Below are 144,179 nucleotides of genomic sequence, written 5' to 3' on the forward strand. Positions count from 1 at the left end.
CAACACATTAATCCAAAGACCTTCATGTCCTTCCCAGCCCACCCCTGCCCCCTCTGCAGGTAGGCGAAGCTCCCACAAAACGTGGGATGGTTCAGAGAAGTAGATAAGATAGTATGGTTGTAAACAGCACGAGCGCCCCTCCAAGTAGCTTAGAGATATGGGTACATATGTGATATGTAAATATATATGTATAGCTCACAAAATGTAGGTAAAGGTTAAACACTAGTAGGAAGAAAGGCAGGGATGTGGTTGGGCCCTGGATATGGCAGAACTGTCCAGCGGCAGGCCCCAAACTTAACAACTTAAAGTCTCACTGACATTTTCTCCAAAAACCTAGAACAAGGGAATCCTTAGCAAACCACACAGAACATTTGAGAGAGCTCTGCGGGAGGCCCAGGATGCTTCGCCTGGCCCTGGGTCCAGGGTGGGCCTCCTCTGAACCTCAGCCTGTGTGGGGCATGTGGCTTGCTCTCTGGTAATGGCTTCAAGGTACAAAGACCCCTGCTCCGCAGGACTGATGAAGCCCACACAATTCTCAGGCTGGGGCGCACCAGCCGGTTGTGGCACAGAGGCTCTGGGGGACTCTGTCCTATGCGCTCTCCCAGCTCCTGTGGTCGCCGGCCATCCCTGAGTTCCTTGGCTTGCAGACACATCGCTCCAGTCTCCACCTCCCTCTCCACATCACTTTGTCCTGTGTGCGTCTCCTCTTCCTTCCTCTTCTCACTTTTTTTAAAAGTTGAATTAAATTTTTATAATAGTAAAATATGCATAGCATAAAATTTACCACTTTGGCTATTTTTAAATGTCCAGTTCAATGGCATTAAGGACATTCACATCCCTGTCTCCTTCACAAAAACAGTTAACATCGGAGGCAAAGGCCACCCGAATCCAGGATGGTCCCACTTTGAGATCCTTATCTTAATTATGTTTGCAAACACTTTTTTCCAAATAAGGTCGTATTTACAGGTTTGGGGGAGGCTTATTTTTTGAGGGGCTCACAATCAACCTAGTATAGCTTCTGAGCCTGTTTTCTCATCTGTGAAGTGGGAACCATCGTCCACCTCTGTCTTCTTTATGGATAGCTGTGGGCACCGAGGTGCCATCTGCGCTGAGGGGCTGGTGGCAGAGGCCTTACCTGTCTTGTAATTGTGTGGCCCCTAATGAGCTGGGTCTCCCCATGGCCTGAGTTCTGGAACCATGGGGACTCCCTCTCCCCACAAGAGGTGGGGCTTCTCCTGCAGAGCTGGAAACGCACCTGGTGGGTGAAAGTGGGACACAGTCTGGAGGGGGAGTTTGGCGGGGGTCCAACTGGGCAGGCTGCCTTGTAATCTCTTTCTCCCCATAGAAGGCATTCCTCGTAGGACCCCAGTGACTTAGATGCAGACAGGGGGGATGAAAGTGAGTGTCAGCCTTGAGACAGGGCGCCATTCCCCCCCCTGCAAGCCACCTTTCCCACTGGGCTGGGGCCTCTGGAAGGAGGCCATACGATGGGGCAGAGACTCGGACCGGGCTTGCTTGCTTTCCAGGAGCTGTCTCTCAGGTATACACTTCTTGGTGGCCTTCCAGATGTTCAGTGTCCCCTGCTGGACTCCTCCCCTGGTCAGCCCTGGACAGAGTGACCTTTGCCCCTCTGCATTCCTTCACCTCTTCTCTGGCTCTCAGCCCTCACAGCAGCAGGTATATAATACACAGGTGACCTTGAGCAAGGGACCCGATCTCAGTGTTATCACCTGCAGAGTGGAGGGGGGTGTGCGGCTGTGGAGCTCAAATGAGATAACGAGCTGGAGGGGCCGAATATACCTGGAGCCACGCCCTCCGGGTTTAAATCCAGTCTGCTGGGGTCTTTTGGGCAACTTTCTTAACCTCGCCAAGCCTCAGTGTTATCATCTGTAAGGTGAGGGGAGGATAGTGGTACCTATTTCATAGGATTCTGGGAAGATCAAATGAGCTAATACATAGAAAGCACTTTGAAGAGTGCTAGGTAAGAGCCAGTTACTATTATTGTTGTTGTTATTGTCACCATGGAGTTTAAGACTGCACTGTGCATATAACGACTCCTGAAGAAATAACTTATGAAAAACAAATCAAAACCCAAACACCCCAACCTGCCCTCTCCCATAGGGCCTATTTTCCCAATTAACCTGAGCTTCTGGGTGGGATAAGGGCATAGCAGGAGCTTGACATATCTTTGTTTATTCACATATCTAAAGAGCTCCCAGGTGCTCTCTCTGTGTTTTCCTTACCTCATTTTTATTTTTGGGTGGTGGTGATGGGGGGCGGGGGAAGGCGGAGCCCCAAACTTCACTGGGAAACTGATGCGAGCTGGGCCTTCTCCCCAGACAGGTACTCACGAGCAAACGTTCACAACACGCTGTACAGAGTTTCAGGGGACTCCCTGGACTCCCTGAGGGCCAGATGAGAAGCCCCTTTTTAGATGACACACTCTCCAGTTCGCGGATTTACTCCATCCAAACGAAAGCTAGCCCTGCTCCTTCACTCATTAGTGGGCGGCACCGGCTTCCACCCCGGCCCCAGGCCCCCAGGCCCCCACTACCTCTCCCAGGCCCTCTGGCTCAGCGCCCACTGTAATCCACAGCCCTTGGCTAGGAGTTGAATACAGCACCTGTTCAGCATTTGAAGGCTTAAAAAAAAACAAAAAACAAAAAAAACAAAAACAGATCAACGTTAAAAAAATCAGACAGAGGGATGATCCTCCCAGCCGAACATCATAACTCACAGGGCTCTTATTTGCTGAGTGGGACTAAATGGTATTTATGACCAAGAGGCCCTGGACTCACTCCGAGCTGAGTGATCCAGGAATTGGCCAAACTCCGGTGGCGGGGGTGACTGAGGGCTGGGGGAGACTTCACTGCTGTTGTTCACGGATGATGTGATTGCCCCCACCTTGTTAATGTTAAGTGTAATTTCAGAGTTTTAGTATACGTTTCTGGGAAGATGATAATCCAGGCAACATGTTTACCGGAGGTCAGGTATGTGCTTAGAATTGGCCTATTGTCTCTGTGGCCCATTCATTCATTCATTCATTCATTCATTCTTCCTTGTTTATTAAGCACTTCCTTTACGTGGGAAGCTATTGTAGGCATACAGCAATGAACAAGGCAATGGGGGTGTATGTCCTAATGAAGTCTTGGCAGGAGAGACAGATAACACAAAATAAATATGAAATATGTGTCAGGTGAATGTGTGCTGAGAAGAAAAGCATGGCCAGCAGGGGGCCAGAGAGGGCTGGGGACACTGTGTTAGCTAGTGTACAGGAAAGCTTCCTGAGCAGGGCCTGAGGGCGGGCGGGGAGGGGAGCCAGGCAGAGCTCTGCGGAAGGTCCCAGGAGGCAGGAGGGCCGTCCAGCCGGTGGTCAATGCTGGCTGGGTTGGGACGGCCAAGCAGGGCTGATAACCCGCAGGACTAGTTCCCGCGGCCGGGGGTTCTGGATGGCAGGGATGCACTGGGACCCTTTTTAGGCACCTAGGTCCTTCCTGGTTGTGTTCTGGGGTCTCCCTGCTGTCCTGAGAGCACCTGAGGACTGTTTCTTCCTCATCCTTCCCCCTCCCTATTGTATCTATACTTTGCAGAGCCCAATAGCTTCTGCTGAAGCCTGGTTGAAGCTGGTGCTATTTCAAGACATTGACCTTTAGGAAGGTTAGAGTATTTGCCAGAGAGAATGTTTGTGTTCCCCAAATGCATATGTTGAAGTCCTGGGGGGGTGGTATTAGGAGATGGGGCCTTTGGGAAGTGATTGGGTCAGGGTGGTGGACCCTCTTGTGTGGGATTAGTGCCCTTGTAAACAAGCCTGGAGAGCTCGCTCACCACTTCTGCCACGTGAGGACACAGTGAGAAGACAGCTGTCTATGAACCAGAAGCAGGCTCTCACCAGAACTAGCCAAGCTGGTGCCTTGATCCGGAACTTCCCAGCTTCCACAACTGTGAGAAATAAATTTCTGTTGTTTATAAGCCATCCAGTCTTTGGTATTTTTGTTAAAGCAGCCTGAAGGGATTAAGACCCTATTAGAAGAAATATAGTGGATAGAGGGACAATCTAAATCATACCAGGAGGAAACAATCAGATAAATACAGAATGTGGGACATTCTACAAGACAACTGGTCTGGTCTCTCTCTCTCTCTCTCTCTCTCTCTTTCTCTCTCTCTCACACACACACACACACACATGCATGCACACATGAAAGAAAGGAAGGAAGGAAGGAAAAAAGTAATGAAAAAAAAAGATGGGAGAACTGTTCTAGATTAAAAGGAACATACAACCAAATGGGTGTTCCTTGAGCAGGCCCTGACTTGGACAAGCTGTAAAAGACATTTTAGGGACATTTGGGGGACTTTAATAGACTGGGTTTCAAACGCTATTCATAAATTATTGTTATTTTTTTTAGGCGTGATAACAGGATTAGCAGAAGAATATCCCTTAATTTTGGATCTAATGTTGATAATGCATGTGCGGGCAGGGGCGTCATCATAACCTGAAATTGTTCAGCAAAGTAAATAAGTAAATACATAAAAGCGAAGATAGCTGAGGTTGAGCAGGGTTCAGGGAGGAGAATGAATGTCCTATGCGACGTTCATTCTCCTTCCTGGGCTCTGCCACGCCCCAAGTGCTTGACAAACCCCAGAGGGCGCACTCTCTGGGCGATCAGGAATGGAGTGCGCACCAGCACCTGGCACATAGTAGGCGCTTAATTGAAGTGGAAGGAATGAATGGATAGTCATTGTGGGGTTTGTCTCCCAGGATGGGCTCTGGCGGAGTATCCCCTCCCAACACATTTATATCCCACGGGACAGTTAAAAACATGGGCACATCACAAGCCCTGGGCAGAGTGACAACAAGGGTAACCTTTTAAGGAAGTGCCTAGGAGGGCCCTCTGACGTCTCCCTGGGTGATCACAGGCACCGCCGCCTTCCCGCCTCCCTGAGCCCCCTCAGCATCTCCCGGAGGCCCAGTGGTGGAACTCGTTACTTCTGTAGCCTCTTGGTTCAGGTCAAGAGTAGGCTGTTCATAATCACTTGATCATGAGCAGCTGGCCTGCCGGTCCCTAATTATCTCACTGACTTGGATGCTGCATTTTAAACAGCCTGTACCTTAAAAGGCTTCCACGTCAGGCAGACACACACTGTAGAGCACCCAATAAGAACTTGGTGATAATAATACTACTAATAATAACAAAACAGCTGACATTTATTGAGCAGCTAGTATTTCCAAGAGCCATGCTTAGTGTTTAACACAAGTCATCTCTTGAATTCTCCTAAGAAGCCTCTTCTGCTATTTTTTAAACTTTAATTCCTCTCCCTATTTTACAGACTGGCTCGTCGTCTCACAATCAGGGACTGGCAGTACCCGTGCCCCAACTCTGTTGCCTTGTTCCTGCTTTTCTTCCCAGAGTGATGGTCAGGCCAGACCTGTGGCCCCGGAAGTCTCAGGGGTCCTTTGAGCGAGGGCCGGTGTGTGCTCGACGACAGCTCCCTGGGAAAGCCATGGGCCACCAGGGCGCGAGAGCTGCAGCCCCGGGCAAGTGCTTTGTTTCCTACCAAGCTCTGCAATGAAATGATGATCTGGAACAAGAGCGCATGCCCCTTTCTCTCACCATCCTTCAGAAGCACGCCACAAGACAGTGGCGACTCAGGCAGATTGACAAGGGTCGTCTTGTACGGAAGTGCCTGAGAGGACCCTGTCCCCAGAGGTCAGCCCCAGGGAGGTACAGACCACGGTGCAGACACGCGCCTTCGGCTGGGAAAATGGCTTTCTTGTCAGTCATTAGGGAAAGGGCTTCCTGGAGAGTCCCCGCCAACATCTGAGCGGGTACGGACTGACCTTTCTTGTCTTTGCTCCTCTCTCTACCAATCTCCAGGCTGGTGGAGGCTGATCTTAGATAAATACCAGTTGTCACCGATGGGCTCTGCCCAGCTTTTCCACCCCTGAATGCATCCTTTCAACAGGTATCTGGTGACCGGGGCCCGTGGGCTCCAGCCTGCCTCACAGATGTTAGGTTCCAGCCACAAAACCAAAAAAAACCCAGGGTTGGAAAGAAGAGTCCAGATTTCACTGAAAATGAAGCTCTCCAGGCTGCTGAGTAAGGGTTTTTCTTTCCAAACATCTGAAACAGCAAACAGATTGTAAATTAAGCAGGAGTTACAAGATAGTAGCTGAAGGGAAACAGGCCTCCCTGTGTTCTGGGTTCGAGCTGTCGCCTCACTGACAGGACCTAGGGAGTGGGGAAAGGCGATTAAACAGGTTTGGGGGTGGGGGTGCCGCTGGAATGGAATGGGGTGCTGCTGGGGCAAGTACTGGGTCACTGGGGAAAGAGTTCAGGCCTCTCCTTTGAGCCGAGGGAGCAGTATCTTCTGCCGAGAGGTGGAACGCTGGTCTGTGTCATTCTCTTGTGCCAATGAATTAATGATTCCCATTCAGATCAAAGTGCAGGCTCCCAAGGCAACTCAGCAAAAGTGAAGAGAAACAAAGTGTCACCCCACGCAGGTGGATGCGCCCCCTGACTGGAGCATTAAGCGAGGAGGCGCGTGGTCCTTGGGCCATGTCTCTCCTTCCACTGAGTCAAAACACTGATTTCAGTAAAATGTCTCCAGCCAGCTGAGGCTTGAATGTATAATGATAGGAGGGACCCTGCTGTGGCAATAATCCTGCTTCATACCCGAGGCCATGAAGGGGAACCTGGGCCCAGAACCTCAAGGTTAGCAGCATCCCCCCTGCCGCGCCCCCAGCCCCTCCAGCCCCAAAGCGCGCGGAGTCCTGCTCTGGCTACGGAAAGGGGGAAGGGGTGGCGCAAACAGGGTGACCAAAGCTGACGGATGGCCCGCCGGGCAGGTTCCAACACAGAGCGTGGCTTCAGGTACCTTTCCCCTGTCACTCGAGTTTAATGACTATCAGTGTGACGTCTTGTTTCAGGAATATGTCAAGCTTTGTCTGAGGGCCTGAGAGTGTGGTTATCTGAGTCCCTCTGGGCGACACTCAGGCCTTGCTCGGGGGCCAGGAGGCGCGTCTGCTGATTTCCCGTAGCACCCACGCAGGGCACCGGGGGAAGGGCAGGAGGAGACCAGGTTTGGGAGGCTCCTGTGGAGCGGGGTGCTTTCACAGGGGCTTCCGGGTAGTGTGGGCTGCTGAGCTGCGCCCGGGAGTGGCCAAGATCCCTCCATACTTAGCCCCTACTTTTACAAAGCAGGGATTTAGACAAAAGCAAACAAACTGAAACAAATAATTTTTGGCAAAATAAAAGACCCTTGGGGTTGGTATTGGCATTTGGGTTTGCTTCAGAGCTTGGAGAATTGAATTGGTGATCAACAGAATAAGATATTTTGGGGGAAAAATTCAGATGGGGTTTGAGATGGGGTTCACACTATTTTCGTGCAAAGGCATAGCACAGATTCTGGAAGGATCGCTGTCCATTTCACAGAGGGTGAAATGAGTGAGGAAGCAAATGCAGTGAAAGTTGGCCCTCGGTCGGGCACTGTGCCAGGGGCCGAGGAGACAAATCCAACCCGACACGGTCCCTGCCCTGGAGCTGGAGGGAGAAAAACCAGCCAACTGGTCCCATAGAGCAAGGTGACAGGTGCTGTATCAGCCCTCATCGCACAAAGAGGCTGATTCTCTGACTAAGCGTTCAGTCTCTGAGATCAGGCAGACCCGGGGTTCAGGCTCTCCTGCTTCCTGGCTGAGAGACCCTGGCCAAGTTACATAATGGTGCGAGTCTTGGTTTCCTTACCAGTAAGCTGGAGGTGAGTTCAGTTCAGGTACCTCAGGGTTAGTGGGAGGATTCTTAATAAAGGTAAACCAGGCTTATTCAGAGAGGGCTGCCGAGCACTCTGTGAGGCTGGAGAGCTGGCTGTGTCCGATGGGGCTGGGGGAAGGGCAGAAAGTGACATTGGCTTGCTGGTGAGATAAGAGAAAGCTTTTCTGGGAGAGGAGGTAGGCTGGGCCACCCCCTGGGGCCATTTGGTAATGTCCAGGAGCTGGCCATGCAGGCAGGAGCTCATGGCTCAGAGAGGACCAAGATCCCAGGCACATTGTGACATGCTAAGGTGTTAAGACCTTGCCCAGAAGGCAAAGGGGTTACACAGAAGGACATTTAACAGAAAAAGAGCACGCCGTTGTCATAGTGGGAGATGCGCAGGGAGGCAAGGTGGGGGAAGGTGAGTGTGGAGACTGTTACAGTAATTAATTAAGAGACTATGGGGCCTGAAGAGGGAGGAAATAGGTATTTACGAGGATAACTGATAGGATCCCAGAACCAATAGGATTAGGGGAGAGGAAGGGAGCAGGCCAAGGGCAAGTTTGGAATTTGGGTGGTTCATGGAGATGGGGTCCATCAAGGCCAGGGAGCACGGCAGGGATGCGGGCAGAGGGTGGGAGGCGGTGGGAGCAGGGCTTGCGGGCTCAGGCTTCATTCCGGAGCCTAGGGGATGTCTGTCTGGGTGGGGGTGGCCAGGGCACTGGCGGAATCGTGGTGCAGTGCTCAGGGCAGGGGTGAGGACGGGGTGCTCGACCAAGAACATGCATTACCTGTTTCGATCGAGGGTGCCATTCGGGGAATACTATGTGGAAGACCAAAACAGCCCCTTTCTGAGGCAGACACAGCACGGACGGCGCAGGACCTCACTCTCACTCCTTGATCCTTGTGGTCTTTCGTAACCCTAGTCGCTGGCCCTCAGGACAGAGACAATGACGCAGGAGAGGAGCATGAGCTTAGGTCAACAGGGTGAGAGCCAAAGGCGCGAAAGTCGTGGCTCACAGTCATTTCAGCGTACAGATAAGGTAGCTATTGTTTTAGCCCCTCGATCCTGGTTTTGGCAAACTAAAGAAAGGGAGCAGCTTTTGAAAGGGGTCAATTAAAAGTAAAATAAAATATGTGAAGTGATATGAAATGCTATCTTCAGAGTTAGTCCAGGCTGAAGAAAATATGCTAAAATGAAAGACAACTTAAGCAATAAGAGCTATAGTAAGGGCAACTTGAGTATTCTGGAGATCAGCACGTCTTTTTGACGATTGTCAGGAAGACAACCATATTCTTCTACCATCAGCCTTTTATCTGCATCAGCAATGATGGAATACTGACTTGGATGAATGATGATCCACAATTATTTTCTGAGTGCTTACCGTATGTCTGTGGTTACATGGATTATCCTCATTTGGTCTCCCACCTTGAGTAGACGTTATTTTATCTTCTATTTATTTTATGACCTTTATGTTTCTTTTGGAGCACGGGGTCACAGATGTTTTCTAGCTGAATGAGGTGTTGGAGATCATCTATAGAAATGCTCAGGAGGGCCAATGAAATGTCACAAGCGCAGCGTGATGGAATTTGGCAGGGCTGTGCCTGTTTTGAGGAGTGGTGCGCAAGATGGAGAAATGTAGTTGTCACTTTGTTGAGAAGCTGTACTCCAAGTCTTCCTCAGGAGGGGAGTTGTAGAGTTTGTACTGGTCAACATTTGCATGATTTGGATCGCGGAGGTCATTTATAAATCTGTAGATGACAAAGTTGAGGAAGGAGGAAGACTAAATGCCAGATGATACAATTAATATTTGATGAGCCCGGACTGGTGTAGCTCAGTTTGTTGGGTGTTGTCCCACAAAGTGAAGGGTCTCCAGACATGGCACATGCCTGGGTTGTGGGTTCCGTCCCTGGTCGGAGTGAGTACAAGAGGCAACGGATAGATGTTCCTCTCCCTTTCTTTCTCCCTTCCCCTCTCTCTAAAAATAAATAAAATCTTAAAAAAAAAAAAGATTTGGTAAGATAGGCTGAGACAGTCGTCTAAAGCTAACCAAAGAAAGTTGTAAAAGGATAAATGTAGAACTCTTTTACATTTTTTCTTTCTTTTTTTTAATTATAGTTTGTATTCAATTATATTGTATTAGTTTCAGGCGTACAGCATAGGGCTTAGACAATCATGTAAAAAGTGTTCTCCCCGATATTCCCGGTGCCCAGCTGGCACCGTGCATAGTTACTACGATATGACGGACTGTGTTCCCTGTGCTGTACTTTACATCCCCACAGCTATTTTGTAACTGCCAATCTGTACTTTTCAATCCCTTCACTTTTTTCACCCAGTCCCCCAACCCCCTCCCATATGGCAACCATCAGTCTTAGAATTGTTTTTAGATCTAAAAATTCAATGACAAAAGTAAGTGACAATGAAAACCTGGCTTGATGGCAGTTATGCAGAAAATGCTAATAGACAATGAGTTAGGGAGCCAACATTGTTACCGTATATAGTAATGCGTCTTTAGGCTACATTTAAACGAAGAGTCTTAAATAAAATAAATATGAGCCCCATGCCAGTGAGGAGGCAACATGTGGTCCAGTCTGGGGAGCACAGTAAGAGGAACTTTGGCAAATTGGAGCAGTGTCCAGAGAAGGATGATGTATGTGGGAAAAACCTAAAAATCCTGTCATCATGGGAGACCTGGTGGAAGAAGGGGGCGGGGAACATGATAATGGCTTCAGATACTTATGGAGAAGGGATTGTATTTATCCCATGAAACTTGAGAGGGGATAACTTGAACCAATAGCAGGTTATAAAGAAGCAGGTTTCCATTCAACGGAAGCCCTAACAATCAGTGCTGGGTGGGGGGCAGTCTTGAGAGATCCTGAGCCCATATGAGGTCCCTGAAAATGTTCAGGCAAAGTCTGAGCTGGCCCCTCATTCCGAGGGGAGATGCAAGAGGGTGTAAATGAAAAGGCCAAGAGTCTGAAAAACTGGATTCAGGTCCTGTCTCCGGTTAAAAATGTGTAATGTTGTGCAAGTCAATTTCCTTGTCTACTCCTCACTCTCTCCACCTGAGAATTTTATCATTAGCTTTGAGTCTTTGGTAGCAATGGTACCAAACTTTTTATCAAATGAAATCTTCTGCAATCTCCCCTCCTTGAAATATATAAGCCCAATGTGTTACTGCTGGACATCTCGTTCACCACACAGCCGAGCCTTTCTGGGTGTGGAAGCAGGGTTCCTGGGAGTGGTTTGCAAAGCATCGGACCAACCAACCTTCCAGCCCTGCCTTAGTTTTCAGTTCTGTGCACTCAAACCCCTCAATTACACATGAGATACAGCAGACTTAAAAAAGGGATTTATCCAAGATGTTATAGCTGATTAGTGGCAGCTACATTTAGAACACACAACTCCTAGTCTACCCCAGTGCCCCTTCCCCTGCAGAGGCTGCTCCCTACTTCCCACTCCTGATTTGTCTTCGCATTTGTTTCCCCCTACGGTCCCAGTTCTGCCATCTGTAAGTCTCCCCACCCCACTTGAAAAAGCACCAGGAATACGACAGGTCGGGCCTGCAGCACCGTCGCAGTTTGAGACAGTGATCCAGAATTCATTTCTCCATGCATTCCTTCAGCTCAGTGAGACGCTACTGTTTGTGTGGGCTGAGAAGTGAAAAACAGGTGTGGCCCGGCTTGGCTTGTCCTGCAACCTCTGTTCTCTTTTCCCCTTTTACTATTACACTCCTTTTTGAACCGCCACCCAGAATAAATGTGTGTCCCAGTCTCTTCTGCAGCTGCAACTGAATTCTGGCCAATAGAATGTAACTGGACACAATGTATACTTTATGAAAGTGTCCCTAATGGGAAGGAGAACACTCTTCTTCCACGACAAGAATGTAGGCATCGTGGCTGTACCCTTAACAGCCACCTGGGACCATAAGGTACCAACCATGTGTTGAGAATAGTGAAGCAACACAGTAAGAGCTTCAGGCTCTGAAGGTCTTGTGAAGACTTCACCAGCCCCAGGCAGTTTCCTCCTATTTTATAGGCAAGAGAAAGAAGGTTCTATGGTTTAAGCCACCAGTACCACTTTTTATCAACTGTCATTGATTGTAAGGCAGCATTATTTTATACATCACTAAAAAAACCCCCCCAAAACAAACCCAAACAAAACAGAAACCACTGCCAAATAAATGGGTACCCTATCCCATCGTAGGATACATTCCGATTTCAGAGTTCAACTGTGACAGAAGTATGAATCTCCTTACATGAAATGCAGTATTTTGGGGTTTTGTTACAGCTAAGTCTAATCTTGATTCAAGAAACATGAGGAAATGAAAAGATGACAAGTTCTAAATAAAGAACACGATAATCATGTAGAGGGAAGAACAAGTTTCTATATAAAAGAATGACTCATAAAAATAGTAGTGACACATGACTCAACCTAGGAAAGTTTCTCCTATACTTCCAGGCTGGCTGGGATTAACTGTGGAATCACGTATGGCTATTTCGATCTGGCCATCCAGGGAGATGAGACTCTAGGGGATGAGTGAGCTGGATTTCAGATGTCAAGGACACGAAGCTGATTGCTAAACCAGTCTCCACTATGTGTAATTTGGCAGTTAGGGTTGCTGACTCTTTGGTTTCTGCTCCCCAATTCTGCATGGTTCTCCTGGTTAACTTTGAGAAAAACAAATGGGCGGCTGATGACCAAGACCACCTTGCATCTGACAGTTTCTCCCTTGGCTGAAATCACAGGATGCTAAAGGGTCTTCCTGCAGCAGCCATTACTACCGCTTTCCGGGGAGATGTGAGCCCTTGTCTGGTGAAAAACAAAACAAAAAACAAACCACACACAAAACACAAAAAAACCCCAAAAACCGAAACATGAAAAACAAAACCTGAGCACTTTTGGCCCTCAAGCCTAGAGCCCTGACTTTAAGCTATGACAATCCAATATAATGCATCTGTTGTGATTAAAACATTCAAGGCCAATATGATAAACAAAAGGGAAATCTGGCTTATCTAAACATGCTTGTAAAATGAAACATCCATTCTGTGAATCATAAAGCAGGATTACTTTCATGGGGAAGGCCCGCTTGACTGTTTTAACATAATACATTAACTTGTTATTTTCAGTGCTCCTTTCTATGAATGTTTCTTTAATCTACCAGGATTCCCGAGGTCTTCATAGATTTTGCTGACTATCATTTATTGACTATCTATATATGCGACAAGTGTTTTACCCCTGTTATTTAATACGTCAACCCCACAGGTTGGTAGTATCATTCCCATTTTAAAAGAATATAATTAAGGCTCAGAGAAGTCGATTACCTTCCTCATGGTAAACACAGCTAATAAATGCGCCCTAAACTTAGGTTGGTGAAGGTTGCCATTACAATTTTGTTGTAATATACTGCAGAAGCAACCATTGAAGCTTCCAACACGTCAAGTACTGCTGAGAATAATTTTATCCTTCCATTCAGAAGGTCACTGGGCTCTAAAGCCTTGGGGACTATTGGAAAGCCTTCTCAGAAAGACAAAACAAGAAAAATAAAGTTGGGGAAATGACAGAGACGGACTGGAAGATAAGTGTGGTTGCTCCAGGCCACAGGTTAATGATGCTGAGGCAACTGTTCCAACGGCCTGTGCAATAACCTGGCAACACAGGAATCTCTGTCAATGAAGGAGGTGCAAGGGCTTCCACTGGGACATTCCCACAGCAGATACGAGGTGCTGGATTTTTGGGCTGACTGCCTATTTCCAATGAAATATAGTATGTGACTTTTGGGGGAAGCAATACTTAATGTTTTGAAATTACCTTTTAGAAAATTTCTGCTCACCTTAATTTCATGCACATATTTTCTTGGAAATAAATTCCCTACATATTCCTATTTAACCTTGTCAATTCTGATGAAGATATATTATAATGAATCATAGGAATTTCTTTTATGATCTCATGTTTTACCTAAAAACAGCTCAGTTACTAAAAGGATTGATCCAATTCTTAGGAACCAGATTCGAACTCTTCCTGGTTTCAAAAAAGTGGAAGCCCTACCAATTGATTTCCTCTGGACTGAAATACAATAAAACAATAAAACTTAACACCCAAACTTACTACATTTCCCCCAGATACCAAAGTACAAAGACACCGGACTGAATTTCTTTTAAATTATTTTATTTTTGTGTAAGCTAAAAGGAAATTTACACACTGAAATCTCAAAAGACCTTGGGCATGCACATTACCCTTGCTCTTCTACATCTCTCTCTTTTTTCCATAGGAATTTCCCCGAACATTTAAAACCCATAGTTTTTACTGTATATACAGCCTAAACCATAGCAATCTATGATTATGTCATTTTACACTGTGCAAAATCCTCAAAAAATAGTGGTATGACAGAACAAAAAAAATCAGTAACAAGTAAATATCATGGTAAGACATTCATATAATTTGGTCCTTCTCCAAACCAAACTGATTTAAAACAGACAAAAATCTCTTTAAACCCCTCCAATCAAGTTCTGACAATGATCCATACTCTCTAACAAAGGAGCAATCGATGAAGTACCTTGCAAAAGGTCGAACAGCAATAAGCCAGATTGAAAAGATTAAAAAAAGAGCATAAAAATGCTAACAAAAGCCAGGTCTGAAACAAATCTACCACACACAAAATTAAAAAAAAAAATTAACGATGACTTTGGAGCTTATTTATGATAGTAAAGGTAATTTGACATATAATATGAAAAATTAAAAGGACATTCAATGCAATCTGAAAAGACTGAAGGGGATTTCACAGACAGTGGAGAATAGAGTTTTTAATTTTCTTTTTTTTTTATTTCAAAAGTTTTGTAAGAAGGACACCACCAGTGTATTTCACAAAGACATAAATGTATACACCCCAGCAACACAAAAAGAATAAATCTTCAAAAATGTTCACCCCCGATTATTTACATTTTTTCTAATATAAATTTAGGACTTCAATATGTAAATAAATATACATTACTATGTATACCTTTCTAGTGTGGCTTACCAACAAATCAGCTGAACTTGAAATTTTTTTTTTTTAATTACAGCAGGTATATTTTTGACGGTAGGGAAGGGATGGAGGGAAGGAAAAGCAATCAAAATTGTCCAACTCCTATCAGTTATCAGTCTGCTTTCTCTTGGGAGCTTGTGGAAGGTGTTAACGTGGCTGGGAACATCAACACCTTGGCGTGCATGAACGTTAAGTCAGGAAGGCTAGCGATCACCTTGATGGCCTCCTCACTGAGGTGCTCTTCTCTTTTCGGTTTCCTGTTGACAAATGAAAAATGAAAAGTGTGTTAATGTGACTTTGCTGTACATCGAATGGGAGCAAATCCACGCTCAGGGTAGTCAGTCAGCCATCTACGGGGACTTGAGTATCTTTTTCTTTGCCCATTCCTGAACCTCAAATACCTTTGTGCTGTGGCTTCCTCTTCCAGACGCCACATCTCTCAGGAAGACACATGCTTTATTTACGTATGCCCATCACAGCTAACATGTACCGACAGATATTTGCATATACCCGTGTACAGCTCACAGCTTTACTTCTAAGGCTAGGAGCATCTATCCAGGCATACTTTTGAAATGTTACTAAGCAGAAATATAATTCAGAAGCCCTAATAACACTCCACCCAACTGGACTTCCCCCTGCTGCCAGTGAAACTACCAAAATTACCTCAACATAAAACAAAGTATGTCTGGCACAAGACCTTGTAAGTCATTTTAACCTCAGGCGCTTTTCATCCCCAATGGGGAATTCCAGGAGAGAAAGCCCTCAGTTCAAAAACACCCATCTCAGCGCCTCCTGGGATGCAGACATCTGGGTGAAACGCAGCATCCCTAGGGCCAGCTGCTGATGCTGAGGATGTACACAGGCAGGAGGGACTCAGGATGAGGGGAATTTCTGAAATCCTGTGGGTTCTCTAGATGAAGTCCATTTTACTACAATGGCCCCAGACACTGGAAGTGGGCAGTTGGGTGCCTCGCACAGATAAGAAGAACCCCTGGTGACCCATGTCTTCCAGGCAGGTGAGTGACAGAAAATGCCAACAGAGCCTCAAATGTGGCTCAAACTGAGCATGGGACTGTAATCCAAAAATTTTTTCCCCAGGAGGTTAAATATGTTGAATTATTTGTAGTGATAAAAATACTAACTTTAGACCAAAGTTCATTTAAAATCGTTGACTCTAGAAAGCCTGATCTCTTTTATGATAAAGGACAGTTGGTACTCTGTTAGGTGTCACACACATTATTTCTTCCATCTAAATATTTTCTTTGTTCTGGGGCTGTGTAGCAGAGAATCAGGAGATAATGCAAGAAAGATAGATATAGGCTTTTATTTTATATCTAGGCTTTTCTGTTACTACTTTTCAGTTCAGGAAAAAATCAAAAGATTTTTATAGAATAACTGTAAAAATCGAACATCATACTTTTAGGACCAAAGTTCTTCAGTGGGGCACAGGTCAGCTTTAGGCAGAGTGCAACCTTCAGCACATCAACCAATAATGAACTCACTTCTAGGGTTTTTCTGCAAAATGGAATAGCACTCAGTTTTTTTCTGATTAAATCTACATTTAATTGTACTAACATGGTGGCAAAACTATTAGGTGGATGTTTGATGGGAAAATGGTTATCTGCATCATTCTAAAGTAAAACAAGATAGTTGACTTTTTTAGTCTCAAAGTGAAAAACACACAAATGTAAAATGTTAGCCTCTCACCAATGGCTAATCTTAGCGTCACTAATGATGGAGTCGACCAGATGCGATGTGTCTTCTGATGTGGTGCAACACCTATGATGCAGTCTGCTGAAAATGGTTTACCTGACTTCATCAAACCTTTAGATACAATATACAGTTTAAAGAAAATTAGGGGGGATAGAGAAGTATATTAAATACCACTTGAAGGAAGCAAACAGAAAATCCAGAGGTTGGGACATTCTCCAGCACAACTGGAGTGATCTTTTTTAATAAGCTCGTGTTATAAAACTGAAAAACAAGAGGGATCAAGGGTAGACATGCTAGGTTAAAAAGGACTTAAGAGCCATAACAGCCAGGTACAACAGTGTTAGACTAAATATGGGTTTGGACAAAACAGAGAGAAAGGACGTTGTCAGGGAAATCTGAACATAGCCTGCGGATTCGATGAAATGACAATCTGCTGAAACTGATGGAGGGAGATCACTGGTTGCAAGGATAGAGCCAATTCAGTGTGGACTGTAAAATCCCATTTTTGGTTAAAATAACACACAGACATGTATATCTGCATAGAAGAAAAGCTGAAAGACTAAGCACTAAGAAGTTATTTTTGTTGGCTTATATTTTCTAACTTTCTACAATATGTATTATAACTGCTTTTGTAATGGTAAGAGGTTCTTAAAAACAGTAACAACATTGCACTTAAAAGGACCCCCTCATTTGTGGAGTGCAGCTGCGATATGGGAAAGGAAGAAACTTCTACCCAAGGAATGGTTGGTAAAGATCATTCTAGGGTCTCTACCAACTGCCTCATTTCAGGGGCACTACTTGGAGGCAGTATGAAGCTGTATTTAATAATAATAAGTTTTCTTTCTGTGTTTATCTATAGTCACTGTGCACTGATGTGATCTAGTTTTCTTAAAATATAAGAAAATGCTTGTGGAGAATCTGAAAATAAAAAGTTATGACCTTTTGTCAAAGCCAAGGGCAGTGACCTGGTTTTGATGTATATTCCCTTAAGATTTATCCTTTTTGTCAAAGGAATACAATTAGAGTCCATAAATAAACTCATACATTTATGGTAAAATGATTTTCAACAAGGGTTCCAAGACCATTCCATGGGGGAAAGAAGAGTCTTTTTAAACAAACAGTGCTGGTACAACTGGACCACATGCAAAAGAACAAAGTTGGATCCCTATCTCACGCCACACTAGAAAATCAACTCATAATGGATCAAAAACCTAAATCTAAGAGTTGAAACTATAAAACTCTTAGAAGAAAACCCGGATGTAAATGTTTCTGACCTTCAAGTAGGCATTGGGTTCTTAAAGATATGACATCTAAAGCACAAGCAATGAAAGGAAACACACAGAAATTGTATCCATCAAAATTAAGAAACTTCTCTTCTTTCTCTTCAACAAGGTGGCCAAGGAGGCCCCCCATGAGACGCAGAGACGCAGGTCATTGTGAAGACCTTGACCGGCAAGACCATCGCCCTCGAGGATGAGCCCAGGGACACCACTGGGAATGTGAAAATTGAAATCCAAGAAAGGAGGGCATCACACCCGACCAGGAGCGTCTGATTTTTGTGAGACAGCTGCACGATGGCTCTGCTCTCTGACTCCAATATTCAGAAAGGGCCCCCTGAACTGGGTGCTTCATCTGCAGGGCGGCATCATCAAGCCCTCCCTCCGCCAGTTCACCGCGAAGTACAGCTGCAACAAGATGACCTGTCACAAGTGTTATGCCTCCCTGCACTCCCTGCGCTGTCAACTGCTGCAAGATGTGTGGTCACACCCACAACAGAATAGAAAGTACAACGGTGGCTGCCAGGGGCTGGGGAAGTGGCAGGTAGGGAGTGACTGCTAGTGAGTACAAGGTTAGGAGTGAAAAAATGTTCTGGAATTAGAGAGTCGTGATAGCTGTGCAGCCTCATGAACATACTTAAAAACCACTGAATTGCATACTGCAGAAGGGTGAATTTGATCTTATTTCATAGGTAAAAAAGAGATGTATCCCTTTTGACAACTAGTTCTTTGGCTTGTATAATCTTAGTTAGAGGTCTGTGGCTACTAACTAGCTGGCCACCCACTGATTAAAATGAGGAAGTAATTTTCTCTATATTAGAAAAGGTAAGCAAGAAGATGAAACTGTTTTAAAACTAAAAAGTTGCATTTCTTTAAAAAATAAGAAGTCACTTTAACAGCCTATGTATGGAAAGAGAAGTGCACATGTACTTTCACACATGCAAAAGCACTTAGAAGAGTATGGGATCTTGCTTGTTACATGTCAGACTTCCTCTACCTAGACCACTGTTTCTTAACCTTTTCTTACCTTACAGTTCCTCAATGCTCTTCTACTCTATCTTTTACGTACTGTCAAGAGCCAAGAAGATTTTGCTGAGCTTTACATTCGATAGTTTACGTAAATGCAAAAAGAAAAGAGAAACAAAAGGAAAACAACAAAGACATTTAAAATGCTTTCGAAAGCTATACATGTCATCCCCCTTTCTCTTCCCTGTACAACTGAGAAGCACTTATGGGGGCATTTTACAGTATTACCTTCTAATTGTAAGACCCTTGTAAATAATTGCAATTCTCACCATTTTCAAGCAATTAATTCCTCAAAATAGAAAATACAAAGTTGGCAACTTATTTCTTTTTCAATTTATTGTATTTTAAATATAAAGCTGAAGCCTTGGCCAGGTAGCTCAGTTCGTTAGAGCATGGTCCCGATACACCGAGGTTGTGGGTTTAATCCCTGGTCAGGGCACATACAAGAATCAATCAATGAATGCATAAATAAGCGGAACAATGAATCGATGTCTTTCTCTCTGTGTCTTGAAAATTAATTTAAAAAAAAGTTCCTTCCATAAATATAAAGCTGAACAGGTAGTAGAGAGTAACTTAGCTTCAACAATGGCGGTTATTGGGATACACACTACACTTTAGTTCATTCCATAATAGCACAGAATAAGGGAAAAAGTGATAATAAATTATTGACGTGACAGAGGAGTTGGAAAAGTTCCCTAGTATATATACAGCATGTTTCAAGGATGAGTTAAAAAGTTAGGAGAGCAAGTTAACAATGTGGTTTAGAGCTCCTCCTAATGGTGCAAAGAATGAATTCTCATTACTGGGACCTCCAAAACTAACTTGTTCTTTAGGTGAGACTGAAGAGGATAAAAGATAAGGGAAACAGTATGACTGTTATCAGAAAAGATTGTCCAAAAAATAACAGGGTAAAGCCCAAATAATATAAACATCAGTTTTTTTTTAAAAAAAGTTAAACATACATTAGCTTTCAGTTAACATACATAGAAAAAAATGGGTAAGAAACTTGTATGAGAAGAATTTCGATTTGAAAATATAATTTATTTGGAAATAGAAAAAATTAGAAAGCAAGCAAAACACCTACAAAGGCTTCATTTACAAGTAGGTTCACTTAATAATATGCTTTAACAGTGCCAGGCAGCGTTACATCAAAGAAATGCAGGGAACAAGGGCAATGAGAGAATGTGGACAAGTGAGCACATGCACGCCCCAAATCCATTTCAGGGAACAGTTAAGGGTATCCACAATTATAATTACAAAACAAATAATAATGGCTTTTCATAATTAGAAATATTAATAGCATTAATAATAAAAAATACTTGTTGAATGGATACTCATTTAAAAATACAGATGCATCATGGACTTGGGAGAGCAGAGTTAGCCAATCAATCAATACTTGCTCTTGCAGTAATCTGGCTCATAATGATTATCTTCTTATTAGGAACTGGCTTATTCTTATGGCTAACATGCCAAAGCAATGGCTTATTCCAGTGCTCCACTATGTAAAACTAAAGGTCCCCTGAATCCTAAACACAAGGCCCAAGTGACATTCCTTGTACCTGGTTCCAACACTGAGAGAGAACTGCTTTTCTAAAGGCCATGCCCTGAAGGGGCTCCCAGAAACCTTGGTGAAGTAATGAGAGGTGCTGTACATCAGCAAAAATTCAGAAAATAAAGCAGTGGTCCTCTCCATACATTAACCTGGGAATAAAAAGATTAGCCATGGTGACTCTGGGAGTGCGAGACTGGGTTCCTTCCCAAATGCCTCAGTAAGTTATGAAGGGAAAGCGGGAATGGTTCTTCAGTGGCTTTATGATCTCAATACCTAAAATTAATAACCAGAATTCTTCTCTACAAAGTTGGGGGTGGGGGGAGAGAAAAAAACAGCTGTTAGCCCTTTCTGGTCAGTCTCTTATGAAACAGCCTGCTCTAATACATCTCATAATTAAACATGTAACACTATTTTCTGAAATTAGGCATTAAGTGAATTTTAATACAATACAATGAAATACTGCTAATTTACTTGTTTTCCCATTTGGGCTGTTTCAACACAGGCATCACAGTCAAGGGGTAATAAACACTAACTCTTTACCTGGTAGATGTGCTTGTCTTCTCTACTGTGGACATGAGTCTTGCAAATGCGTCAGTCACTTTGAGGCTTGAGGTGGAGATCTCCAGCTTAGAAGTTGTTAACTCATACAACTCTGGATCCACACCTTATAGTATAAAATCATAGTCAGTGATGGCAAGCTGCAATGGGTCACTTAAATAGCCACAATCCAAGATGCAAAAGGCAATTATTCTGTAAACATCTGAGTCTTTTACAAGCACAACACATTTTTAGTACACTGTACTACTGCATTTGTTTTTTAAATTACAAGTTCTACTTTTGAGTCTTTATAAAACAGGGAAATACTTTCAAAATTCCTCTTTGGTATAAATATAATCTTTAACATAATACCATCCAACACTTCTGAAAATGCTATCTGCTATAGAAAATTCTCTCAACTTTGGATTATTTTGGAAATATGAAAGTTAACGTCTTACAAATAGAATGCACATGATTTGTTACACAATAGAACAATTTTTAAATTGACCAATTAACCTCATTTTTGGAACCTCTCTTCCCTTCTACCTTCTTGACCATTTCCCTGCATTATTTTCTTCTACATCAAAAGATTTGGAAACAATATAAAGTTGCAAACATACTAAATAATTTGGTTAATTTAAATATTCTGACAATCTGAGGGCATAAGATATTACTCAAAACATCAAACTATTACTAAAGATAAATTATATACCAAGTTGTACTTACTAAGATGTGGGAGGGTATATTTTCAGAAAAAGTGAAAAATAACTACTTTTGGATAAAATGAAAATTGTCTCGAGTTAATTATATTTCTATAGTCGCATATCTAAATCTAGTAGCTAACAGTTCAAATATCTTGTTAAAGGAATTCAAAATGAAATTGTGTTAGAGAATTAGATTTATTACAGAAGTCTTTAAAAATCCTCTCTTTATGTGACTTCAGTAAAATACACGTATGTATTTTTATATCCCTTTAATATAGATTTATATTAAATGTGACTATAAAAACAATGAAAAGAACAATGAAATATTTCAACTCAAGCTAAACTTTAGATAACAGAGGTAATCAAATTAAAAAAAATCTTTTAATTGTACCATCTTCTGGGTCCCAGCAAATTACTTGAGAGAAAAACTTCAGTAATTTCAGGGTATAACTGAAAAAATATCTTATAGCTTCATCAATCTTTACTTACTGTTTTTAAAAAAGCCCTGATGATCAGCTGATAAAATATAAATGCATATATTGCTATTAACAAGTTTTCTCCTTTTAGTATATTTCAAGATTAAGGGAAAAAAAACAAACTGCCTTCTATTAACCAACTCTGCAGATGACTTGCAGATGAGAACAGAGATCTCAGATGTTTAGAGAAATCAAACAAGCAAAAGCAGCTTCCACAATTACCATGTCCAACAAGGGAGGAAGGCTATAGAAAATGTTTGTTGACTCTCCCAAGTTCTTAATTTCATTAAGGAACAGTGTCAAAATATATTTAGAAGGCCTTTTCTTTATATTTTTATAATACTAAGTATCTAGGTAGCAATTAAAATGCAAAAAATTATAGATGCCTGTAAAGGGACCGAATGAACCCAGAGTATCTCTTTTCTCCACTGTGAAAGGTTAGCTTCTAAGTAACTACAATATTTTAGTATATGTCTAACGAATAATGCAGAATAAACTGCATTCTGACTGGCAACAGGGAAGTGCTGGTAAAATTTACTTGGGTTTGCAAAATACTGGCCACTTGGCTGTCAAACAGTAAAGTAGGAGTTAAAAAAGCAAACAAACAAACAAAAAATCAACCTCCCATAGCTCAAAGCAAATACTATCACAAAAAAAAAAAAAAAAAAAAAGGAAAAGAAAAAAGTAGTATTATGGCTATATTTTATATTTTTAAAAAACAAAATAACTACCTACTCTCTACTAATAATTAGAGAGTAATTCTTTTTAATGGAAGATCCTTTTTTTTAAAAAAACAAAACCCTAACGAGGCATAGTTTAGTTACATAACTAAAGCTAGCCAACCAAGTTCTATGCCAACCTCCTAAGTCTCACACACAAATAATTAAATAACCGCAAGCTAAGACAAAATGACTTTCCCAGAAACAAGTCAGAAAAAGTGCAAGCAAGTGGTGAAATGGAATACTAAGGAAGGTGTCAATAACTGTAGCTTGATGGCAAGTTTTAACAAAATCCAATAGAAATAAAAAGAAGCCAAAGCAACTTTAGAGTAATCAAGTTTATACAGCAGCTAGAGCATATTAATGAAAATATGGAACAAAAATATTTAAAAGGTTCCAAAGTAATGAAGACTGCATTTGACCATGCTAATTTCACTTCCATCACAGCTCTAGGCTTCTGAAACACTTGCTCTTCTCTAGCTGTGTATACTGAGCCTGGTTATCAGGTCATTTCTGTACTTCTTTATATGGTTAGATTATCTGTACTCCTATGGATGGTTTTTAACTGAGTTTGAAATGTAACAAGAATTAAATTTAAACCAGGTTTTTAGCCATCCAAAAATAGTGGGCGCATTTAAATTCAACATATTCAAGACAAAACAAAGCTGAGAGCAAATTAAAAATGGAAGCTTGGTAATTCATTCTTGGGACTACAGCAATAAGGAAATTGATACACACTTTTTTCCCCATTAAGTATTAAAAACAACTAATTATCTCACCCAGGTCATTCCACAGATCAAATGTATTTAGAAGTAATTTAAATAAACAGTGAAATATTATTTTGAAGCCAAAACCAGACACAGATTGGTTTTTTCATATGCTCGCAAAATCTTGGAAACAATGAACATGATAACCAGGGCTTAAATTTGAGGAACCGAGTCATTCTACCAAACGGCCTTGGACCTTCCTTATAGCAGGATCAGATTTCCAAAACCAGACCTTGGAGAAGGGCATCCTCAATCCGGGCTGACCCTTAGCTGACTCTTTTACTCTCCCCCATTTCCCATCATGGCACCTAAAACTGCTGGAAGTAGGTGGCAGGGTTATCTAGTTGAATAGAACAAACCCAGCAAATTCTCAGGAACCAGACTGGCTGTGTAACTGGACACTAGTGGGGACACAGAGGGAGTCTTGCTATGCATCCTGGGCATCAACATCTATATATAGCACCCCAATGGCGTCTGATGATCAGTGGGCATGATTACCAGATCACGAGTTGGGATGGCCGAGAGTCATTAAAATCGTAGTAAATAAAATATAAACATAAACATAAAAATGCCATTATATTTTAATCTTTTATTCAGTTAGAAAATGACAAAGTACATTAGTTCTTTGGTCAATGAACTGAACTTTTGCAGGGCTGAACATTAATTTAACAGGCACTCCAAGTAAGGTTTAATTTCTAACTTTTAGTATCTCATAGCAATTATTTTCTATTAACTTTTGTAACCTTTTTGTCCTCCACATGGAAAACTAACAGTATGCTGTCTATTTAAGAACTACATTAAAAACAGTAATAGCTCTACGTGGAACTAGATTACTAAATGCTAGACTCCAACATTTTGGAACCTAATTACACAGCAGCACTAATAAACAACTAATTGAATGCTAGCATTTGTAAAGGTTCTATTATCACAGGCACTACAATGTAAAGTCATCTTTGTGTACTAAAATATTCTTATATCTCTATACTTTCATTTTTTCAAATGGCTTTATAGAATATGCTTTAAAAAATAAGCATATAAAATATCGCATTTTTCATTTACAGGAAAAAAAAAAACCCTGCCTTTAACTAAGGACATTAGGGCAATTTTATTCCTAGAAACTTCTTTGAGCTCTGAATAGTACATTCTAAGAAAGCTTTCCTTAAAACACATTTCATGTAAGTCATTTGCTATAGTCATAGTCAGTGACTAGAAAATACAATAGATAGATGAAAGAAAAGTACTAGAAAGACATCATAGAGAATACATTCTACTTGTTTCCTTGTTTATAGGAAAGTCAAGTGATGTGGTCATGCTTTTAGTAAGTAAACTAGAATTGTGGTTTTAACACTCTGCTGACCTGGGATTGTGGTGCTGCTGCTAGAGCTACTGTCATCCACGGGCCCAAAGAAATCAAGGTTCAGAAGAGTGGAACCTCCACTAGCTTGAAATTCAGTGACCGTGTTGGTAGGCAGCCACACAGAAGGTAAGCCAAGGGAGGAGGGGTTATGTGTAAAAAGGGGTAAGACACACACTTGAACATGCAGGTTATAATTAGTAGTCATTACACATTTTTAAATCAACATTAAAACAATGTGTACAATATTAGTTTTTCATTACTAAGGACATTTCAGAAATAACAATTTAATTCGATGTACATTTTCTCATGTACAATGTAAATAATTTAACACTTAGTAAGGTTTTAGTTAGAAGTTCAGTTCTTTCAATCAACCTCGAAGCCATACCAGAAAGACCAAGGGGAAAATAGACCCGTTAAAGGGAAACAATACTTTATTTCAACCCAATATTAAATCACTGCACATGCCCAAATCAATCTTTCATGTTAGTAATACTGGTTTCCAATTAATAAGTTTTTAAAAGTGACAAAGTTTTCAGTTTTAGGACACGCACCAATACATTAACTTGGTTTAAGATGAAACAACATAATAAGGAATGTCGTAACGGCCCTACCCTGATGTGCAGCCTCAAGCTGTACTGTTCCCCTTTAACTCTGAAACAGCAATCAGAAATAGTATACATTTTTAAAGAAGTTGTTGGTTAATAAAAAAGCATGAGGATTTGACTAAGTAAGACACCAGACAACAGCAAAAGGTGCATCCAGGCTTTCCTTCAGCACTGTTATCCAATTGGATGCTTTCCACATACCCTACAACCCCAACTCTGGCAAAACTGACAGAATGACAGGTGTTTCAGGCAATGGCTCAAACAACAGATGAAGTAAAGGGGTGAGAGTAATTGGGGAGAGTAATATCTTAGGGTCCAATTGAAACTTGTGTTGTCAGCACACTGGAAAGCTAGCATTTTGTGTTATTTTAAAGACCCCATATTAACTAGAATAAGTTATTTTTTTTCCAGGATTTTTTCTTAAAGCCATGTGTGAAACCAATTATTTCTGGAACTACCTACCAGTATTTTGAGATAAATTTTAGAAAAGGATCATGAAAATCATTTGTTCTCCATTTGCATATAAGTGCTCTATAAAATATTATTAAATCTGGAAACTATTTTGAGTAAGTATGGGTCTATCTGCACATTGTTTTTGGTTAAATAATTGTGCTTTGTGCTTTAAAGCAGCCTCTAGTCACAAGAATTTGCATCCAAGAAAATCCTATAAATTAAAACTACAGAAATTAATTTCAAGGAAACTGATCCTACCTAAAATGTCATTTAAACTACCTAGATAGTTGTGAAAAATAAGGAAGCTTTTTGACTTAAGGAAACTAAAATTTTATCTAGCTACTTACTATCTATATTTGGACATTAATAATGTTAATGATAGTAATGGCTAATTTCTTGAGCAATTACTATTCAGAAAGAAAGCCTGAATTTCCAAAGATAAGAATAAGAAGTTATGTTCAAACAAAAAAGGAAATCAGCAGAGAGAAGTTTGTCTGAACTTTGTAGCTTTCTTAACTCTAGCTCTGGTGCTAGAGGCTCTACGGAGAGACGTACCATCTAAAGGGTTAGTAAGGCCACTGCTACTCCAGTCAAACTGGACGGGTGGTAGAGACTCCTAGAGTTGAAACCAAAAAATCAAAATTAATCAGTACATATTGTAGCAACGTGAAGAATCCTTAAAAAAAAAACCCCAAAACAAACAAACTATTATAGCAAGATAATGAGGCAATAAAATATCTAAAGACAAACTGGGATAATTTACAATTTCAGAAGGTTACTTACAAATATGAACCCAAACTGAAATTGCAAATTTACAAACAGTATAGTTTGTTAACATTAAAAAAGTTGTTTCTGAGAAATGGAGTTATCTTTACATTTCAAACAGAAGTTTATGGGCAGTTTCTATGTCAAGATTTCAATCTATTCTCAAATCATAAACTACTGGCTTGATTACAATAAAAACATTAAAATATTTTTAAAAAGCGCTGACTTTTTTCACTACTGTGATAACTTTAAATGACTAGCCACTGAAAATTTCTTAACAGGGAGTATAATGCAATAGAGAAGGTACCCTACTACCATTGAGGAAATGTGGGTTGAGACTGAGCAACTACTAAGTAACTAGTTGTATGACCATGTATGGTTTAAATCGACCAACTAAATTGCTGGTTTCATTATACATAAAATGAGAAGGTTCAAAGTCCAAGGTCTCTGATTCTTTACAGTTTTCCAAATTGTACACATAAGATGAAAAGTGGTACAAAACATTTTCAAAATGAGTATTGCTTTAAGGATATTCTTGATGAGAAAAAATTGTGGGTTTTGGCTTGCTTTCTTCTTTTAATCTGAGGTGGTATTATCAACACTTACTAAAATAACCCTGTGTTTTATAAGACTCTTAACATGTCATTTTTTTGTGTATTGCTTTATCGTATGCATATGTATATGCTTTATTGTAAGGCAGGTACTATTAAAACTTCATATTTTTTTTCCTGTGTAGATAAAGACGCTGTTCACTGTAAGAAAGGAGCAGGAATCCATAATTTTTGAAAGTCTAAAACTATGATATCATAATAACAACTGTCTTGATAACTGGGATACCAATGATACATGCATGTTATTATAAGCACGTGGTCGCCCCCAAATCAAGTCAGGAGTGGAGGTTGTGAGGGGATATAAACAAAGCAAAATGCTAACATTAGTGGATGCCAGGAATTAGGGATAGTTGAGGGAGTAGGGTGAGACGGGGACAATGGGGAGGGGCGTATTAAGGGAGTTCTTTGTGGTGACGGAAGAGTTCTGTATCTTTATTGCAGTTGTGGTTATATGAATCTTGCCAAATGGTAAAAATGCCACAGAACTATACACACATATTTTACAATGCCATATTACTGGTTTTGATATTGTATTGTAATTATGTAAGATGTAATCAGGAGGGAAACTGGTGAAGGAATAAGGCACCTCTTCTGTATTACCACGTTGGCAGCTTCCTGTGAATGTATAATTATTTTAACAAAAATGCTGGTGAAAATCTAGTTTATAATCTACTTGCAAAACCGATAAACATCATTTAGAAAAGTTGCTCTTTACCTGATCTCAAAAACAAACAAACAAAAAGCTCTAGGCATTCCAACAGATTGAACTTGTAATATTTTACTTCTGTATCAGTGACACCTTTAGCTATATTCAACACTGACTAAATGGACAATACCAAGTTTATGCAGTAACAAAATTTCTGGATAAATGGAGCAAACTCCAAAACATTAACATGTTTTATCTAAATGATGTCTAGGAGCTGGATACTTAGAAATGTTTCAGTGATTTGCTAGAACTTGGCTTCTCATACAGGTGTAAGGCATTTTAAAGACACAGCCAATAATACAAGGTGGGGTAAAAGTAGGTTTACAGTTGTTCATGTGGCAAATAATAAAATAATTAATAAATAACACAGACTAAACTCTGTGTTTTATGTATTCACAACTATAAACCTACTTTTTACCCACCTGTATAATAATGAGGTGCTAAAACACAAATCAACATTTTGTGGAAACGAGACAGATGAAAAATAAGACACCTAAGCAATTTTGGCTAATGACACTGACAAGATAAAGCATTGGAACAAAGCATTTTAAAACAACTTGAAGCAATGTGGTACGAATGATTACTGCAGAGACAAAAGAAAACAAGGTAATAAAAAGAGCAAAAAAAAAAAAAAGGGAGACTAGAGACAGGAGACTTGGGTTCTCTGGTGTTAGCTGGACCACTGATGGGTGATTTTGGGTATATCATTTTGCCTTTCCAAAGCTGTTCTCTTACTGTAAAAGGAGAGCACAATGATAGATAATAACTTTTTCTTTCTTCTAACTCTAAAATTCTGATTCACAACTGAAAGAGCCACATCAAGTAGCCTAAAAGAGGAAGTTTGCTAGTGGTCACTAGTTGAATAACTGCTAGTCAGAGTTGATCCTACTTAGCAGTAAGAAAAGTGTGGTTATAAGTTTTGATCCTACTAAGAGGGGAATCAGCAATGATACCATGGATGGTGTAAGCTTAAAATTCAGTGGATAAAAATTTAAAAAAGGAGAAAAAAAAAAACCACCCAAGAGACTCACTACTGCTTTGTACACATAAGCTGTATTTTCAGGTAAAAATATCTTTGGGGAAAAAAACACCATTAACAGTTGTTGGTAAGTTATTAAATTCCCAAAGAAGAGATACAGTGGTTACAAGATTGATGAGTACAAGCTAATTTGGAAGAAAGAACAAAAAATTGTGGGTACTAAAATTGAGCTAGAATAGACGGATCAAAAAGCATGTGATCATAGTAAGAACTGTACAACTATGCTGTTTGAAAGTCAATGTTTAGTGCTGCCAAAAACAGAAACTTTATAAAAGGAAGGTTTGGTATATATCTATTTTTAAAGAGATTTTAAACAGCTTTTTCCTGATGCACATTTTGTTAAGCTTCTAGCACTAAAGGCTATAGCTTTTTCATTGAAAACTATGACTAGCAGGAAGACATAACAGCATTGTTGCATGGCCAAAAAGTAAAGTAAGAGTAATAAATATGTTGCATGCCAAAGAATAGTGGTAAAAAAATAGCACTTTGTAGAAAGAGAATCTTTACAATGCACATCAGATGTTAAATATCTTAACCTGCATCTTAAGCACGGAGCCAAGCAAAGATTGTACAATTCAGTGATGAAGGTCAGGCTTGTCAGCACAAAATTCTGATATGCATACTGAAATCTGTTTGAGTGTGTGTATGTTAGAATGAGGACTTACAGAGTCTCAAGTCAATTCAGAAATAGGTTTGCACAACTTCCATTGGGAAATATTATTTTCATTGGTTCCCAGAAAAGCCTAAAAACTAAAGCTAATGAAGATCATGAACTACAACAAAAAAAGTACAGAATATACTTTTTAATTCACTATATGTGTATTTTTTAAAAAAGAAATGTGTGCACTAACAGAATAAGATTAAAAAGATCTTTTCTACATAAGTAGCAAGAGACAAGTTCTAAAAAAAAACTCAGATATGCTTAAATGTTGCTAGAAATGTCTATACTTGCCTATAAACAGGGAGACACTAATACTTAGATTACAAATTCATAGAGGTGTATGTTCATGAATAGAGACGGCAACATACTATGGAGCTGCAAGGACAGATCTACCTTTACGGAGACATTTTGCCCAAGCCATCTTGCCTGTTGCCCAGACATCGAGGCCAGGAATTCTATACATCAGGCCTTCTTGCCCACAAATTCAGTGCCAGTTGTAAAGTGGTTTCAAAGGGATTTCTTTTATTTTTTTTATCCTCACCCAAGTACATTTTTTCATTGCTTTTAGAAGAGAGGAAGGAAGAAAGAGAAGCACTGACTGGCTGCCTCCCATTTGTGTCTGAACTGGGGATGATCTCCATCTAAATGAAGGATTGAACCCTCAACATAGGCATGTGCTCTGACTGGGGCTCAAACCTGTAACCCTTTGGTTCCTGGATGACGCTCCTACCAACTGAGCCTCACAGGGATTTTAAGTTATGCCCAGGTATAAACCACAGTGGTACATAGCAGTAATTGTAGATATTTTTTGAAATCTACTTGAAAGGGTAGAAACTTGCTTTACATCTATTTTCTAAAGTATTTTCTTCAAAACATTAGTGCTACAGGTGTTAGGACTCTTCTCCCCTAGTCCCAGCAGAAAAGGTCCTGTGGCTAAGTCAATCTGAGTCATGAATTAAAATTAAATAGGGTTATTTACTACAGGATTTTTCAGAGTCCTTAATGTGTATGTTGTGACTCTCCAAGTAGGGTATGATATGAAGTTATTCCCCGAACTTACTTTGCCCTGAAACTCTTTTTTAGTAGCACTTCTCTGAGGTTAGTATTTAATGGAGCACATATTTTGGGAAAGGCTGTCCAAATATACACTTTTGTTTTGTGTTAGATATAACTGAAGATGACATTTAAGGTTAAAAAATGACAAACACTGCAAGGATATGGTTTCGAAATGGTAATGGTCACTTAAAGATATCAGTCTTCTAAAAACAGTATTTGCAAGCACTCAATCAGCTTCTGATTTGATGTGGGAAAAATAAGGAAACTAAAATGGTTATTTTCCCCAGATAAAAAGTGAGAGGGAGGCTTTGATATTATACATATTAGACTAAAATAAAATTTGTGCTTAAATGTGCTTAGGAGGTAAAGAATAGGAAAGGTAAAAGCCTTTTTTTTTTTTTTTTTTAATTCATAGACTGCTTTAATAAATGTTACATCATTTTCAACCTGAAAAACAGTTTCATCCAAATGCCCCAAACAACAGTTTTTGATGTAATAAACACACCCAAATTTTATTACTTTATAAAATTTTGCAAGCTTCAAGAATAACACCCAATAGGAAACTTGAAGAGTTGGTTTAAATGCAGTGTTTCCCATTTTGGAGGGGAAATCCAGCACTTACCAGGTATGTGTGTCAGTAATTATGATCATACAATGTTCAAGCTGCAAGGGATTTTTAGAGATGCTTGTTTCAAAGTCTTCATTTTGTAGGGAACGAGACTAAGGCTTAGATAGGTTTAAAGGACTTAGCTCATAACTAGCCAGTTATCAATTTGTGCCTTTCTACTCTTGGAAATTAAAGATAATTGTTCATTGTATTCCAAGAAATGTTATTTAACAAGTAATCAAAATCACGTCCATAAAAAGTCAAAGTTTTAAAATACTTCAAAAACTCAAAGTTATATATTGAGGGAAACAACAGTGTCTGTGGACATATGAGTAAAGATATACATGAACCTATCTATACACATACAGATATTTTTACCTGGAATTGGTCAGATGTACATGTGTTCATTTCTGGTGACATGGTGGTTGTCTGACCGATGGAAGCAATTTTTTCTGCAGCAGATAGTGGTTTCAATGGTTCCTTGGTGGGCTCTAGCATACCCTGAAAAAGGTATATTGGCCGTTAATTTGGGGAGGTATCAATTCATAAACTTTATAAGAAATTTAATCTATCAGAAAGCAGAAAGGGAAAAACAGGTCATCTGGAAAGTTACTAAAGACAAAAGGAGCTATTCTTAAGTTTTGTTTAAGAGAAAATCTTACAGTACTATGATGGGAAATTTTCACAATACCACCTTGGAAACCCAAACTTTTCGAAGAACTTGTATCTTAAATCAGATTTGTTTCAAAGTGCCTGGTTATCACTGTCACATAAAAGCAAAAGCCCAAGTTGTGATGGTGGGGATAGGGAGAGTCTAAAAGGCGAGCACAGCAGTATAGTAGATCTTGGCCCTAAGAATCCAAGGATTTTATGATGTTTCAGACACTGTCTTTTTCAGGAGAGGGCACCCTTCATACACATTACACCATGATGGTGCCTGGAAAAGTGAGAGCTGATTTTAAAACACACTATGAAATGTGATGAGGTCTACATGCTCCAATGTGAATTTGGTACTTGAATCTGGCTCAACTGAAAAATGGGAACCTTAATACTTGGCTCTTTGGACTGGCAAAGCAGAGACGCATCCATTTCAGGGGGAAAACATCTTACATGTTCCGCTAGGTGTGTAAAAATCTAATATATTTTTTGAGTAAGAAAGGCGGACATTCAGAATGAATGTAGAAACGAAGAAAAAAAATCAGCATTTTGCATCAACAGTCTACCAAACACTAAATAATAATGGGTAATAATCCAGGTTACTGGCCTGAAAAAAGCCAAGCTTTTACACAGTTTAACATAATACTTCATAACCTCTTGAATATTTATCAATCGGACCCTAATAAAAATCTCCCTTTACTGTAAACTGGGAGGTGGGGGTGGGCTGAATTAAAGCCACTAAGTAAATAAGGTTAGAATCTGTAAATTTCTAAAAACAGATTTTCAGGAGAACTCCCACCCCTCTCACCCCTAATAGGGCATAAGGTATTTAAAGCAATTTACAGACTGAATTCATGAATGCATGGTTTAACACTTCCATACACATTATACAGGCTTTCTAGTGTGCCCTTATGCGAGGAAACTATGCATTTGGCAATTACTAGTTTTAGCCAACTTTTTAAATGTGAGCTATCACTAAACCAGTGGTTCTCAATGTAGTCCCCAATCAGCAGTTTCTGCATATCCTGGGAACTTGTCAGATGTGCAAATTCTTGAGCCCCATCCCAGACCTACTGAATAAGAAACTGGGGGGTGGGGGGGTGGGGTTGGTCCAGCATTGTGTTTTTAACAAGTCTTCCAAGCAATTCACATTAAAGTCCAAGTACCAGTGACTTAAATGATCATTTCAGATACTACTCCTCTAGATGAGATCAAAAGATATTGAACACTGAATACATGTAAAGCACCATGGGAAAAATTGGGGTATAATTAAAATTTGAAGCTAGATATGAAAAGAATAAATTTCTAAATGTAAAGGCATCACTAAAATGGATGAGATGATGCATTCACTAAATCGACTTTGATATTAAAAGCTTATAAAAATGGTAAATGATTACTAATAAAGATTGTAATTAAGGTAGCAAAATAAAACATAAATATTTGTCTCTAACTTCTAACTGAACTTCAAGAACTGGCTAATGTGATAAGCCTACACACAAGCATTAAGTAGGTTACTAGTGAATGAATGTGACAATAATAACAATTTCCAGAATGCTACTCCTTGAGGAAAAAAGAAATACAAATAACCAAAATGTTAGAGAAGTGTTCTGGATTATATTTACCCACAACAGAAAAGAGTGTAAGGATAATCAAGGTGTTTTGAATATACAGGATAAGTATTTATTAAGGAGCAGAAACTGGTAAGAACGAGCACAGAAAAGGTTTTTGTCCACTTCCACAAAACAAAACTACAAAAACAAAACAAAGCAAAACAGTCCAATTTGATATCAATAATTAGAGCTTATTCATGGAAAATTTTTAGATTAAAGAAAGGTCAAGTTCCACAGCAAATTCATTTTTACATGCACATAAAGGGCTACAATTTAAATTCCACACCAAGAGTTTCTTAGCTTTTTATTTCTTTCTTAAACATAGTATTTTCTCCTTATTTTCAAGTTATTGGCAAAAGAATTTAAAAATATTTTTAGTTTAACACATTGGACATTTTTATTTACCAATAACTCAAAGACACACCAAAAAACACAAACACATCCAACTTTAAAATGTGACTGAATCTTGATAAGGTACAGAATGAAAATTCCTCAGTTATTCTGGACTACCTGGCATATCTAAAAAAAAAAAAAAAATCAACACATTTAAAACATTAATGGAAAAACAAGGACCAATTATGCGCCCTGGTCATTTTCAGTTACTATAATTTGGTATTTCCAAGCTTTTATATACATCCATAGTGTCAATATTTCATTATTTAAACTGATCACAACTGGATTAGAACAAATGGTATCTAAGCCTTCAGATACTTCACCTACTATTTAAAAGCAAATTTAGGAAAAAAATAAAGGAAAAAAAGAAAGCCCTCCAGAGATGCATTTTACAAAGACTTATGAGCACTACTAGTACTAAAATAAAAGTGATTTTCAATCTAAAACAAAAGTCTGTAACTAACAATACAGAAAAATATCCTCAGATCAAGATTTAAAGGGATTTATGAGATCAAAAAGGATATTATATATATTCCCTTAATGTTCCCATACTAAATGCCCTTACAATACACTTTCCATGGCCTACTATGTAAAATGATTTTACAGAACAAATGCAGCAATGGTAAGTACACACAGAGAAACTTTTGTACTTACCAATCCTGCTGCATACATGGGCACTATAACAGGTTGCTTCTTATTGCCTGTGAAGAGCTACACACACGTGTTAGAGAGAAAGAACATATATTTAGAGAATGATCTGTTATAAAATGAAATTCTTTCCAAAATGCACTTGGAATGCTTTACTACATACATTATAAATGATAAATTGAAGAAATGGTCAAATTACCCATATGGGGTTGTATCTTTGATCTCTTAATCCAATCACCTCATTTAATAGTTAAGAAGAAACACTAAACAATTTTTTCTAAAAATAAAAAATGTTGGAGAAAAATTTAGATTTATGTTTAAAAGTTGGCATAGTCAAAATACATTAACATTTAAATCAACTAATATTTATTTTTCTGAGGAGCTAGTTTATCGCATCTTGAATAGAAGTGTAACAATTCAGAAACATCTATAGGTTGATTAAAGGATTTTTCAAGGTACTAACAAACTCACAATGTTTCGGGTGTCTATTCCCAAGGAGCCCAAAAGCTTCTTGTTGCTATGGGAGCCGCCCCATTGATATCTCAAGCCATGTGCATCATGGATATCCTGTAGCTCTGTCCATACATCCAGCAGTTCCCTGTAAAGGTAGCAATGAAGCCACTAATAATGGTTTACTCAAAGGTTTTAATCATGAATTCTACTTTGTGACTGTGAAATATTATACATTCCAATTAATCTTGAGTCTATCATGAATATACAACTATTAATTTGAATGAAATCAATAGCCAACACTTATAGTCATTAGAAAAGTAACTAAGTTAAACTCATTTGAAACAATATGCCAGTAATCAAGCAAAAATTGACCCTGTAAGTTTTTTATATCAAAGCAAGGATACCCATATATTGCCATGTATAATGTGCTCCCATGTATCATGTGCACCCATGTTTTTGTGTGCATGATACATGGAATTATTATACCCATGTATAATGTACATCCTTATTTTTCCCTCAAAAATTTGGGCAAAAAAAATGCATATTATACATAGCAAAATACGGTATTTAAAGGGAGGAAAGAAATCAACTCAGCATTCTACCTTCTTATTACAGCCTTTTAATATTTGTGTTTTCTCCTTGAGTCCCGATCCCTAAAAACACAGTTGCAATTATAGCATATGTATAATTTTGTATTTTTTTTCAGATTTTAAGCATTTCCTCATTTACATATATATCTTTTTCAATGGCTGTGTAATGTTCTATTAAGACAGATGCACCATAATTTATTTAGCTATAACCCTACAGTTTAAAATAAGATTTACTGTTCAGCTTGTATTGTAAGGCAAAAGTATCTTCTTGTATTTTATGATGTGTGTTGTTGTTGAGTTGTTATTTCCTTAGAATGAATCTCCTGGAAAGAGATTCTTGGGTCTAAGAATATGAACTATCTGTACAACTATCAATTAAAAAAATATATCTAAACAATTTCAAGCTGGTAAAACATAAACCTTTTCGCACTCTTCTATCATTCCAAAACAAAAATCAAGAAGCAAAAATAACCTCCATCTTCAATGAAATTAAGAGATACTTATGACCCTGAGCCAGAAATACTGAGGTCACAAAGAGGGACAAAGGAAAGACCTGCAGAGGGAGAAAATGCCTACCAAGGTGAGAGTAATAAAATGTAGGAATCTAGGAATGAGAATAAAATTGAAATTAAAATTAGAAAATCGATGTAGGCCCTCTAACAGCTCTTAATTAATAGGAGTTCCATAAAGAAAAGAGAGACAATGGAGGGAAGGTAACTGTCACTACAAAAGAACTGTCCCATACTGAAGAGCAGAGGTCTGCAGATTGAAAGGTCCTACCCAAGACTCAGTCCAATGAATAAATAAAGATTCATATTTCATTGTGAAATTTCAGGATACTAGCAACAAGAGATCCTAAATTATAAATTTAATGTGAGAGTAAAAGAAAATAAAACCTTATTTCCTATATACCTTTTTTCCTCAGGAGGTTATTAGACAATATGCTCGACCAAAGTGGGATCTAAGTGAAAGGAAGTTGCCAAGACAACATGTGTTTAAGAGACCTGACAAGGAACATGGGGGACCAGAAAAAACATGGCATGCCCAGCCTGACAGGTTGGACCGCAAGTAAAACTGTATTAACAGGTTGTTGGCTAGTAGGGAAAGACTTAGAAATGGAAAAAGAGAATCAATTATTAAGTCCATGAAAAAGCTGTACTATAAAGAAAATAGTGGCTAAGCAAGGAACCTTATTTACATGATTATAATAAAAATACCAAATAAAAATTTAACTGAAAACTAAAATATATTGGGATGATAAAGGGAGGGCAATAGCATATATAAGATCTAAGTTCTCATTTATCATACTATGAAGTCAAAATGAGAATATGTAAGACTGAGTGGTTAAAATAGTGATTTAGAACTATATATACAGTGTGTGTGTGTGTGTGTGTGTGTGTGCGCGCGCGCGCGCACACTCAAAAATGGAGAAGCAGAGAGGGTTTTAAAAAAATCATGTCTTTTGCCCTGGCCGATGGCTCAGTTGGTTGGAGCATTGTCCATATATCAAAAGGTTGTGGATTTGTCCCCAGTCAGTGCACATACTTATTAGGTTGCAAGCTTGACCCCTGGTCGGGACACAAACAGGAGGCAATGGATCAATGTTTCTCTCTCACATCTCTCTCCTTCTTTCTCTCTCTAAAATCAGATCACTGAGCCACACTGGCCAGGGCTTCTCTCTCTAAAATCAATAAAAACATCCTTGGGTGAAGTTTAATAAATATCATGTCCTTTTGCACAGTATGATTTTTTAAATTTTAACATACTAATGTTTTAGAACCTTAATGTTTTAAGATAACCTTATAAATTATAATAGTAGAAACTAACACATATACGTGTTATCTAACTGCCTACTACTTACCCATTTTCAGCTAAGGCCTCTCTTGTTTTTATTGGCAAGGTGCTTGTTTCCAGTAAGTGCTTCAGGGAAGTAACTTCTTCCTCAGTATTAGGTACAAATATGGAAGGAAAACATGCTTCGAAAATTCGCTCCAGGCGGTTTAGTAAAGCTGTCTGTACCAAAACACACCCCAAAAGTTTATTTTCATTTCTCCAGTTTTAATAATGTCATAATTTTATCATTACACACACACCCCCTCAGGGAAACTAGCAGTCAGGTAGCACAATTATTCACAGAACACCTGTTTTAAATGATTACTTTAAATAATCATGGCACTAGAGTGGTGAAAAATAAATGTAGTTACACACCAAGCACCATATCTTGTACTTTAGAAATTCATGTTTTTTATCCATTAGAAAAATCTACGAAGAAGAAATTATTATCCAATTGTAAAGTGAGAGAGTAATTTCAAATTTTGAAAAAGCAAAAATAAAAACAAATACCAGATAACATTCATATTCTTTACAACACATTGGGATGCTTCTTATTACAACTCACATACTCTAAATTTAGGACCAATAAGATTGGATGCTTGTAAAGTATGCTATTATGGATGAACAAACCTTTTTTCTTGGACATAAACTTGAATTTTGAAATGGTGCTGCTAACAACAAACCAAAGTAGGAAGGAATGTTTCAGTTTTTACTTAGAAATTCAACAGTTCATTTATTATTGGGATGATCAGTGTTATCTTTTAGAAATTCCATTTCTGCACTCTTTTATGGTATGTATATGAGTATACGTATTTTTGAATAAAACACTGCCTTTCCTCCAAGCAAAACCTGCATATTCCCAAGCATTTTCATCAAGAACATTGGCATTTGCATTAATTAAAACTTATGAGATTTACATTAACTTTTTTTTGATACCACTAGGTTTATTCTACATGTGAAAACCTACAATAGCATTTATTCCCACTTTCCTATTTCAGATACATGTAAAATTGAATAGTAGCTCAATTTACTGCTTAAACATCATCTAGGGATACAAATTGTTAATAAATTAAAGCTTGTTGGAAGATTAAGCATACTTCTGAAAATGATACCCACTGTACAAAAATGCTGCATCATGGTGGTACTTTCTACTAAGTAATGCAAACAGGTTAACACTTGATTTCTGTTGTATAGTACAGTGAGCAGACAGGAAAATAAAAACCAAAAGGAAAAATTTTCACGAACATATTTTCCCAACTAAAATATCTCTTTTGAAAGCAGTATCAGAGCAAAAAACTTAACACTGCAAAATCTGTTTCAGGGTACTCTTCTGCTATCTCTCCAAGTTACCCTAAAACCTTTATACTGATGTCTACGACATGAGAAAAGTTCTCAGTATCAATTATGAAACCCCCAGTAACAAGTAGACTCAAGATCCCAAGGCTTGTGAAACTTGAGTGCGTCAAGGGGACCGTGTTTAAAGCTTCAACAGAGGGAATGGGCAGACATTACTTTTAAAGGGATCAGATAACCATCTAATTGGAAACATGAGGAGTGTTGGCCTCTCATGGGCTGGGAAGGTAAACAAAAACTCACATAAGACCAAATCTTATTTGTCTGTAAATTAAAACAGAATCTTTCTGCTATCTTCTTTGTTAGCTTTTTAATGAGATAGAAAAAAAAAATTGTCAAAGGAAGAAATGACCCCAAAACACATTCAATCATTTGGGCAATATTATAAATGTAACAAGTTTTAGGTACACCAGTGAGCAAATTCTGTGGAATATACTTAAATTAGTAGAATGTACTGAGGAAACAGAATGTTATGTTAATCTAATTACCTCAATGTTTTACTTCTTCCCTAACCTTTTCTCATTAAGAATATAAATTACATGGAAATTTTAAAAGAAAATTCCGTATATCTTTAGGATTAGATATTACATTAAATAGCTTCAACTCTATTGTTGAATGAAGCAGGCAATTGTTTCTAAATAGGGTCAGATAGTAAATATTTTTGGCTTTGCAGATCCTCCACACACAAATAAGCGTGGGTGTGTTCCAGTGAAACCTTATGTACTAAAATGGGTGGCACGGCAGATTTGTCTCTCAGGCCACAGGTTGCCCAAATGAGGTCGAACAATAAACAAGTAACAAAGATTCAAGTAACCAGAGTCCACTAACTGAACAGTCCTGCCCAACACAAGGAGGAACTCTTCAAAAATTCAACAAGAAAATAGCTAACAGAATTAACAAAGACTTTGATTAAAATTAAATTTCCTCTAACATATTACTTTTAAAAGTGTATCAATTTCCAACTATCCACAAGACCTGTTTGATGGTAAAAAGGTATCCTCTGAAAGGAGTTTCTTACTACTATACTATGTTGTTCATGGTAATAAATAATCTTACACTTTATTTACTCCTAGTTAATTCCAGTTAGTAAATGGCTGATGTAATTATAACACTTTTAATAGAGATCTGGGGACTCAAGGGGCTGAGACTCAGATTCTGGATTTATAAACTTGGAGATCTAAGTGTTTACCTCACAGGATAGACAATAAATTAGAGGATAAGTACTTGGCACCTAGTGTGTACTCAAGAAGTGGTAGCTTTTACTACTATGTTATGTACACAGGCTCTGTGTGTATGTATACAGACAATACACATACACGCAGAGCCTGCCAGGGAATAAAATTGTCAAAACTAGGTTGAAATCTCATTAAGAATGTTTCTCTATCACTATTTAGCATTCTAAATCATTTTGGAAAAAACTTGTCTCAATCTATTAGTTTCTAGCATATTACAACAGGAAATTGAATAATCCCAATATTTTGCATACTCCCCAAGATCCTCCTATTCAGTTAGAAAAAAGTACCTACTTTAAAAAGATCTTTTAAAGAGCTGCATATATAAATAGAACCTGTTACTGCCACTATCTATAAATACTAAACTTTGGTGAACATTTTGGTTGATTTGTTGGCATTTATGATTTATACCTTGATCACATTATGAAATACAAAGTGTATAAACCACACATTAGGTGTGTTTAAGAGTGCTTTACTTTCCCAGAAGCACAATAAAGTTAAAAATTCAAAAATGTGATAAAACAATGTCTAAGTTACTTGGTAAGTATGATAGTTTACTATGGTACATATGATAGAATATAATTACCATAATGCTCAGAAGAAAAGTTAAAAAACATACCACAAGAATTGTTTCTCTTGTGACCAAACAGGTTTCTTTTAAGAAGCAGATATTCCAAAATAAATGATAATCAGACACTAAATTTTTAAAAAAATCATTGTTATTTTGGACATAAAATTTAAGCATGAGATAAAAGGGATCTAAAACTGTTATACAGAGCTGGGCAAAAGTAGGTTTACAGTTGTAATACAAACAAGTAATACAAAAATTAATAAATAATAATAGAATAAAGTGTGCTTTGCTTACTTACAGCTGGAAACCTACTGTTGCTCACCTCTGGATTGGTAAATATTCTGTGTTTTTTTAATTAAGTAATTTTAAGTGTTTTAAAATATATACAATTTTTCTTCAACACTATCATCCAAGGATAGTTTAATATGTGCAACAACCTTAAACCAAATCAGTGGTGCAATTAATATTGCATCAAATCCTGAGTCAATAATGTAAAATGTTACTTAAACTTGGGTTTATTCTATTGGACATACAAAAAAGGAACCTTAGTTAAGTTTCCTGATTATATGAACTCTTGTTTCTATATAGAATATATCTAGCCATAACAGAAGTCTACTCCTAAGTTTTGATTAAATTAGTGCACTGCTCAAATTTTAAACTCCATGTAGCTTACTAACTTAGAAAAAGATGTCAATTGAACAATAATATTTATTAGCATGTTATAGTACATGTGGACTTATATTTGATGCAAAATTCCAAAAGATTATATCATTTGGAGTTAGTGGTAAAGTCAGACTGGTTCAGCTCTAGTTTCCATAGGCAGACAAAGCAGCACATCTAAAGCAGGCAATATTAGTATAACCCAGTCCAGGAAAAAGGGAGGGCCAAATTCAGCAAAAGATCAAAAGATGTTTTCTGAAACATAGCCAGAAACTACAAAAGCCTTGTATGGTGCATTACTGGTTTTATTTAACACTTACATAGTGCTTACCATGTGCCAAGCATTATTGTAAATGCTTTACAAATATTAGCTCATTTAAATATAAGAACCATATGAGGATCATGACTGGTGTGGCTCAGTTTGTTGGGCGTCGTTCTGCAAACTAGAAAGGTTGTTGGTTTGGCCCAGACAGGGTGTGTACAAAAGGCAACCAATCAATGTTTCTGTCCCTTTCTTTCTCCCTCCCTTCCCCTATCTCTAAACATCAATAAGCATGTCCTTGGGTGAGGATAAAAAAAGAAAAGGAAAAAAAAGAAGACGACCCATACTAGCGAGGTAATAATAATACTGTCACCCTAATTTTTTAGATGAGAAAAATGGAGCACTAAGAGGTTAGATTAACTTGCACATTGCCTCATGGATTTACATGAGGAAGATATTCCTAACCTAGGAAGTATAGTTTCTGAGTTTGCACTCTTAACCATTATATTATATTGTCAAAGTAGTTCTAAATTCAATTTCTAAAAATTAAGGAGCTTTGAGGGCAAGGACTATGCTTTATCTTCAATCTCTAGTACCTAGGTTTCTACACATAGTTAGTACAGGAATATTTACTATATTAATGTGCAATAGATTTTTTAAAAAAAGCGCTGCACTTTTATTCAAGACTGCAGGGGGCATATTTGTTCTACTTACAAAAGTATATATTATTGTAAGCCACCAAAATCATTTTTGTACACAGGTTCGATACGTTTATATAAGTATAGCATGTATAAGTAATAACAGCTGAATGCATGTCTTTTAAGGTACTACGCTTGATGCTCTACATATATTATTACTTGACAAATCTTTTAAAAGAAATCCTGAAAGATAAGTATTATTGTTTCCATGGTACAGATGAAGAAACTAAAGTTAAGGGTGATTAAAATAACTAACTGGTCTCATGCTGGTATGTTGCACAGCAAGAATTCGATCCAAAGTCAGACTCTAAATAAAGCCTACTTTCTTTTCATTAAATTTTGTTTTTACCCACTTTTTTGGTCTTTCAAACATTTTTAGTCATTAGATAAGGTATTCAACTGTTAACTGCTGAGATGATGAATACACTTTAAAAAGCAAATTATTTCATTTAACATGACAATTCATAGTTTTCAACAAAGCAAAATGAAAATTTTTACTGAGTCAGCGCTGCATTCAATATTAATGTGAGGGTAACAAATAAGTGCACACACTTAGCATACTAAATTTTAGCTGAGGTTACAACAGTAACTAAACAAAATAATATTCATTATTGATTACTTAAATTTTGAATGGCTTTGACTCCAAAGTCAGAGAGAAAAAATAGTAATCAGTTGTCCCTTAAATTTGGAATTAGGAAACTGGCAACTGGTTAGCTGAATACCAGTTTATAAAACTTAGTCATGTCCTTCAATCCATACAAGTCTCAAATTCTAAGTCAAGCAAACAGCAGCACATTAGCCATTAAACATTCTAATTAGTGGGGGCTCTAATATAAATGTAGGGTTGAAAGTCAAATGTTCTTCAGGTAGACTCCCCTTTGATTTTCTCTATTCATGCCTAGGAAGCCAAATGTGGAGGTCTGCTACTCGCACACAAGAGCACTTACGCTCAGAAGAGTTCATACCTGACAAAACCAATTCTGAGAATGGAAACGAGCCCAAAGCAGCAGCTTTGCTCTCAAAATAGTTTGATGGGTGATTATATAGCCAGAAGTAGGGGTACTCCCACAGAAATTCTCATTTGCCTCTCTATTACTTTCCACTATTCACCGAAAAATCCAGTTGGCAAGATTATTTCTTGCACCTTTGAAGACCATTTTCCAAGTTCATTTCTGGGATTATTCAGTAACAACTAACATTTACTGAGCACTTACTATATGCAAGACAATGTGCTAAGCACCTTTAGATGCACAATTTTATTTTATATTCATAATCAGGGTTTCGAAGTAAGCACTTTTATTATCCTTTAACCCTGAAATTCAGGGAAGTGGATAACGTAAATCAGTGCTGGACCATGAATCTGAATCTGGCAGTGGGACCCCAGAGCATTGCCTTTAGGCACTATACTGTGCTCAGGGCCAACTTAGTAGGCACAGGGCCTAGGGCCCACAATAATTTTAGGGCTTCATGACAATGTTTTAATATCTAATACTAACATACTCACCTTTATATCGCTGTAAAATAAAATTTGAAATATCTTTTATGGGGAAGAGGTTTATAAAAGTCATATGTGGCCTTGGAAAGCCAGTGTACTCTCCAAAGGTTCACTGACTTTTACAGCATTTCTTGTTTCAAACATATGTGTTTTCCTGTCAGGGTCCCTTATTACCTTGAATGTCTTTACATTTTTATGGTTTTCACAAACCTGGTAAGATTTCTGGTAAAGCAGAAATGATTAACTGCCCAATTGTTTAATTCATCAATGGGGGCAAAAGATCACACATGAATTCATTTATATTCACTCCCAGTTCCCTCATATTGTCTATCTGTGGTTGGAGGAAGAAAGCCCTAGGGTATATAAACACCCATTTTCATTTTACCCATTTGTGAAAATAAATCATATTATCCAATGCAGAGCTTCTCAACTGATATGCCTCAGTCACAAACAGGTTACAAGTTTTCTAAAAATCCTGAAAACTGTATATAGACATGTAGTATTCCCATATGGTTAATTTTAGGTGTCAACTTGTCAGGGCCATTAGGTGCCTAGACAATGGATTAAACATTATTCTGGGTGTATCTGTGAAGGTGATTCTGGATGAGATTAACACTTGAATTGGTAGGCTGAGCAGAGCAGATTGTCTTTCCTAACACGAGTGGGTCTCATCCAATCACAGAAGACAGCCTACAAGCTATAGAGCTTGAAACTTTTCAGTTTCCAAATTCCAATTCCTTATAATCTCACTCTGCCCCTCCTCTCCCATCCATCCGTCCATCCATCCTCCTCATTCTGTTTCTCTGGAGATCTCTAACTGATACACCTCTATTTTTATAAACAACTACACGAGAGTATGAGCACATTAGGTGTATTAAAAGTCTCATTCAGTTTTTCAAAGTGGGGTGTAAGACCAGCACATCTAGGGTCCTAGACTCTGGTTTTTATGCCACTCAAATGTGTTATCTCCTTTAAAATATCTTGTATTTAAAGTAACTCCTAAAATTCCTTAAATATACTTCTAGTTGGTTTTCCTTTCTTTCTTGGGAACAGAAGTTGGTTATTGTTAATAGTTTTAATATTGATAGCATTAAGTCTTACTCGTAAGTGGAAGTTTAGAACAAACATAAAATCCACTGAGTAACTTAATCTTCCATTTAAAAGGATACCTTATGCCTCAACACCATAAAATATTAAGTAAGTCATCAAGTACTGTACAGCCTACAATTGTATACTTATCAATTCCCAATTTCAAGGTATATAAGAGTGACCGGTGTAATATTTACCATGCTCTAAAAAGATGCTTTGCACCTTCTACATAATTTCTGGATAAATCTAATAAAGTATTTTTATCTACAGGGTCCGGTAGAAGTAATGCCTGCTTGAATGTGGTTGGCAGGGTAATAGTAAGGGTGTAATAATTTCTAGTTTTAATTTGAACATTTCGCCTACAATGTCATGGGGTGTGCTTGAGTGTGATATTGTTATGTTACAGAATTACATACTTATGATTTTATAATAAAAGGTTTTGTAATAAAAAAGGGGAGTTATTTGTGCCAAAGTCTGTATTTTGGAGTCATAGCCCAGAATTTCACATTTTCTGAGGGAAAAATAACAAAAGGAATTTCTATCCAAATATTTCAGATTAGTCAAGAGCTATAAGGACAAAAATCTTATTTTGTTGAGATATAATTGACATTATATTAGTTTCAGGTGTGCAACATAATGATTTGGTATATGTATACTGCAAAATGACCACCACAGTTAAGTCTAGTTAACTCCATCACCACATAGTTACAAATTTTTCTTGTGATGAGAATTTTTAAGATCTACTTTCTTAGCAATTTTCAAATATCAAATAAAGGTATTATTAACTATGATCACCATGCTGTATATTACATCCCCAGGACCTATTTATTTTATAACTAGAAGTTTGTATCTTTTGCTGCTTAGGTTTGTTTTCAGTAGTAAGTTCAAGTGTTCCCTAAAATAAAGGAAAACCTGCACATATCTTAGGCCGATGATTAAACAAACAAAGGTGAAAATACAGGATTACAATCAGTTTGAGAATGCTAACTTTCTGGTGAACAAACTAATCACTTAATTTCAAAATAACATAAGCCAAAGTGATTCTCTTCTCCTTTTTGTGATACTCTTAATATTTAAAGCTCTCAAAATGACTCTTCATCTAAAATACAAATATCCCAGTAGTAATATGAATTAGATGGCTAATAAGAAAGAATGACTCATAGCTTCCTTTTCTACAGCCAATTAATATAAAAAAATTACTCACTAATTACCTAAGTATAACATCAGGGCAATACTCTTCAAATTTTACAGAAGACCAAAGTTAAATGTAGTGCTTATGACATTATCTTTTTTACTATACACACATCTAAGAAAAAGGCATCTTGGCTATCAGTCAGGGTTCCTTTCTGGGACATTAACAGGTTAAAAAAATAAAACAAGTAAAGAAAGAAGGAAGGGAGGGAGGGAAGGAGAGAACGAATGAACTGTAAAACAGTATACATAATGGTCTTTTTGAAAAAAGGACAGCTTTGAAAGTAAGGAGGATTTTGGTTTTTGTTGTCATTTTGTTTTGTTTTAAATCTTAGCCCAAAAGTAAAGAACAGATACCACTATTTACTTTTCTCCAAAATTTATAAGAATGTTAAAAGAATGAAATAATACTGAATTCTTGGTTCTCAAAAAAAAAAAAAAATCACTGTAGAGAAAGAATATTTCTCAATAAATGATCATGTATGGCTTTTATATCAAGGTTTACACCCATCTTTGAGGCCTGCTGGATCCACACCTAAGAATTAGTTTCTCTAAAAACACTTTATAACTTTAAAAGATTTCTCCTTGAACGATTTCCCCCTAAGTAACAAATTATTGCAGTAAAGCTGTAATAACCGATTGTCCCTTGACCTAAGGAAGATATATTTTATTGAAAAGGTTAAGATATCCTTTTGGTAGGCGGAAAAAAAGAAAGTACTACAAAATAGGGACCTGGACAATGTCACATACCAAATATAGTGAAAAGTTTAAGAACTCTGAAATTACAACTACACTCTTTGTCTGATTTCACAATACAATCATTCCTCATGTTTGTTTAATTGAATTAACTGAGCTCTGAATTCTAAGACTTTCACAACATTTTGTTAAAGCAGAATTTGCACAAAACCACTTGAGAGCACTCTGTTCACAAGAGAGTTGTTGCATCCAGGTTAAGATTGAATAGGAACGAGTCATTTTAAATTTTACCATTAAAAAACCTAATATATACTGTCATTAATTATTAGAAGGTTTCTGTGCGGACCCCAACATTGCAGCAACTATGAGAAACATTAAAAAATATTAACAAATCTAACCCTCTCCTAGAAAAATAATGGACTTTTCTAGCAGATTCTGGAAAAGGAAGAAACTGCAGGCCATAATCCTCCTTCACGACAACAGAAAAAGAATGAAAGTCACTTCCAACTACTTACTCACTCAGCTAGCAAGGCTTACTCATTCCCTACCTCAACTGTCTTACAAAGTTCTCTTCCAGCCCTTTCCAGCAGTTCCTCCATTCTACCACTCACCTCCAAGTTCTGCTCATTTTGCACAATTCATTCAGCAAAAATATAAGCCTAAGGACCAAGCCAAACAAATCTCTTAAGTCTTAATGGATCTTGCCACATCTATACAGTTTACTTTTACAAAATAGAATCATATACAAAATTCTGATTTTTCAGATTTTTTTCACTTATTTTAACATTTACTGTCATTTTATCTTCACTAAAGTCCTTTGAAGTAGACATCACAGATAACAGTTCATAGGTAACTTGCCCTAAATCATAACGCTTGTAAGAGGCTGAATCAAAATTTACACCCAGATCTGTAAGATTCCTTAAGGCCCATATACTTTATTACCTCCCATATTCAGTTATCGAATTATAAATAACTAACTTCGATCAACTTGTATGACACAAAAAAGTTTCCTTTTTAAAGTGGTCCTTTAAAAATTCATTATCTGATGATGTTAAAAGTTCTAAGGCTATAAATGAAAGATCATCCAATACCAGTGTCACCTTATACTCAAGTAAAATGAAACTAAAGAGGAAAAGAATTAGGTCAAAACCAACTGTCTTTGCTTTGCATTATATAATTAATTCACTCCTTGTTCACAATGGCAAGCTTCTGCCTCAATAATAAATTCCTCATCAGAAATAACACATATTAGCTAAACCATGTAATAACTGAATTAGCAAATCAAGCTATTCAGACATTCACAGTCAAATGAAAAGTGATCAGCTTTGTACAACTTGTAATACCATTAATTTTAACAATATCTTAAAGTATTAAAGGTGTTAAAGCAATGATGTATAACCATTTCAATTAACATTCAGACTTTAGAGGTATTTCCAATTAAAAATGGTTTGCTTAGCAGAAGATAACTGGAGAAGTAGACTTTATAGATTCTGATTTGTTCTCAGTATCTTTAAAATAAGCCCATGGGCTAAGTGTTACATATGTCAATTGTCAGCATAAAGCAGTTATTTCCAAGTGTTCTCTTTCACACCCCCGAGGTTGAGGAAAGGTAAAACAACTTGGGTATCAAGCTGCACCTCTAGGGGTTATTTTAGGTCAAAATAAATGTTAATGAATCTTCTCTGAAAGAGACTAGACCAGAAGAGGATAAAGTCCAGGAGGGTAAAAAACATTCTCCTTGACATTCCCACTGAACAAGACGTGTAACTATAAATGTGCATTTTTGCAAGAAATTATAAGCAAATAAATATAGCCACAGTAAGTCAGCCATGGTTATTCTTACTAAGCCTAATCTTTAATCTCTCTCTCATACCCTCACCCCAGGTCTTTTAGTATCTGTTAAAGTATGACGTCCAAATCTGCTTTTTTCAAATTCTTCTTCTATCCTTCAAGTCCCTATAGCCTTTTTAGCACAGGCTGAAGTTTCAAATTCTGATTACTCTCTCCTGCTATCAAAACAGTACTCCAATTTCGTAGGTCTTTGATAGGCTAAGTTATGATGCTGTTTTCTGAAGCCTAAAAAAAAAAGGCCTTCTAAATCTCAATTTAACCTTTTAAAATCACTGTTAAATTGAAGGATTCGCTGGGATAATTAATTAGTGAATTTTTACGTAAGTTATATTTATATTCAACAAAAAACCAAGTTGATGAATGTCTTTAAATAGTAAAAAACTCATTGAAATAAAGAAAAAGTTTACCAAGCATTATTGTAGGACTGCCTATTTCAAGTTTACCAAAGGCCTGTAAAACTGTAATTGATCTACAAATCAGGCAAGTATTACATACCATAAAGACTCCTTAATAGGTATCCACTTTAAAAAATTTTTTTCCAAAAGTGCAATTAGAAGCCTCCACAGCATATTTTATGTCATATAAAAATAGAAAAAATTAGTAAATACCTGAACCGAAGTGGCTGTTTCCTGTAAATGGCCACGAGCAACTGCTCCTTTGGAAGTTGCTAAAGGGACACCATGTGTTTGGGGGGTTTCCAGAGTATAAGTCTTTTCATCTGTCCTATGTGACTGCCAGGCTTCCTTTCGATGATGAGATTCAGCAACCTGCTGGTCTCCAAAAGCAGCCCAAGAGCAACTATCTTTCTGTCCATCCTCAAAAGCATTCCAATCTACGACGTGGTTAGGACCGGCTGAACTGAAGTCCGCAAAATCATCAGAGTCTTGAAAAGCACTGCAGTCCTCTTGAATATTTGGCACAGAATCAAAATCTCCAAAATCACCTTCTTGCCCAATTTTTAGTTTTGAAACAGGTTCCATTCCTGAAGAATTTCTTGTCAACTTACACTCCTCTGAAAAACGATTAGAATTCTGTTTTTGGTCTGACTCACTAATTATAACTTCCTCTTGGCAAGAAACAGCATTTGTGACCCCAAATTCTCCAAAGTCATCACTTGGTTCACTAACATGAGGAAAGTGCTCTGAGGACTCTTCAAAAGTGACATCATTCATTGAATCTTGAGGAGCAGTAACTAAAGGTGCAGTTGTGACACCGGCTGTGCCAAAGTCACCAAAATCATCCTTACTGGTATCTTTACAAGTCACAAAGTTGTTACTACTATCACCATTTTTTACACTGATAGAATCATCCAAAACATTTTCTTCTGTAGCATCAATGCTGGGGCTTTGGGAATTAGTAAATTTTCTACTTTCTTCTTTGGAAGAACTAACTTTATCTTCAGCATCAAGAGTTTTAATAGAATCCATGCATAGGTCAGTACATTTGGAAGTAAATAAATCAAGTTTTTCCTCAGTTTTACATTGTTCTCTCCTTCTGGCTTCTGAATTATCAGCTGAGTCTGCCAAACTCCAAGCCTTTGATTGAACACTTGAATTAAAAAATTCATCCTGTTGCAATGTTGGAAGGCCTTGTTTATTAGTACTGAAATCTCCATTACTCTTCATGCTTGTTTCTGAAATGCAAATCTGATCCTCTCCTTCAGTGTCTCCTTTATCATCAAAGCTTCTACCCAAAGACTCATCTTTTTCAGAATTCAGTTCACTGACTCTGTTAATTTCATTGTTTTCCTGAATGGTTAGTGCTTCTCTATCACTTAAAACTGCACATCCTATGTCTTCTAGTTGTATCCTTTCCTTTTTGGAAAATGTGGCAAAATCTGCAAATTCCTCAGCAGGACTATGTGCACCATCTAAACTATACTCAGTATTATGAGTGCTAAGAGGCTTTATTCCTTTTGAATCCACCACACTGTCCAGGTCATCTGTTCCCTGAGGATTTACAGTTTCCAATGCTGCAAACCCATTTGTTAGAATCTCCAGACAAGGAGGCTTTTCACCATTGCAGCTCTCTAACTGCTTGTTTTGATGAAGATTCATATCAGTTCTAAAATCTCCCAGAGAGAAACTTTCAGGTGTTCCAACAGTCTGTCTCTGCTCTATTATTTTATTTAAATCTCCTGGACTTTCTATGCCGTCACTGGAAGTATCTAAAGTTTTAGATGGAATTACTTCTTTGCTGGTGGTGGAGAGTAAAACATTAGACTGTCCTTTCACAGGAGAAGAAAGTTCAGCAGTGATGTCCTTATCATTACCATTTTTAATGGACTTAAAGCTTGTAAGGCTATCCACATTTTCTGAGAAATCATGAATTGGCATAAAATGGTTTGAAGGTACAAACTCTTCCTTGGGACGAGTATAATCTGGTGTATCAAAATCAACAAACTCTACACCAGAAGGGCTAACTTCTGAAAACCCACCAAATTCCCCAAATTCATCATCATCCTCATCCTCGGCTCCATTGTCTAGTGGTGGTGGGGATGAAGAGTACATTCGAATGATGTCTGGCTCCATTGTTCAGTTGCTTTCAAACAACTAATTTACACCTGAAGAAAAAAGAGAGAGATTTTTGGAGGATAGACTACATATAACAAGATCTTTCAAAATTCTCTAAGCTACTTCAAAACAATGCAAATTTACAATGCTCTGTTTTGTATCTTTTAAGCTGTTTTCCTCTTAGGTGAGGTTACTCTTCACAGGTACAGTAATATGCTAAACATTTTCCCCTTTCTAGTGTATGTTTCCAAGGGCATTTGTAGTGCATTATTAAATTTGAGGATTCCAGAAAATTTCAAATAAACACTTATAAAAATATATCTACAAAAGTTCTCTTTTGGGGCACTTGCTGTTTCTCTTAAGCCCTCTTTCCAGTTCACTCAGGGCTTGCTGTATGAGTGTGCATGAGTTCTTTATAAATAAAAGACATGAAGCCCTCACTGGTGTGGCTCAGCAGACTGAGTGCCGGCCTGTGAACTGAAAGGTCGCAGGTTTAATTCCCAGTCAGGGCACATGCCTGGGTTGAAGGCCAGGTCCTTGGTTGGAGGCATGCAAGAGGCAATTGACCAATGTTTCTCTCCCTCTCATTCTCCCTCTCTTCTCCTCTCTAAAAATAAATAAAATCATTTTTAAAAAAAGACATGAAAATTTGATTGCTAATAATTGCTACAAATATTTTCCTCATTTTGCTTTTCAATGTTTATTTTGGTCTCAGGTCGATTCTAGTCTTTTGTTTGAATAGACTTTTTTATTTTTTGGAATAGTTTTAGATTCAAAGCAAAAAAGCAGAAGGTACAGAGATTTCCCATATGCATAGCCTCCTCTATTATATTTTCTATTTGTTACAATTGATGAATCTACATCTATACATGATTATTATGCAAAGTTGATAGTTTATACTGGGGTTCACTCTTGGTGTGCATTCCTTGGGTTTGGACAAATGTATAAAGATGTGTCCACCATTATAGTTTCATACGCAGTAACTTCACTGCCCTAAAAATCCTCAGTGTTGCACCTATTCATCCCTCTTCTCCCCTGCCTCAGCAACCACTGATCTTTTTACTGTCTGTATAGTTTTGCCTTTTCCAGAATGTTATATAGTTGGAAACAAACAGTACATATGTAGCTTGTACATTCTGTATGATTGGCTTCTTTCACTTAGTAATAGGCATCTGAGGTTTCTCCATGTTTTTTCATGGCTTGCTAGGTCATTTCTTTTTAGCACAGAATATTTGGCTGCATGTACCACTGTTTAATTTTTCATAGTTTTCAATTTTGAAATCATTTAAGATGTACAAGAAATTGGAAAAGTTATTGTATGTACTCCACTTAATTTCCCCCCAATTATATGGTAAATAATGATAGTCATGATTAAACCAGGAAACTGACATCAGTACACTAACTCTGTTCCAGACCTTGTTAATTTAGACTTCACCATTTTTGTGTGTGTGTATGTGTGTAGTTCTAGGATATTTATCACATATACAGATTAGATTTGAGTAACCATCACTACAATTGCGGTAAGAACTGTTGCAAAAATAGTTTAATAATACCAATATAAAGTCCCTTGTGTTTCCCCTTAATAGTCACATCGTTCCCTCAACCCTAACTCTTGGCAACCACTGATCTGTTCTCTATCACTATAAAAAATCTGCTACTTCAAGAGTGTTATACAAATGGAGTCATACAATATGTAACTCTTTGAAATTGTCTTTTTCCACTTAGCTTAATGCCCTTGAGATTCACCCACGTTGCTGCTTGTATCAATAGTTCATTCCTTTTTATTGCTAAGTAGTATGCTATTGTATAGATGTACCACAGTTTTGTTTCTTCATTCACTCCATGAAAGACATTTTGGTTGTTTCCTGTATTTTATAATTAAAAATAAACCTGCTATGAACATTTATGTACAGACTATTATGAGAGTATGAGTTTTCACTTCCCTAACATTAAGTACCCAGGAGTATGAATGCTGGGATACAGTGTATATGTTTAATTCTATAAGAAACTGCCAATCTGTTTTCCCAAATTAATTTTTAAGGATCAAACCAAATTGAGCTTCTCATTAATAATTTTCTTCATTTTTTGCTATCATATAAGCTTAAGATTTAATAAATAGCATCACATTTTTTCTATCTTTGGAGTGTGTATCTTTAACATTTATTTTTTAACCATCTATATCTTATTTTACTGTATGATCTAAAGCAACAGTCTAAGTAAATTATTTCTTAAATCGTCAAGCAATTATTATAATCCCCATTTATTGAATAATCCTACCCATATCCTTTAGTTTATCATGTCTTTTTTAAAAACACATTTAATTCTTAAGTGGAATATATATTTGGGTTATTCTGTTCCTCTGTCCTAAACTGTCAAAAGTGCCACAAACATTAAAAGCAAAGGGAGGATTAACAACTAAAGTCCTAGAATAAAATGAGCCCATAAATAATGAATGGCTACTTCCTGCAATTCACAGTTGCCAGTCAGATACACGAGGGAAATGTTTACTGTAAAATTCAATCAGTTTTGCAAGCTAAAAAATAGCATTTTCTTCCAACTCTCAGGATAAAGTTTCATATGATCTTACAGTTTTAGAGAAAAGGTACCTTAGAAACCATGTTAATTTAATTTGGAGATGAGGAAAATGGAGCCAACTGATGATCAACTTTCCCAAAGGTCATACAGCTAGTTAGTGGAGAATGGCTTCAGAATTCTGAAAAGGATCTTTGAGGTCACTGACTGGCCAGTCAGTGAGACTTACATGAAAGAAATGAGCAAGTCATGAGAAAAGTAAAGGGCCTTATTGTAATATACCTACTTTAAATGGTCTTCCTTATGAAATCAGCATGATAAAGAAGAAAATAACTGTTTTAGTTCAGAGATACCTTCTTTTGTGCTCCTGATTTAAAGAGAAAAGGAAACAGTAAAAGATATATATACATATATATGTGTATATATATCTCCTATTTTCTTCCTATTTTTTAGAGTCCTAATAACTACTTCTAATGTTTAGCATACAGGCTAATTTGACCTTTAACAGTTCCTCTGTAATTAAGAAGTTCTTACTATTTAAAAATTCTCTCTCATCAGTAGTGAGAGTATGGAGAATGGATTCTTGTACACATGCACTGCTGGTGCGTATGCAAATTGTCACAAAGCTTCCAGAAGGCAATCTGGCTCTATTATACAAACTCTTAAAAAAAAAAAAAAGTAAAACAAAACGCTCCAAAGGGATTATTTAAACAAAGTATGTTATATCCTTATAATAGCATACTATGTAGTCATTAATATCATTTAAAAAAAATTTAAAACATTCCTAATGATGGGACCATACCAAAAGGACACAAAAGCCAGTTTGAAGGGGCTCCGACTAATTAAATCAGGGACAACTTGAGCATCAAAATAAAAATGATTACAATACACTGAATAAAATAATAAACTATCAATTCTTACAGATATAGACAGATAAGTTAATCAGTTGAAAGTCAGATGAGGAACAGGATATAGATAGCTTCAAAATACCTCCCCACAATATACTTAATACAAAGGGAAAAAGTGTAACTTTATAGTGGTAAAGCCTGACACTTAATTAAATGATCAAAGTGAATGAACATTATTAGTAATGGGAATACCAAAATCATGCATCACCTGACAAATGCAATGAGAACACAATTACTTTCGGAATAGTCCTGCCAAAAATATACAGACTGAATTGAGTCGTAAGGAAACTTGAGACAAACTCAAGTTGAGAGAAAGTCTACAGAACAATCTTCTAAAGTATCAGTGTCATGAAAGCTAAGGAAAAATTGAAGAACTTTCCAGATTGAAGATGACTAGAGACATACCAAGTAAATGTGGCATTTCATTCTCTACTGACTCCCTTTTTATAAAGGTCATTATTGGAATGATTATTAAACTTGAATAGAGTCTAAGGATTTTATAGCAACAATGTACTGATGCTAATTTCTTGATTTTGATGGTAGTATTGTGGTTATGTAAGATGATGTCCTTGGCTGTAGGAAGTACAATTAAAATACTTGGGAGAGATAGGGTATTGGATTGATAAGTCTCAAATTATTTTGGCAAAAACTTATTTGTACTGAACTTGCAAATTTTTATAAATCTATGACTATTTCAAAATGAAAAAAATTGAAAACATTCAAGGAGATTTATGTTTGTGTTTAAGTATGCATGTTTTACAATAAACACATGTTACTTATACAATAACACTTAATTTTTTAAATTGTGGCAAAATATACATAAAATTTACTATAGTAACCATTTTTAAGTATACAGTTCAATGGCATTAACTTACACTCACACTGTTGTGCAATCTTTTGTCACCATCCATCTCTAGAACTTTTAATTTTCCAAAATATCTCAGTATTTTCTGTTCCCATTAAACAATAACTCCCATTCCCATTCCCTACTCCACCCTGGCCCCAGCTCCTGCAACCACCATTCTACTTTGTCACTATCAATCTGACTATTCTAGGTAACTTCACCTAAGTGGGATCATACAGTATCTGTTCTTTTGTGACTGGCTTTATTTCACTTACCATTATGTCCTCAAAGTTCATGCATGTTGCAGCAAATGTCAAAATTTCACCCTTTTTAAAGCTGAATATTATTTCCATTGTATGTGTATAAACTATCATCTGTTGATGGATAGTTGGGTTGCTTCCACCTTTGGCTATTGTGAATGCTGCTGCTATGAATATGGGTGTGTAACATACCTTATTAACTTTTTATTTTGAAATAATAATAGACTAAAAGAAAGTTGCAAAAATAGTACAGTCTTGTGCACCCTTCACCCAGCTTCCCCTGATGGTGGTACCTATATAGTTCTAGTAAATAGCAAAACTGGAAATTGACATTGTTGGTACATTACTGTTAACTAGACTATTGACCTTACTCAGTTTTATCATTAAAAACAAAACAAAACAAAACAAAACCTTGCAACCCTTTGTGTTGGTGTGTAGTTCTGGTCAGTTTATCTGGTGTACAGATGTGTATAACTACCACCACTATCTGGATAACTTCCCCTACTCCCCGACCCCATCCCTGTCCCTGGGCAACCACAAATTTGCTCCATCTCCATAGTTTTGTTACTGCAAGAGTGTTATATAAATAGAATCATATAGTATGTAACCTTTTGAGGTTAACTTTTTCCACTCAGTATAATTCCCTTAAGGTCCATCCCGGTTGTTGCATGTATCAATAGATCAATCATTTTTATTGTTGAACAGTATTCTACTATACAAATATACCAGTTTGTTCAACCATTCACCAACTGAAAAACATATGGGTTATTTCCAGTATCTTATTATTATAAATAGTATGTATACTATATTAATAATATACACTAATACATGTTTAACTAGTATATATAGTAAAGATGCTAAGAGCATTTATGTACAGTTTTTTATGTGAACATAAGTTCTCATTTTTTTGTGATAAGTTGCCCAAGAATGTGATTACTGGGTCCTATGGTAGGTGCATGTTTAGTTTTGTAAAAAAACAAACAAATAAAAATGCCAAACTATTTTCCAGACTGCTTTAACATTCTACATTCCCATAATACTTTATTTTTGAAGAACCATCTGTGATGTTTGTTTTTAGTAAAATCTGTTCATGGTTAACCTACTGCTTTTTCTAAAACTTTTGTTTAAAAAATAAAATATTTTATTGGTTTAAGGCCTGTTTCAAACTTGGATATTAGGGCAAATACCAAGATCTGTATAAGGGACTTTGTAACCAAACCAACAACTCAGAGAATAGCTTTTCATCCTGTCACACCTTGGCCAAGTACATTCTTTTTTTTTTTCCCTGTAGGTGAAACAGGCTCTATCAGCCTCCCAGATTACTATCATTTCCATATTTCTCAAATCTGTGTCTCCGATTGATGGAAGAACTTGGGCGCACATTCCCCTTCAGCAGGTCTTAAGTCTGGCCCAACTCACCCTTCAGAAACCCATGAGAGTGTCACTCCCAAGTTTCAGCCAAGGATCCCAACCAGTCAGTGTGAAGGAGGCCTGAAATATGCCAGAAAATTCTTCTATATCTAGGCCAATTCAGTAATATTTGTTAGTTGAAGTATTATTTATTGTTAACTGAAGTATTATTCGTATAGTGAATTTACCTATTAAGCTTGACTTAGACAAATCCACTTTTTATATAGAAAATACGGACTTCATATAGTTAGTTCTACTTAACAGGAAAAAAAAAAAAGGAAGAGGAGCTACTTATTGTGTCTGACACTTAACAAACTCAATAAATGTTTCTTCATCCTTCTTAATGGAAACTACTTACTCCATACCACAAGGAGTCCTAATCAGTTGTCCAATTTATTTATAACATGAACATGTACACATGTGTACATGCACAGGGAGGGATGTCTGTTTAACTTGCTATTTTTATCTCTGTTTATTCCAAGACCTATTAGAGGGGAGTAAAGAAGTAATGGGGGTATCCAGAAAAGATTCAAGTCACAGTACACACAAATAGTAGACTCGAGGCTCTCATGATTGGGGAGTAAATGGGGTACCTTAAAGGTAGTTAAAGCATGAAGATGGAGAATTTGGGCAGACCTCCTGAATTTGGAGATTTGCCCATGGGAAATCATATCATCACAGAGACTAGGGGACAACATAGCCTTTTTAACAAATGGTGCTAGATCAACTGGATATCTATACAAGTGGAAAAAAATATTTGATTCTACCTAACATCTTACATAAAAACAGCTCCAGATGGATTGTAGGCCTAAATGTGAAAAGGTAAAATATTCAACCTTCGAGGAGATAATTTCAGAGCTTATTTTTCATGACCTTAGGGAAGGCAAGATGTTTTAAACAAGACCCAGAAAGCAGTACTCATAAAAGAAATAATTGATAAATTTGGCTTCATTAAGATTAAAAACTTACGTTTATCAAAAGAACAACACTAATAGAGTGAAAAGGCTAGCACTGCCTGGGAAAAGATATTTGTAAAGCATGTAACTGTCAAAGAACTCATATCCAGAATATGTAAAGAATTCCTACAAAATAATATGAGACAACCCAATTAAAAAAAATGGCCAAAATATTTGAACAGGTATTTCACAGAGTATATCCAAAGGCCAATAAGCATATGAAAAGTTATCAATGAAATACACATTATAACCACAATAAGACAGCACCACATATCCATCAAAATGGCTAAAAATAAAACAAAACAATTTTAACCATAGCTACTGATGGCAAAGAGCAACTGGGATTCTCATATTCTAATGGTGGGAATGTAAACTGGTATACTCACTTGGAGAACTGTTTGAAGTATCTACTGAGACTGTACGAGGTCTATACCCCATAAAAGCGAAGATATTTATGCACTGAGAGACATACACAGCCTGTTCATGACAACTTCATTCTTAACTGAAAATAATACAAATATCCATCGACATCAAAATAAACCATGGTATATACATTCAACAAGATACATGGCAATACAATGTATCATTACTATGAGCAACAATATGGATGACTATCACAGAAAATAATGTGTGAAAAAAGCCATTCACAAAATATGTACTGTATAATTCCATTTCTATGAAGTTCAAAGTAGGCAAAACTAATCTGTGGTGGTAATTCAGAATAGTGGTTATCTATAGGGGGTTGAATACTGACTGGAAGGGGGCAAAAAAGAGCCTGCTGGATGCTAATATTATATCTTTTTTTGTTGTTGTTGCTAATATTGTATCTTGATCTGGGTAGTAGTTACACAGGCACAAATATTTGTAAAAATTCATCCCTTTGTACACTTAAAAAGATTTGTGTGTTTTGTTATATGTATGGTTACACAATAAAAAACAAACTATTTCTCAGAAAAATCAACATACTTAGATTAACAGCAACTACATTACAAATAAATGTGGATATATGACCATAGTTACAAATATACCATTCTACTTTTTAAAAACTTTACTTACTTATATCTTGCCTTATTCTGAGACTTAGGGCAATAAGAAGTCTGTCCAGAAGGTTATCCAGTCATATAATGTGAAAAAGAGACACTTACTGAAGAGGATACAAGATACAAGAAACATTGTATATATGACAATGATGCCTCAGCCCCCTTCAAAGTATACACCTTGGGACCTCACACAGTTCTCCCAATCTCCATCAGCTGTCCCAACATATTTTCCTGAATCTCATTGATGGTCTGAAATCTCTTCCCTTTCAAAGATGATTTTAGTTTTGGGAAAAGCCAGAAGTCACAGGGCAAAAAATATGGGCTGTAGGGGGGCTGAGTCACCTGGATGATTTGATATTTTGCCAAAAAACTCCTCGAGACATAATGTATGAGGATTGTGTTGTTGTAATAAAGCTGCCAATCACCAGTTGCCCATAGCTGCAGCCTTCTGAATCATCCAAATAGTTTCTGCAGAAGAATGTTTAAGCTTAACACAAAATTTGATGCATATCTGTTCCTCTACTCAGTCATTTTGAATGTGATGGTCACACAGTACACATACTCACTCAACAGCTTCTACAGCCCCCACTGACTAATACAGTGAAGTGGTCATTGTTCATGCATGCACATTCCAATCCACTCTCCTTGGCTGCCAGACTGATGTTGTGCAAACCATTCTCATTATATTAACAATGGCTGGACTTTTTCCAGACCTTGTATATGTATATCTCAAATGATAGGTAGCATGGTATGGGGGAAAGATCTTGGACTTGGACTAAAATGGATCCTAGGTTCAAATGAGTAAAACCCCTCATCTACTAACTAAGAGATTGCCCTCTCTTGAGCTTCAGCTTCTTATTTATAAAAGGGGGCTAGCAGTTCCTACCTTTCAAAGCTGTTGTGAGAATTACAGAAAACAGACCTTCCGTGGTATGTCCTGTATTCCCAATAGGTTATAAACATATCACATTTTAACTTTCACCAAGTCTGTGGCTCAAATCATAATCTACCCCTAACAAAATCAGACCCAATGTTTGCTTAGTTGGCACAAACATTCACATGACTCTGCATATAATTTAAAAGGTCACTGAAAGAACAAGTCATTTAAGAAAAATACTACTAACTGTACTAAAGATATATGAAGTTGACTTTATTGCAAATTTCTATAAACCAAACCCTAGAAAATAGGAAACAATGTTTAAGGTTAAAGGGCTGAGACCACAACATCTGAACTAACTCCAGGGACTGTTGGTTAAAAGATGGAAGTTTTGAAGTAGAATAGGATAATGAAACAGAAGTTGTCACCATTACTTTGAAGGTAACTGACTGTAGGCCCTATACAGATAAAGGAAAGATCAAAAGAACAAAGATTTCTAAGAAGGTGCCTGTTTGGGATAGAAAGGATTCTACATTTTTCTCTAAGATATAGAGGAAGGACCTCTAGGAATCTCCCAGAATCAAACACTAAATAAAGAGTTCCTTCCAGACAAGCTAAAATCCCACTGCAGAAACTCTCTTTTTTTTCTTTTTTTTACAGGGTACCAACAGCATCCCTATGTACATCAACTTTCAGGGCCAGATGAGCACACCTGGATTATACAACCCAGCCTTACCAAGGACCCTTCACTTCAAACTTATTTTTATAGGGACTGGGATGGAGAGTGGGTGGGTGTGTGGACAATCCAAGCAGGAAGCATGATGGTAAGAAAATGGAAAAGTCAAATAACCATATCTGAACTTATGCTACTTATATAAATAGTACAGACTAAATAGCAAGGTTTATTTAATGGATCACAAAAAAGAAATCACTACCTTTCTACCACAATATATCTGAGGTTTATAATTAGTCATTTGTTAAATCATTTGGCAAGTGAAGAAAAAAAAGACCTGTATTTTCTTTACAAAAATTAGTGAAAATGTAACATAAGCAATTAACAACATCAATTTTCATTACAAATGTTCTCTGCTATTGCATTAGTTCATATTACTAAAATCTTTACTGTAATATTCTCATGGGAGTTTTAAGATACTATCAAAATGTACTGTCAATGAATCTATCCAGCCTACATTCCTGCTTAAGAGTATCTTGTATTATAGAATTGTACACCTGAAACCTATATAATTTTATTACCTTGACGTCACTCCAATAAATTCAATAAAAACTAATAAATTTTTTAAAAGGTCATTTTATCATAAAGGAACAGAAGAGTCCTTCTTCTGAGCCATATGAAGATTTGGATTTTAGGTAACTTTCTGCTTTTTAATACACCTAGAGATGACTAAATCATAATGTCAAAAAAAGTTTTCATGCTTCTAAAGTTTATATCTACAAAAATGATCTTTTTTATTTTCTCTTTTTAAGTGCTTTGTCCTCAGCATAGTAGCTCAATGGTGGCTGATAAAATGGGGAAGTCCTAAAAATGGATGCTTTTTAGTAAAGAACTAAGAAAGGTTTTGTTGTTGTTTGTTATCAGGACTACTATCCTTACCTATTTCAATACAGACTGCAAATTTTAAGGCTACTTAATATAATTTCCACATTCTCAAAGCTAAATATTTTTTAAGAGATCTCATAATTCCTTTGAATTTGTCCATTCAAAAACAAAAACCTAAGACATCAGAGATACCAACTGTATCAATATATCACTATGTTCTCAACTGCATAGTAATATGCAGTATTATTTAAAACATCTGTTAAAAAATAGTATAGTCCATGTGCTTTTGTTCTCTGCTTACACCAATATCAAGTTAATATGCAGTCAGTGTTTACAAGGTGTGGGTACCTTATGAAAAGCACTCATTAATTACCTCATTTAGTCCTCACACTACACTATGAGGTAGGACTTGCTATCATCATTTTACAGATGAAGGAATAAAAGCTTAAAGAGGTTAAATAATCCCTCAAAGCAATGTAAGTAGTAAGTGGTGAATTAGTTACAAGCTAATAAAGTATCTGAAAAATATCTTAATGCATTAATTCCTGATATAATTGACAGCAAATATTAGAATTGGTCTTCCCTAAAAGATTACTGAGTTGTTCAGAAGAAGGTTTTTAAAACTTCCAAAGAACTTGGAGGAGGAAAAAAGGTGATTACCAGTAAGATAAAGAAAGTATAAAAAACAAATGCAAAGAAGTGAATCTCTTGTTTCAATATTAATGTACATAATAGTAAAAATGTGGTAAACAATGAAAATAAGCAGCAAAATATTTTGATCAACCTCAAAATGCCAGACTGCCAAAAGTAACAAAAGATTTTGTCTTCCTAGTTTTGATGCCAATAAGGGTCATTCGCAAAAGTGCAAATATCATGTATATAATGTAAATAACAACATGAGCAGCAACACACATTCATTCTTCAATGGATGTTGCTAAACAGTAATGAATTATCATTTTATAGAAGCTAGGTTTTAAAAATTCCTAAGAAAGAGCTTTTCTTTTACTATATATTTTAGCCTTCCATGCAAATCCATAAGCCATTTTACTTATGTTTGCAGTTTCACAGTAAAAATTAAACAAGATAAAAACATTAGAAATTGTTTCACCTTAAGTCGTCATATCCACTGACCATATTTGAGAGAGTATTAGCTATTTTTCTCAAAGGCACATCTAACTGAAATCGAGTAAATCACACTGGATAACTGCTGATAACAAAGGCAACAAAACAGAGGCAGCAATGAGGATAGATGCATTAGCCCTTGGAAAACAGGTCCCCTCCCCCTTCACCCCCCACTCCCAGCTCTGCCAGTACCCTGCTCTTATTGTATTATTGTAGAACGAATTGCCACTCTAATTACTACCCTAACATTCCCGAAACTTTACAATCTAAAAGCAGGAACAACTTCAATTTCATGCCCTTTCGCTAAAATCTTGCTTACATCCACACTATTGTCTAGAGATAACCCCTGGACATTCAGTTTATTTTCTCAATTGCTTGCTCAGGGGGCTCTTTGAATTTCTCCATTACTACTGATGCTTTCTCATCAAATGTTCGAGACTCAACCATCTTCAAACAAATCAGATCAAAACAAAACAAACCTCTTCCTTCCGTGCCCTTCTAGTTCTCCTCCTCCTCACCACCAACCTCCTCGAAGGGCCCTGTCTGTTCACTCTCTCTGTTCCTAACCTCCCACTTACTCCTTAACCCAGCACAATCTGGCTCCCAACGTACCACTCCACTGGAACTGCTCTTGTAAGAGTTACTTTACTTGAGCTCAGAGGACTGGGAATGTTGTGCAGACATAGGCCTTTGTTGTTGAACACACATCATCAGGGCCTGGCTCATGGCAGGAACTGAATACATTACTGTATTACTGTTCTTGCTGGGGCATTTATTCTACTGGTCTACAGTCTTGAACTCCCTACTCCTCCTCCACCCGCCCACCGTGTCTCCCCCGCCCCCCCCTCCGTATTTCTACAACCTTAGCTCTGGTCTCCTAGTGCTCCACCAAGTAAGTTAGGAAATATTTAAATTCAATCTGAGAGAGGCTGGCCTGAAATGTGACACTTATCAGGCCCAATCATTTGTTGTAATGTGTCTGAAGAAAAAATGTATCGAAAGGCGCAGTACTCACATGCAAGCCAGGAAAAAAACAACAACAGCTAAAGGACAAAAATTTGTTCACGTACTTTTAACGGGCCAGGTAACATGAATATCTGCTTTGGTATGAGGCAGTTTCTCAGCATAAGAGAGGTGTCAGCTGGTGTCACCAGGGTGTGATGCCACTCTGGATAGTCCATCTAATTTCCCTTGCTCTTATTCTATGCTTCCAGCAACTTTCTTTAGTACTTCATGTAAATTTTCCCACAGATTTTCCAATCAGCTACCATGAATAGCTGACATGAAAGAAATTTCTTGCTGTAAAGTTTTAAGTTAGCATTCTAGTCAAGACTGATGAGTTAAACCTCAAGATCCCAGGGAATTTTGGAAAAAAAAACAAAACAAAACAGGAAAACCTACTTTATGGACGTTCATAACTAAAAACACCACTCTCGTCTGTAACTAAAATATGTACATCTTGGCAGGCCCTTGGCAGCTGCTCTTCCTCTGACAGTGCTACTCTTCATATTATAAACGCCTACCATGAGAGCAACTCACTTTTTAGAAAAGAAAGCATCTACTGTAAGTTATAAAACTATAACCAAGTGCAGTTAGAATTCAATTATCTGGGCTAATGAGGAAGGAAACAATGTTTTCGATAATCTAAAACTTACCAATTTGGCCTTAAAATATGACCTATGTAACAGCAGATTTATCTCATAAACTACTATGTTTTTGCCTATTAGTTTTACTTTGTTTCTTGACCACCCATGAAATGAGAAAAAAAATGACATAGAGACATGTGAGATAACAGAAGGAAACCAGAATTGAACCAACCTTAAAAATAGTCATAAATTATCCACACATAATTACATATAATGGCATTCTTGGGGTGAATTATCATAAAACAAAAGCTTTGTATAATTGAAAATTCAAATATAAACACATTCCAAAATAGTGCTCATGATTATATGAGCACTATTGCTCATGATTATATACAGGTAATGCCACAAGTGGGCCTACCTGTACCAATAACTTCATGAAAACTATGAAAGGAATTCCCATGACAAACAGATCTCTAGTTAGCTGACCTTTTAATGGTGTTATTGCTTGGTTTAAAGTTTTACTTTCTCCTGAGGGTAGAAAGGCTAAAGGGTAAAAAGAAAACAGGTGATATTTATTACTTGCAATGCACCATTATACCTTTGGTTAGAAGTTATTTGAGAATTAGCCTATCCTATAAACCAAATTTTTCAAACTTTACCCCCATGATTACCCAACATATACACACATGTACTTAAAAGGAAATGTTTCACCAAACTTTTTACTTTTACTCTTTATGCACTCTTGACTTTTTTAGTTCTATTTCATTTCATCTTAAAAGCTACTTGTGATCCCCTAAATTGACTTTCCAACCAAAACAGGTCACAACCCAAAGTTAAAAAAAAAAAGAGCCTAACAGAAGGGACACTGATGAATTTAGAGAGAATGACGAAACTAACAGTCAGTTCATCTACAAATACAATTAGTATCACTGAGGGAAAGGCAGGGGTTCCTTCCATACAGGTGTTGCAAACAATGTCAGGCAAGTAAAACAAGACAAAAAAAATGTGACATCTGTCCATATATTTTACCTTTCAATTATGTAAGCATTGTAATTTTGGCAACTAAACTTCTGCAGTATTTCTACTTTGGGTATTTTTTAAGCCATCAACTCTCCAATGATCAGTTTTACAAGAATAGCCATTGCTTAAAGTTTGCTACAAGAAGGAAAAAACACCTCAAAGTATTCATGTAAAAACTCTTAGCACAGAAATTGTATTGGCCACATCAGTATGTCTGTGACAATGACAAGAACTGCTTGCATGCATCAATTTTCTTCTAGGTTTAATCCATTTCACAATAATGCTATGCTATCATTCTCTTTCCTCTGATCCACTTCCTCTAAATTCAATTACTGCTTCCAGCACATAAGAGGAGGAAACAGAGCTTCTTTTAGAACAAAGAACTCCACCTTGATCTGATGCTTACAAAGTGCATTCTTAAATTACATTATTTGAATGAAACGAGTAATTTGATAAGTGTTCCTTTTCTCTTTATAGAATTTTGCATAAAAGTAATAAATACAAAATAATTTTTCAAATTATACCACCCTCAATCTAGGAAGAAGCCACTTCAAAGATAAAAATAAAGATACTATTAGTGGGAGTATATAGTTAACATACTCCAGACAATTTAGTAATATATCAAAATTTTAATGCACATTCCTTTAACTAAGCAATTTCACCTCCAATAATATATCCTACAGATGCACTCACACAAGCACGAAAAGCTATTTCCACAAAATTGTTAATTCTTGCATTGTTTGTTCTTTTAAAAAGCAACTGAAAACAACTTAAATATCTATAAATAAGGAACAGGGTAAATAAAAAGTACAGCCATTAAAAAAAGGTAGCTATATAACTAATAGGTAAAGGTGTCTAAAATACATTTTTAAGTGAAAAAGCATTTCTAAAAGGCATTCTCTCTTAATTCTCCCCCTATGTATTAAATCCTTTCTCCTCCTTCAGTGGATATGCTCCTCCTGCCTGCTCATAAATGTCCATGTTTCCCAGGTCTTGGCTTCCCTATGTTCTTATTCCTGAGAGATATCATCCAGCTTTTGTTTTTATATGCATGTTAATGCCCAAACCTCTGTGGGCTGCACAAACTCCAGATCTGCCCACCCAAATGCCTTTTTGAATATTTTTACCTGACTGTCCTGAAGACATTTCCCACACTGAAGTTAACCTCTACTCAACAAATTGAAAACACTTGTTTCTATATAATATTCTGAATTTTAAGTCCAGAGATCTGTTGGCTCTGACTGCTCCCCATCCTGCCCCTCCCCCAAAATGAATCAACTATAAATTAAATGCTTAACATCTCTTGACTACATTTGTTTTAACATCCCACGACTAATACCTTATTTCAGGGCCTCATTAATTTTGACCGGAATTACTGCAATCCACTTGAAACTCCTTATCTTAGCCGTTTGGCTAAGATACTGCTTCTTTTCTCCAGCCAAGCAGAAGTACCCCCTAGTTCCTCCTCTGCCACCATGTTATCTCCAAATTGTCATGTATGCCATTTTTTTCTAATTTCCTATTCTTATTTGGATAACACATATAGTAAGCTTTCAAAACCTTACTTAGGCATGAAGTTTTCTGTGAAGTGAAAACACCAATATTGATCAAGTCACTATGTGACAGGTATTGTGCACATTGCTTATTCATACATTATCCAGTTTAATTCCAACCATCCATTTTACAGATGAAAGAACAGGTTCAGTGAGGTCAAATAATCCATTCGAGGTTCCACAAAAGTAAGTATGGAAAGTAGGGCTTTAACATTAAAGCCCGGGTTCTTTTCATTATGTCATGCTGCCTGTCTGAATTAAACATTCTTCTTTATATCTACCTTTTTCATTATACTTAACAAAGTGAATCAAATTTGTTTCTGTGTTTGTCTCCCCTGTAGACCATAATAAACCAATGCTTCCCAATTTTAGCTTTGTATTGTTTTTTAAAAAATAGAATAATGCATTTTAAATATGTATCTTAATATCTGCTAAAAAAGTTTCAAAGATGATTCTGATGTTTGTTTAGCAAAAGCTGAGGACCACTGTGTTAAGCTTCCAGAAGATAAGAATATTACTGGACTTTATAATTCTAGGGATGACATAATGTCTTTAAACTTCACTGCTGAACTCACTGAATTAAATAGTAGTTTTTCTTTTAAAAACGTTTCCCTTACAATTATTTGTACAAATTTCTTAAAGTTCTGTCATACATGCTTACCTGAGACTATCACTAAGAAATTTAACACTCTTAAGATTTCGAATACAAAAAGTTCACTAAATCTTCAACACTTTTCTTAAAAATGGAACTTGGAAAATTTCCATAAAGGATTAAATTTAAATTACTGAAATAATCCTTGAAACATATAATTATGTATATGATTTAAATGTCATACAATTCTTGGAAAAATAAAATAAATTTAAAAAATTAATCACACTTTCACTTGTAGTTGAACATTTAGAAATAAGTGTGAACAACAAAAGAAACTTTCTCCACTTCCAAAAACCAAGGTAACTGATAACCTGATTAAAATCTGCATTTTTTTATTTCGGTGTTAATACTTGGACTGTGCTTCAAGTAAACTTCTGAAACCTAATGGGACAGAAAGCAATCAACTGCTGGCTCATTATAACGTAGGGGAAATAGTCTGAAACACATAAAGGAACGAAGAGAAATGATGACTTAGTTACAAGTAAAAAGTAGTGCATATTCAAACGTTCTGTTTGGGCTTCAGGTATGAGAAAATATGAACCTGATACCTGTAACTATTGGTACAGACTGTTTTCTTTAGGAATAAAGATGCTATTACAAATATTCAGTGTAAAAAAGAGTTAGGTAATCTCTTACCCATAGTTCATTACTTTTTATAAAAAGCTGCTAAAAACAAAAGCCTTAAGAAAATAAGTCAATGCTTAATATTTTGTATGTCACTGCAGAAGTATTTTATCTGCAAATATTCCACATCAATATTTCTGCACCCACCCAGTAAATAAGATGCGAGATGATAAATCACAGCAAAAAAAAAAAAACAAAAAAACAACAACACAAACCAAACCAAACAAAACAATTCAGAATACTACAAAACATAAGCAATGACTAAGAATAAAACAACAAAAATACCTACTAGGGAAGGTGGGTGAGGCAGAAACATTTATTTCATCCATTCAAAAAACCTGTGGTCTCATTAAGACATGCAAATATTAAAGATCCTCCTCCTTGAAATCTTGCTTTTGAAAAGTACTTAAACTTAACATTTTAAGAATAATAAGGTGTGACTTAGGAATGGTCTCTATTACTAGAATTGTTAATTTTATTTAACATAAAAATTTACTCTGTTATCAGGTAGGGTTCTTACATTTGTTGTTAAATTTACTGTTAGGTATTATACTTTTTTTTTGCCTGCTCATGTAAAATGAGGTCTCTTTGCTTCTGTGTTCTAACTGGTGGGTACTGTTTATAAAACTGAAAGCTCTTGGTACTTGTATGCTATACCATTACATTATAAGCAAATCGGGGTACCCTGACTTCTAATTCTTTATCTGTTTTTCCTTACTGATTGTTAATGGCTCCAATACCGAATCTAATGTGACTGCAGGAATCTAGTATCTCCCCCCCTCCCCGCCCCGTAATCAAGATACTGATTTTTGGTTTGAGGTATATGTTTTACAAATTTTCTCATAAGTGTTAAACACATCCAAATTAGCAGTATAACTTCTTCCAGGTTTCATCCAGGCTCTCTTCTTATCAGTCTTACCCAAACAACCTTATTCACCTAAGGCTTTAACTGCCACATTCTAGGACCCCCAAGACTGATCTCTCCAGCCCAACCCTCACACTTGAGCTTCAGTCCAGCCAAGCCCACTCGCTACTAGTCCTCTCCACTTGAATTCCTTAGGATTTCAACCTGAGGGTAACACCAAGAGCTCAAGCTCTTCTTCCTCAAATCTGGCCCTCTTTCAGGGATCTCTAAACTCAGACAGCGGCCCTACCACCCATCCAGTTACAAAGCCAGAAACCAAAGCACTCCCCACCCTCCACTATCTCTAAAGAATGATTTTTTTTTATCTTATAAATCCCTTAATTCTGACATATCTCTTTCCACTACATTTGATGCCACTCTGGTCTAAGCAGCCATTATCATATAGTCTCACTGACTGTTATTTAATCATGCCCAACCCAAGTATCTTTTTAAAAGTCAATTTGATCATGTCAAATGTTTGTGGTATCTAAAAAAAAAAAAAAAAAATCCAGGACAAAGTCTATGAAACGCAATTCCATCTCTATAGCCAAACTCCTCCCTTCCCCTATTGTTTTCAAATCTCTAAGCTTCACCTTCTTTCAGTTTTTCAAAGGCAAAGACAGTAACGTTCCATTCTACCAGGGGGACTTGGCACCTACATTCCCACTGCCTAGAATATTCCTAAACATCCTTCGATTCTTAGATGAGGGATCAATTCCTCAGGTAAGTTTCCTAACATCTTCCCCAAGTTCTCTTACATTTATTTCTTTTAGAGCATAAGAACTGTAGTAACTTAGAGTTTGTAATCAAACACTTCTAATATGAAAAATGACTATGCAAAATGCGTATAGTGTGAAAAACATACTGACAGGCTTAAATGTATAAAGGATTTTTTAAAAAGCTACTTACTACTTTCTAGAATCTTGGAGTTAATCTTGGATAAATAAGATTATATAAATAAGTCAGTGTCATGCTTTAAAGGAGCACTGCCCACTTTATAATACAAGCCTCATATACAATTTTAAATTTCCCAGTAGCCAATTAAAGAAGAAACAAATGAATTTAATGATAATATATTTTACTTAATCCAAGTATCAAAAATATTATTTTAACATGTAATCAATATAAAAATATTACATATTTTACATTAGTTTTCAAAAACTGGTATGTATTTCATACTGAAACCACATCTTTCTTTGGACTAACTTTATTTCAAGAGCCACGTGTGGCTAGTGGCTATTGTATTGGACAACACGGTTCTAAAAAATAATATTCTATTTCTTGTACTTAAATAGCTTGCTAACAGAGTCAGTTATTTTTAAAAGAGCATAGTATTAAGCAGTTTTAACTCACATCAAACAAGGACATGTCTTATGTTTAAACCTTTCAAAAAATATTAAATCATGCCAACAGTCTATGGCCACACCACCCTGAATGTGCCTGATCTCATCTAGATGATTCAAATATTCCACACTGCTGAAAGCCTAAATTCAAAATAAAAATTCAGGCAAACAATTAAAAAACTGTCTATTTACTTTTTTCCTGCTATCTTGGAGCCTATGGAGGCCTGCTGGGAATAGGACCTCAAACATGTCTGGACAACAGATACGTGTGGAAGGCTGTGGTCCAAGGCCATTTTTGCCAGCTATAAGCAGGGTCTCTGGAACCACAGGAAGAACAGAGCTCTTCTTAAAAATTGAAGGTGTTTATGCTCAAGATAAAACTGAATTCTGTCTAGGCAAAAGATGTGCTTATGTGTACAAAGCAAAGAACAACACAGTGACTTCTGGCGGCAAACCAAACACAAGAGTCACCTGGGGAAAGGTAAACTCATGCTCATGGAAACAGTGGCATGGCTCCGCTAAATTCCGAAGCAACTTTCCTGTTAAGGCCTTTGGAAACAAGAATCTGTGTAATGCTGTACCCCCTCAAGGACTTAAACTTAATTGAAAAGTAAATAAATAAAATGGATTTGTTCTCTTGAAAAACAGAAAAAAAAAACCCCACACAATTACTGATCACCGGAGGAGATTACAGAAAGATGACTACTCTCAATCACTGCTGATAACAATATTAGAATCTCTTGGAAGGCAATTGTCTTGCCCTTAGATTTAGTAACTCTATTTCTAAGACTCAGTTCTATGGAAATAACCAAGGACAAAGTCAAAGATTTACACCCAAATGTGTTCACAGAGATGTTTTTATATGATAGTAAAAACTGGAAAAACCCACACAATCTGTAGGAAATCACAGAGAAAACTTGAAACTCATTGGATCGCATTCTACACAGCCATTAATAATCATGTTTTAAAGAATATTTAATAACATGAGGATACTCACAATTTAATAATAAAAGAAAAATCTATGCAATGATTCCTACATATATAGTATGTATAGATACACATATATATGTGAATGACATATAGGGAAGAAAAAAATAAAATTAAAGGAAAACCAAAGTGTGTAGTGTGTATCCCTTTGTAGTGTGATGACTAGTGATATGTCCTATTATTCCTCTTAACTGAGTACTACTGTGTGCCAGGCATTAAAATAGATAAGCCACTGCCATCAAGGGGCATACTAGTTTTCTTTTACATTTTTCAAATTTTCCATAATGAGTATATTATCCTTTCATAATCATAATAACCATAAAAATATAATATGGAGTGGATGTTAATTTTGGCATATCAGCTGTAAAGCAACATTTTTGGATCAGCCAGGTAAGAATTTGAATATGGCCTTGAGTATTTAGATGAAAATTTCCTGTGATGGCAAGAGGAGTCTAGCTGACTTCAAACAACAACAACAACTACAAAGCAGCCTGTACGATTACATTTCCTTTTGGTAAAAAGTGCACATATATAAATATATATGTGCGAAAGATATGTCTAAACTGTTAACAGTGGGGGTCTCTGGGTAGTGGAATTACAATTTTTTTATTTTCTATTTTCTACAATGCTCCTGTATTCTTCTGTACTGTAAGACTATTTTTAAAAAATTAAAAAAATAGCCCTGGCTGGTGTGGCTCCCTGGATTGAGCGCTGGCCTGCGAACCAAAGGGTCAATTCCCAGTCGGGGCACATGCCTGGGTTGTAGGCCAGGTCCCCGGTCTGGGGGGCAGGGCGCACAAGGCAATCACACATTGATGTTTTCCTCCCTCTCTTACTCCCTCCCTTCCCCTCTGTCTAAAAATAAAAACTTTTTTAAAAAGCGTTCTTTAAAAAAAATTTTAAAATATGTACATCCACTATTTATTCATCATCTACTGCATACAAAATTGCTAGGTTCTATAAGCAGTAGAAGTGAGTAAAAGGAGGCACAACCTTTTAAAAAAAACTAACAATCAGTGGGGACAATACAAGGAAACAGTAAAAACAATTAATATGAGGCAGAATATAAACATATGAACTAAAATGTATCAATAAAGATTCTAAGAAAAAGAACTCTTGATAAGGAAGAGAAAAAATGGTGAAATGAGAAAAAAAGCTTCATAAAGGAAAGAATTTGAAATGGGAAGTATTTTAATTATGAGAGGAAACAGCAGGCACTAAAGATAAAGCATGGGGCAACTGTCAAGAAGCAAGAGGTCACATAATAGAGTTTGGTTAGAATGTAGGATATATGAAGGGAGTATGCTGACAGCCTTGAATTTTCAGGAGGTAGAACCTGTGTGTAAGTTTTTTGAGTTTAGCAATGGGTAAATTATTAAAGGTTCCAGCTCAAGAAACTGTCCTGTCACTTCTCACCACCTCTATTGCCACCTCCATCTTGGTTCGAGCCACTATCATCTCTTAGCTGCATCACTATAACCACCTCCTAATGGAGTCTTCCCACCTCCACTCTTGCCAAGCAGATCCTTTGAAAAAAACAGATTGTCATATATCTATTCAAAAACCATGAAATGGCTTCTCATCTGACACAGTAAAAACCTGTCACTGGAATATCTACAAGCCCCTACAACACTGCCTTCTTACCATCTAACTTTTTGATCACACCTACTACTCTTCTGCTTGTAATATCTTGACTATTACAGGCATACTTCTACCACTTTCCCCCTTATTCTCTTCACCTTCTTCAGGTTTTAAGCCTTTTTTGTTTTTCTGACCCAATCCTACATAAAACTGCGAGTCCCACCAATCTCCTACCCTAACTCAGTCAAAAAGTTTGTACTCTCTGATCTCCCCCAAATGACTATTTTTCTCCATAATACTTAACATCATCTGCCATCTGTATTTTATCTATCTACATACACAGATATGCATGCGTGCACCCACACATGTATGAAACTGAAGTGTTACGAGGGCTATTTTTTTAATTTAGTGTTTATTTCATTAAACCTTGTTTATTTCAGTATCCCCAGGTAAAACAACATCTGACATATATCAAATGCTCAGTAAGTACTTGCTGTAAGAATGACAAGAAGTGAATACCATGGTGTTAGTAGATAGTTGAAATGGCTTGTGGTATATTGTAAACGTTAATATAAATAGAACTTATGTGAATTTATCTCAATATACTATTTGATTTTCCTTTGGTAACTATTCACCAAAATAGTGCTTGCAAATTAAGCTTTGAACATAGAGACAAGCTTTATTAGCAAATTATCTTTGTAAGGTTTACAGAAGTTACTCAGAATAGGGTGGTAGTGACTTAGGAATGACAGGACACAGTCTTAAATCTCCTATTTTCCTTCTCTTTTCACTCCTCCCAAACTAATGACTCACGATCTCCCCATCCCTATACAGTTTCAGACCTTTTCCCTTTTCCAGGGAATAGGTCTAATCCAGATCTATGAGCCCCTACCCCAGAATAAGGCCAGAAATAGAAACCAGGAGAGTGACACAGGGCCGCTGGGAGGGCTGGCAGCAATTAGAGGAGAACCCAGGCAAGGAAAGTTACTACAGAGGAACCTGGAGAGGGCAACATTTCTTAATTCAAATACTTTTAAGTTAGAGGCCTCTTGGATTTTAAAAGGAAGTCAACACAAAATAATACCAACTCCTTCTTAGTCCTCTTTTAAAATATACTATGCTGAAAAATAGAGTGCTACTTTATATAGCTTTTAGGAAAACCTGTACTTTTTTCTTTCAAGCAAACAACAAAATTTAGGAGGAGAAAATGTAATGAATGACCAACTATGCACCACCTAATTGTGTTGAATCTTAATCTTTTACCAAATCACCTTCTGATTTAACGACAGTAAAGTTATTGTTGAAAACCCGTGGGCCCTTCCTAGATCCTTTATTCCTTTCTAGTTCTCCAGAGATAACTTTTCTTCTAATTTGCCATTTATCATTCCCATGCATGTTTTTATATTTTTGCTACATAGTCCCTGATTCCCGGAATATGTTGCATATTTTTGCATATGTTAAAACCATATACCTGGTTCTCACTTACCAGTAGCTTGACTTTAGGCAAGTTACTTAACATCTCTGTGCCTCAGTTTTCTCTCTAAAAATGGAGATAATGCCACCTACTAACTTATACAGTTGCTGTGTGGATTAAATGAGTTAATGTACTGTACATAAATCACTTAGAAATGTATTTCACTCTTAACAAGCAGTGTATATCAGTGCTAGTAATTATATAAAGTTGCAAAAGGACCTGTGACTGTATATGTATGTGTATATTCAGCATGTGCATAAAAATATATATGCACATATATATGGATTGAGAAAAGATTAATTACCAAAATGCTATATAATCCATATAATCCAGATAGTTTCAAAATTGCATGAAAACTAGAAATACTTATGAAGTTTAGGCAAGAAAGGTTCATTAGCTTAAAGGGAACTGAAAGTGCTAGACACAGAGGGGAAAAAGTGTTTCTAACTTACAAATTGCAGGTAACATTAAATGAGAATATAAACATTGTATTTACATAATTTATAACTGTTACAAATGGGGGTAAGGTTAAGAGAGATGGGATAATCTATCAACATGTGCTATACAAAGACTTCTTAGATTGTTAAGAGAGGCAATTCAGATTTAATACAAAATAAAACATTTTTGATACTCAAATTCCACTACTCTGAATTAGTTTTTAACTGTAAATATCTAAAATGATATTTTATAATAGGATCCTCCTAGATACATGATTTTCATGAAGGCAATTGGATTCTGCAAAATTTATCAATGCATTTAAGGACACATCATCTTTGTTCTGATGTGGAATTATTTACATAACAGCCTCTAGGTCAAAAAATCAGAAAATATCAAAACTAATGCTCTACATATTATGTGAAATCTTAATTTCTTTCAAGAGATTTTTTTAAGATTTAAAGATATCTATGCTTTGAAGATAAATTAATATATCTGATACATAAACGGACGAATTAAGAGTTCATGAGGCATTTACTAGGTGCCATTTATTGGGCTAAATGTTTTACACAGCATCTGCCTTTTAATCCATGTGAAATATCTTCATGGACAAAATTTAGAAAACTACCATAGATATTTGTTTAAACATATATAGTACTTCTGCGAAGAGTTAAAAATAACTACAAAACGAACACGTAAACCGGCAAAGGGCATAAAATGTAGATAATCTGTACAAACTTTTATCAACGCAAGTGTTGAAACATTTGTTTCACCTAGAGTTTAGAAAGTATCTGTGTCTAAAAGTTCAACGGAAAGCAATAATTAAATGTAACATCAAGGATTAAACTGTATCCCCTTCCCATCCTCCAACAAGCACCCGCCTCCCCATCGGAAGTACATGAACGTAGCCAGTGAAAGGGAAGATTAAAGTTCAAAAGTAAAGTTCTACTTTTTCTAAAACGAGAACTCTGAAACGGAACCATAGCTTTTGCCTCATTTATCCTCAGTAAAAAAATGTTCACATATATGAGTTAGGAGTTAATCCTTCCCTGGCCCCACAAATATTCAGTGGGAAACCAAGCTATAACTTGAATTAAGCAACCAGAGAAAAATCTAGCCATGCTCAGTACTTTCCTAAGGGAGAAAGGGCCCTACCACCGTTCACCTTGTACTCCTTTCCCCAGTCCAAGCAAGGCATCAGCACCTGCCAAACTGGGCGCCTAAAGAATAAGGGTCCAACTTTCCGAACGCAAACTGGAAAGGAGACAGATTGTTTCTTGAGGAGTTTAAGAAAGGAGCAGAAAAGGTCCTCTCAGGAAGGGATGCGTGAGCTTTGGGGTCGTCTCCTTCGCCCGTTGGAGTATTCAAAATCCGCTTGCTTCGGAGACCACTGGAAGCAGCACACTCCGGTCGCGGCCGGCCTCCAACCTGGGCGAAGCAGGCAATGTTTACACCTGTCACGAGGGAGGAGGAGGAGGGAGAAAGAGGGAGCACCAGCAAAGCCCCAAAGTTCTCAACAGCTCCCGGGAGGGAACGGCTGGCGCGGAGCTGCGGGCAGGTGAAAGCGGAGGGGCAGGGCGAGCCGGCGGGGGCCGGGGAGGTGAGAACGACTCCTACTTCCCTGGCAGGTGCCTGGGGTGGCAAGGAGGAAGCTGTGCGCTTCGGGCGCCGCCGCCGGCTTCCCCGCACCCGCCGCGGAAGAGGGCAAAGCCCAAGCCCCGAGTCCGCAGGCCCGCAGAGCCGGCACCTCCCCACAGCCTCCGGCTCCACAGCAGACAGGCGCCCCCGGCCACAGCAAGGGTCTGGCAGATGGGCTGGGTCCTCTCACCCTCTTCCCCGAAGCGTGGCTGGGGGAGAGGAGCGGTGGCGCTTACCTGGCTCGTCTGGGGCGGCCGCGATGGGCATGGCTCAGGGGGCCGGGGAGAAACTGGCTCCCCGGGGAAGGACCGGCTATTCCGACGCCGAGCTGGTGAGAGCGGAAGGCAGGCTACACACAGCCCTGTCAGCGAAGCAGCGCCATGGATGCCCACCCGGAGTTTCAGCGCTGTCGCGGAACCCCCATCCCATTACCCTCCGCCCTCTTCCGCCGTCGCCGCCGCCTCCACCTCCTCCTCCGCGGAGACCCCCCGCCCACTCCACACACTCTCCCATCATGCAGCGGGGAAACCGCTGCCGCCATACGTCACTTCCGGGCGCAGGCCGTTTGGTCGGGCCAGACGATGGTGGGTGCTGGGGTGTGCGAGGGAGGACACTCGAAGGGAATTAGTGTCACAGAACGCTTACATCGCGCAGGCGCCGTTGCTTAGAGCGCCGGCCGCCATTTTGGGTGAGGGCAAATTGCCCTTTTCTTTACTTCCTTGTGAGTCACCGAGCTGTATAGTAGGGGCAAAGACGTCCTTCCGCACTCCCCCTCCCGCTGGGGCTGCGCTCCGGAGTAGGGACAGCTGTTTCTTAGCCTGTTGATGTTAACCTTCAGCTCGGGACCGAGTTAAGTCTCTTGCTTTCCAAATAAAATTGCAAAGGTTTTGAAATACAAAACCGTATCTTCAAAAGCCTACTGTGGAGCACTGATTAGCTTGCCCTTTTCGCCCCGAAAAATGACTTTTTCATTCACCGCCTTAGTCTCTTCCTCTTTTTAATTTAATATGACAGAAGAGGAAGCTGATATTTAACAAATAAAAGAGAGATTATTATAAATGAAACTTAAGTTGGGAAGCAAGGGTGAATGCAGTCGCTGAACTGACAAATCGTCTGCAAAACCAACAACAAAAATTGGGGATTTTGCTAACGGATGGAGACTGGTAGTTTTTTTTATAGATGCTGCGGGAGAATAGCCAATGAAACTAAAGAAATCAAATCGACTTCTGCATTTCTCTAGCAGAGGTCATAACAGATTCTTTTTTAAATCATAGGTCTTGAGTAGTTGGTCATTTGCGTTTTTATAAGCTTCCCCCCAACCTTTATCATGAAATGTTAAAACACCTGCCACTGTAATAATCAAAACTACAAGGCTAAAAGGATTATTGTTATGGTCTGGGATGAGCCGGGGTACTACCCTGCAAATCACCAACCCTGCCCGGGTGCTCTTTTTGCTCACATTTGCCTAGCCTGCGCCGGTAATCTGGATAATTTAAAATATGTTCAAAGCAGCAAAACTCAACAGCTATGCAGAGAAACAAGGATGGAAAACACCCGCCACAGAGAAGTAGCAACCCCTTTGAGCGGAGGAATTACACGAATGGGGAAGATAAGGACAAAAGCAGTTCATCATGGTTTATCCCGCCTCTGCAATATTCTAGACAAATTAAGTTGGAGAGCTAAAATAGGCCTGCGTTTGTCTCTACAACTCAATCGCTGTCAGACATACGTAGGCTACATCATTTTAAATTGGAGTACCAATTGCTCTGTGGCCGTGCTGGATTTTTGGTTATTGTTCAGTCAATAAAGCGAGAAAAATCTATAGGGCTTGTCAAATTTATTCCTATTGTATTTCGCCCCCTGCTGGTTTAGCTCTCGTGCAAGCTTGAATATACACACGTTACTAGAAGTTGAACAACTAGGAAGAAACAAAAATCTGCGTGTGTGTGTGTGTGTGTGTGTGTGTGTGTGTAGAAAAACTGGAAATTATTTTAGATGATGCATACCTGTTTTAATTTGACACCTCTACTAAATAGAAATATCAGAATAAGAACATCCGACAAAATCTTGAAGCTGAACCTAAAAGATATATATATTTCTGACATACTTAAAATGATCACAAAATGATGATTTATGTCAGGTAAATGCTGAAGACAATTCTTCTAAGAACAATTAAGAAATCAGTGCCCAACTTTGTACATGGAAATAGAGTAGTTGTCTGGCCAGCTGATTTGTGTATACAATCAGCTAATTGTAGTTGGTGATCTTAACATAATTCTGAAGATAACATTTCACTGCTTATGAAATTGTATTACAAAAAGAAAGTCTTTATCTCTGAATTTTTTATGATGATGAATCTGTGGGAAATATACTTATTAAAATTTATTGCATTTGGGTACTGTTTTTATTTACTTTTAAAAAATTATGACCATAAATACATTACCTAAGATTTTGCATCAAGGAAAGAAAAAATTAAAGACCAGTTATCATTTGTTGTATTTACTTCCAGTTTTTTCTACTGTGCAGACCTTTTACAAAGTTGCAATCATAAGTTGATTTTGTATACCTTTTTTCACTTAATATTATGTTGTAAGCATTTCCTACTATTGCATAACATTTTATAAAACCTTAATTTTAATTGCCTATGTTGTATTTAATAGAGTAGACAGACTGCGATTTATCCATTATCCCATTAACAAATAATACTCTGATGAGCATTTTTTACATGTGGCTTTGTCCAATTTTAGAATTTTTTTTCTCAATATAAAAATGATTGAGCCAAAAGTGTATATTTTATTGGCACTTCATCATCTCAAAGTATTTCTCAAAAGACTATACCAATTTGCAATACCCGTGATACAAGAAGGTACCAATTTTATCATCTCACCGGCAGTGGATAATTTAAAGAACTAAAAACAAAGAATTGTACTTTATAGAATAAAAGTTGAAAAGGACTTAAACTCATATATAGTATAAGAAATCAACAAACAAGCAAGCACCAAATCCCAGCAATGTGGTGTTCTAGAAAAGCAATATACATAAATCTGGGTCTATGAATAGGCTCTATTCAAATCACTATTTATTCAAAATCACTGATTTTGTGTAAATTACTTAACTTCTCTGTACCTCATATATGTCAAGTGAGAAAGGAACTATACCACATATTCTCAACTCTACTAGGCAGGTAACAACTGTATTTAGCACTATATCTTTTTGAGAACATGGTCAGGACTTTGGACCTTTCCGTAGAAAATAGTCACCCACAGACACTCAAATTGTTTAGACTTAAAACTCATTAATGGAAGAGGATCTATGAATGTCAGCTTAAGAAACCCTGCACCAGATCATCTCCAAGGTCCTTTACACATATAAACATTTTCCTATTATTTCATTTTATAACCCAATAAACACTGTCTGGCTAAGTAGCACAGAAACTTCAGTGGATAAATAAATTGTGATATATTCATAGATGGATTACTACTCAGCACTTAAACTAGGGCTATAAGTACCAATCTGGTTAGATTATAAAAATAAAAGTGAATTAATTTTCAGAATGAATAAATATGAATTTTACAATGAATGTTACTTTAAAAAATAAACCAATATTTTATTATTTATGAATATACGTGCTATTATAAAGTATAAAATACAGAATGGAATAATATACACAAAACTCATTATGGGCTAGTATGGAATGGGTCAGAAAGCACTAAGGAAGATTTTATCTGTAATTGCAATGTTTTATATCTTTAAAAAATCTGATGTAAATGTGACAAACCATTTATATTTTTTCTAGCTTTATTGAGATATAATTGCTGAATAATTGTATACAATTAAGGTGTACAACTTGATGTTTTGATCAAACCATTTACATTTAATTCTAGCTGGATGGTACATAGATATTTGTTTTATAATTCTGTGACATGTTCTATATTCATTTTTTTCATGGGTAAAAAAATAACTTTCCCAGAATGAGTTAGTTTAAAACTATGGATTGTGAACAACATCTTAGAGATAGTTCCTGATGTAATATGCTAAGGCTAAAAGCTTAGATGTGCAGAACTTTTCAAAGTGTCTTTGGGTATATTATCTTTTCTGATTCTCACACAGATCAACATAGGGCCAATTAATGACATTTTACAGAAGATGTGATCACAGATTTTGAGATTTGTACAAGATTAAAAAGTTAGAGATGAAATTAGGACTAGAACCATGATGTCTTGATTCACCATTTGGCCTTCTCACTTTATAGAAGTGAGACTCCCTCAATTTCCTCATGGGTAAAAGAAAATTTGCCTCATTTTATCATTTAATGCACTTTTCCCATTTGCTTGGTTGAGTTATTTTTTTAATGGAGTTTTTTTTTCTTCTCACAGAGAGTATGGTTAACAACTGGAACAACCTTCACTATAATCTAAAGTACTATGTATATAGATTTAAGCCATCGAAAAATTTGCTGGAAAAGGTTTCAGCAGCTTGAGAAATCTTCTAGTCCAAAAAAGCAGTCTCTCTTCCGCCAATTTTATGGGTAAGATTGATAATGATTTAGGAGTTTAAATGACAATTATGTCCTCAGTCATCCAGTTGGATAGTCAAGAACTAGAAACCAGCTTTCATGTTCCTAATACAGAGTAAACTCCATTTTACTCCACATTATTTCTCATTTGATATAATCTTCTCTTTTTCACTAAAGCACATAAAAAACAAAAATTATTTGGAACCCATGTTTTCTATATGTTCAGCTGGCTATGGCCATAATACAAAATGTGCTGAAGATAAACATTTATGTTAGACATAAATTGTGTTAATCCTATGGAGTAACAGTATAAAAAGAAACTTGTTTTAGAATAAGAATACAATTAAACATTTTTTATTGCTAATGTCTTTGTTGCTGGTTTGATGGTGATTTTACTGTTTTACACTTAATAAAAGTGTGATGAGCAACAGAGGCTTCGTTTCTTAATCATTCCCACTGGTCTTTCTAGGACTTGCTTATCAAGTTTATTGCATAAATGATAAAAATTAAAATGTAATATTTTGATACTTTCTAAATTACTGGATAGCTAGAACATTCTGGACAAATATTCAATATGTCAGGGCAGTATAGAAATAAAGTTTTGAAGGATAGGCTTCTGGTGGTAGGAATTCACATTAATATTACAATACATAACATTTAGAGTAAAGACCCTACAGATATATCCTAAATGTAGAAGGGCCTTAGCCCTTCTTCTTGCCTCCTCTTTAGTTGGCTTTATTAATCTGTTGAAATGACCATTACAGGAGTCATTGGCTAATTACACGTGCTACTTTAAAAAATAACTAGAGCTACATTTTTCAATATGGAAGCTACTAACCAAATGTGGTTTTTGAGCACTCAGGATGTGTATAGTCTGTACTGAGATGTGCCACAGGATTTTGAAGACCTAGTACAAAAATTAATTTAATAATTTAAAGATATTGATTACATTTTAAAGTAATATGTCAGATATATTTGATCAAATACTTTTGAAATTAATTTTTTCTGTTTCTTTTTACTCTAAAAAATGTAGCTACTAGAATATTTTGCATCACATATGTAAGTCAAATTCTATTTCTATTGGACAATGCTGAACTAGACTACTATCTTTGTGGAAAACTCACATCTGTCTTTACTTTGTGTGATAGTAGGATCCAGGGAAATGTGACAAAGATAGTTTCATGCAAATTATACTTGCACAAGGGCAGAGATTCCTGTCTGTCTTACACATTTCTATATTCCCAACTTCAAGAACATTGCCTTGCACATGGCTGATGACAATAATATTTGTTGAATGAATAATATTCTCTCAATGGATTGTTTCTAGGAGAAAAAATTTAAATAGTTAATTGTGACTAGCTTTTTTGAGACTTGGCTATTTATCATGGTCTTCAATGATTTTATAGTTATCCTATCCTTGATCACTATTGTAATTTGTCTTTTAAAATTAATTAACTTTTGGTTGTCACAACTTGAGTGGAGGTGTAACTGGCATCTAGGAGGTAGAGGCCAGGGAAGCCACTAAACATCCTACCATGCACAGGATAACTTTCACAACATAGAATTATTCAGCCCAAAATGTCAGTGCAGAGTTTGAGAAACCGTGCTCCAGACCACCCTGAAGCTGCCTTTTGCTACCTTGCTGTCTTGGGTAAATCTTTCCAATGGGGTCACTGAGAGTGGGTCTTTCAAGTGTCTGGTACTGCTCCCAAAAGCTTAAGAACCAATCTAGGAAACAAATTGTCACCCCAGCTTTCTGGAGAACTCCCCATTGCCATATTGAGCATCCGATGATGTGCGAGAAATAACAGAGACAGTAATTCCAGTGTTCCGGCCTCTGGGCCCATATTAAGTGCACCAAACCCTAAATTCTTATTGCTCTGGAGATCCCATGGAGTAAATGTTGCTGTACTACTTTTCCTATTAGGAAATCCGACCAGACTTCTCCCAGAACAGGGCATGAGAGACTTATGTAGGGACTCTGCTGGGACCTTCCTAGTCTACGAGGTACAGAAGGACAAGTTCTCAGACTCCAGCCAGGATCTTTGCCTCCATTAACACTATGAGTGACTATCCTCTTAGGTGAGCCAGTCAGCTCAAAGCTAAAAACCCAGAAGCACACAATATCCTTAGGAGCTGGCTCTCACTTCTCTCTGCACCTTTACTCCTGCTATGACCCTGACTTAAACTCTTTTGCCTCATCCCTCCTGGAGTTCATTACATTTGCTCCCCACTCCCCAGACTGAAAGACAAAGACAGCTGGACACAATAGCCTCCTGATGTGATGCAATGTGAAGTACAGTGAACACAGATGAAACAGGCAGATCACAGCAGCACGGAGATGGCAACAGTACAGAATGTTCGTGCCAAATAAATTTTACCTGAATCTAAATAAGCCTTTAAATCTACCTTCTAGTTTACAGGAAATACTGGAGGAACAAGTTAAACAGGACTACAGAGAAAGAGTCATACCAATCTAGTATGTAGATTATTCTACAAAACAAAAAACATCGGAAGGGATAATCTAGATTAAAGAAAATTTAAGAGAAATGACAACCAAATGCAATGTGTGGTTCTTTATAGGATTCTTATTTGAATAAACCAGTTATAAAAGACATTGGAAGGGGATAATTGAGGAAATCTGAATATGGACTGGCATTAATAATATTAATAAATGCTCTTGAGAAATTACTATTAATTTTAAAAGATATAACAATGAAATTATTAATATGTATGAAAACATATTGTTTAGAGGTGCCTAAAATGTCATGATGTGTGTAATTTATTTTATAATGATTCACCAAAAAACCTTATATATATCGAGATAATGCAAATACGGTAAAATGCTAACAATTAATTGAACCAAATCTAGGTGGTTGATACTGGTTTATTGTATTATTCTTTCTACTTTTCTGCTTTATTGAAAAATACCTGAGTGTACAGGTGAGGTCTGGATTTCCCTTACGTTTATTTCCAAATTAATGCATTCCCTAGGCAATTATTGTCAAATACACTTTCTGATTCTGGAAAAGCTTGTTTTAGCAGTGACTTTGTAAAGGGTTTTAAAGACATAGAGAGGAGAGAGCAAACAAGGACTGCAACTTCCAAATCAATTGTAATTAGTTTAAACCCTCTAATATGCACAAACACAGTAGAATTACAACTCTGCTCAACAAGGCACTCTTCTAATGCAGTGTTAGCAGGAGAACTGCGGGAATTATATTATCATTAGTAGTGCACTATTTAAGTGGCAGTACCAGCTGAAGCCCTCTCTGTGTCTTTCCAGTATCATTTTCTCTGCTTGGAGTGCCCTTCTTCCTGCTTCTTACAGTGAACAATTGTCTTTTTTTATTCTTTTTTTGAGAGCTCACCATCTGAACCTCTTTCCTATGTTTGGGAAAAACCTTCAACTATGAGTCCACATAAAAGGCAAAGCCTTTCTCAAGTGTAAACTCTAAAAGTGCCAGTATGGGGAATTAAAGATAGCTGCAGATCTTTCTTGCCACTCTTTACATTTTGAGATGGGATCTATCTTGCTTTTTCTTGAGTGCATGTTAGCCTGTGGTTTGATTTGACCAACAGAATGGGTGAAAGTTGTGCTGTGTACCTTTTCAGAAGACCTGGAGCTTCTGACTTTGCTGCTAAAAATGCTCCCTCATAGAAGAGAGACACCATGTAAAACGTACAACTTCCCTAAGAGTGCCACACTGTGGGAAGCCCAGCCTATGTGATGAGGCCCTATAGAAGAAAACTGACCTGCTCAAGTTCCATCTCTTTATCATCCTTGTTTTTTTCCTTAACCAAATAATGTTCCACCAGTCAACATTGGGTGATTAAATTAAAAAAAATTATTGAAATTATATTAAGTAGCTCACAGAATATGGGGTAGCTGGCTGAGCTCCCAGCCCACAGCCAGGCATATGAGTGAGCCATCTTGAATGTCCTGGGTAGATGAGCCTTCAGATAATTTTAGACCCAGCAGACACCACTTGGAGGAGGACTGTCCAGTTGAGGCCGGTCAACCTAAAGAATCTTGACATATAATAATGGCTGCTGATGTTAAGCCACTAAGTTTTGGGGTGATTGTTGTGCAGCAAAGGAAGCTAGACAGATACTTTTTTTAGCTTCCTTCGCAGCTAGGTGTAGCATGTGGCCTAGGCTAAGCAGCTGCCTCTTCCCGGACTTTGAATTAGGAACTAATCACACGTGGAAGCAAGAACAACAGAGAACTTTTCTGACAGTAATGGTAGCAGTTGCAGCAAAACTAAACTTCTGAGGCAGCATGGACCAGTTGCTATTTTACATTCAGGGCCAATGGCACTGATTCTCTCAGCTTCAGCAGCATCCTCACTGGACTATATCTCTGGCATGATTTTGGGAGATGTTTTTGGCTGTGGACTCTGAGCTTGGTTCTTGAGTCATTCAGGAAATTCTGAGCTACCTAGTATCATTTTAACAAATTACTTTTTTTTTTATTGTTTTCAGTTATTGTTGTCCCCATTTTCCCCCCATTACTCTCCCCTGCCCTACCCATCCCCCACCTCCCACATTCTTCTCCCTCCTGCCCCATTGTCTTTGTCCATGGGTCCTTTATACATATTCCTTGACTTGACCCTTCCCCGTTTTTTCTCCCTTAACAAATTACTTTTCTAGTTAATCAGTGAATGTCAATTTCTGTTGCTTATGACTAAGAACTCTGACACATACTCCTCAAACTAAGAATGTTTTCCTCCTTAAGATAAAATTCAAAGCCCAAGATAAACTCCTCCTGGAAAACTTCACTGATGTCTTCTCTGTATTCTCCCCCAACTCCCTCAAGTTTTTGCTCCTCTTCTAAGCCCCTGCAGTGCATTTTTTATATTGCATGAAATTGCTCTTATCATTTCCATTATAATATCCAATTTCCTAACCTGTATCCTAGTGCTTAGTATAGTATTCATCTAACGTTTCTTGGATAAAGGAGTAATTGAATAAATGAAATTGATGGCATGAAATTTAGTATATTTATAACAGTTTGGGACATAAATAGACATCATTTCAAAAAAATTTTACACTTACAGTGTTGTCATAATAGAAGATTAATAAAAATAGAGCAAATTTTAGAATATTGCTGTTATAAAATACTACTGTAAATTCTTTGGATGTTACTGATATTCATAATCTTAATGGATTCCTTCTCAACCTAGTAACTATCCTGTTTGATGTAAAAATGTTGAAAGCATGTGTTTTATATCCTTCTTGATGTAAAAATGTTGAAAGTGTGGGTTTAAAAATCCATTCACTGATATTCCCTAGAGTATTTAAATATTTGAAAGGAGTTACATAAGAAAAATCACTTTAGAAGGAAAAAGATGATAGATACTTATCATGCAGCTTCTAGCCTTATATTTAGTGAAGTCATGGCAAGCATGTTCTCATTTAAGAGGAGCATGGAGTTAAATGTGAGTGAAAATATTGGTATGGTCAAAAATCCAGCTACTGATTGAAGATCCTCCCACGGCAGCAGAATCTCCAGGTGTGGCACATTGGCAGCTGTGTCATTCAAAGTTCCACAGGTTATGGCGAACTGCACCAAAAACTGAGAGCTACTAAGAAAAGTGACCATTTATTTTCTTTTGGTTATTAACTTATTATTTAACCACCTAACAACAGTAAGCGGTATTTCAAGGCGCAGTCCCAGGTGCTATGGGGCATACAGATGAATAAGATACTCCTTATCCTCCAGGAGTTTACAGATTGGTACCAGGTATGCTTTATGTATTTTTTTATGCTTTATAATTCAATAAGACCATTGTTAAAAACAATAGTTTTTACTTCATGGATCCATGTGAGGTCTAGGTGAGATGCTGTGAATGAAGTATTAAATATAGGGCTTAAGATAAAGTAAATTTCAGCAAATGTCGGTTGTTGCTGATGTTGTGGTTATTCCATGGGTGTTGTATCCCTATCGAATGGGAGATGGAACCCATCTCTTTCTGCCACATCAACGGCATGAAGTTTGAGATAGGCAAGAGATGTCAAGAAGAGGATGGCATACCTCCAAATACTATGGCTCATCTCAGGACTCCTGAGCATGGGTTCAAGTGGATCAGTGTTCTAGGTTTCCCAAGGTGCTTCCTTCCCTGTTGTTCTCTAAACAGTTCCTGGAGTGGGGTGAAGCAGAGTTGAATCTTGGGTTATACTCAGGTATAAAAGTGAAATTATAAAATCCATGCACTAAGGAACTGGAGTTTTCGATTCCCAGCCCTTGGAACCTTTTATGAATGCTTTTCATCTTTCCATAAGTATAACACACATATGATACTCAAATGTTTATTAAACGAATGAGCACATATGTCTCTAATGTATCACCTGGGTTAAGTCTCTTACTGTCCACTGAAATGTATTCATCCTGAGCAACTAGAGCACTGACTTATGAAGGCACCTGCTAAGAGAATGCTACTTAATCATCTTTTGTAATACCCAACCTGGAGAAGGGTGACTAAAGCTCACTCTTGCCAGCTCGATCACAGGTCAGCAATCTACAGAGATCTGCAGTCACACAGATTCTGAATTGTTATGCCACATAGGGCACCCTTATCTGTGAGTCACTTCTGGATATGCTGGCCACCTTGCCATCTGTCAGTTTTTTGCCAGTCCAGCCTCTTTCAAATATAATCCTGAAACTGCTTCCAGAGTGACCTGTGTTACAAATAGAATTGTCATTTATTATCAAAAACACTTCACTAGTTTCTCCCAGCCTGCCTGAATGATAAAAACAGATTTTTTTTTGGCTTGGTAAATAAGATCTTTCATAATCTGTTCTCAGCTTGCTGTTTTGCTACTTCTTTATATGCACTCAATTACTTGGAGCGCCCTAACATTTCTCAAGTATACTTTCATTTTCCTCACGTGGTTCTGTCTGCCTAGAACACCCTTTCCTTCTCTATCTGGTTAATGACTATGAGTCCTTTAAGATTTGCTTAGGCATCAGCTTCTTTGGGAAGATGTTTTGACTTACCCATCTGAAAATGTCCTTTTTCTATGCCCCACAGCACACTGGATGATATATCATATGGTACATTAATAATCAAGGCCCTTGAGAACAAATAAAGTAGAATTAGGGAATTTGACTTATTAAGGCTAACACAATCCAAATTAACCACACCAGCTTATAAGGTCCAGGGAACATTTAATTTATACCAGTACTGTTCACACTGTAATGTTATCTGAGTTCTTGCTAAAATGCAGAATCTGATTCAGCAGATCTGGGATCTAATCTTCTGCATTTCTAACAAAGATCTAGGTGATACCAATGGTGCTGGTTTGAGGTGCACACTTTGAGTACTGAGGGCTTTAAACTATACAAAGTGCACCCTCTTAGTCGCTGGGAATTCTAAGGAATCTAACACGTAGTCACTTCTGACAAGGGGCTCATGGTCTAGTTGGGGAGATCGTGTATACACATAAAAAGACAAATAAGGGCCGGATAATACTATAAAATTCTACTTCTTTTTTTAAGGTGCAAGATCATTATCACTGATTTAGTACTATCTGCTATTTTAGTAAAGATTTTAGGTTAACATACCCTGAAGGATCAAACCATACCTATTCACAGACATTCGAGACCACACATATTCATAGAATGGTGGTACGTTCTATGAATAATTATTTTTATTTTAATAAATAAAATATTAACTTAAGTATTTCAGAGTTCATTATGAAGAAGTTCAGAACATATGTATGCCAATAACTCCCATGAATCCTTTCAGCATCTGTGCCCAAGGAGTAAGGATAAGAATATCTACTGCAGCTCTGTTTATAACAGCAAAATAGCAGAAGCAATCTAACTGTTCACCTGTAAGGGAATGGGTAAATAAAATGTGGTTATTAACACTTAACATGAATAAACTAGATCTACATGGATAAGTGGATAAATTTCAAAAACAAGGTTGATTGAAAAAGCAAGTTGCTAAAGGATACATGTAACATGAAATTGTCCATGTAAATTTAAACATAAAAGAGTATTTATGCTATCTTACAATACAAAAACATGCATGGGAAATGTTATATGCAAACCTTAGGACAACAGAGCTAGATCTCTGGGAAGGGAGACATGGGTTGGGAGGTTGGGCTGATTTCTGGGAAGGGAGATGAGAGGAAAGGTTGGGATAGGAGGTCTTAGTTTTATCTGCCATATTTTATGTTTTAAAAAGAGAGAAACATCTGTAATAAATAAAGCATAATGTTAACATCTACATAATCCCAAAGGTGAGTAGGGCCTGTAATGAGGAATCAGTCCCTCCATAATCAAAGGCCCTCATGTCATACATTCTAAAAGTTAAAATTAATGGGTCCTTAATGTTCTAACAACACCTGTTCTTCTGAACAAATATTGTGACTCCCTTTTCCCCCCAAATGTAAATTTCTATTTTGTCCTTTCAAATTAAGTGATTGAAATTTGTTCACAGGCAAGTCATGGGTCCCAGGCCATCCACCAAAACAAATGGCACACACCCATGAACCAAATGCAATTCTATCTCAGAAGTACATTTCAGAGAAGGGCTTCCAAGCACAGCATAATGAGACATGGATATGAATGTCGATGGCAAAAAATTAGAAACAACTTACTTCATCATCCAAGAGAATGGATAAACAAATTATTGTACAGTTACACAGAACAGTTAAAATAAATGAACTATATGTATAAACAGTATATGTTTCTTAAATGTAATGTTGAGTAAAAAATAGTTGTCAAAGGATACATACAATATTATATATTATATATACATATAATATCTGAAAACTTTATACTATCATTTAACATTTAGGGATACTTAACATATGTCATAAAAGCATGATGACATATCTGGAAATGAAAAAACATCAAATTTAGGACAATAGTTTTCACTGGCTGTGGGTCAAAGAGGGGAGAGCGATCATGGATATGTTACACAGAAGGTTTCAACTGTGTTTCCAAAGTTTTGTATCTTTTGATGGTGTGTATGTGGGTATTTACTATATTACTCTTCGTGGCTTTTTGTACTTTTGAAAGTTTTCATAAACAAAACAAACCTAGAAGAAAGTGGAATCTAAAAAGAGAAGAAAATTCAGTCTGCCGGGAGCACAGAACTGAAGACGGCTGTTACAAGAGGTAAGGGCAGAGCCGTGGCAGCGCCGGATTAGGAGCACGGTGGGGCGGGCTTGGGCCGCGCCTGAGGATCCTGAGGAGCCACCTCGGAGCTTTGATCACCGGTGTGGAGACTGGCATGAAAGATGCTCACAAAGATGTTAGAGGATGCTGCACGATTCAAGTGGCAGGTGACAGTGAATGGGTGAAACTAAGAATGGACGTGGTGCCTCAGTGGTCCCTTGCTTATTCCCTAGGCTCCTTTGCCAGTGGCCTCTGGGTAACTTCAGTTCATCGGAGTCGCAGGTAAGAGGTCGGATGGAGGTGGAAGGGAAAAGCCTTGGTATTCCTCCTCCATTCCCTTTATGTGCTTCAAGTGGCCTCTCGAACAGGGGCTCTGCCCTCCTGCATGGTCCAACTCTTCTAAGAAAGACCCCCTGGCTGTGGAGTCACCTCTCACCAAGGAGCCCCGGCTTTGAACCCTAGTCAAAATTTTGTCCCTCCTGCCTAGGGAAGGGGGTGACTTCCCACTGTTGCTAATCCCTGGTTGCAGCACTGGCCTGGTGTGGAATCTCAGCTCCTCCAACATCTTGGTAACTGGTTCTTTGTATTAAATCCCCCTATTGATCTACTGTTTCTCTGACTGGACCCTAACTGATAAATAACCTTTTTGGATGCTTCACACTCTGTTTTCTGGGGAAAAAGGGGCTATAGTGACAAAATGAGTAGGAACTAGAGGCAACCGAAGCTCTGACCAAGGTACTTGTTTTTGGGGTTTTTTTTTTAAACAAGTGGTGGAAACTGCTGAGATGGCATGGTCTCTTCCAGGGATGTCAACAGCTGCCATCAGTTGAGCCAGGCAGACCAGCCATCGAAGTTGACCCCACCATTAAAATTAGCTTTCTTGTTTGAGCAGTCACTGATTCTTCCCTGGGAGGACACAGCAGAAGGGAATCAGGATATAGACTGAAGCATCTTAAAACCAGCCTGTTTGTTATTGGTCTTTATTATTTTTTAAAGTAATTTTTATGGTTACAAATTTTAAAAGTTATTGTAAACATTTTGAGTAATTCAGCGAATGCTGTCTTTAAAAATTAAACAAAACAAAACAAAACAAAACCCCAGAAATATATATTTCATTGAGAAGGGAATCTGTTTTTATTAAATAGGACCTATGAAACAAATCATTAGATCTAAAATGTTTTGTTTATTCAATGCTATGTTTTAAATGCCCTTCTCTTTGCTGATAAGGAAGCTGAAATGAGGACCTAGTGACCTAAACATAAAGCCCTTGTGATCTGACCACTGGAATAGTAATGAAGGCCTCAAATTAGAATAAATTTGTCTGTGCACTGATAGCCATCAAGGTACAGATTTTCTCATTACTTGTAAAAGGATAAAAACACTATTGTCAAATGGTTTTTCTACAGAGCCTTATCCATATCAAATGCAAACCTGTTACATTTATATGGACATAAAGCCTTGTGATAAAGCTTAGGCAGTTCTGGAAGATAATTAAACAATTGCAGGAAATGATGTTGGTTCACAGACTACCTATTATTAATCACATGGGGATGTATTCATGTACTTCCATTAAATTCAAAGCATTTTTGCCTTCTTTCTCACCTTTCTTTGGGTTTTTCTTCTTTAAGACCACACAGCGAGATTTCTGGTGTTTGAGGCAGCAAACACCAGCTCTGTTACCTTTCTCCTGCAGTGGCTTAAAACAAATAAATAAAAATTCTTCTGACAATTCATAAACCTAAAATTCACTGAGGAGCTTTGTTTTTCCAGCCTGTGGAAAAAAACATATAAAATATAAATGTAAATTATATATCTATATCTATAGATATCTATAGATACGTATATATTCTGAGCTAAGAGGCTGGCTGTAGCAGTGGCTGCCACACCACTGCCCTATGTGACTTGAATAGTAGCTGGCAGGACACCCCCCCAAGCAGTGTCTCTCCCTATGGCACCTCTCTCATCTTTTCCTTTCTCCTTCCATCCTTCTCTCAGACCTGCTTTCTCCCAACCTCTCTGAGCCAGAACTGGCTCTGATTCTCCACCTTTAGATTCACTCAATGTGTATATACTCAACCCATCCCAGCAGGATGAGTCTTGGGCCTTAGCCAAACAGACCACCTATTGTTCCTCAAGTATATCCTTGGGGTCTCAAGAAAGCAATACTTTTTTTTATTTTATAAAAATGAAATCATCTGACTCCAGACATAGTTTTGGAAAAATTATCATTTTTTTAATTGAACAATACAGACATTTTCACCTATTAATTCATGTAGTGCTTTTCCCCTTCTTTTTTATGGCTGCATAGTACTCCATAATGTGTTGACCATAATTTTTTAAAACCAATTCCCATGTTGGTTAACATTAAGGTACCTTTCCTGTGTTTTGCTGTGACACATAATGCTATGATTTCTTGATGGATTTGTCTGGGGAGTCAGGTAGAAAGTGGGAGGAAAGAAGGGTAGCATGTCAAAGGGCCGCCGCATGGTTTTGGATATGAGGATAACTCCAGCTCCTTCAGTCACTGCTCATCTGGGGAGACAGTCATTTCCTATACATCATGTTTTGCAAACAGCAAAGTAGCTTTTATAATTATAGCCACGTGTAATATGATATGATCTTTATATATTAAACTACGCATGTGACTGCAATCGAATACCTTCAGAGTGCTACTAGTTGCTTTGGAAATGGGGTGAGAGTGAAGGAGAGAGAATGAAGAGGGAAACAGAGGTAATTTCTATCAATTACCAAAATGGTATTAGAGAAACCTAGTGTTAGCTCATTTTTTTCCAAGATACTGCTTCAACGACTGGCTCCTCTGTGCCTTAGTTTGGGAAGACAGGCTGAGGCAAATTGGTGAAGGGTCTTCAGTTCTTCACCAAGGGGTCTACAGCAATAGGTAGGTTGTAAGTAGATTGTGCTTGAGTTGAGACTTCAGTCAGCACAAAAGTTTTCTTTGCAATTACTCAAGTGTTCTTAGGAGTAAACAGCACAATTAAAGAACAACCAATCCTGTGAAAGAACACTATATATCACCTGTCTGGTTGTGCTTCTACTCAATAGTTTACCTTTATCACCCAGGGATGGCTTCATCCCACTCACTTAACTCCATGTTCTTTGTACTCATTAACTGTTCGTAACTATGCTCCCAGAGCATCTCATCCTTAGAACCTTGGTGTTCTTTCTTTCTCCCTTTCTCTTTCTTTCTCTTCTTTCCTCCCTCCTTTCCTCCCTCTCTCCCTCCCTCCCTCCCTCCCTCCCTCCCTTCCTTCCTTTCTTTCTTCCATTCTTTCTCTCTACCACCATTGATAGGTTCATCATGCACACTTACAACATCCAGCACAACTTCAAGAGACTAATGTAACGTGGTCCCCAAGCCTGACTTTTTCTAAAGCATTTAACCTTACGGTTACATTTTTTTCTTCACAGAATTGCTCCTTCAATCATCACTTGTTTGGGGATATGATCATTTTCTACACAGCACATTTTAGAAACAGCAAAGTAACTCTAATAATTATAGCCATATGTAATATGATATGATGTGTATATACTAAACTACACATCTGACTGCAGTCCAACACTAACCCTCCAAAAGCAATGATGGAGATTCTCAATTTTGTAGAGTATATTTGAGTGTCTGAACTTAAGCTTCTGTGGAGGGATGACTGCACAGGAAGGCTGTAATTCCCTTTCCTTCTATTGATGTTCACCCTTTGGTCAAAGCATGGCTGTGCTCCCCAAACCTCTCCCACACTTCACTCTGCTCTTGGGTTCCCCTGTGGGCAACCTGCCATAGGGCTTCTGTTCTACATGGTGCTTCCCAGGTTGAATTACTCAGTTTTTGTTCTCAGGACAAGTGAGGACAACTCTGCTCACTGCTTCACACTAGACTGCCATTTGCAGAGAGCTCGAGCCCACAGAGAAGCCCTCAAGGGGCTGGAAGAAGGTGCCTTCAACATTCGGTTCTTTGCTTTCAGCATTAGTCTCTTACATAGCTCCCCCTGCCAACCTTTCCCTGCCCCTCTTTGGAGAACTGTCTCCTTCCCTGCCAGGGCTTTCAGCCTTCATTTCCACAGGAAATGATTTTCTCAGTCTCTGCACAGAAGTTCAGGAGGAAAGGAACTGGACTTTCATTCACAGCTGGCCACAGAATAGTATGAGAGACAGTAGGAGCCAGAGTAAATGTTCTCCAGAGTTGACATAAATGCATCTTCCAATAAAAACCAGCTGCTGCTGTCACTGGAATGAGTAGAAAGCTTCCTTTGTTTGGAATGATCAATGATGGGATTACCAGAAAGTCAATGTGTCAAGGAGTGACTTAGAATATCTACTGGCTGAGGAAATGAAGATCTATTTGTTTTATTCACGGTGTATAGGAATGAGTATGTGTGTGATTTCCTGCCTTTGTAAAGGAGCTGGTTTCTAAAATTGAGAGGGCCAGTCTCCAAGGGGATAATTAGGATTTTAACAGCCTGCTGTGGGTGGAAAATTTCATTTTTCTCAGTATTGAGAAGTGCATGCTAATAGTTATCCCAGCCATTAGTTAGTTTGCCAAAGATTTCTATCAGACTTCGACATTCAGATAGATGTTCCAACAAGCACTACAATCAGCAGAGACTTGTAAAGACTTTTCTGGAGGAAATCAGTTTGTACCCAATGCATTATCCAGGCATGTTTGTTTTTCAAATTCATAAGTCATTTTGTTGTTAGAGCAGCCTTTTTATTTCTCTTGACTTTCTGTTGAATTCTTCAAGGCAGCTGTTCCAAATACTATACCCAGGAATGGAAGATAATCTTAGGGGCTGTCTCTTTCTTTAGATTCTTACCAGAACACCTTGCTATTCCTCCCTCTCTGGCCTTTCTCTGCTGCTGGTTCACTTGTTACATGTGCTATAAAAGCCAAAACACCCCTAGGTTCCCCTTCAGGCTGATTCCTCTTTTCTCAGTTTCTCTACCCTTGATTTCTCATTCATTCTATGCTTTCTGAAAGCATGATCAAACTGCCTTTGATGTGACCAAGAGTATACTAGGTCCTGGGGGCACAGTTTATTTTGGATAATTTTGAAAGGTGCACAAATATGTATTAAGTTACCCCACCCTACTTCATCAGTTTGGAAGACTGTATGGTGATGGTGGCTACATAAGTACATGTTAGAAATTACATTATCAGTTCCTATAGGAACAAAGGTGCTAATTTTATAGGTCCCTTGATGTCGTTACATTCTTTTATTGTTTGTGACCTTTAATTTAATGGTAGGTTTCCTAGTCAGGTACCAGAGGGCCTATTTCTTTAAACAACTCAAGATGCATTGAATATAATGATAACTAATGAGGAAATGTAGGAAGAATGATGGGATTAGAAAATTACCACTGGCCCTCACCACAGTAAGAATTGCTTTAGGCCAGATTCATCAATAAAAGCTAAAATTAGTGAGCAAAAGTATAATGAGAAACAGAATATTTATGCAGTAACAAAACATCTCCCCATAAGAGACTTATTAAAAAGGTAAAGTTAGTCCTGGCTGGTGTGGCTCAGTGGACTGAGTGCCGGCCTTTGAACCAAAGGGTTGCTGGTTCAATTCTCAGCCAGGGCACACTCCTGGGTTGCAGGCCAGGTTCCCCAGTAGGGGGCATGAGTTCTCTCCCTCACTGATGGTTCTCTTCCTCTCCTTTTCCCTCTCTTCCCCTCGCTCTAAAAATAAATAAATAAAAATCTTTAAAAAATGAACAAAAATAAAAAGGTAAAGTTAACAATTTCACAATGGAGAAATCTGGCAGATACCACCTTAACCAAGTGATCAAAGGTAACACCCCCACTAATGGGATAGACCCGCATCACATACCTCTTGACATGAAGCACTGATAAAGCCACTCCATGGCTTTTCACCTGGTTCTGACAAAAAAAAAAAAAAAAAAAAAAAAAAAAAAAAATGCATAAGCTAATCCAACTATGAGGAAACACCAGACAAACCCAAACTGAGGAACATTCTACAAAACAACTGTCCATGATCTTAAAAAATGTCAAGGTCATGAAAAACAAAGAGGAACTTTTTCTAATTAAAATGTATTAAAGAAATATGACAGCTAAACACAACATAAAATACCAAATTTGATTCTGGACGGAAAAAAAGAAAATTAGTGGGGCAATTGACAAAATTTGAACAAAGTTTGTAGATTAGCTAATAAAATTGTTTAATGCCAATTTCCCAATTTTGGCAGTTGTGCTATGGTTAAGTAAGAAAATATCTTTGTTTTTAGAAATATACACTGAAATATTACATGTAAAGAGACATCATATCTGTAATTTATTTTCAAATATTTCATTAAAAACTGTGTGTAAAGACAGAAAAATGAAGTAAGTCTGATAATGTATTAACATTTGGGAAATTTGAGAAGAGTATATGGAAATCCTTTGCAGTATCTTTGCAACTTGTTCTGGAATTATTTTATAATATAAAATTTAAAAACATTTCATAATACTAATATAAACATTTATTGAAGGCAATGGATACTTACCAAGGACTTATTAAATACTCTTCAATGTATCTTGTATGTATAATTTCTTTCAGTTTCCACATTAACCCTATGTGGTATGTACCCATTATTATCCTCAAGTTAAGAAGGAGAAAACGGGTTTAGAGAGGTTAAAAAAATTTTGGCCACAGTCACACTGTTAACAATGGTAGAGCCATAATTAAAGAGAGGCTGTCTGAATCCAGAGCTCATGTACTTGGCTTCTGTGTCATGTATTATTTACTGAAGATTGCTTAGATGAATTAGGCACTTGGTTAGCGAGCTCAGCTCTCTGGAAAATTCAGTGACACTACGTCATGTAGATATAGCCAGGGGGCTCTGGTTGAGACACAGCTTTCAAACACAGTTTTAAATAGGGATAGGGAAGAAACTAATACTTCTTACTTGTATCTGGTTCTTTCTCCTTCCCCGGACACATCAAAAACTACTTCTTAGTTTTCTTGCAGTTAGGCAAGGCCATGTGACTAGTTCTAGCCAATAACATGTGAGCAGGAGTGATGTGTTTCATTCCCATGGTGAAGCATTTAAGGACACATGTGTCCCCTCTGTACTCTCTCTTCTCATCTATGGTGACTATGAAACTCATGAGTTGAAATGGCAGAGCCACAGGTGGGAATAACCTGGATACTTGAGTCACTGCAAGAAAGACAGATGCCTGAAAGAATCACCCATGATTGTTGGATTTTGTGTGAACAAGAAATAAAACTTCTGTTAAATTAAGCCACTGAACTAATGAGGTTTACAATGACTGTAGCCTAGCCTAGTCTATGGAGACTATAAAGGCTTAAAACTGTAGGGGTTTGACTAGCAGGCAATTAAAAATAATTAAGTAGCTAAGAGTGAGACTGAGAAACAGGGCTGGAGGTGAGGAGGAGGACTATGCAGCATTGGAGACGTATGTCTCATTATAGAAAAGAGCTGCTACTCAGTTCTAGTTCATTCACTTGTGCAATACCTTGGGGCCATCATTACCAGATCTTAACCTTTTTTATTTTTTTTTAGCTGCAAATCTGGATACTGATATAAATTCCCTCAATTTTTAAATGTTGTCAGCTCAAACAGATTAAAAAGGAACAACTGGAAAAAAAAAGCCAATAAATAAATAAATAAATAAATAAATAAAGCAGATATCCTTACTGTTTCCTAAGCATCATAGTTATGTTTCTATCTCAAGGTTTTTGCACTTGCTTGTCCTTCTGCCTGGAAATGTTCTCCCTCTAGACAACTGTAAGCCTTGCCTTTCCTTCTTTTCAGTTTTTGCCCAAATGACATCTTTTCCATGAAGCCTTTCCTGACCACTCTCTTTGTAATTATAACACCCTCTCCCTCACATCTTATACTCTCTCATCATTCCTTGTTTTTTTCCTCTATACTATTTATCACCTAAATAAATAATAATTTTTAAAACTTATTGATTGACCTACCCATTTCCTTCCACTATAACCAAAGTGTGTAAGGGCAGGATTTTTGTCCTGTTTTGTTCACTTTTGCAAGCCAAGTACCTAGAATAGTAGTATCTGGCACATCAAAAGTAAATTTTTAAAAACACTTCACTATGTGGGTCAAAGCTCAGCTGGAGATTTGATTCAGTTCATGGGCCATCAGTTTATAATTTCTGTATGAGACTGTTATTGAGCCGACCTTGGAAAAAAGCGCCATCTAGAGTTGCAAGCGGTTTCCTGCCTCCCACAAAGTAGACATTTGATTTATTTTGTTCTGGGAAATGGACCACAATGACTTTTAAGAAAAGTCTTGTAAATTTCAGGGAGCCTCGCTTGCCTGTGTCTTCACAGACCACTGACAGCAGCGTGCTTGTCAGCTTGTCTCTGCTATAAATCCTCAACTCATTCACACTCAAATTTCTGTCTCCATGCCGGTGTGTGGACCAGCCCTGATCTTCCTGTTGCCAGACCGCTTCCCTGCGGGGCACTGGCTCTACCTTGGCAGGGTCCGGGAACTTCCACGTGTAGACGACCTCCAAGTCCTTGCTTCATCCAGGGAAAATTTCAAGGACAAATCGGAGTGAGAACAAAGCAAATTTTACTCAGGGAGAGAAAAAGAAAGAGGCCAGGGCATGGGCACCGCTGTGAAAGAAGCAAAGAGTGCACATCCAAGTGGATGCCAGCCAACTCCAGGGTGAGTTGTGCATGTGGTCAGTTAGCTCTTGGGATTTTATGTATTTCCAAGGGTGAGGGTGGGTCGTCTCCAAGTTTTGCAGCTCCAGATTTTGACCCCTGCCTTCTGGTTGGGAGGGGCCATCCTTGTTGTTGTGACTTCCACGACAAATGAGGGGGGTTTCTGCCATTAACTGTTTCTGTTTAATTGTGCCCAAAGGTGGGGGCTCTGGTGAGGGCATGTCAGCTCCTACTTCCTCATTCTACTCAATGGAATCTTTCCCTAACTTCTTTCTATCCTGCCTCATTCACAGTTACACAAACCAATATGTCCCCCTTTGTGTATTGAGGTGGTTTGATTTGAATTTCTGTCACTGTGGACACAAGAGTCCAGACAAGTCTAACGTGGCTTTGAGTGAGCTGCTTCATGTTCTGAGCCTCAGTTTCCTCATGTATAAAAAGCAGGGGGTCTTGGAAGACAAGCACAAAAGTCTTTTTCAAGATTTTAACTTTTCAGAATTCTAAAATATAAGGCCTCAGTCTACAGAGCCCCAACATTTTTGACTGTGGGTGACGGTGGTTCCCTGGAAGCACACTCTGCCCCTATCACCACCAACCCCTCTGACTTGGGGTGTTACTGTTCCCACCTGATGTGGGGGTTGGCTGTTCTGGCTGTTAGCATAGGCAGCTAGATAGTAATAAAAGGACATAAAGGGAATCAGACATTGTTGAGTGAGCCTACTGGGATGAGGAGCTGAATCGGACACTGAACCTACTTGCTTCACCAGGAAGTTACAACCTCACACACTCCCAAGGGCATCCTTCTCCCCGGGGACCTAAATCCCTGAAGCAGGCAGGAAGGATCATTCTTCAGGGGGGAATGGAAACAGCAGGAGAGATTCCTCTGCTGGGCACAGGCCTAGTAGAAGTTAAGATGTGCAGAGGAAGGTACCTCCACTTTGAGGCATGTGTAGTAGGAGCTCAGAAGGCCACCAAAGAGGCCTGTTAGTCTAGCCTGGCAAAAGGATTAGATTGGATAAGGGACACAGCACCGCAGGAAGATCTAGGAGATGGGTTGGTTGAGGGAGGATACTGCACCAGCTCCCCAAAGATTGGGAAGTTGATTGGTTAGTTAGAAGAATAGCCTGATCCTCCCCAAGCCCAAGATAACAAATAAGCCAAACTAACCAAAGCTTTCTCTGTCTCTGTCTCTGTCTCTCTCTCTTGTGCCCTTGTACACTCTTGCCTTCCCTCTGGCTCTGGCTCTAGCTTGGTACACTGCTTGCTCCATTCATTTGCGTGTTTCCTCTCCATAGCAACCATGTGGCCCTACTACCCAGCTGGGGTGCAGCAGCCTGGGCACAGTGCCAGCCAGCAGTGCACAGCTGGGAACAGACTAAGCTAGCCAGATCAGGACAGAGACGAGGACTGAACCCATGGCACAAAATGTCTGGACACTGGCCCTGTTTCTGGGCCTGATGAAGACAAGGCTAAACTTTTTCAAAGGTCTGGTAAACAGAGATGGGACACTGGGAACCCAGGGGTAGTCCTCTGATTTGCTTCTACAATAAAACCTTACCATGCCACACTTCTCATACGTGGATCTCTGGAGTGCCTTCCTTGTGATCCTGTGAAAGAAAACCATTTCCATCAACAAAATAGCCACATGTTTAGGATCTGCCCCTGGCAGGGCCACTGGTATTTACTTCGGGTACATCCAGATATGTCCTCCAATATGATTGTTCTTGGCATATTTTCCTTCTTTCTGACCCAACTTCTTTTTGTCTTTTTTCCCTTCTCTTGTTCCATGTCTTGCTAAAGTCATATTTATTTGCTAATCTACAGCCTTTAGACATTTTTGATCTTTCATTCCAAGACCCTGTGATGTATCTAGATTGTTCTTTCCTTCTCTAGCACCTTCCATTTTTCTCTGGGATGGGTAACAATCTTATGTTATCAACTCAAGTTAGAAAGCTACATTATTTTCTTTAAATAATAGTAGAGTTTGATTCCGAGTCCCCATTTGGTAGGACTGCTGGGAAATTCAGTCTTAGTCATTATTAGAGATTCCTCTCCTCATACCAGAGCCAGGAAAATCCTGGGGATCTTATCCAAAGCCAAACATTTGGAGGGGTGCTCCCAGTTCAAAGCATGCTGGTTACTGTGGATACTTTCCCAGCCTACACGATACCCTGGTGTCTGATAGCAGTAGGAGCCCTGGTGTCTGGTAGCAGTAGGTGCTGGGCCACACTTGGGCATGAAAATAACAACCACGACAATGAATATTTATTGAATGTTACTCAAGTGCCAGGGAGTAGTTGTGTTTTACATAAATAATTTCATATGCACCAACTAATTTTTGATTTAGAACATACTTTTCCCAGGTAACTCATGATTTTTCCCTCATCTCCTTCAAGTCTTTTCAGTGGGGCCTACCTGTCTACTTGCATTTGTGCTTCATCCCCCGCCCCCATAACTCCCCATCCCTTTTCCCTGCTCTACTTTTGTTCCCACTTCACTTATTTCCTAACTTACTATGCTGCATGACTTACATAGTAATAGTGTCTTCTCTCCGCCTGCCCGCACTGGAATGTAAGCTCCATTAGGGTAGGATCTTTATTTTGTTTACTTCATCTTCCAAGCCTCTAGAACAGTACCTGGCATAGTTCAACAAATGCTTGTGGAATAAATAAATTATCATTATTTCACAGGTGAGGAAACCTGGGCACATAAAGGAAACTAAAGGTAACTATCCCATGTCACATAGACAGCAATCAGCAGGGCTTGGGTTCAAAGCCAGGCCATCCGACTTTTTTTAAACCATTGCACTGTTTGTGTAAACTGAGTAGCGCAGACCTCGATCTGGCCTCTTTGGGCTCATCATTCTTCCAGGAGGCCCTGCTGGATCCCCAGGGCACCAAGAGAGTACAGAGTGCAGGTCCCAATCATCAAACAACCCATGAACCTCCTTCCTCCTCCAATTCAGCCCTTCCCCAAGCACAGTCCACTTCCAGAGTAATACAGTGTCCTCAGCAAGGTTAAACTTTCATTTAGGCCAGGGAAAGTGTTTATCTTCTAGAAACACCAGATTCCTACCAAGCAAGTGTTCCTTGAGGCTTAGGAATATCAATTGGCCACTTTATTGGAATGAGGAGGTGAAAAACAAAACAATTAGCTTTGAGTGTGAGTGTGCATGTGTGTGTGATGAGCATGCCTCCTATACCCCGAGCTCCCCTTTCCATACCAGCTGCAAGATTCTCTCTCTTCTTTTAATTCCAGTCCCGAGACCCAGCCATGCTTCCGATACCTGCTGAAACGCCCCTGGATGGAAGAGACTTGCACCATGCCCAGCTCCCAAGAGGGTTGGAGGGAGTGGAGCTCCCACTGCAAGCATGAAACAGGATTGTTCTTCTATCACTGGATGATTTTTCCACTGCTCTTGAATACCTTCAGTTGCAGTCTTCGATTAAAGGTTCCCGTGAAAGGGAATCCTCTACATTTTGTAATCTCTGCTTACCCTCCTGCCCACTGGGTAAGCGATGGTGATGTGTTGAAACAAAAGAGCATAACAAGTGGAGGGGGAAAGAAAGACCTGTGACTGAGTGCAGTGCAACATGAACAGTACTTAGAAGTGGGACAGCAATGGTTTCTTGTGCCCTTTGAAAGAAACATGTGTTTTCAAAGTGCAATCTCCCCTTTGGGACCCAACCCCTTTGAAGATGTTCGCAAAGACACTAATATTAATAAAGATGCTATCCTTTTTTCCTCCTCCCACCTCCCCTCTAGAAAATCAACACTTGTGAATATTACAAGGAAGGAAAGGCAGAGCATTTCCTTAGTCCCAATCTGCCTAAAAGACCATGGCAATTTATCTGAAAACACATCTGTGCCATGTGGCCAGGCTGAGGGGGCTGCCTTTCCATCCTCAAACATTTCCTGTCTTTTTAGTGACTTCCTCTCTCTCTGTGATTGACAAGTAGTTTTACATGCTGGAGGCTGATTAAGAACAAAATTAAATCCCAGCATGATTCTTTCACAGCCAGACCCTTTGTGTCCCATCTCTGAGCGAGAGGCAGGCAGGACCAGTGTGACCAAAGAGGGGACAGCTGAATGCACCATCACACCCAAGGAGAGAGAAAGACAAAGTGAGGCACCCAGAGAGGGGCACCCTGTGCTGCGGGCCCAGGGCTATGGGGGACCCCAGTCACAGGGCTGGGAGAGGTGGCCCCACCCAAGAGGTCGTGGAGAGCCCTGAGAAGGAGAGGAACTCCAGGAGGGTCACTTTTACTGGCCTACCTCTTCCTCTCAGGTAACTTGGCTTGGGGGGAAGTTCCTTGACAGGAGTGCCTTGGGCAGACCACACATTCTTTCACTTCACTGTTCTCACATGCAAAGGGAAGGGGTACGCAATAGATACCTCTGAAAGGCTGGGCTTCCGAGGTTGACAGGAGGCAGGTAGAGGCCAAGTTTCACGAAGGAAGCTATCCAGTAGGACTCACTAGCAGAAGTGGCCACACCTCTCTCTGGACCCGTGGTTCTCAAACCTGAGAATCCCCCAGAGGGCTTGCTAAATTAGCACAGACGGCTGGCCCCACCCCCAGAGTTGCCTTTCTGTAGGGCTGGGGTAGGGCCTGAGAATGTATATTTCTGACAATTCCCAGGTGATGCTGTGTCTGGGGATCAAGTGATGAGAGCCACTGTGATGACAGCCACTGCTCCAGCCGTCCCTCACCCACTGGGAAGGGCTCTATGAGATGAGGATCACGTGGGTGGACCCCACCTGTAGAGGGCAACCTGGTTCTGCCTCAGCGGCGGGGTGTCCAACCTGTGGCCTGCTGGCTGCATACGGCTGTGAATGAGGCCTAACACAAAATAGTAAATTTACTTAAAACATCATGATATTTTTTTTGTGATTACGTGTTGCGATTTATTGAATGTGTGGCCTAAGACAACTCTTCTTCTTCCATTGTGGTGCACAGACACCAAAAGTTAGGACACCCCTGGTAGAGGAAAGGCTAGATTAACTTAACTCCTGACAAAATGCTCCCATTTCCTGAAAATCCTAGATTAATGCTAAGGCTGCATCATAGATCTAGTTCTGGGCCTTGGGCTGGGAGCCCCATTAGGCTGTGGCCTTAATCTGGGCTGGCTAGAGATTTACTACCCCAAGGAAAGCAGCTTTGCTGATGCTGGCTTCCCAAGGGCAGAGAGTGTATCTCAGTCTCTTTCATGTCCCCACTGCTAGCAAAGTGCTGGCTCAGAGTTGGGGCCGAATAAATGTGTTCCACAAACCAGCAAATTAAGACTATGAGTATTTGTGCAAGAGCCAGTAAAACAGAAGAGCAGAAAGTGATGGAACAAATTTTAACATGATCAGTCCACAGGGACACTGACCACTGTTTCTGAAAGTGAGAGTATCTTCTGAAGTTGGATGATTCTCCCCCGTGAAACCACACAGGACTTTACAAAGGCTAAATAAAGAATTTTGATCCGCAGAGGGTTGCAGGGGCAACACCAGACAGCAGGGGGAGCCTTTACCTTTCTTCCCTAGACTCTTAGCCCCAACAAGCCTTGCCCCTTTTTTTCTCCTCCTTCCCCTCCTCCTCCTCCTTCAAAAAAAAAAAAAAAAAAAAAATCTGTTATTTTGCAAGGTAACTCAAACTTTTGTTTAAAACAGGGTAAAAATTCCCAAGCTAAGCAAAAGCTTTCTGTGTGTATAACAATCAGCAACAGACAGCCTGTCCAGTCCGGAGGCAGCCTGCTCCAACACATGAAACTTTCCCATTCAGGAAGCTTTCCTGAATGGTGAAGAGAGTTGCCCAATGTGGGAAAGGAAGTCATTCTGGTGACATGGAAGGAACAGCAGAGGCTCTGAGATGGGCAAAAGGTGTTTCCAGGGAAAAAGAGAGAAGACTAGGCTGATTGGAAAGGATTCCTCTCTTCTCTCTATCCCTCAGGACGGAAGGTCAGATTTGGGCAGAGACACAAAGCAGGGCCTGAGGATAATCACACAGTCAGATCACCTACCCCAGTGTACTCAGCTTTCCACCACCAGCTGATTTCTGTCCAACATCTAGATATTTAGAAGACTTGAAAATGGTAACATGCTAGTCCACGATAAGTAGGAGAAGGCTTCTGATTGGGTCTCTGGGGGTGGAGGCTAGCTTGTACTACTCCATTCCTATGCTCTTTCAAAAGTTTGTCTAGTGACCATAGTGATCATACCATAGGGCATGATCAGCATGTAAGACAAGTTGTGGATGTAGGTCAGAGCACTTCAAGCCATTACAGGGAGATCAGCTCACAATGGACCATTGCAGCAATAACTGACATTAGCAACATTATCTGTCCCCTACACTGGTAACTGGACACACGATTGAAATCTTAGGCATCATTATATTGTGCTTTCTACTGAAGCAGTTCCTCAAGCTTTTTATCACCCTTCCTCTAAAACCAGTCTTCTTCTGGTATTGTCCATCTACCATTAGTAGTGTGATCATTCACAAAGTCATGTAAACTAGCAACTTTCTTGTTCTTTTTACTCTCTCTACCACACACATCCAGCCAACCAAGAAATCCTGATCATTCTACTTCTTGAATAATCTCTATCTTCACCCCTCCATGGGCACTAATTAGGACTCAGCTGGATGGCTACTGCCTCTTCTCTAATTCTGTCCTCAACTCTGATTCCAGATGATCTAAAGATTGTATTTGAACATGGAGTTCCCCTGCTTAAAAACCATCGATAGTTCTCCAGCGCTTACAGATTATGATGTTGTATTGCTTTCAGAAAGAAAGCTAGGTATGAATAGACAAATGAGAATAGACAAATTCTGCAAGCCCCACCATGCCCTAGAGTTGAATTCTAATCAACACAGGGGAATCAAAATTGTATTTAAAACCTTTTATTCCATTATTCATGCCATCCCAACCAAGCATGCTTCTAATTTCCATCTCCACTCTCCTTTGAGATTCTGAAAGCAGTTGGCACTATATTCCCAAGATTTACACTAATGAGAAATGAGGTGCCACATGGTCAGCCCCATGGAGATAGATGGCCTTTCAGTAGTCATTTGGATGTGTAATTTCAACTAGATTTCCCTTATAGCTCTACCCAGCTTCCAGCTCGAGAAAAGAATGTGATCTCAGAAGTCAAGATATATTTCCTCTTTTAACACAGGCCCTTATCTTATACTCACATTAGAAAAATGTCTTTTTCTGAACATTCATGCATTGTTTAGCTTCTTATAAAAACTGCTGTTATTGCCCTGACTGGTATGGCTCATTTGGTTGGGCGTTGTCTCGCAGAGCAAAGGGTTGCCAATTTGATATTTGGTTGGGGCACATGCTTGGGTTGCAGGTTCAGTCCCTGGTTGGGGTTTGTACGAGAGACAACTGATAGCTGTTTTTCCCTTACATCAATGGTTCTGTCCCTCTCTTTCTCCTTCCCTTCCCCTCTCTCTAAAAATAAATAAATAAAATCTTTTGGGAAAAACTGCTGTTACTGTCTTTTCATCCTTAATATATGCATTTTGGGGTGGTTGGCCCTTGCTCTGCACTTGACAAGAGCTGACAAGTAACCACTTGTGGGTGTTACTGATGCTGTGTCTGAAATGTCTCAGGGATGAGGTGAAGAGAAGCTAGTTTTATGTTTATGCACCCAGGCAACCGTCATGTTTACTGTCTCTTTGGTCAGCTTCCAACCCTGCAGCGCCACACTCGTTAACATGGGCTTCCACGCTGGTTAGTGATGGGATGACCTGCCAGTTGTGAGGAGTTGCTACTTTTACTTGAGCAACTCGCGTTTCATCTGAGGAGCAGTTTTACAAACACACATCAGAGTTTCGCCTGACAAAAATTCCTAACGCCCAATGAGGCATTGAAACCAAAAGGTGTGGCCATGTGCTGATCAGACTGTCTGCTCTTTTACTTTTTTTAAAAAAAAATTATTTTTAAATCATGTTTATTCTATTAAATTTGTCTCAATTTTTCCCGCTTTGCCCTCCTCCATCCATCTTACCCAGCCCCCAACTCCCACAGTTAATTCCCACTCTGTTGTCCATGTCCATTGGTCATTCATGCATGTTCTTTGTTTAGTCCTTTTTCCTTCCTTCCACCATTGTCCTCCTTTCCCATCCCCTCTGGTTGCTTTCAGTCTGCTCCATGTTTCCATGCCTGTGGTTTATTTTGTTCATTAGCTTATTTTGTTGAATAGATTCCACTTATTGGTGAGATCATATGGTATTTGTCTTTCACTTGACTGGCTTATTTCACTTAGCATAATATTCTCCAGTTCCATCCATGTTGTCACAAAAAGTAGGAGTTTCTTCTTTTTTTAAAAATGCAGACTGATTTTATTTTTTTAAATGTCAAAATCCATTATAAAATATTAAAAAAATAAAATCCATTATAAAGTCTCAGCAATTAAAACAGCATGACACCAGCACAGAAATAATCAAGTAGGTCAATGAACTAAAATGAGCATTCTAGAAACAAACATATATATCTAACAATGTAATATATGATTTAATTGATATTTCAAATCAATAGGGAAAATAAGGCTTATTCAACAAATAAGGTGCATGGACCACTATTACTTGAAATAAAACAAATAGAGAATCCTATTTCACATATTATACGAGAAATATTCAGGTGAGTTAAAAATCAATACGTAGAATCTAAGGAATTTTAGGGGGAAATACAAACTAATATTTTTCCTACCCTGAAGTAAAATATTCAAAACTAGAAGCTATAAAATAAAATATTGACAATATGACTATATTAAACATTTAAGACTATATAGTAATATACATATAAAAAAGTGAAAGGACAAGTAATAGAATAAGAAAGTATTAGCAACACATCTAAAAAAGGGTTAATAGTTTTGGGGGTTTTTGTTAGGGAAAAAATTCTACAAACATTTAATCAAAAAATGGGTAAAGGATGGCAAAAAGTCATTTAAAGCTTTTTAAAAACAATAGAAATAGGCAAGAAATATACAAAAACAGGTTTAGTTTCAACAAGTAAGGAAGTAACACTTGAAATGACACATCATTGTCACAATCAGATTAGTAAGTATTAAAAATATTGGTAATATCAAGTATTGATGACTGGGAATAAACTGGGTATTCATAGACTCTTTTTCTTCATCTTCTTAAAGCAGTCCCTTTAGCATATGTTGCAATGCTGGTTTGGTGGAGGTGTGTTCTTTTAGCCTTCTTTTGCCTGGGAAACTCTTTTCATCTTCCATCTTAATTGAGAGCCTTGCTGGGTTTGCTGGGTAGAGCAGTCATGGTTGCAGACCTTTGCTTCTCATTCCTTGGAATGTTTCTTGCCATTCCCTTCTGGCTTGTAGTGTTTCTATTGAGAAGTCAGCTGCTAGCTGTACCAAGGTTCCTTTACGTGTTACTACCTGTTTCTCCCTTGCTGCCTTCAGGATTCTCTCTTTTTCTTTGATATTTGCCACTTCAATGATGATGTGTCTTAGAGTGGGCCTCATTGGGTTCCTATTGAATGGGACCCTCTTGTGCTTCCTGGACTTGTGTGCCTTTCTCTCCTCCAATTAGGGTAGTTTTCCATCATTACTTTTTCAAACAGCCTTTATAGCCCTTCCTTCTTTTCTTCTCCTTCTGGTATCCCTATTATATGGAATTATATGGATATTATAATGTCTCAAGTTGTCCTGCATTTTCCTCAATGCCTCTTCATTCTTTTTGAGTCTTTCTTCATTTTCTTGCTCTTTCTGCGAGCTTTTTCTACCTTATCCTCCAGCTCACTGATTCATTCCTCTGTTTCATCTAGCCTGCTTTTGATTCCCTTTTCTGTGTTCTTCAATTCAAAAATTGTATTCTTCATTTCCTCTTGTGTCTTATTGATATTTTCTATGCCCTTTTTTACACTGATACAGTTTGCAGTAAGTTCCTTGTAGTTTCCCTGTAGTTTTTGTAATTCTCTCAGAGCTCACTGAGCTCATTGAGCTTCCTTAGAACCATTGTTTGGAACTCAGTATCTGATAGTTTACTTACCTCTATTTTATTTAGTTCTCTCTCTGGGGACTGCTCCTTTCCCTTCAACTGGGGGGTGTTTCTTTGTCTTCCCATTATTTGTGAGGCTCTTCTTTACTGCTTCTGCTTCTTAAATTGATCTGTCTTGATTTCCTGACTTTGTGGCATGAACTTCTAAGGTAGGAGACAGCTGCTTTTTCTTTCTGGATCTGCCTCTGATGATGTCAGCTGTTGACCCTGTCTGACCTTACTTAGGCAGTCTGTTCCAGACTTCCAGGAACCTCCTGTCTGTGGCTGTCTCCTCCAGCTGTAAATCTAGTTACTCTGCGTTCAGTGGGCTGGCTTAGACCCCATAGGGCGGGACAGAGTACCTCCTGGGGACGGGTTATTGGGTCTTCTCACACTGCTGCCACTTAGGGAAGTTGTCTACCTGAGCCAGATGGCTGCTGCCATATGGAGGAGGAGTCAGCACCACGATCCCAACAGCTACTCTCTCAGTTCTCTCCCCAAAGCCTCCGTCTCCAGTCTTTTCTCAAGTGTCTCTAGACTGCTCTGTTCCCCTTTTAGCCAGGGATCTACTATCTGTGGCTGCCACTCTGTACTCAGCAGTCAGGCTTTAGCACTATGGGGCCAGGCCTGAGTCCTTCCTGGGGGTGGGGCTATTGTGTCCTCTCATGTTGTTGTCACTCAGGGGAGTTGTTTGCCTGAGCCAGGTGGCTGCTGCTGTATGGGGAATGAATCAGCACCTGGATCCCGCCAGCTACTCTCTCAGTTCTCTCCCCAAAGCCTCCATCCCCCGTCTCTCCTCAGGCATCTCTAACCCACTTTGCCCCCATCTTTGCTGGAGACCAAGGTGAGTGGCTGCAAATAAAAATTTATGCGTTGGCCCTTTAAATGTCTCTTTGCATCTCCAGTCATCTGCCTTTGGCAGAGAGCAACCCTGCCGCTTTTCATAGCTGGTTGTTATTTGTGTACTCTTTGGGCTGTGGTGCTGTAGGCTGGAGATCCCTGCTTATCGTTTAGACCCCACTCACCTCAGACGGGTCAGCTGACTGTTTCAATATCCTTCTTGTACTGCTCTCTGTGGGTACTCTGCCTGCCTTCTTGAGTCTGTACTGCACTCCTTACCGGTTAGGTTGTGCTAAAGCTGATTCTTCCCTCTGTCCAAAATTATAAGGCTCTTCTCTCGCTATTGTTTAGTTGTTTGTTTCAGGTGATTTTTCCACAATTTAGTTGTAATTTCAGATTGGTCCTGGGAGGAGGTCAGTGTGACTTTCACTCAGTCCTCTGCCATCTTGATTCCATCTTTTTCTTGAGACTTATATTGTCTAGCAATCCATGTAGATTTTGAAGATCCTCCCTTTCTCCCTTCCTTCCCTTCTCTCTAAAAATGAATAAATAAACCTTTTAAAAAACTGCTGTTAGTGTCTTTTCATCTTTAATATTTGCATTTTGGGGTGGTTGGCACTGATTTAGGCTTCAGAAACCCAAAGATAAGTAAGGTATGGTCTGCCAGGACTGATAAGTAGGTGAGCTGGGCAATGTAATGCAGGGCCAACATAGGGCTAGAGAAAAGCAGGCAGGAGTAAAGTGATGTGGGAGTGCAGAAGAAGGGGAGGGAAAATGGAAGGATGTGTGAAATTGTTGATATTTTAGCTGGGTATATGAGGCAAGGAAGAACATTTTAAGAAGAACAGCATGTGCAAGGTACTTTGCTTGGTGTTTCACCTACATTCACTCACATGCAATGCTCACAAAAGCCCCATGGGAAAGGAACTATTATTCACCCCCATTTTACAGATGAGGAAAAAGAGGCTGAGGGAGGTTAAGTCACTTGCCTAAGGTCACACACTGTCTAAGTCAAGGAGCTGGGACTTGAGATACTGCCAGGTATATAGTAAGCCCTCAGTAAACATTAGCTATTATTATTATTTTATTATGATATGATCATTAAACCCAAGGCTACTGCCTTGAAAACCCATGCCCTTGATTACTATGTTATCATGGTTCCAACAGGATGTGAAAGAAATTTGTCTGGGTTTTATCCTGGATCACTAGAGGCATGAGTCATTTTTGGTAACATTTTTCAAGTACTGAGTTAAACCTTGGAGCCTTGCCTAAATTATGAAGAAGGCAGTCTTGGTCTTTGTGTTCCTTTTATGCATGCCCCTTTCCTCAGGGTACTCGTCCTGCACATTCTCCAATTTTGAAAAATCTATTTCTTTGTAAAGGATCAGACAGTTTAATTAAGAAAAAGAAAACATGGAGATCATTTAACTCAGCTCCTTGATCTTACAGATGTAAAAAACTGTGGCTGAATTAACGAAGATTCTTTTTACTCTAAGAGAAAGAATGCGATTTAAGTGTTCTCAAATGAAAAAGGGAGATTAGCTTTCATGGGTGGAACTCATTTTAGGGAAAGTCACTAGTTTATTTTTGTTCTCTGTTTAATCTCAAATCTTTTGTCTCTCCCGCAGAATGTGATGGCTTCAATTGTTTGTTATACTTGGCATTCTTTATATAGTTGGTAGAAGATATGGCCATATGGCCATGCTACAACATTTCATGTTAATGATTTAAGATGAGACAGCAAGATCTCTGTCTCCTTCTTTTAGTATATATAAAATCAGGGGAAAGCTCTGATTGGCTAAGCTTGGTCCAATCACTGTAGCCAGCTGGATGTGCTACGATGATGACCTGGGTTTCATGCTATTCCAGTGTGGGATTAGATGGGAATGGCATGTATCATGAACATAAGCCCCACCAGAATCCTATGTACACTTATAGAGGTAGGAGGATTGCTCTTACCAGAAGGACAGTGAGGTAATCAGCCTTCTAAGATGGTCCCCAGTGATCATTACCTCTTGGTAGCCAGACTTTCATGTAATCCCCTCCTCTTGAAAAGAAATCCCTTCTGACATTATTTTACCAAAGTCCATGATTCCCTCTCCTCACTGCTCACTCTGATGAAGCCAGCTCCCACACTGTAAGTGTGGAAACTTACAATGTGGAAAGGCTCATGTGGCAGGGAAATGAGAATTGCCCTTGGCCAATAGCCAGCAAGGAACTGAGACCTTCAATCTAATAGCCCACAAGGAACTGAATCCTGTCAATGGCCATTGAATGAACTTGGAAGTGGATTCTTCTCGTTTGTGCATTGGCCAACTCTTTGACTATAGCCTTGAGAGAGACCCTGAGGTGGAAGATCCAGCTAAGTCACACCCATATCCCAGACCCAAAGAAACTGTGAGATAATAAAAGTGCATTGCTTTAAGCTAATAAGTTTTGGGGGTAATTTCATACAGCAATATAAAACTGGTACAAGGAGGAGGGACATTGGGCAGATAGAAAAACACAGATACCCACCACAGAACCTACTAGAACACAAAATACCATCATTATTCTGGTTTCTAAATGTCCTAAACTTTCCTTCTCAGACTTTTCCTTCCAGCTTTGTCTTTCTTTCTGCCTGGATTACCCCTTTTTTCTTCACACATTTAATTTCTTCCAATTTTCGATGCTTTCATAAGAACCACAAGAAAAGAGGAAGGAACAGGGAAGAGAAATATGTTAAGAAAATAGCAGTCATGAGGGCCTACTAATGTGTTAAGCACTTTGCAGGCCACTTTCCATCACTGATCCCATTTAATCATTCTCCCAAACCCTATGAGGCTGGTTTCATTCTACAGATAAGAAAATTAAGCCTGGAGAGTTGACATGACTTGCTCAAGATCACTTATGCAGGAAGTGGCAGTGCTGAGGCACAAGGAAAGCACATTCTTTCCACTGTCGCATACTGCCTCCTGACACACAGGTAATTGTTTTATTCAATGATGAGTCTACTTGTTCCTGCTGGTGGTGCATGGGGCAGTCTCCAACATCACCCCTTCACACAGAGAGGGCTTACCAGGTTGATTGTACAGCTTTCACAGAATTACTCTGGTCTTTCCTTTCTGTGCCAACAGGTAAATTTCTAACCAGACCTGCTGCCAACTAAACAAATGCTCTGAGAAGAAATCCCTTCTTCACTCTCCAAGTCAATTCATTTCTGTGTTAAACTGAAGGCTGAGCATGCCAGGGAGGATGCAGTGCCACCTGTTCCCACAGGTGTCTGCAATAGCCTTTGTTTACTGAGGGGGCCGCCCACCCCAGGGGAGAAGGCCAACCAGGAGTTTAGGGGCCTGGAGAGGATGTCCCAAGCCTCCACACCAAGAAGTAGGAGACCCTAGTGTTGACTTCTGATACATCAATGAAGACACTTGATAGAGTGGAGAGGCTTTATTGCAGATATAACTCTGACTCCTTCAACCAACACAGTGTCATAAAGTCTCCTCAGCTGAGCAAGCAAGATCTGTAACAGAGGCTAGACTACAGGCCTACTTTCGGAGACAGAGAAAAATAATTTCCCTGAAATGCTATTCGGTACCATGTGAGTCATAGCTGAACTGTCAAAGGGAAGTGTTTTTAGAGCATCACAGTGGGGATGTCGTTGGTCTAAATCTTTACAGGACTACATTTTTTAAAGGTCAATTGCTTTTTCCCTGGAGAGGGCCTTCTGATAGGGACTACAGACATGAATAATTAATAATTGTGATGTTGAGAAAGTGGCCTGAAAAAAGGGAAAAATTATTTGGAACCAGCTTCTAGCCCAAGACATGCCCCCTTCCCTGCTTCATCGCTCTGATCTGGGGTTGCAGGGATTCCAGGAAGCAGACCCCAGCACTCACAGTCTTCGTAGATTGAGAATCACATCTAAACAGGAACCACTAAGATGGAAATGTATCACAAATTCTTTTTCAGTCCTTTGTATTTTCAAGATTCTTTATTAATTGCCATGACCTTTTCCTCATGACAAACATATGATGCATGTGTGCATGTACCAGTACTGAGCACATACCTGGTGTGTAGCCTAACTAATTGAAACAAGAGGGGGGAATGGAATTGGATGTATGAGCTTTGAAGGTAGAACTGTCTCATTTCTGGGACAAGTCACCCATTTTCAGTTTTCATCCTCACTTTGAGAACTTCTCCCAGAATAGTCTTCAATCCTAACTTTCCCTGAATTGCAAGTTTTTCTGTCCCTGCTCCTTGGGCTGTTCTGCTGCCTCCTACCAGATTCTCCAAGGACCCTCTCTGTCGGGACTAGGACCTGCTGATGCTGCGTCTTTTCAGTGTTGTAGCTGGACCCGGAATGGAGTATATATTTTTTTTGTTCAGCTCCTGCTGTGCTCTTGTAAGGCCCACCCTACACCAAGAGTTGTTAATAATGAGCTCCCTTATTGGGCACTTAGTATATGCTAGGCTTGTGCTAATCACTTTATGTGCATTATCTTCATTTATCCTCACAAGAAGCTTGTCCTTCTTGTCATCCCTGCTTTACAAATGAGGATACACTGAGGAACAGAGGGGTTAAATAATATACACAAGGTCACAAATTCAGTAGTGGTGATGGAACCCAGTCAACCTGGCTCCAGAGGCCCTGTTCTTCACCAAGATGTGATAGGCTGATTCCAGATCTTACTCTCTTTCCTGCAGGGTCCTTTGGGTCAGGTGCAGTTGTAACATGAGATAAGGATAGTCAATAAAGTCTATTCAAGGATCATGTGTTGAACATCTATTGGGGACCAGGCAATGCTAGCTCGCAAACCTATGATTTAGGTTTGGTATAGAGATAAAGCGTGCTAATCTTTCACTGAATGATTGGGAAGGGAATCCTTGGGTGTGCAGGAGTAGTAGATCTGACCTGAGGCAAAGCAGTGGGGTGTCCGTGTCTCATTGTCTAGCCCTTCTTGAACCTGTTCTGCCCTTTTTCCATCTTAGTAAGCTTTCCTTTTTTCTCCACCCAGGACGGTCTCCCTGTGCTTCTGCACCCAGCACTGCACTCAGAAGTAGGTCACATGCTTCTCAGTGCATCTTTGATGTGAGCTTTATCTTCAGATTATCCAGGAGTACATACTTCACATTTATTTACTTACCTGTCTCTGAAGGAGCCATAACAGGTCACGGTATCCCAGCCTCACTGAGCTTATACTTCGGCAGGTGAAGGCAGACACTAGTCCTTGTAATAGGGTAAAATAAAATACATAAGAACTCTGGAGGGGAATACATAAAGTGAGGTAGGACCTCAGGTTGATTAATAAAAAGGCATTGTTCTTTCCTGGGATGATTTCCTGGGGAAATACTACAAATCTTGATGGGAGTACTGGTTGCATAGGTAATATATTTTTTAAAGCTTATGTAATTGTGCACTGAAGATCTAAGCATTTCTCTGTGTGTAAGTTTTACCTAAATAAAACCTTTTTTGACTAAGAAATTTAAAAAGGCATAGTTCTAAAGGAACATCAGTAAGTAGACACAGAGGCATTTCTAAGTGTCATAGAGGTAAATCATCTAACAGTCATTCATTCAACAAACATTTATTGAGCACCTAATATGGACTGAGATTGTTCTAGAACAGACACAATTCCCTGTGCTCAGAAGCATCCATTCTAGCAGGTGCCTGTAAAGGGCGCAGAGGCTGGGGTGTTGGCGCTGGTCTCAGCAGGCGCAACTGAAAGCTCCGTTCTAGGCTGGGCTCAATGATCCATGAAAAAGAGGATTAATGAAAAAGGCTCAGAAAGCAGAAAGCAAAAACTCCTTACAGGCGTGGGAGATTAGACCTACTCTTTCAGGTGGGGCACAAAGGAAGAGCCTGCGAATCTTTCAGACCCAATCCAAGAGGCTCCCTGAAGCTTGTTGGCAGGGCAGCGCAGGCACCCCCTCCCCACCAGCGACGCCAGTGGGCAGAGAAGAGAGCACCTCCGCCAGAGCGCGCGGCTCCCTTCCATACCACGGGGTTTGGGCTCTGGCCAAAGGCAGCAAACCAGAGGTTGCAAACTCATTTTCTGAGCACTGGGAGGGGCGGAGGGATGTTGGTGCTTTTTGAAACTAAACTTATGTCCTTGGAAACACCACAGAAAGGCCTAGCAGATCTCCCGAGAGTCGAATGGTGCTGTTGAGAATCACAGGAGCCCCAGGAGACTAGAGAGGGAATGAAGGTTTTTTCGAAATCTCAAAATCTTTGTTAGAAAAGGATCTGGGAAGACTTGATCGTGCAGCAAAGTTTAATAACATTATATACAATAAAGGACAGTGAAGCAACATATAATCATTGTTAATTTTAAATAAGTGATACATAATCTTGGAATTTACAAAGATAGCACAGTTTAGGCAATAAATGATATTTTGCATGTAGTCCTTTTCGGTGGCAACCATAAGATGATATTAGAGGTGTAGAGTTGGGGCTGTAGATTATGAGGCAACATTTTTCACCTCTTGTTCCAATTTTTCTCTTACTATAAACCATTTTTTTTGTCTTTTAATTGACCACATACGTATTGTTTGCTTTCTGTTCTATTAGTTGAAAACATATACAGCACTTCCAGGTGATATGGAAATTTTATTTGGACATCGAATAAGAGAAGGGAGAATTTCCTTAAACTGAAAAGCATGAAAAACTTCAACAATGTTATGAAAGAGACCAAAGTGAACCCCAGGAATAAGTGAGCATCCAAGTTCTTCCCAGCAGATTGAACCCTCCTTCAGAAGCGGTCTCATCGGCCGGTTTATGCAGTGCAGCGTGCTGGCCCGCAGGGACGAAGGAACAGGACTGGAAAAGACTCACTCAGAAAGGAGAGAACAACACACTTTTGGAATCTGGAAAGCTGACACATCTTTGTAGGAGTCATCACATTTTTTTCTTTAAAGATCCAGGTAGTAAATAGTTTAGGTTTTGTGGCTACCGGGTTTCTGGCAAAACTATTCAACTCTGCTTTTATTGCATGAAAGCATCCATAGATAGTAAGTAAACAAGTGGACATGACTGTGTGTTTCAATGAAACTTTATTAACAAACACAAGCCATGGGTTGGGTTTGGCCCACAGTCCGTCGTTTGCCAGTCCCTGTGTTGTTGGTTAAATGACAGCAGGCCAGAGACAACTGAAAACGGGAGTGGGGGAAATGGGGCTGGAGAATGGAGTCAAGGACTGTGAGGTGGCCACTAAACTCCTTTTGCTTTTCCTTATGGACACGTAGGTAGCCTCTGTTTTTCCAGCCTCTCTCATAGTTAGGTTGGGGCCATTTGAATGAGCTCCAAATAGTGGAATACGGAAAGAAATAAGGTATGCCACCTTCAGGCCTGGATCCTTAGAAGCTTTCCAGGAGATCTCCATGTTCTCACTTAAGAAGTAGAGATCTTTGTCTGCCGTCTGGGTACAAGGATCTGGCAGAGAACTCTGGGGCCCTGGAAATTGCAAAGCCAGTGGGTAGAAGAAATCTGGGTTCTCAGATAATGAGATTGAGCGCAGCTCTCCTGCCAATGCCATCAGGCTTTCATGTGAGCTAGGCATTAACTTCGTGTTTTTTTCAAAACGTCACTGAGAATCAGGGGTTTGGTTGTTATAGCAGCCAGGATTACTTATTGTAACCAGTACATAGCAACATGCTACTTTATTCCAAATATGCCCTGAAAGCCCAAGAATTGGATGCACCATGTACTTTTGAACATGGGGTGCGGGTGGGGTTGAAATCAGTAGAATTGTTTGAATTTGGAGATAAACCAGTCAGAAGCTGAGATCCTACCCTAACTCTGTAAAGTCAGGGGACCTTGCAAAGGAGTTTTCAAATGTTTCAGATAAAATAAGTCTATTTAATTTTCACAGAAGCTTTGTGAACAAGGGTATTGTTAGAACCCACATCCCAGGTTTGTGAGTTAGTGATGAGACACAGAGACCATTTAAGCCAGTGTAAGCAAAATTGGGGAATTTATGATAAAAACAGAGGGGCCTTTCCCCAAATTTACCTTTAAGAATAAAATCAAAGTGAGGTAAAGAACAAAACTGTCATCTTAATCTTTAGACATACCTTTGACTGTTTCCTTGGGGTAAATTCCTAGAAATGGAATTCTTGGCTTGAATGACATAAGCATTTTTGATGTATTTTGCCAAATGGCCTGCCAGCAAGACTGCTCCAAATGCACATTTCTACCAGCACTGTTTGAGAGTGTCTATTTACAAAAGTCTGATTTTTTTAAGTGTTCTTTTTTTGCTTTCTCACATGCTTTTAGGAAGCCTGCCAATTTTGTCAGTCCAGGTGAGACTCCTGACAGGGAAGAGGGGCCTGGGCATCCTAATGCTCCAGGAGATGGCGTGCTGGCAGGCACATGGGAAGCCTGTCAGGAGACTGTTGATCTGTAACAGCCTCTTGGCCCATGAGCTGCCTTCTGCTGATCCAACAAGGAACAGAAAAAAGGAAGTCTCAATGTTCACACACTTTGAAGCTCACAAAGTGTTGTTTGACAAATACAGGGACTTCTTACAATGCTTTCACCAGAAACTGACCCCTTTTGAGACCAGAGGCCATAGGATGTGATGGCTGCAGGAACGTGACATCAATCGAGTGCAGCGGAGTATGTGAGTCCAAGGACCACACAAGGCCTGGGTGTGGAGATGGCCCTGGGCCCTGCCGCACCAGGCTCATTATCAACGACCTGAGGACCATCAGTGAATTCAGAACCAAAGTGTGTTATGACAAAGCCTATGTCTTAAAGCACATTCACACTAAGGATAATTTAAATCATCAAAACAACCAAAATCAAAGCCACAGAAACTGTTCATAACAAGTATAAAGTGTCCTAGGTCACACAACTAGTAACTGGCAGTTTTAAAATTGAGACTCAGTTTCCTGGATTTTTACTGTCTGGGTTTTCCATTGCTCTGTGATCGTCAACAGAACCCTACCACGGGAGGAAACCAACTACAGAAGAAAAACACTAGGTCCATTTATTAAGTGCTTACTTACTGCCAGGGCGACTGGTAACTTTCTAAATGATGAAGGTTCTATCAGCCTGGATCTTTAAGTAAGCATGCTGTGGAGCCCGACATCCTCCATCAATCTGGGATAGACATATCATAATGAGCAAGAACTAAATCTCTGTTGTTTTCAGTCAATGAAATTCAAGGGTTGGTTATGACTGCGACATACTACCTAAAGTGAGGGGGAGGGGAGGTTGACGGGTGTGATGGACAGTTACCCAGCAGCCAAGCAATTCTTAGCACCTTTTCCCTCAAGACCCAGGTTACACTTGGCCTTGGTGTCCAATACCACCCACAACTCCCACATTGAGTTATCCGTTATTGGAAGAACTGAAGAGCTCATATTCTTGGGAGTACGGTGGGGAAGAAAAGTCCAGAAACTAGAAGGTCTGGCTTTGAGAACAAATGCCCACCTCACAGAACCACAGACACCCAATACATGTGTGGAACTGCAGCATCCAGTGCCCTCCATTCTCCTCAGCCTTGGTGACAGATGCAGTGCCCCAGGCTCTCACTCTGTGCCATGCCTCCTGCCCACCAGGGGCCAGGCACACATGCTATCCCACCCCCACATGGACTGCTCAGGGGGTGCGTGGGGGTCTCAGTACACTTAGGGAAACTTGGGTCCAGCTGCCATCCTCATTGTCCCCACCCCATGTCCTCTCAAGGGTCCATAGTCCTATTGTCTGACTTAATTCGGAAGGTCTCTTAGAAATGTTTGCCCTTAATGGGATGAACAGTCCTCCAGGTGGAGACCCCAGGGCCTGTGGGTGAGCTGTCCCTGCAAGCCAATACCTCTTGGGAGTGTGAGCGGTGGGCACACCTGGCAAAGTTGGCCCTTGGAACCTATCTTTGGATAACTATGTCATTCTTAGGTACCACAGATGATGAATTTATCTCTGTTCTCTTTTAATCTATAGAGATGCTATAGATCTGAACCCTCTGCAATGCTTCCAGCAGACAACTGTGTTTGCACAGCTTTCTAAGTTCACCTTCATCCCAGCCCTTCTTTTGTAGAACATCTAACTAAACTGAATAGGCCCATCTCTCTTTCTGTATCTGTTTTCTTACCCATGAAGCAAAATTCAATTTCTTGGAGGGTCATCTACATTTTTTCCTACGCTGGGATAACCTTTGGAAAATATGTGAAGTGTTTGGAGTACCCAAATCCTTTCCTCCCAGTGGCTCTCCAGCAGCCTTGGAAACTCCCATCTCAGCTCTACCTCTTAAGCTGCCTCCTCCTGCTCCTGGCTTTTTTCTGGCAAAGAGTCCTGGCCTCGGAAGCAGAAGATCTGGGTCCCATCTCTACATCTACCTTTGGAAAACAGTGTGAGTTTAAGCAGTTGACTTAATCTCCCTGGGCCTCAGTTTTCTCATCTGTAAAATGGCAACCTTAAGATATCCTCAAGAATGAGCTGTATGCCTACATCTGGTCCCTCTCTCACTTTAGACGGGCCTTCGAAGTCCCAGTCCTACAAGGTCAATATGCTGTCCTTCCAGATGTTCTCTCTGAATTCTTCCTAAGTGCCTTCTGGAGGCTGGACCTTATCTCCAGAGTGACCTTGGTGGGAACAGCACGCCTGCCTCAGGTGTAATCCATGTGATACTCTGGAACATGATTTTGTGATGTCCACCACCCATTGCAAACACTCAGCCACTGAGAACTACTTGTCTCATCGGTTCTCTGCTGGCCTAGACACTTCACTTGTAGCAAACTTAATGCAGAGTAGGAGTTTTCTTTCTTTTAGGGCATGCGGTGGGGATAGGATATATCTTGAACCTATTGCAGTATGAACACAGATAAACCTTTCACTTAACTTTCATGTTGGGGGAGGCAGGCACTGTCTCATATATAGAGTTTTTCATAAAAGCCTGTTACAGAGAACTGTATCCCACCCTCTTGACCTAAAAAGGGTCAGGTGCTTTGTTCATTGCTTAACCAGGGAGTTACTTTTTGCAGAAAAAAAGAAAATCTAGAAAACAGAAAGGGAGAACTTCTAGAGCCCTGGGTAGGTTGCAATAGGTTCTAGAATGAATTTAAAAAAAGAAGTGCATGCTTTTTGGGCTAAAGATGGAAGCCATTTAGGTGAATTAAAGGGAGATTGAAACCAGGCAAAAACAAACACAGCCTCATAATCTCACATTTGCAAATGACTGAATATCTACCCAGAAAGTAGGATGTGACAGTTTGGATCACTAATTAAAGCAAGAGGCTGCCCAGTGAGGAAAACCTTAAAAAAAAAAAAATAAAAGCATAACAAGCTCCTCCCCCCACCAAAAAAACCCCCAAACAAAACCGAACCCCAAACAAAAAGCAAACCCATAACAAACAAACAAGCACATGAAAACAAAGCAACCACAAATAGATGGGATAATAAGTAGGGCTCTCAGGACTCTCCAGAATTACAAGCTAGTAAGGCCTAACTGGTTATTTTCCATGTGGCAATAGCTGCTGGATACACTCAGGTGGCTCGTTGGAGTTAGGATGCCCTGTCACTACTATTTTACCAGCCCTTAATTAGTCCCTTCAAACCATCGCTCAGAGGTGGGTCAGGCACATGAGCCTTTCCTGAAGAATCAACCAAGACAGTAACCAGAGTCGCAGCTCATCCCAGGATAACCTCAGGGAGCCCAGATAGGCTACTGCTGTCTCAGGCCACTCATCGCCCTCCCAGGCTGGTTCCCGCTGTGCCTCTTCAGAGAGCTCTGCCCAGGATCCGGACAAGCAGAGAAGGGCAAAGTCACACTGTGGACAAGTCACCTAAGCTCTCTGGACTTGTTTTGCTCATCTGCAACCTGATAACCTGACAGGCTCTACTATTCAGGTCACCTCAGAACTGCTAAGTTGAGGTCTAGAATATAAAATATCAGGTGAGGGTATTGCCACTCTGATGTAGTTCTAACAGCAACCATTTACTGAACTCTCATTTCATGCCAGGTACTCTGCTAAGTGCCTTTTGGACCTTCTTCTGCTTAATCCTTACAAGAATCTTGCAAAGAAGATTTTTATAACCTTATGTTACAAAAGAGAAAAAAAATGCTCAGATGGGTCAAAACTTAGACAGGAAGATCACAGAGCTGGCAAGCAGCAGAATTTGAACCGCAATCTGTCTGCTCTAATGAGCTTTTCCTTTGTTCAGCATCTGTGAGCGGAGAGAAATGGATTCCCCTCAAATACAAAGAAGGCATCCCAATTACAGAGTCCAGTCAAATCTTCAGACGACTGCAGCCCTAGCTGACGGCCTAACTGTAACATCAGGAGAGTCCTTGAGTTAGAACCACCTGGCTAATGCCGCTCCTATGTTGCTGACCAATAGGAACTCTGTGAGATAATACATGTTTATTATTGTTGTAAGCCTCTAAGTTTTGGGATAAAGTATTGCATAGAAATAAATAACTACTGTATTTTACCATTTAGAATGCACACTATTTTGCCCAAATTTTTGAGGGAAAAATAAGGATGAGCATTATATATGGGTAGTACCTGAAATACCTTGTATGTGTTGTGTAATTATTTGTTACATAAAACAGCTTGTATCATAATATGTTCAAAAAATAAATGCTAAACTTCCTTTATAGTGCAGAAAACAAGTCCCTAAATATAAATAAATAAATAATTGAATTAAAAAATTAAAACAAAAGATTTTTTTCCTGAAAGTTTGGGCCAAAAATGTGTATGTGCATTATACATGGCAAATATGGTAATACAGCATCTTGGCTACCATTTATACATCCAACAAACATCTATTTATTCTTTATTGTGACAAACATCATGCTACATGCTCAAGATGCAGTGAACAAGATTAACAAGGTAACTGCCTTGATGGATTTGATCATTTAGCAAAAGAGATGGACATTAAGCGAGCAGACATTGAGAGGGAGGAGGTACCTTCTCTAAAATTAAGTTGTTGGGGAAATGAAAGTGGATACATTAAACCTGTACCTGGAGGACAGAAAGAACCAGAAAGCTCCGGCACACTTCTCCCCACCTGTCTTGATGTCCTCACTTTTTGATGCCTTGAATTCTTTAGGATATGATGTAAGGTGTTAAAGAAACTAACAAATATAAGAATAGAGAATTCTTATTTTTCTCTGAGGCAGAATTTTCCCTGTAGAGAAAATGGCTTCTGCTGGGTGAATGCTTTCAAAAGCCCCTGGGAAAGATGGTACAGTCCACACAGGTATCCAGGAGGAGGAGAATTGGGGAGATTTAGAAGCTGCCTAGGAGAGGGTTGGAGAGGGATTTGGGGAGAAAAAAAATCATCAACCAGGGATTTTTTTATTCTTTTGTTGAATGCTGTGTGGTGAAATGCTCTTCTTCCTACCAAATGGCCAGTAAAATCTCTTGCTCCCTGTGCTCTTTGGAGTGGGTCGGCTCTTTGAGGATAGGACAAAGCGCTGCATCCTCTTTCAAGGCTGACTTAAGGCGAACTCAAGGCTGTTTACAGGAGAGCGGTCACTTATAGGTTAGACAAGCACATAAATACAATGGTGTTAGTCATAAAAATAACTGAAGTCTTCTGATTGTCACTGCAATTCTAAATGGACAGCTGTGCTCCTGATGCTCATTGGCGACATCAGTGTTACTGCTCCCAGCCGTACAGAGGTGGCCGAAGACTGAGGCCCAGGCAGGTGCTGTGGCAGCTGCCAGCACTGTTGGCAACGTCAAGCACCACGCCCAGCACTTGGGAGATGCTGAGGAAATGTTGGCTAGATGCGTGACCGAGTGCTGGCCAGGCGGCCACCTTACCGCTTTATGTGCCGGGGAATGTTCTAGAATCCAGGCGTGGCTCCATTGAGCTGGGCCTGGGACAGTGTGAGTGACAACACAGACCTGACCACAGGGTTGTCACTGTCTTCAGAAGCTTGCCTGCTTTCCTGAAACAAACTGCTCTGTGGTCTCATTCTTGCTCTGGGATGAGTTCTTTCCCAGGGACACTTTGGTCTTTGGTCTCATATAAATAAACCTCCATTAGCCTTCAGAAAGTGGCTAGACTTTCCTGAAATTGAGAGTGAACATGGCTTACATTCAAAGAGGAACTTCTGCTACCTACAATATGCCCTTGAGAGCTAGACCAAAAATGAGTGCAAGAGGGTCTGCACTGTCTATATGGTAGCCACGGACCACATGTGGCTCAAGTTAAATTAATTAAAATTTAAAAAATTAAACTTTAGATCTTCAGTTGGCACTAGCTACATTACGAGTACTTAAAAGCTGCATGTGGCTGGTGGACAGTGCAGATGACAGAACCCCTCCAACACAACAGTTTATTGGGCAGCGCTGTCTCTAGGGCTGGAGCTCATAAAGTGGATTTTGCTCTCAAGGAGCTGGACATTAATTATAAACAAGAAAACTGCCCACATGGGATAAACCCGCATGGGTTAGGCACAGAAGAGAGTGCACAAGGCAAAAATAGCTTCATGTTGGAATTTCCCTTGAAAAATCAGATAGGGAGGGGGTCACTTTGGAGGCTAGTTCTCAGTAAATCCTATACTGCAGCTTTTATCCAGTGTTGGAGCAGAACTTTGTGTCTTTGTTTGAGCATCAGAAGGAGCATCTGGTTTGTACTTAGAAGCAATGCACAAGAAAACCAACAGTATCTTTAAACAGTGGCCTAACACTGCGGGGAGAGAGAGGCTCAACTATGAGAGACTCAGGTAACAAACAGGACCACTAAAGGCACAAGGGCATCACACCCCTATTCTCGGGCTGTCTGCTCTCTCAGTGGGAAACCAGGTCGAATTGCCCATAGTATTTAATGTTTCTTCCTATACCTCGTGGTTTGGTTTGGTTTTGTGTTTTGGTGGCAAATGTGTGGAACTGAAGTTGAGTAAATTCAATGTATTTATGATACAATTTCCCCACGGATACTCCATGAAGCAGTCTTTTCTTTGCTCAAGGCTTCCTTTTCTTTTTCCTGCACTTGATTTAAAAAAAAATTCAATTACAGTTTATGATCAATATTATTTTGTATTAGTTTCAGGTTTACAGCATAGTGTTTGGAAAATCAGATGCTTTACAAAGGGTTCGCTCAATATTTCCAGGACCCACCTGGAAATATTGTTACAATATTACAATGTTATTGACTATATTCCCTATGCTATAGTCATCTCTATGACTATTTTGTAACTACCAATTTGTACTTCTTAACCCTCTCACCTGTTTCAGCTGGTCCACCAATCCCACTTCCCTCTGGCAACCATCAGTTTGTTTTCTGTATCTAAGAGTCTGTTTCTGTTTTGTTTGTTTGTTTGTTTATATTGTTTTTTAGATTCCACATATAAGTGAAATCATATGGTATTTCTCTTTCTCTGACTGACTGACTTCACTTAGAATAATACCCTCTAGGTCCATCCATACCATCACAGGTGGCAATATTTCTTTTTTTACAGCCAAGTAGTATTCCGTTGTATATATGTACCACCACTTTTTTATCCACTCATTTATTGATGGGTACTTGGGTTGCTCCCGTATATTGGCTACTGTAAATAATGCTGCGATGGACATAAAAGTGAATATCCTCTTTTGAATTAATGTTTTGGGTTTTTTGGATATATATCCAGAAGTGGAATCACTGAGTCATAAGGCAGTTCCATTTTTAATTTTTTGAGAAATCTTCATACTGCATTCCACATTGGCTGCACCAGTCTGCATTCCCGCCAACAATACATGAAGGCTCCTTTTTCTCCACATCCTCGCCTGCACTTGTTGTTGATTTGCTGATGATAGCCATTCTGGCAGGTGAGAGTTGACATCTCATTGTGGTTTCAATTTGCATTTCTCTGATGATTATGACTGGACATCTTTTCATATGTCGATTGGCCATCTGTGTGTCCTCTTTGGAGAAGTGTCTATTCAGGTCTTCTGTCCATTTTTTAATTATATTGTTTATTTATGTATTTTTGGTGTTAAGTTTTATAAGTTCTTTATAAATTTTGGATGTTAACCCCTTATCAAATGTATCATTGGCAAATATCCTCTCCCAATCAGTAGGCTGTCTTTTCATTTTATTGATGGTTTCCTTTGGTGTGCAAAAACCTTTTAGTTTGACGTAGTTCCATTTGTTTATTTTTTAAAATTTCCCTTGCCCAAGGAGATATATCAGGAAAAAAAAATATTGTTAAGAGAGATGTCAGAGATTTTACTGCATATATTTTCTTCTAAGAGTTGCTTGAAGCTTCTTAAAAAAAAGGGTCTACTCTCTACCAGAGACCCACCCTCTCCCAAAGTGTTTTGTGATTAAAGAACACCAAGTTCCTCTTTGAACTTTTTCTTTGGGAGGCCAGATTTCAACTTTGTCACTGAGCTTTGGAAAACACCATACTTGAAGTATTGATTAAATTTGAAGTTGGTATATGCTGGGGAGTTGAATTCCAGCACAGGGTGCAAATGGCACTTAGGTCCTTGGAAGCTCATTTGAAGTCCTTTAGACCCAGACACCCTCTCAAGTCACCCCAGTGATCAGCAAGCCCTGTCTTCTAGGACTCCTCTTACAAGCAATGTTCTGCCCACTTAGTCTGGCCCTATATCTTTATATATATTTTATATGTTTGTGACCTGTCTTTCCAATTAGATCATAAATTCTTCAAGGGTAGGTAGCATATATCATTTATCTCTTTTCATAATCCACAGTGTCTAACACTGTGCCTTCATTAAAAAGTGTTCTATTCGTATCTATCTTCATTAGCACCAGTTATGAGTGATTCTCTTATAGGAGAGAGTAACTGTGGACATCAGCTAACTATATAGACATACTTTAAGAGCACAAACTATATAAAAAGGCCAATATTTGCCCTTTCAACTTAGCAAGCAAAAATTATAAAATCATTTACTTAGTTTTGAAGTTACTGTGGATTGCAAGGGGAATTTCAAGTCAGGAATTTACATCATTTACAACAGTGAAGAGAATGATAGTTGACTTTTTCAAAATCCCAAATTGTGAGGTAAACCCCAATTTAAAAAAAAAGATTTTATTTATTTATTTTTAGAGGGGAAGGGAGGAAGAAAGAGAGGGAGAGAAACATCCTTGTGCCTGTGTGGGTGCCTTCACACTCCCCCTACCGGGAACCTGGCCCGCAACCCAGGCGTGTGCTGTAACTGAGAATCAAACCAGTGACCCTTCAGTTTGCAGGCTGGCATTCAATCCACTGAGCCAGGGCCCAAATTTTGACTTTTATCAGAACTTTATGAGAGTGTGTTTATTACTAACCTTCTCAAATAAAGAGACTGTGGTTTTGTGTCCCATAGTGTGAACAGGTTTTTTTTATTTGATGATTTTAAAATGTGAGATAAATGAATGGTTAATTAGAATCTGAGGGTAACAGACCACACTATTCCATGGAGATTCTCACTGAAAAAAAATTGTTCTCGGTAGTTCCTCATCACTTTGAGCATATCTCCTTTGTTCACTTTTTAAAATAACATTAAAAATTATCTTATGTTGAACTAAACATAATTTTTATTGTATTAGGAGAAACCTGTGCTTTGTAATTTTGGAACTGCTATAATAATGCAGAGTAAAAAAATTCCTAAGCACAGTTTACAGACATTGCTCTATATATTGCCTAATATACTGCCAATGTAGGCTAGAATTTAAATAAAATAGACTTCAAAGAAATTTTATAAAGAGCATATTTCAATGGATTAGACACAGTCTCAGCCTTAGCACTTTCAATACTGTTTCTTTACAAAATTGTCAAGGATTATTGTAGAAATTGGTATCATGATTATTTAACTCTGGCCTTACCGGTTGTAAGGAATGTTCTATTCCTGTACCACCTCTTGTCACCCCTGGCTCTCCAAACACATCATAAATGTCATTATTTCCATTTCCCACCAAAGTCAAATTAAGGCTGGAGGTTCAAAGGACCTACCTGAGCACACACTCCAAATCCCTGAGGCCTGGTATCCCGTTCCCATTTCAAGGAAGACAAAAGCCTCTCTTCCTCCTTTTGCCAAACCAACTGTTTAGGTAAGCTTTGATTATTTGCAACTGCATTTTTAGAATTAATAACAGATTAGCTACAGAAAGGGAGGAGCTGGAGTTATTAGCGAATGTTTATTATTGTTTTCACTCATGAAAACTTGGAAGGCCCCCCAAACCCCGCATCATCCCCGCAGCCTGTGGCCTGCTTGCAGCTTCTCAGGGCCTATTATTTAAGGGCTATCTGTGTTGCCCTATCAAACCATGATGCCTCCTTTCTTACCTTCTTTGTTTGCTCACCCAGTCACCATCTTTCCCTGGGAGATGGAAGGCTGTATCAAAGCAAGAGGAGGCATCAGTGGCTCTTTCTTTTCCTTCTCTCTCAGTTGAGTATTATTTTGACACCTTATATATACATCCATTTTAATGAATTATGAAGTATATATCTTGGCCTTGGCCAGATAGCTCAGTTGGTTAGAGTGTCGTCCTGATACACCAAGGTTGTGGATTTGACATCTAGACAAGGCACATACAAGAAGCAACCAGTGAATGCATAAATAAATGGAGCAACAAATTAATGTTTCTCTCTCCCCCTTCTCTCTCTCTAAAATGAATAAATAAAAAATTTAAAAAGCATATATTTCACAAGGCAATTCTTTGCTTTTTGAAGACTTTTTTTTAGGGAAAAGTCATTGTAAAATTAATATGGTGATTAAGGCAACTAAGTTTATACAGGGCACTGCATGTTTGCCTTACTACAGGCAAACATGCAGTGCCCTGTATAAACTCAGCTGTCATGAAAAGAAGGCTTTAAATTCATTTCCAAAATGCTATGATCAGCTCATTTGAGCCATTACCACTTGCCCTCTGTTCTCTATACAAGTTATAAGCTACTTTGTGTATTTGCCTCATAGAACAATTTAGCTCCACTCTGGATATTATCCCCGGCGATGAGTAACTAATTGAAATGTTACTCAAGAGGAAGGCAGCCTTGCCCCAGAACCTCAGTCTTTCTCAGAGCATCCACTGTGTAAAATAGGTGTCAGGGTGCTACTGAAATCCTAACCCAACTCAGACAAGGAGGATTTTTACAAAACTTGTTTGAAAACCATTTTTGTTGACTACAATGTTTTATATTTGAGGTAGGGGCAGAAGAGGAGGTTAAATCAGGGATAATGACACACAGTTTTAACATTGCAATGACAGTCGCAGTTGCAGGACTTTTTTTTGGCAGAGCAGGCTGCCCAGTGTTGAAATAAAGTTTTCATATAAAGATATCCACAGATCAGAATTTTACAACCCTGCATAATTGAACAATTTGATTTAGTAAATGTTTATGGAATTCCTGAGGGCAGAGCTGCTTAATTTGAGATCCAGGAAAACCCACACCATCCAGGATGTTTCTTAAAAATATAAATTCCTGAGGTCTACTTTAGATCTACGGAAACAGAATCTTTCAGGGGTGATGATACAGATAGATCTATATCAGACCTGGCCAGACCATGGGACAGAGGAGGGGCAGAGAGAGGGAAGAGTTGCAGGAAATGCCAGAGCTGTGTTGCTAGCAGGGCATATGATGACATTTTCCTTAGCCCCAGGCAAAGATGCACTGGAAAGGGACCCTGAAGAGAGTCTGCAGGAAGCTGGCAAGGGTGATTGATGAAGGAAATGCCCTCCTACTTCCTTCTGAACTTGGTGGTAGGGGGAGGTGCTGACCTGCCAGTCTAGCCTGGGAAAAGGATGGTATTGGCTGGGGAGCTGAACCTTTCCTGAGTGCACAGTTTTGGGCCAGGAGATTTAAATAAAGGGAAGGGAGAAACATGGCCTCTTTCTTCCCCTCGCTTGCCTTGTTGGGGTGGGGGGCGGGTGGAGCACTTGCAGCATGGACATGTGGTGCATGCAGTTAGGAATAAGTTAAACTGTCTGGATGATCATGCGGCAGCTTCCTGCAGTTTCCCCAAGTATGGCATTTTTTTTTTTTAATGGGAGAAGAAACTCTGGGCACAGCCTTGGATTAGTGTGGCAGGGAGTGGTGGGGTTATTTTTCTCTGGGTGTTCTGGAGGGGAGGGACTCTGAGGCAGAAGCCTGCCATTCTTCCAAAATTGTGTACCTTTTGAAGACTTGACCTCTTTTTTTTTTCACTAACTCTCTGCCTCCAGAGTTTTTCTATGGGTGGCGGGCAGCAGAGCCCCATTTAACAGTAAGGCTTGACTTCTGCTCTGTAAGGAGACTTTCTGGGTGATTCTTGATCACACTAAAGTTTAAATCACCAGAGACCCTTCTCTGTTTTACTCATTGATGTATCCAGGTGCCTAGAATAGCAATGGACACAGCTCAATAAATACCTGTTGAAGGAATGAACATCCGAAGTATATGAGGCACTTGGAGCCTCCAATTATGGGTACCTTCCACACCGTTTAATCCAAAGTGATGTCATAAAACAAGTATAATGTGAAGGGGACACTGAAGTTTTGCCACACCAAAATATGCTTTTTGGGATATTGACTTTAAACTGGTTATTAAGAAACAAAAGACTCAAGAGTCTTTGACCCTTTCCATTATCTGCTTAAAGGAAGGGACACCTCACTTAGTCTCATAATATACACTCAGTGTGGCAAAGAAAGATATTTAGCAAAGCCTATTTGTTTAACGTGCCTCTGTGTCCCATTGTTATTGGGTGGCCCAGCAAGAATTTGTTTACATGTTGTCCAAAATGTAAAGCCTGCCTCCCTCTCCTTTGTCCAAAATGGCTTATAATCCTCAACTGTTCAATGCATCTTCCAGTCTCATTCTATGGTGCGCCTTAATGTAGTAAATTTTAGACATTTTCTCCTCTTAGTCTGTTTCATGTTAATTTGATTATTAACTCAGCAAGAACTTAGAAGGTGGGAGGAAAAATTATTTTCCTCACAAACGTCATATCCCCCAAGGGACCTTCCCAGCTAGGCTGAGGGGTAGGAGAATCTCTCCTTTCTCTACCCAACAGCCTCAGCAAATTGTCCCCACCTAAATTGGCCTCTTCCTGCCTATACTTAACTGCAAAAGCTGTGATACCTGCCTCACATCTTTGTGTACTTAAAATTATTTCTTTTAAAAGGGATTAATAAAACTAATTAGGGTAAAATTAGAACCCTAGATCCAGCATGTGAGTAAATATCTCTCTGCTTACTACCCATAACTAAAGCTAGGAAAACTTACAAGCTATTATAGGTAGAATACTTAAGGGATCAAGTTTCCTTCCTAAAGAGAAGGCAAGCAAAATGCAATCTTGCTTTTTAATATATTGTACTGACTGTATTTTATAATGTATTAAGAATCCACTCCACTGTATCCTTAATAAGTAAGAGATTAAAAAAACCCTGGTAGATCTAGACAATGGAATACTACTCAGTAATAACAAAGAAAAACTATTGATACAACATGAATCTCAAATGCATTACGCTAACGGAAAAAGGCAACCTCAAAAGATTATATACTGTAGGATCCTCTTATTATATGACATCCAGGAAAAGGTAAAACTAAAGGAAGAGGGAATGAATCAGTGGTTGCCTAATTAGGGTTAGAAGTGGAGGACAAGTTTCACTACAAAGGAGTAGCATGGGGAATTTTTTTGGGTGATGGAACAATTTTGTGTCCTGATTGAAGTGGTAGTTACATAAACCTATGTATGTGTTAAAACAACTCATAGAACTGTACACTCCGCCCAAATAATGAATTTACTGTATGTAATTGTATTTTAAGAGAATCCACAATTAGCTAAAGAGAGTATATTCAATAAATCATGTTGGGAAAATTGGACAGATGTATGCAGAAAAAGGAAACTAGACCACCTTCTTATACCACACACAAGAATAAATTCAAAACGGATTAGAGGCTTAAATGTTAGACCTAAAACCATAAAAATTCTAGAAGAAAACATTAGCAATAAAACTCAGACATTGTTCATAGCAATATTTTATCTGATGTATGTCCTCAGGCAAGGGAAACAAAAGAAAAAATACACAAATGGGACTACATCAAACTAAAAGGTTTTTGCCCACTAGAGTAAACCGTCAACAACAACAAAAAAAAGACAACAAACTGAATGGGAGAATATATTCATTGATATATCTGATAAGGGGTTGATACCCAACATTTATAAAGAACTTAAAAACTCAACACCAAAAAAAAAGCAATCCAATTAAAAAACAGGCAAAGGATAGACATTTCTGCAAAGGGGACATACAGATGGCCAACAGACATATGAAGATGTTCAGTCACTAATCATCACAGCAATGCAAATTTTAAAACCACAATGAGGTATCACCTCACACCTGTCAGAATGGGCATCTTCAATAAATGAACAAACAACAAGTGTTGGTGAGGATGTGGAGAAAGGGGAGCCCTTTGCACTGTTGGTGGGAATGCACATTGGTGCAGCCACTGTGGAAAGCAGTATGGAGCTTTCTCAAAAAATTAAAAATGGATCTGCTTTTTGACCCAGCGATCCCTCTTCTGGGAATATATCTGAAGAAACTCAAAATGCTAATTAGAAAGAACCTAAGCACTCCTTTGTTTATCGCAGTGTTACTTACAATCACCAAGATATGGAAGCAGCCCAAGTGTACATCAGTAGATGAGTGGATAAAACAACTATGGAGCAGTTACACAATGGACTACTACTTGGCCATAAAAAAAAAGAAAAAAAATTTACCCTTTGCGACAGCATGGATGGGCCTGGAGAACATTACACTAAGTGAAATAAGCCAGTCAGAAAAAGACAAATACCATATGATTTCACTCATATGTGGAATCAAATGAACAAACTGAACTAACATGCATAATGGAGGCAAACTCATAGATAGAGGGTAGGATGACAGCTATGGGGGAAGGTTAGGAGGTGGAGGGAGTAAAAGGAAAAAGGACTCATGGGCACGGACAACAGTGTGGTGATTGTGGGGCGGGGAGAGGAGGGTTTCAGGATAGGATAGGTCATAATGGAAAAAAACATTTAAGAAAAAAGTGAAATAATCTCTTGCATACACAACATAAACTCCTTAGGTCTCTGAGAGTCCCGAGACAACTTCCTTTCCTTTGATCAGTTTATCAATGTGGGACACAGGGGAACACGTGGTCTTGGAGTACGAGTGTGAATGTGAGGAAACACTGCTATCTACGGTTTATGGTGAGCACATCACACTGGTGCCAAATTTAGCATGTTATCAACTGGAAACCGTTTTGTAGAAAATTTCTTTATTATAGTGCAAATACCTTTCAGCAGTGACATAATAATGTAAGAACACATTTAGCACATTTTACACCACACAGTAAATAAGAAAGTGTTTCTTTGAAAATATCTCATCAGAGGAACATTACCTCTACATTAATGCCAGAAAATGCCAAGGCTGTTTCTCTCAAGGCAACAGGGCTCCCTTCCTCTTTTGGGATATTTTCTTTTTAATACAAATGAAAGGATTTGCCATTTTAACAAATCACCATCAATTCTAAGAGTGATCTGTTAGAGGGTTAGAGAGTGGCAAGATTTGAAATGGGGTTCCAAATAAAAAAATAAAAATAAAAGAACTTTAAGACATTTCTGAGATAGCCCAGAAGTAGAAGTCACTTCTATTAACTTTTAAGTAGATATAAACATTCACTCCAATTTTGATGCAGAAATGGACAGATTGTCTAAAGCCTGCCTTTTATTCCCCCAGAGCCTGTTTCACTCCTTGGTTTTGGTCACATTGCAAAACGAGGGCTCTGGTCAGAAATAACTCCTTACATACCCAAATGCTTTCCTGTGAAGCTTTAAATTGCACTTTCCATCCTGAATGCCCATCTTGGACCTCACATGCCAATGAGAGGATGTGAACATTGTCTCCAGTCTACAACTAATGATTAGTACAGCTAGATTAGGCCCCTGCTAATTTACCTGTATGTGAATCAAACTATCACATCATTTAGATTAATTTCAATAGGCTTAACCAAGAGGTTCCCACTGACCTTGTAGAGGAATGAAGGGTTAACAGCCTATGCTAAGCTGCCTAAGGGCTTGGCTGCTAACCAGTTAGCTGATAGGTAGAGAGTAGAGTGTCAATTCCAGTCAGTTACACTCCCAACTCCTCTAGTTTCTGCTGAATTATGCAGGGGGTGGGAATGGATGGCCACTCAAGGAAACCTCCTGTGGGGGTCTTCCACAATAAGTAGACTAAAAGCCCCTCCACGTATATTTCAGGATGCCCTCTAAGTTTCCCTACAAACACTCCTCAAAATCTAGTGGCTTTGTGAGCCACAAGAAGTTAATCACAGGCTTGAAAATACCTGGAGCCACAGAACAGCTCTCTTGGCTGAATATGGCTGATTAGGTCAGTTGGTCCATAAAGCTTTTCAATGCTCAGCCAGTCTTGTTGGGTAAAGTATCTTCTTATATAACACAATGGAACTGTGCTAAACAGTTTCAAAGGTTAGAAGAATCCAAATATATCACCTATAAAAAAATTCGAAATTTCAGTTTTCTTTTTCTTAGACTTTGGTACTTGAAACACTGTCTACATTCTCGACACATGAAATGACACAGCCATTTCAGTGCCTCTGCATGTTGTGTAAAAAAAACCTCAAAAGCAAAGCAGGGCAAGGATATGCCATAAGAAGATGCGGTATGCTGTACAAACAAAACCTAAATTATATATAAATACACCCCCACCCCAGCACCCCTTCCTCCCTATCCCCCTACTACTTGACCAAGGCAATGCCAAGGGTCTTTCTCCCTAGAGCCAATGCAGTTTGAGAAGTTCAGCCTCCAGGACTCCAACTAGCCCTTGCCTCTCACTGACATTTACGGTAGTGCAGGCTCCTCCGGGAGAGGCACTGCTGTCTGATCAGTTGGGAGTATTAGTTGGGAGTATTCACACTATTGGCTGGACTCAAAGACCTGGAGTTCTGGGAGTTAACCTTTCAGATAAACTAAGCGGATCATTTCCTAATCTGGAGCATGTCTTATCCTAGTATCTCAGCAGAGCCAACAAAGTAGGAAGCACCTTCTACTCTGAAGCTGCAAAGGCATTGCTTAGGGATACTGGTGAGGGTCACGTAATGAAAGGGATACAATGAGCTAATAGCTTAAGTTGATATAAATTATTTGCAAGTAAGTTATTTGGGGCCATTTGCTTCTGCTTTACACTGCATTCCAGTATCATTTTCATATTATACTCTTAAAAGTTTATATAATAGTTATTTAAAAATTGTCTATGCAATCACCTCATATGTTGTCAATTAGTTTAATAGCAACTTAAGGAGCCATTATGTAAATCTAGGGAAACGTAGCTAGAGTTTTTAAAAAGCCAATACTGTGCTAATTCACAGTAAGGAGAAAAAGCAATGTAAATATAATTTTACATTAATTATCAATAACTTGAAAAGCAGTTTTACCAAAATGATGGAAAGCCTTCCCAAAAGCACTTACAGCAATTTATATCAAGAGATACTAAGTTTAGGGGTCTGGAGGATATGAGTCAATTCTTTAAGGTACAGATCCACCTGTTTCATGATTGTAGTATGTACGTCCCCCACCGAACCTAACATATTTGTACATTCAAAAGTTCAAAACTTGTTGTTCTTGAGATATTAATCATTTTCTAATACACATGTTGAGTATAAATAAATATGAGAAAGCTTTAAAAATCTGAATTAACATTATGCTATGCAAAAAACCAAAAAACAAAAAAACAACCAAACAAACCTTGAACAACCTACATTCTATGTAAATACCCTGACTAAAATGTTGGTTGTGCTACGCAATTCCACTTCAGTGCAGAAATGAGTTGATTTCGGTGTACCGTTTTTGTTGTTATTTTGTCTTTAGCACTTTTGTTTCTAAACATCGCCTTGCTTTGAAAAGATAAATAACTTGCTACCAAATCACAAATCATCACAAATCCATTTCAGTTTAGTCTGAATAAATTCCAGCATAAATGTATTACTTTGTTCCGGGAATAATGGCTCGGTGTCTTTGTTCCGACAGCTTCTTAAGGGCAAACCTCAGCTGAAGCTGTCATTTTGGGTTTAAACTGCAAAGAAGAGACAGTGAAGCTTGCCTTTTGTTTTTGTTTCCTTTTTAAGTTTCCAGATGTTGCCAAGATACTTCTTCCAGACCGAAAGTCAGAGTTGTGGCACCTGATCCTATTTGAAAAGAGGTGGTTTAAATGACATCAGCCAAGCTTAGTGATCTGGAGGTCCCCATTTATCTTTATGGTGTCAATTGCAGATAACGTGGGAATGCGGTGGTAAAAATCAAAAAGTTGATGTCCATCCACAAATACTCTGAAACGTGGGTGCTCACAGAGAATTTCCACCTGGGAGAAATAAAATAATAACCTCAGTTCACAATTTCAATGAACCGTCCTGGGGAAAACAAAAAAATAATACTTCATTTTACAGAAAGAAAGGCAACATCTTCAGTGGTTCTTACACAATGGAGTGCATTGGAATCACAAAGAAGCTTTGCTAGAACAGATTGCTGCGCTCCATCCCTAAGTATTTTAATTTAGTAGGTCTAGGATAAGATCTACAAATCTACATTTCCACCAAGTTCCAAGGGGATGCTGCTTTGCTGGAAGGAGGAACACACTGAGTCAATCATTGCTCTACAGTATTCAGTATCTTTAAAAATTTTTTAAATTGTTTATGCTTTAACACTTTTCCCTCCTCTTTGCACTCTAGAAAGTGAAGGTGGTATAGCTTTATTTATATGGCGTGTAATGCCTCCGCTATCATTCCCATGAATAATCTATCCCGGCTTCAGAGGAGCCCCTCAAAAGGCAGAACTGGTCCCTGCTAGTCGCATGTAATAATAGTCTTGACACTCAAAACTGGTAAACACTAAAGCAGAGGTTACACCGTAATTACCATTGCACCAAGGATGTATAATTAACAAGGCTTTGTTAAGCCAAACAGAAATACTGATTCCATATGGTAAAAGCTTTTTCTTCCTCTTTTCATTAAGTAATTCACCATAGAGTTTAATCACTGGTTCTGTGCTGTGTACTTATTAAAAGCATTGGTATTCACCATGCAAGGAGAGATTCCATATGTGATATTAGTCACATTTAATTCATATTGTTACTAAAATTATATCACCAAGAAGGGCTGACTTCATTTCAATTTTGTTGTTGGGAGCATTATATTCTTCTTGGCAGTCAGCAGCTCTGTCTACTCACGCTCATGAGTTATGCATTAAGATTCATAATTAAGAAACTGTCACAGTCAGGAGGAGCCGCAGGGGCCATTACCATCCTAGAGGAAGGGGAGGGCAGGGATAATGAGTAGGGATGCCTTCCCCAGGCTACGACTGGAAGGGCAGCCATCTCAATTCTATTATTGATATGAAAAGTCATGGATTCTTATTTCCCTGACCCAGACTGTAAGATGGGAAGAAACATAATTACTTCTTCATAGGGCCCTTGTAAATTTCTAGATGAATGGCAACAGGTAGGTAGTTTTGCTTTATTAGGAGTATATGCAACACAGAGCTTTTAACTGAGTTGTTACTGTGATTTTTGTTAACAAGGAGCAATGTGGACAACTTCATCACCTGGTCTGACATTTCAGTAAATCCTTTCTTAACACATTACTGACTTGTGTCTCTTACTTGGTGTTGTCTTTCATAGAGGAAGGTGCTAATGCAGCTTAATTGGATGGAAAGTTTGGGCTATGCTTCTTGTGGGGTAGATAGTGGGGAGCATATCTATCCTCATCAGGCCCACGGAAAGAAATGTGTCAGCCACATAGCCTATGACAATGAAATAGACTGAGGCTACTTAACCCAGAGGGGGAAACAAAGACATAGCCAAGCCTTGAGAAAATGAAATGATAATCACTAGATTCTTTAAAAGGTCATAACTCATAAGGTTTAGTGCTAAAGGATGAGGGAAAAAATGAGGAAAATTAATATTTATTAACCAATTAGCTATTTTGAGACAAGTATCTATTATATGCCTAGTACAACAGTGAGCCCTACATAGAAAAGTACTGTTAACAAGCAGGACATGTAAATATGAGTTTGTTTACTAAAAGCAATGGCTAAATAGAGCAAGAGCTACTATGATGAACATAAAATCATATCATCAAACAGAACTCTTGATCTTTTTTTCACCATTGGGTGACAAATTTCCTGGACATGCAAAAATTCTGGCTGCTTAAAGCATTCTTGGCACACATTAGAGGAGAAAAACATCATCGCCCTGCCAGTGGTTGGAGCTGAAGCGCTTGAGGTACTCACCCTGAATGGCTGGTCTGGGATGAATGGAAAGTAAGGGATTGCTGACTGTTCTTCACCCCTTTCGCCATTTATACAAGAATTTCTGAGTAGCTGCCGGTCTGTGAACACAGCTTTGAGTTCAATTGCCACATCAGCCGGAGGATCTTCCGAGTCACCACAGGTCAAGCTGATGGCAAAGCTGGTAAGAAAATCATCTTATTTATTCAGGGTTGGATATAACAACATTTAACAATGACCCAATCTCCCATAGTTCTTCCTTCTTCTCAGGGTTTATCAGCTTTTAATTGGACAGTACTCTTTATACAGGAGGTTAGACTAGGTATGGAGAAGTAGGATTACAATCAAATCAGTTACAGTATTTTGTTACATAAAGAAGGCACTGGTGGCATTGAAAATGACTAATATTCGGGATTTCAAATACCCCACACTACTCACACATCTGTATCTTAATCCATTTAGGAATTATCAAAAACACCCCAAAAACTGACCAGGGGAAATAGTATCTTGTAAATTTGGTCCTCATTTATTCCGATAGTTCTTGCTCCAAGCACCATGTTTAAAAAACATTAAAAAAAATTCCTTTGGCCTCCCTAAGGGTCAAAGAGAAAATGATGTGGGCCTATATTTATAATCTCTGATATAAATAGCTGTCTGGAGAAATGATGGCTGGAATTCATACACATTCTTTTCATGGGAACATGGTACTTTCTTGGCACTTCCAACTAGCGACACTGGCCACAGGGAGAGGAAGAGGAGGAGCAGTAAACAGGAGTGGGCAGGACCTTGTAACTGCCTGATAGCTCCGCCTTACCTCTCAGGGTTGAGGTCAACGATGCCCATCACTAACACCTTCTTGCCTGGTCTCATGCCCCCTTTAATATGCCCACAAAATGGAACAATCTGCAGAGGATGACAGAGGAAACAAGAACTTTACAGCCTGTAAGGGAAGAGTCAAGCCCTCAGATCCTGGGGTCCTGACCCATTAGAAAATGCAATTAAAAAGGAACAAGGTACAGGCAGAGACACAGAGCACAGAGCAAAATCATTTACCAGTCGTGGGAAGTACACCTCGGCTTGAACTGGAGAGCCCAAGGAGTTGTTTAAATGTCCACCATCTAGTTTCTAAAAATAGAAGCACACATATTGTCTTTCCAAAGGCTCGTGTTTTGGGGAGTGGGGGTGCGGGGTATGGGAGAGGGCAAGGAAGAACCTACACAGATCCGGCGGAACCCAGCAACCCTTACAGAATACAGGCAGCGTCTGCAGATGCTGCCGCCTCTGTCCATTGAATAACCGCATAAACCCCCAGAACAAAACCCGTCCTTTCCAGCTGGTCGTTAAGCCCCTTAAGACCTCCAGATCCTTCACATCTAGATCAAAATCAAGGTCGAGGCACAAGGGGAAGCCAGAGCCCAGCACTGAAGGAGGGAAGGCCCCTCTCTAACCGCAAACGCATCCGCACCCGCAGTTTCACAGGCCTGTTCTCCCGGACGTGGCGGGAGTGGAGCGGCCGGGCTCAACTTCTCCCGGGAGCGGAAGGCGCAGACCCATTTCCAAGGGGGAATCCCCAGTCGGGGGCGGACGCGGGGCGCGCGCCCCGACACACTCACGCACGCGCACCCACACACGTGCAACGTGCACACACCTGGCCGGGGGTGCACGGCTCGAAGGAGGCTGTTAGTTACCCCATCCCGCCTCCAAACACCCTCGCCACCAGAAGCCCCCCCGCCCCCAGCCCAGGGCACCCTTTTCGCTCCCACGCCGGCTACGCACAAGGGCTCTTGCTACAGGTACAGGGGCGCCTTCCCACGCTGGGGGCGCCGGGCTGGGCCTCAGTTTCCACCACCGCTCGACTGGAGCAGGCGGCGCGGCGTGGGGGACTTCGGGAAGGGGGCGCCTCGCGTGCTGCCGGCCACACTCACCACTACGGCATCACTGTCGGCCACCGATCCCGCCATCTTCTTACACAGCGCGGCGGGCTGCACGGCTGGAGGCCGGGTGCCTGGGGACTGGAGACTCCGCGAGCGGGCAGAGATCCCGGGGCAGTCCTGCGCCGGGCGGGGGCGCGGGTCCGAGAATGGCCCGGGCGCGCGCGCACAAGGGCGCGCGCGGACGCGCGCCTGGGGCCCCCACGCCGACCCGGCAGGCAGGCCCGAGAGGTGGGGGAGGGGAGCTGGAGGCGGCGCCGGCCAGGAGGTAGGAGGTGGCCGCAGCTGTCCGGACCGCGGCTGACAAGTCGGCCTGCCTTCTGCCTCGGGGCGCTGCTGTCGCGGCCCGAAGAAGAAGAAGAGAGGCAAAGGCTGCACCGCGTCGGGCCTGGGCGGCATTTAAAGGCCGCAGGGGCCCTGCTCGGGAACAGGGAACAGGGCGGGGACCCGGCTGAGCTGCCGCGGCTTGCTCAGCTTGCCCTGCCCCTCGGCCATTGGACGGTGGCAGGAGCCTGGGGCGGGAGGGACGGGCCTGTCCGGGTAGGGGCGCGCGGGAGTGCGAGAGCCAAGTACCCCTTCCCCGGGAGTGAGGGTGGGTGGGGCTGGGGGTGGGGATGGGGAAGTGAGGGAGCTTGCCAGGTGACAGGTGCTTGTGACATCCCCGCCCCTCCCTTCCAGCGAACCTCCTTAGTTCCGCGTCTCGTCCTGGGGCAGGTGGGACAGTGAAGGCCGAGGTCTACCGAAGACTGGAAGTGGGAGTGTTATTCCGCAGCTCGAGGTTTCTTTTAGAGAATTCCAAAAAAAGGTGGGAGGAAAGAACTTTCGGCTCTCTAGGGTAGAACGATAATGGAAGGTCTCTAGGCTTGCATAAGTAAATATTTGGCCCGGCAGCCACAGGCAGAGGGGATTCACGGTGGGCACTTTTATATCCCAGGAGATGAGATACGGAACAGGCGTCCCTCTCCTGTGGAAGGACGGGTAAGCCTGGGGATCCCTGAATGCTCTTTCAGGCAGGGGTCTGGCCAAGTCTTACGAAAATGAACTGGGCACAGCGACTGTCCTCAAAGAGCCTCCATTGGGCCCTGTTTTTTATAGGACACCTGCCCAGTGTTGGATAATAAATCTGTCACTGAAAATCTTTGTGGAGTAATTTCCAGGGGATGCACCCCTCTTTATTCCAAGGCACAAATTCCTTTCTGGTGGCTCCCCATTAGGTTGATTATGTAACTTCTCAGATAAAGCCGTATCGACATACCTAATGGTGACGTCCTGGCTTAAACATTCCATTGTGTGAATCATCAGGGTGTTTTACACTAATAAGTAGAGAGCATGTGTGACCTACTGCAATCCCAGAGGGGCTCTCAGAGGCTCCCTGTCAGCCACTGCTGTGTGGCCTGGGACATCACCGCGGCTTTTGTGTCCTAGCTTTCCCCTTATGGACCAGAGCTAATGGTGGGAATCTCAGTCGAGTAGGGAGAATTACCTGCACACGCCTGTAAGCCACAGTCATCTGTGTGTTGCCTGAATTAGGCATGGAAGTGCTCCACAGTTGTGGCTCACAGTTTTGCTCCTGTTTACCAATCTTACTTTATCGATTACTTCAAAAATATTAGGTAAATCACATGTAATTGATTACTTTAAAAATATTAGGCAACTGTAGAAAACTATTGACATTTTGAAAGTGTACTTCAGTATATCTCAATTTCTGAGAGTCTGGTGTCATTGAAGTTGTCATTAGCTAAGCTGAGAGTGACACAGTACATCATGATGGTTAAAGAGTGTGTGCCGTGGGTTCAAACCCTGGCTCTGCTATTGACTAGCTAGGTGATTTTGGACAAGTGACTAAACTTGCCTGTGTGTTAGTTTCTTCATCTTTGAACCAGAGGCAACAGTGATGGTGGTGGAGATAGTGCTTATCTCACATATTGGGGAGATGTTGTGTCCTGTACCTTCCTTAGAGTAGTACCTGCAATATAGTAAGCACTTACTCCAAAAATATTAAGTGCCCGCCATGTGCCAGGCACTGGGGGTCCATCCGGGACTTTTTTGGTTGAGTTTACATTCAAGTGGGGAAAGGTAGTCAACAAATAAATATATAATATGTCAACTGGTAAAAGTTCTAGATAAAAAAGTAAAGAAGTAAGGTGGGAGAGATAGGCAGTGGGGCATAGGGGGGTCAGGGAGGCCCCCTATGGAAAAGTGATGTTTGAGAAGACCCATAAAGGGAAGGGAGGAGTCATTTAGAAGTCTGGAAGAAGTTTTTGGCAGAGGAAACTATAAGGGCAAAGTCCCCGAGGTGAAATATATGAAGTGTTGGGTACAGCTGGAGTACAATGACTGAAGAGATAAGTAATTAGAAATGGAATAGGCCATGTAGACCATGTGAGGATTGGCTTTTACTCAGGAGAGCTGGGAAAACATTAGAGGTAGGAAAACAAAAGGAGCGATGTAGTTTGTCTTCTGTTGTATGTACATGCCTCCCTCTGGCTGCTGTGTGGACTGGCTGGCTTTCTTGGGGAGGGTGGTGTGTAGGAGACAGGGCAGAATCAGGCTTCAGGAGGCTCCAGCACTTTCCAAGCGAGATATAATGGTGGCTTTGACACGGTGGTAGTGGTGAAGAGGTGAGACACCGTGGGCCCTTGATTAAGTCCTAGATGTTGTCATTAGGTAGCCTTGAGAGTTCATACTGATTTCTAAGCCTCAGTTTCCTCACCACAAAACTAAGGGGTTGGGCTCATTCATCATTGCTTCTTGGCTCTTACAAAGGTCTTCCAGTTTCTGAAAAGCTGTGTAAGGAGCATCTGCATTTAAATGGGTTTGAGAATAGGTGCTGCTGAATGAAAATAATCTTGATTTGATCTTTTGATAAACGGTTTTGTGAGGTGAAGAATAACCCTTTGATTTATTTTGTAAATGCACTTGAAGATATTTGGATTGCTTCAATGAGTTTCTTACATTTTGGGAATACAAAGAATAGGAAAGTACCGAACATGCCCAAAATATTTTAACATGGAAACTTGCCTTTTATTTAAAAAATGCTCCATTCCTTCTCAGTCAGTCTGTGGAATGGTTTTGAATTTGGAGAGCAGGAAGAAAGCCTAAATGAATTTTTTGTTATAATTAAAGTTAAGCAGAGTCAAACTACCCTTCACAGGGGAAATGTCATTAGCAAATTAATGACTTATAGAACTTAAAAACATTTCTTTAGTTGTATAGTGACAGATAGACAAACTTTGCTCTGTGGTTCAATTACAGGCTTTTGTGTCTAAAAACAGTCACTGAGATTGTGACCCTTTTATGAAATGCAACAGTAAAATTTCAAGATGGACTGCATTACTACTGGAAACTGCTAAAAAGGCTGAAGAAGGGGGAAGGCAGTCAAATAGACGTCTAGCATTAAAAAGGAAGCATAAACAGGTTTTTCAAAATAGACTTTGCCAAATGACCTTCCCAGATAAAAAGAGTAGATCACTTCCTTTTCCCTTCCTATTTAATGTTTTATTCAAATCTAGTCATGCAGAATTTCTTATTTGAGGAAGAGAGTACAGCACTACCATCGATTCAGTAGCCATTCTATGAGTATTGCTAGGTGCTATGATACCGGGGACCAAAAAAGACATATTTGAAAATGCACGAGTCTTGTCCTTGAGAAGCTTACAATTCACTCTGGCGACTGAGGCAGAAGGGTAAAATAATAAAGGCCTCAGACCTCTAGCCTTAGCACTGGTGGCGGCGGCGGGGAAGGATTCACTCCCATTTGGAGGATTAGGTCCGCTTTCGGGAGGAGACGGCATATCTCTGACCACATGCATACCTGCAACTTCCACAAAACCCACAAAAGAAAGTCTTTGAAGACCACATTGCCGCTCTGTTCATTGTCTGAATTCTAAACCTGTCTTCTCTTGACCTGGCAGCCAGCTGAACCCTGTTCCCAGAGGCTGTCTTTTGTCTCTTGCACGGTCCAAGTAGACTTGTGCCTCCTTCCCTTGTACTGTCACTGCCTTCATAGGCTTCCACTTAGATCTTGTTCTCTAGGGTTGACTTTGACCTTCAAACTACTTGCTTTCTATCTCTGTTTATATAAACATGGGCTAGAGCCGGGGTTCTTAAACTCAGTGCTATTGACATTATAGGCTGGGAAATCCTCTGTTGTGGGGGCTGTCCTATACAGTATAGGACATTGATGCCAGTAGTGTCCCCTTCCAACCAAAAAAGTCCTCAGACATTAACAGATGTTGGGGGTGGGGGAAGGAAAAGAACCAGTTATTCCTATTACTCATATATATATATGTGTGATATGAAAGTTATTCAGTCTAATCTAGAGTAGAAACTTGCACACCAGAAATGCCTTCCTTTTTATTTGGCAAGTTATCGTTTCCCAACACTACACGAGCACTTCACAAACATTCCGCAAAGGAT

The 144,179-nt window shown here is 39.2% G+C and overlaps 2 protein-coding genes across 5 annotated transcripts; both read right to left on the reverse strand.

Moving 5' to 3' along the window:
• Window positions 1-13,897: 13,897 nt before the first annotated feature.
• On the reverse strand, window positions 13,898-76,959 carry AFTPH (aftiphilin). Of its 4 annotated transcripts, none has more exons than XM_054586888.1 (10): window positions 76,737-76,959; window positions 49,292-51,246; window positions 37,614-37,765; window positions 35,181-35,307; window positions 34,716-34,772; window positions 31,780-31,902; window positions 26,512-26,572; window positions 24,899-24,982; window positions 20,879-21,002; window positions 13,898-15,027 (listed from the first exon to the last, which is right to left on the reverse strand). In XM_054586888.1, exons 2-10 carry the CDS (start codon window positions 51,212-51,214, stop codon window positions 14,883-14,885), a joined length of 2,796 nt encoding a protein of 931 aa, XP_054442863.1. In that variant the 5' UTR covers window positions 51,215-51,246; window positions 76,737-76,959; the 3' UTR covers window positions 13,898-14,882. The 4 variants fall into 4 exon arrangements, with proteins under 4 accessions (XP_054442863.1, XP_054442865.1, XP_054442864.1 ...); XM_054586890.1 differs by lacking the exon at window positions 76,737-76,959 and adding an exon at window positions 76,028-76,366; XM_054586889.1 differs by lacking the exon at window positions 76,737-76,959 and adding an exon at window positions 54,015-54,077.
• A 57,329-nt stretch (window positions 76,960-134,288) lies between these two features.
• LGALSL (galectin like) lies at window positions 134,289-140,181 on the reverse strand. The gene is made up of 5 exons (XM_054586954.1): window positions 139,755-140,181; window positions 138,883-138,954; window positions 138,644-138,732; window positions 137,833-138,010; window positions 134,289-135,907 (listed from the first exon to the last, which is right to left on the reverse strand). Exons 1-5 carry the CDS (start codon window positions 140,157-140,159, stop codon window positions 135,764-135,766), a joined length of 888 nt encoding a protein of 295 aa, XP_054442929.1. The 5' UTR covers window positions 140,160-140,181; the 3' UTR covers window positions 134,289-135,763.
• Window positions 140,182-144,179: the final 3,998 nt, after the last annotated feature.

This window comes from Pteronotus mesoamericanus, unplaced genomic scaffold (assembly GCF_021234165.1).
Source record: "Pteronotus mesoamericanus isolate MK-2021 breed Mesoamerican mustached bat unplaced genomic scaffold, CSHL_Meso_final contig_98, whole genome shotgun sequence".
In the NCBI taxonomy this organism is placed as follows: domain Eukaryota; kingdom Metazoa; phylum Chordata; class Mammalia; order Chiroptera; family Mormoopidae; genus Pteronotus; species Pteronotus mesoamericanus.

Coding starts and splice junctions, on each gene's coding strand:
- AFTPH (XM_054586888.1), bottom strand. CDS start 51,214: ATGGAGCCAGACATCATTCGAATGTACTCTTCATCCCCACCACCACTA. Junction 26,573..31,779: donor GTACATCTGACCAATTCCAG/GTAAAAATATCT, acceptor TTTCAACTCTAG/GAGTCTCTACCACCCGTCCA. Junction 21,003..24,898: donor CAGCAGCACCACAATCCCAG/GTCAGCAGAGTG, acceptor TTATACTATAAG/GTGTGGATCCAGAGTTGTAT.
- LGALSL (XM_054586954.1), bottom strand. CDS start 140,159: ATGCCGCCCAGGCCCGACGCGGTGCAGCCTTTGCCTCTCTTCTTCTTC. Junction 138,955..139,754: donor CCGACAGTGATGCCGTAGTG/GTGAGTGTGGCC, acceptor TTCTATTTTTAG/AAACTAGATGGTGGACATTT. Junction 135,908..137,832: donor TCCCAGACCAGCCATTCAGG/GTGAGTACCTCA, acceptor TATTTCTCCCAG/GTGGAAATTCTCTGTGAGCA.